Source organism: Mustela putorius, unplaced genomic scaffold (genome assembly GCF_011764305.1).
Source record: "Mustela putorius furo isolate JIRA1106 unplaced genomic scaffold, ASM1176430v1.1 tig00000275_pilon_pilon_pilon, whole genome shotgun sequence".
Lineage (NCBI taxonomy): Eukaryota > Metazoa > Chordata > Mammalia > Carnivora > Mustelidae > Mustela > Mustela putorius.
In genome coordinates, this window is record NW_025421341.1 from 33419614 (window position 1) to 33555488 (window position 135875).

Below are 135875 nucleotides of genomic sequence, written 5' to 3' on the forward strand. Positions count from 1 at the left end.
TGAACTCAGACATGTCTGACTCCAATTCTTCGCTCTTACACAAGCCTGCCTATGCACAGGAATACAATCTGGCAAAATAACTAGGAGAGACACAGGCATACTGTGAGATGCTCATGAGTGCGGATGTGCATGTCAGGAGCACACACAGTCCAAGCTCTCGGCAGAAGTAAGTGGAATTGTGACAGTCCAGTCTCAAAAGCGCGGTGAATGCAGATGTGTGTGACAGAGGGAGAAGCAAACCCACTCCCCTCCAAGGTGCACACACAGGCCCAGAGTGGCCCAGTACCTGGGGATGTGTGCTAGAAGACTCAGACTCTGGGGACTGATCTTTCGAGAACAGGAGACCTGGACACCACGGAGTTCATTAAGATCTAGAAAGTTCCATTGACAGGCTACAGCCCGCCTCAGCTCCCTGGAAGGCTGAGGCTCTGTGTTTTCAGCCCAGACAGGGTCCGGAGCTAGCCACACACAAAAGCAAGGGACATATATTTGACTGTGGGCTTGGCCACTCCCCCCAATCCCCCCACATATACACACATCTTCTGGAAACTGCTGCTGCCCTGTGTAGACACAGTTGAACTCTTGGTCTTTGGGGTGCATAGTCCAGCTCACACTGACAAATACACAGAATTCTCGGAGAGAAGAGGAAAAAAGGTCGAGCTGGCCAGGAGTCTGAAAACCCCTGACGCCTGAGCCCTGGAATTAATGTGGGTTACAGAGTCTGTCCTCAGGCGGCCTTCCCCCACCTTCCCAGGCCTTGAAACCGTCTTCCGCCCTCCAATTTGAAAGGTTGGGCCGAGGCAGGCAATGTCCAGGATGGCCACAAGGGGGCGCGGGAGCACTGAATAATCCCTTCAATCCAGCCTTCTCCGGAGCCCTCCTTCCCTGATTCCGAAATATCTAATAAGCACCCATTCTCTGCCAGGTGAGAGGACCCGCGCGAGGGGAGAGGGGAGAGGAAAGGTGGTTAGGGCAAGGGAAGAGGCACTCACCTATGCTTCTGTGGGACTGGAGGTTCGAGGGCAAAGATTTGGCTGAAGGGCGGGGTCAGAAATAACTGCTAGAATGTACTGAGCCCCAGGTGTGCTCCAAGCGCTAGATTTGTGCCTTAGCTTCTGTAATCCATAACTATACAAACTTGGTTTTCCCATCGTTCTACTTTTATTGTGCGTATTGTGGGTGCAGTATGGCAGGCATGCTAGTCATTTCATAGAGTTTCTGTAAGGGAAACACATCCCCATTTTACAGATGGGGAAACCAAGGCACAGTTAATAAGGAATGGCCTCAGGGGTGCCTGGGTAGCTCAGTCAGTTAAGCGTGGACTCTAGATCTCACCTCAGGTCATGCTCTTAGGGTGCTGAGTTCAAGTCCCAGCATTGGACTCTATGCTGGGTGTGGAGCCTACTTAATTCAAAAGAGAACAAAACAAGCAATGGCCTCAGAGTTCAATCATGAGCAGGCTGGTTCCAGAGTGTGGGCTTACCCACTTATTAGCCCCCTTGTAGTTCCAATCAGGGAGTCCTAGGGGCAGTGGGGAGTCACTAGAGAATTTTAGTAGGGAAGGAAAAAGACTTAGTTTGCTTTTTGTGCTGGCGGTGGGGAGGGGGGCAGCCTGGGGTCAGGGTGACACTGGTCAGGTGGAGGCTATCACCCCGGTCCCAGCTGTGACTAGGATGGCAGTGGAGAGGTGGAAAGAAGAGAGAGAAGACAGATTTGAGAGACATTAAGGAAGTAGCCTGGAGGGTCTTAGTGACCAATTTCATGCCAGAGCTGGGGGGTGGGGTGGGTAGAAAGCAGATGGGGATGGGGAAGCAGAGTTGGAAGAGGGTAGGAGTATGTGGGGCACCTGAAGGGAGAAATCTGTAGGCCCCTGGCCTGCCCTCTGGTCTTGATCTGGGAGAGGGCTCCATGCCCTCAGACCTGAACATAAAAAAGAGCCACCCCCAGATTCCTCTCCCCCATCTTTCCTGGAGAGCCTGGGGATGTGTGAGGCCAGGAATTCTAAACTCTGGCCCCCTTCTGTTCAGGGTCTAGGGGGCTCTGGGCTCCACGGGAATGGCACTGTGCTGTTCTCTGCCATCCGGCTTGGTATATTGGCCCTTGCCCACGGGGCAGGACCAGGGAGTCTCACCCACCCTCTCGGGCTGCCTGTTGGCCAGCATGGGACCAGATGCAAACATCCCCTCCTCTCCCACACACTCTTTGAGGCTTCAGGCTCACAAAGCTCTGTCTTCTGCAGGATCTCATTTAATCCTCACAACAGCCTGGGAGTAGATCGTTATTACCATGGCTGTGCAGCTGCCAGAGCCACCTCGGAGGTAAGGGGCTCACCCTGGGTCACATAACTTGTGCCTGGACCAGCCCTCTGCCAGGACTTTGGTCGCAAACTGTCCTCTCCCGCCCACCGCACTCCCAGCACCACTGGCTCTTGGTGGCCATCTTGGGGACACGGAGGTCCCTACACCCCGCAGTTTAGGTTTCCTTGCACAGCCCAGAATGGGGCAGAGATGGGGGCATGGTTTGGAGTCTGGGAAGACCAGGGTCTGGCATCAGTCCCAGCTAGGGAAACCATGAAAGGAGGGGAACTAGGTGGGTGGGGGAGAGCTTCCCAAAGGGTGGGGGTGGAGTGGGACGGGTCTAGGCAGGCAAGTGGGGACAAAGAGGCTGCCAGGTGTGCCGCCAACCCAAGCCGCCAGCCGCCAGCCCAGATTCAAAGCGGGACTGAGGCTGTGATTGGTGGCCCGGGTCCCTCGCCCCACCCCTTCCCTCTCACCTCCCAGGCAGCTAAGAAAGAGGAATGGGGTTGAGAAGGCCCCTTATCCTGTAAGTCCTTAAGCACGAAGCGTGGCCTGGCTGGCAGTGAACTCAATTAACTACCTTTCCTACCCCCAAACCCTGCCAGGACGCTGTCTGGCATTCTGGCGCCGCCATCAGCCCCAGTGACTCCTCGCGCTGCCAGGTTTTGAGTAGCCCGGGCCTCAGGTCATCCAACCACCCCTCTCCTGGGGCGTCCTCCAGCCCGCGCCCTCCTCCACTCCTTTTACCCCTCGCCAGTCCTCTCTGAGCAGTGTCCTGTTCTCTGACCCCTCTCCCAGTCCAGCCACGAGGCCCGGCCAGGCTCCCGCAAGAGGCGGCTTCCTGGGCCCTACCCCATTTCCACGTGGGTAACCTGGCCCTCCAGTACCCGAGAACCTTGCCCTCCGAGCCTCCCCAGCGGGGCTCAGGCTAGGCCCCCCACCCTGCCGGAGCCCTCGGGAGCCCGCGCGCATCTGGGCGGGGGAGGGGCTGGGGCAGCGAGGTGCACAGGTTGTCTGGCTCCGCCGAGTGCCAGTCGAGGGGGGCTGGGCGGGAATCCGACTCCGGCCTGCGTCCCGCCCCCCGCGCAGATGGCCGGGGCGCGGGCGGGTCCCGGGTGGCGGAACGGGGCTCCGGTTTCGGTCGCGAGGGGCGGGGCGGGAGCGAGGGGCCCGCTGCGGCCGCGGCCAATCAGCGCCCGGCAGGGCCTCTCCCCCGCGCCCCCCAGCCACCAATCGCGGCCCGACCTGGCCGCCCCCGCCCCGCCGTGTCCTTTGTTCCCGCTCTCCCTGGCGGTACCCCCCCCCCCCCCGCCGGCGCGGCCCCCGCCGCCGGTCTCCAGGCCTCTAACCCTGCTACTTCCGGCCCGCGCGGATCGGGCCGTGTGCCGGCGCCCGTGTACTCGGTGTGTGCGCGCGCGCGTGTGCAGGGCCCGCCGCTGGCGGGCACAGGCCTGCGGGTGGTCTTGAACGCTCGTGTGTCCGCAGCTGCCCCAGGGGCCCCAGAGGGCCTAACCAAAGTCCCAGTAAAGCTCTTTGGAGAGGCTGAACTTTGGCCGCGGTCGGGGGCTAGGAGTGAGCACGGGGATCCGGGCAGTGGTCCCGCCGGGGCTGCACCTTTCCTTACAGGCCCTGGTTTTCCTCACCCTCTCGCGATTCTCTCCCTGCTTGCTGCCTCAGATACATCCACCTGATGAACTCGAAATCTTTCCAGACTTATCTTGGGGGTTGCTTTCTCTTTGGCGCCCTGGGGAGTCGCAGGTGCCTCTGGTGTCTCCCACTCACCAAGCATGTGGCCTGCTCTGGTCTGGATTTCTGGCATCCCCAGCAGTGAGGCTCAGAGGGACCCAGACTCAGTAACCCTGACGCCTGGCAGAGCGCAGTGCTCCGTGCTTGTCCACTTGAGGGACAGCAGCAAGCTGTCGTTCCAAATACTTCCACAGTCACACACCACCTTCAGGCCTCATCTTGGTTCCACTTGAGATTGAGGCTTGTCATTTCAGGCCTGTTACAAGGACTAAAACAGCTAAAATCTTTGAAGAACAGAGTGCCTGGTAAGGAGCCACCACACCCACTCAGGCCACCCGTGGCCCCTGCCAGACCATGGACTTGCCCTCTCAGAGCCCTTGCTACTTACAAGTTCCCAGATCAGGTGGAACTTCTCCCCACCACAGTGCCCTCCCTGGATCTCTGAGCCTTCTGTTCAGGACTCCATCCTCAATTCCCTTCTCCCCTATTCCATTTCTGTGAGCTCCTCCACCCCTGCACCTCTACCTGCCCTGGGATAGCCTCCTCGCTCCCCAGAAACCTCCACCTGGGTATCCTTCTAGCATCTCAAACCCAATTTGTCTCAAGCTCAAGGTCCCTCCTCCTGCCATACCTGCTCCTGTATCTGTATCACCATTGCCCATCCCTCTTGCCCACCATCTTACTGTGACCAAGCCTGGGCTTCCAGGTCTGGCTGCCTTGCTGCCCTAGGGCGAGTGCCTTGGCCCACACCCTTCTACTTTTCACCTGTTCTCCTAATCAGCCTCCTTGTTCTCTGCCTCCACAGTCTCCAGGCCTTGCTGCTTGCCAAGATACTTCTCCCGTTGTCCTTAGCTTCTAGTCCCAACTCCTAGTGATAATTGAAAGAGCCCTGCCATCTGGCTCTGTCTGCCTGCCTATCTCAGTCCCAAGCACACAGAAGTACCTCAGCTGAAGCCCTTGACACAGGTTAGAAGGTTGGGAGTGGGCCTGTATTCCCAGGGTGCCAGGCAGTAGGATGATCAGAGAAACAGCTAAGGCTGAGAAGTGAACTGGCTCAGCAAACAGGCTCTGCAAACAGACTCTACAAACAGGCTCTGCAAACGGGCACACCTGAGTCTGTGTCTTGGCTCTGCACTTGCCCACTGTGTGACTTTGCTCTGCTTCTTATCCTCATTGGCTCTCATGTCATGTCTCAAATGGATTTAATATTGCATCTTGGAAGGGATAGAGGAGAACTTAGGACCCAGGGCCAAGACTGGCCAGGGGCTGCCTCCTCTCTCAGGTACTCCCCAGAGCCTCAGCATCTAGATCACCTGGAAGGAAAGGCAGGGCCTGAGAAGGAAAAGCCATTGAGAGGCATTGGGGAGGAGGGAAGGGGCAGGGGGGAGGGGTGGCCGACAAAAGAGACCAGCTGCTGTTTGCACACAAACCCCAAGTTGATAATGAGTGGAGGGGAGGGGGGGCGGGGCGGGGAAATGTCTTGGCAGGAGCCTCTGCCAGCTGAAGAGTCTGCCCAGAATTGTGGTGCCCCTCCCTCCACCACCCCCCACTCTGGGCCTTCACCACTCACACCCAGCTGTACATCTGCTCCTAGGACCACAGCAGGGGAAGGCAAGAAGGACCTGGGCTTGGTGATCTGGCCCCTTCATCCCAAGTCTCAAATCCTCACCCTCAGGCCACACATATCCTGAGAGCAGCCCCAGGAAAGCCCACAGGAAGGGCCAGAGCCTAATGGAGCCCAAGGGCATCCGAGGACTTGGAGCGGGCCCAGACTTCCCGTCTCTGAGTGCCCGGTCATAGGGAAGGCCCTTGGAGAAGCCCTGAGCACCTGGAACTCAGGAGAAGAGAGGAGGCTCCCAGGTGTAGTGCCCAGAGGAGTCCTCTACCCTTGGGGCCTACCCCCCACGTGGAGGGGCAGGTGGAGGGGAGAGGCCTGGGGGCTCCCATCAGCCCCTCGCCCCCAGGAAAGCCAGGAAGGCCCCCTGGGTGACCCATCAGACAGGATGCCGATAAACAAGGAAGACTAGCCAGGACCCTGGGTGTCAGGAGTGGGACCCGCCACCTCCCTTTGGTCACCCATGCCTGCACGGTTGTGGAAGAGCTTCCTCTCCTGTGGCCCAGGGCCCTGTTGTAGCTATGCCCATCCCCTGCCCCGCCCCCTGGGTCAGGCTGGCCTGTTGGCATCTTCCCTGGGTAAAGAGTCGCCCATGCCCGTGGCCACTCCTGCCATGTGGGCTGTGGGTGCTGCGACAGGAGCCAGGAACTTGTGCTCCCGCTGCTGCTGTGTGCTAGCCTAGCAACGGCTCCCAGGGGCAGGCAGGGAGGGGATGGCAGCTCTCAAGCACTCCCTCCTCCAAGGACTGCTGCCTCCTCTTTTCCCTCGATGCTCCAGCTCCCCGCCAACACCTGCTCCCGGAGAAGGTCAGCCTTCTACAACCACACGTCTCCAGCCTGGGGCTTCTGTGGGCCAGAGCCTAGGTAGCCTGGTGCTGAGCTTTGCAGGGAGCAGTGCAGAGGACACCTTCACAAGCCCTGGGCCAGAGCATGCTGGTGGCACGGAGGACTTCACTCTCTTTTCAGTAGCTCACCTCTCTCTCTCTCTCTTTCTCTAGCCAGAAAGGGGTTGTGTGCAGTGAGAGGGAAGAGACAGCAGGCCAAGGAGGCAGGAGAGCCGGGCAAAGGCTTGGAGAACAGAACGATAGGGCCACAGGAGGTTTACGATGAGGAGGAATCGTGCTGAGCAAGGAACCAGTGAGCGGTGGCTGGGTGTGTTTGGATGCCTGTAGCACGGATAACACCAGGGGGTTGGGGTCAGACAAGTCAGGGTTTCAGTCCCACCTGCAGTCTCTCTGGGCCTCAGCTCCCTCAGCTGTAATTTGAGGGCAACATGAGACCTCCTTGTGGGTTGGTTGGGAGGGTTGGACGATGGGATGCACACAGGAACTCTCTGGAAAGGGCACTAGAGTCACCAGTGGGAAAAAGAGTCGTTGGATTGGGGGCTCTGGTTCCACGTGGTCAGAGGAGCTCCCTGGTGCTCACTTTCCTTCCTGGGGTGTGTGTGGGGGAGCAGCAGTGTAGACAGTGAGAATGCTGGTGGGCTCCAGCGGGCCCTGCACAGCAATGGCATTGGGGCTAGAGTCCAGATGCCCTGGATGTGTCCCTGAGCCCGAGCTCAGGAGGGCGGTGGCCTGCAGGGACCCCAGCTGGAGGGTCTGCAGGGCCCCGTATAAGGCCTGGATACCCCGGAGGAAAAGGCAGAGGGGGGCCAAGAAGCCAGCACCCCACAAGGTTCTAGACATTGAAGGGAGGCTTGCCATTAAAAGGCCACTGGAGTTTAGAAAAAGTAAAGTGGTGCTTCCCCTGTAGGCAGCTGTGTGTGCCCATGGTGTCAAGCCCAAATGAGTGTGTGTTCAGGGAAATGTTCCCCCTGCTTGATCTCACCAGAAGCAGACCAACCTCGGCAGGGGCCTTCTGCTGCCCCAGGCCCTCAGGGTGGAGAATGCCCACTTAAGACCCTGAGGCCAGGGCCCAGGAGGCCGGCCTGGTGCCACCCTGAGAGGGGACGGGGCTGGCTGGGGCCCAAGGCCTTACCCAGCCTACCCTCCCGGGCCCAGGCCACAGAGGAGGCATTGATGGCAAAAAGAGGCACCCAGAGGCCACTGCAGCTGGCGTGGCGTGGGCATCACTGGGCCTTGCAGGGGGGGGCAGCATGACCTCTGTGGTGCCCAGGCCTCCACAGGGCGCAGCGTCTGAGCAGCTGTGGTCCGTGTGGGTGTCCTGCACATCCTAGTCCGGAGAACTTTCTCTGTAGCCACTGCTCTGACCCAGTGCCTGTGCAACCCCCAGAAGGAAAACCCCGGGCCTTCCTTCCCAGGCGGGGGCTGGAGGCAGAGGGCTCCCCCTCCACCCTCGAGCCCCACAGTATCTCTGCCCTGGCCAGACTTCTCCAGGGACACCCTCCCCCTGACCCCTGACCCACACAGCCGGCAGAATCTGGGCACCTGGCCCTGGCCCCCTCTCTGGCCTGCCTTTTCCCCACCGGACCCCCAGTAAAAGTTTTCTCTGTCTGGTGTACCCTCACTTCCCTCTCTGAATCTCTGCTCTCTGTGCCCCAAAAACCTCTGCTCTGGCTTGCCTCCTCCAGAGAGCATTCCAGGAAAGCTCCAGGCTGAGTTAGACCCTCACCAGCCTAAACCTCTGCCATGGTTATCATCTTATTTTTCGGGCTAGGTACAACTGTTCACATGCAAAGCTCCTTAGGGATGGAACTCGACTCAAGATCGTCCTTTCTTTCTTCCCCATAGGCACAGAATAAATATCAGAGTGGCCTGTGGCCAGCTCTGCCCCTCCCCGCCTCCTACCTATGCCCACATGAGCTGTCGGCCCCAGGGACTACCTGACCGGGGTGTTTTCAGCCCAACGGACTGAAACACTGAAATGGCTGCCAGCCAAAGCCCAGCTCCATTCACACCCCACACACCCGGGGCCCAGGTGGACATGTGCGTTTACACACATAACGTGCACACAGACACACACACACTCGGACACACAAGTCTGATGTGCACACATACCAACAGACACTGGGATAGGCGCTCTCACAGATGCAAATATGCACACACATGCGTCCCAGGCACCCACAGCCACACTTACAGCCACGTACAGACACTCGCACCCACAGGTGGCACACTCAGCCAGGCCCGGGGTTCAGGAGGAGCTGCAAATCCCTGCTGTGGTGGCCACCTCCTTCCTCCTGGAGTCACCAGGCCAGCAGAGGGCGCTCGAGGCCCCCTTCCCTCCGGACCCAGCCGCCTCGGGAGGGGGGAGCATGTGGTCACCACGCTCCCTCCCAGGCCAGGTCCCCTTTGTTCCCCAACCCCGGAGGAGGCCACTGTGCCTGGGGAACGCTTCGCCACAGAGTCCTTGGGGCCCTGCTTGGTCTTGCTCCTCCTGGCCCCAGAGATGAGCTGGGGGGCTGTGGGGTACAGTGAGGGGATGACAGCCACCACAAGAAGGGAGAGCTAGTTTATGATCCAAGCTGGTAGGCAGGACCATGCAGCCCCTGGGGGCCTCATAGGCCCGCAGCCTTTCCCCTCTCCTCACTATCTGTTCAAGAGTCTTCCTAACACGTTGTCTCCTGGGAGGGGGACCCTGACCACTGAAATGGAGGCTAGGGCCCCTAAAGCGAGCCCTTCAATCCTCCCCTTTCACCAGTGCTCAGCTCTTCTGACCCTGATAAGCACACTGGTGAGGACTTTGGCTCTGGAAGGACAGAAGCTTTCGGTCTTACCCACCCCCAATCCTGAAACCAAGAGTTCTGGAGCTGTGCAAAGAGGGGGTTATATCTGGGAGTCATTGAAGACCTCCCTTTGTTGCCTACAAGTTACAGGCCTTGGGCCTGTGATCTATGCCTCAGTTTTCACATCTGTAAAATGGGCATCCTCAACAGTCCCTGCCTTGCCCATTTTACAGATGCAAAAACTGAGGGCAGACAAGGTAGCACATGCAGACCCCTGGTTTGAGGCTGGGCACCTGGTATGTGGAAGCTGGGTGTCACCCCTGCTGTGATTACTGTGTGCTCAGCCCTTCCTGGCCCAGCCCTTGAGACAGCGTTTGGACCCCAGCCGAAAGCCATGCCCTAGGTGCTCACGAAACCTGGAGGCACGAACACCATAGGGGTCAGCCTGAGAATGCCACGCCTACATCATCAGCAAACAGCCTGCGTCAGGGAGAGCCTGGCAAGATGCCAGGCCTTGTTTTCCAAGTGGTTTGTTTCTCGGGGCCTTGAATGTCTATTCCTGGTGGGGCTAAGCTTGCAACCTGGCCTTGTGCCTTGGCTGAACGAGGTTCTTCTTCCTCCTTTTCCCAGGACAGAAGGATGAGGCTGGCTCTCCCTGTCCTACCCTACCTGATTCTCAGTTGTCACCATCATTAGGCTCTTTGGAGCTCAGGAGGGGGAGTCTGTGCCTTGTCTTCGGACCCCCAGACACAGGCTGGTCCAGGATGCGGGGCTTGCCATTGTTAGGGGCATTGCTGTCCCTCCTGAAGGCAGGTGGGGAACCCTGGCCAAGCCTGCATTAGGGGTGGGTTCTCCTGTCCCCTGCGGCCCAGCCCCTGACTTAGTGGTCAGCCGTGCATGGGGCTCAGCAGGGCCCAGGCGGGCTGCTCTTGTCCTTAGCAGCCCGGCCTCACTCCAAGTGAATTAGCTAGTCCTCCGGGAGCGAGTGCTGAGGCCTGTAGGCTCCTGGCCCTGGCCATGATTCATTCACCACAGCCTCACCCCCACCAGAGGCCGGTGGTGTCCCTGCCCCCAGACCACTGGCCTGGCTGGCGGCTGGGCAATGGGAGGCTGGTGCCCAGAGCATCCCTGGCCGCCTGGCCATCTGCCCCTATCATCCTATTAATCAGGCTGCTCCCTGTTCCCTCGGGTTGCGCTGGCCTCCATCCGCCCACCCCTCCCTCATGCAGGCCTGGTGGCCCTGGACCCATGCCCAGCCCTGCTTCCGCCAACCTGGCCGCTGTGCCAGGCCTGTGCCAGGCTCTGTCTCCCGTTCCCTTCATCCCCTAGGCCCCTTGAATGACCCAGGGGAGGCTCCCTCATCCTCTTTCCCTCTCGCTCTCTGCCTTCCTGCCCCCCTCAACTGAAGCCCTGGGATTCACTTAACCAGTCTTGATGAAAAACAGAGGCTCTGCCCATGCGTAAGAAGTTGCCAGTGATGGCCTGGGTCTGTCTGGGCCCTGCCAGCCTCAGGCGGGGTCTTGGCTTTAGGACTAACCTGGATGACAAAGAAGCCCTGAGAAGCCCCCACCCCTCTGATGCCTCACCACCTCTCATTCTCATTTACTCAATGGGAGACAGGTGTTCAGAAACAGATGTGGATGAATGAATGAATGAATGCCCTTCCCCGCAGCAAACAGCCACTTCTCTTCATCAGTGTGTGTGACTCACATCTTCTCAGATCTCTGGCTTGAATACTGTCCTCTTGCCTCTACAGAGTGGAAAGCACCTCCGTTTCGCCACCAGTAGACCTGAATTCCAGCACTGGCCTATTGTCTCTGAGCTGTGTGATGGAATCTTTGAGCCAACAGGTCCTCATGATCACATGTGGCTGGCCCTCCCTAGCCCCCCACCTCCGGGCTGGCTTTGAGCCTTAGAGGTGTTTTATCTTGTGTGAGGAAAATGGAGCACGGAGATACCACCCAAATGGCAGCCGCGAGAGGACTCTGCTCAAAGTGCTCTTCCTGGGGGGTCTCGCGGGCACATATGTGTGCCATTTGCCCTGTATTGTTCTATAATCCTTGATGGTTGCTCTGTAATTGCTCTCACATGGTTTCTTCATAATAAATAGCATCTGCAGAGAAGTTCACGGTTTACAAACTAACTTGTTCCTCATTCCCTTACTACCTTTACAAAAAGAAACTTAGAGGCTCAGAGAAGTTCATCGATTTCTCTAAGACCACACAGGAAGGGGGAGGCAGAGCTCAGCTCTCCCAGCCTAAGGACCCTGCTGGTCCCTCGCACACTGCATCCCCAGTTCCAAGCAGCTGGGAGACCCAGGTTAAGAGCTCTACAGGAGGCAGGGAGGTTACCTGGGGTCTGATGGCTGATGGGGCAGGTGGGCCCTTCCAAGGCAGGCTGGGCGCATGGGTGTGGGCACAGGCTTGTATGCTCATCTGTGCATGCCAGTGTTCACGTCAAGACAAGGTGATCCCTGAAGGGGGCTCTTGGAGCCATCATGGCTCGCAGGATGGGATTTAGGACTAGGTTATTCCCATAATCACTTTCTCTTTTCATTTTATTGATTTATTATTTTTATTATTTATTTTTAAGTAGGCTCCATGCCCAACAGGGGCCTTGAACTCATGACCCCAAGATCAAGGGAGGCATGTTCTGTTGAGCCAGCCTGGTGCCCCCTCCCCTTCTGTTTTTTAGGCTTAGGTGACCCAGAAACTTCTAGAAGAGTTCAAATGCAATGCCTCCATTGGAACTGAAGTTCCGTTATCACCCAGATCAGTGGCATTATTAGCTGTTTGTTTGATTTGCTTATTTGGTTTAGTGAGGCGTGAGGGAGGACATGGTCCTGTCCCAGGGGTGCAGTGAGGTGAGGATGAGAGCTGGAGACTGTGCAGCAAGGAGCCACAGAGGGTCCGCTCCACCACTCCACTGCTCTGCTCTGGGAAAGTACATAAGGCTCCGGGGGCCATCAACAGGGAAGTTCTGGGTTCATCTGGAGCAGCACTGCTCAGCATCTTTGTCTTTTTTTTTTTTTAAGATTTTTATTTATTTATTGGGGGGGGGGGAGAGAGAGCACTTGAGGACCTGAGTAGGGGACAGAGGGAGAGGGAGAAGTGAGCTCTTCTCTGAGCAGGGAGCCTGCTGTGAGGTTCGATTCCAGGACCCTGAGATCATGACCTGAGACAAAGGCAGACATTTAACCGACTGAGCCACCCAGGCGTTCCTGCTCATCATCTTTGAAGCCCCAGCTCAGAGGATGCTTCCTCTGGGAAGCCCTCCGTAACTGGTCAGGCAGAGCTCATCCCCTCCCTCCTCTGGTTCCCCCTGCTCTGGCCCTGGGACCTTCCTGACTGTGCCTGCCTCCCCTACTGGGTGGTGAGCAGGGCCAGGAGCCTGGGTGTGTGTGTGTGTGTGTGTGTCTGTGTGTGTGTCTGTGTCTGTGTTGGGAAGGTTAGAAAATTACAAAGGAGATTGAAGCAAACACCCATGCACCTGCAGGGACTGGCTTGGTGCCCCAGCCCCTCAAGGGGAAGGAGGCTTCCATGACTGCCGCCGTGCCAGGCACACGCCCAGGTCTGCACATGCACAAACACACACGCGTGGCCCGTTCTCATGAGACATGTTGCCTGACATAGATCTGGGATATGTGTTCATACAACGCACGTGCATACCCATGATCTGGAAAGGGGCTTGTCCCAGAGAAGAGCAAGGCTGGGCCAAGGCTGGGTGTGGCTGCTGCATGCCTGCCATGTGCCGGGCGGCCGAGGGTGTCCAGGCCAGCTGCCACTCCCTCTCCATGCTCTGTCTCAATAGGCAAGGCAAGCTCCCTCATCTACCTGGAGCCCACACAGGAGCCAGCAGGGTTGGGGCTTCCTGACCCCGTTTCCGGGGTTTCAGCCTGCAACACTTGGCTCTTTCCCAGCCTTTCCTGCTGAGCCCTCTGCTAGACCGGTCCCCTGACCTCCAGCTACAAGGAGGTAGCAGGCGGTCCTGTCTCCTGGATGACTTACACACGGGTGTGGCCGCTGTGAGCAGATCGAGATTGAGGTGCCCCCCAGGAAGGGGACCAGAGGGCAGGGATCAGTGCCTTCAGGGCAAAGCTGGGTGACCTAAAGCTGATCCCACTAACCACACTGCCACAGTTTCTCAAAAGACATCAGCCAGTGGGATGCTTGGGTGGCTCAGTGGGTTAAAGCCTCTGCCTGCAGCTCAGGTCATGATCCCAGGGTCCTGGGATCGAGCCCGGCATCAGGCTTTCTGCTCAAGAGGGAGCCTGCTTCCCCCTCTCTCCCTGCCTGCTTCTCTGCCTACTTGTGATCTGTCAAATAAATAAAATCTTAAAAAAAAAAAAAAAAGACGTCAGCCAGGAGCTCTGAACACCAAGAAGGGAAATCGCCGTCAAGTAATAACAATAAAAGTTATCAATATGGTCTAAGTCATGGTTGCTCTGTCATTGAGATGGGAGCAAAAGGACTGGTGCCCAGTGTCCTGGAAAAGCTCAAATGCCCCCGTATTCTGCAGAGCGATTCAGCTCTCTCCACCTTGACCCCAGCTCCGCCCCCAACCCATGTCAGCCCATCGGAGCTTCAGGTGCTTGGCTGGACTCAGAGGCTCCAAAGCTCTGAGGGCAGCTGGGTTTGATAAAAGGGTCCTTTCCGCATTTTACTGGGGATTTGTGAGCACCCCCCTCCGGGGTCTTGGGTTTTCCCCAGGGAGTCCATTCAGGGAGTGAGGGGGTGCTGGGCTGGGCAGTCACTCTTCCCAGCCCACCTTTGGGTTCTCTGAGGGACCAGCCCAGGCCCAACAGTGGAATGCTGATGGTCCCAGGAAATGGACAGGGAGGCTGCATTCTGAGCTCCTGTGGCTCAGTTCTGGGAGTATTTGATGCCACACCTCCTTCAGACTGAAAAGCATAGTAGCACTTGGGAGAGCCCAATCTGAATTATTTGTGTAAATGCCATGAAGAGGGTCATGGAGAGGCTGGTTTTTCAATCATTCTTTCTTTCTTTTTTTTTCAAGATCTATTTATTTGAGAGAGAGGCAGTGAGAGAGAGTATGAGAGGGGAGGGGGTCAGAGGGAGAAACAGACTCCTCTTGGAGCTAGGAGCCTGATGTGGGACTCGATCCCGGGACTCTGGGATCATGACCTGAGCCGAAAGCAGTTGCTTAACCAACTGAGCCACCCAGGTGCCCTTCACTCAACCTTAATAACATGCTGAACTTGACCATCTCTTGGAACTTCCCCCCAGAGGACAAGAGATGGTAACAGGAAACGGAAGGAGGGGTGGAAGTGAAGAGTCAGGGAGGGGCAGAATCACCAAGCCATATTGGGGTACGGATGCTGGGAAGAGCTGGGAAGAAGCCAGCACAGGGGCAAAGGGAGGCCAGTGCTGGGCAGCTGGGGCAGATCTGGACAATGTTTCTCTACCCCATCAGTACCCTCTGGGGCCTCCATTTCTTCTTCTATAAAATGGGGCACCTCCCTGGATGGGAGCAAGGCCTACATAGCATGACCTGTGAGAAAGTGTTTTGGGTATAAAGGGCTCCGGCTGTTTAATTAATTATCACTTTAATTCAGGCCTCAGTTCTAAAGTTTATTGAACTACCTAAAGACCAACAGAAAAGGAATCATGGAAGAAGTTGGGCTATGGGAAGTAGCACCCAACTCAGAAGTGCGTCGAGCTGGGTGCTGACCTTTCCGCAGCCCAGACAGAGAGGGAAATGTGATTTGGTATAAGACAAGGAGGGTCTGTAACGATAGAATGAAACACACTATTCAGGAGACGTTTAGGAGGTCGTTACTGATTACCATTTTACAGGTGAGAAAACTGAGAATTATTGACCCACACTGAGCCACAGAGGTAGGTGGGGAACCCTGATCCGATGAGCTCTTACCTCCCCAGGGGGACAGGAAGGGGAGACCCGGAGTTTACACTCCTAACCGTCAGGCCACACTGTCCTACTGTGTCCTGCTAGCGCTGAGGCCAGAGAGAAGTCTGTCCTGTGGGTCGCTATAAAAAACATTGTACACAGCGTTGTAGTTCCAGAGCCCAGTGTCAGGCCACGGTGAACAGTAGCCTGGAGAAATGTTCAAGACAGATGTTACCCGTTTTCTGCTGATGTCATGGAGAAATTCAGTGGAACAGCCTAGGAACACTTGGGTGTTAGCAGGCTGATTTTCTGGTGAGCCCTTGGCAGCAAACACTTGCAACCCCACCTCCACCAGATCTCCAGGTCACCCCGGAAAAAGTCTTGCCCTACAACCAGAAATCACTGATCTGGGGAGGACTTCTCCTGCAATTCCTACAACCTGAGAGGCACCAGTTGGGAGATGAGAGCCTCAGTCGGTGAAAATAAACCCCTTACCGATCAAGAGAGGAAACCCCAAGATCCTGTCCCTGACATTTGAGAAGGAGGGCTGGGCAGAGGCTGATGGCGGGAGGGGCACTAAGGACCAGCAAGTTTTCCCTCGGAGAGCCATGGGGCTGCATGTGCCTCTAGAGCTCTGGAGCCCAGCCCGGTTCCAAATCCCAGCTCTGCCACTTCCTTTGGGCCGCCCCTGCCTGCTCCGTGCCTCGGTTTCCCCTTTCACAAGGTGGGTTAACCACAAGCCTCACAGTATTGAATAAGTTATCATGTCTAGAACTCAGAACACCGTCTGGCCCAGAGTTTGTTCAGAGAAGCAAGAGTTGCCATTCTCATGGGACCTCTCTCCTCTCCCACCTCTGATGTGCTGGGGCTGTGACTATGGTCCCTTGCTGTGCCCCTGAAGGGGCAGGGCTGTGAGGCTCCAGCCGTGTAACGAAGTGGAAGGGCACACTTGGAATGCCTCTGTTCGGTGGGGGCAAGCTGGATTTCCAAAGAACCCCCCTGCCCAGTGCCCCTCCTGCTGCACTTTCTCCTTCACGCTCTCGCCTGGCTGGATTACACGCTGGAGCTGCCAAGCGTCTCACTCTTGCTCTCGGCCTCACATCTTACCCTGACTTCAGGCTCCTGCCAAGCCCCACTTGCCCCAGGATATACCCCCTAACCATGCTGGTATGCCCTGGTCTCCTGAGTTTTCAGAGCCGGTGTCAGCCAGCCCCAGTCATTCAGTGAGAGGGAGGGTGAGTGGGTGGAATGGAGCCCTGGCAGCCAGGGCCAAGGGGGCTCTGTTCCTGGCCAGGGGCCACTTTGCTGGCAAATCAGTCTCCCGTTCTGGGTCCCAGTGCCTCCATCTGTAGAATGAGGCTCTTTTCCATCCTCTCCATCTGGGCGGGGGGTGGGTGGGTGGTGGTGGTGGTGCTTGCCATCGCTGCTTGAAGTGTGTTCAATTTTTCTCTTCTCCTCTGGCATGGAGCAGGTGTCAGCATCCTGGGATGGGGGCTCAGTGGTATGTTGGGCCCAATTCCATTTCATTCAGAGCAACTGAACGGTCATTTCTTGAGGAAGTAGAACTGGAAATACAAGGCCCAGGGCCATGCTGATTTGGGGCCCAACATGACTGCCCTGCCACCATCAGCTCATGGCATGGAACGGGAGCCAGGTGCTTAGGTGACTGGCTAGGCTCAGAGGTCCCCTCTCATTTTAGCCCAGGTTATGGGCTAGTAGTATCAGTCAAGCCTAGGAGCCCTTCCCTGCAATCCTTGCTCTCCTAACTCCTACTGGTGGCTCCAGAGGAAGAGCCTGGGACTGCAGAAAAGCCGGCATGGAGAAGCCGCATGGCTGCTGACCACAGCCATCTGTGTGGCTGAGAGCTCTGAGAAACCAGAAACCAGGGTTCTTGGTTAAGGATGTTTCTTAATGCTTGTCCCTCCCCGCTTTGAGAGCTGCTTCATTTCATGTAGTTTCACTTTTTAACATTAATCATTAATTTCTAATTTCCCTCTTATTTATTTCTGCAGGTATTCAGAATACATTTTACTTTTTTTTTTTTTTTTTTTTTTTTTTAAAGATTTTATTTATTTATTTATTTGACAGACAGAGATCACAAGGAGGTAGAGAGACAGGCAGAGAGAGAGGAGGAAGCAGGCTCCCTGCTGAGCAGAGAGCCCGATGCGGGGCTCGATCCCAGGACCCTGGGATCATGACCTGAGCCAAAGGCAGAGGCTTTAACCCACTGAGCCACCCAGGCGCCCCTACATTTTACTTTCTAACAGGAATGTCCCTGAATCCAAATTCAGCCTTTATAGTAGTAGTGACTTCTGAAGAACATTCTGGAATACGTGTTCTCATCCTGAAAATCTTGATTGAGGTAGGCCTCCAACAGATGACATATAGGCCCAAGACTGATTACCACCAAGGTGAGAAATACTTTGGGGGTCTCAAAACCACGTCTTGGCCAAGGACTTTGCAACTCAGAGTGCTGTGGCCCTGTGAACAGCCCAGGAGCAGGGACAGGCGGCCATATTGTTTTCTTCCTGGGAGATGGGCCATGCTCTCTCAGTCTAGCAATGGGGAAGACTGAGACCTTGCCAGGAGCCAAGTGTACCAGTAGGTGTCTGGCTGATGCTTTTGAGGTAAATAGTCTTAAAGTGCCTCAGTGGCAAGAGATGGCAGAACCTGGGAAAAGCTGCTGCTCAGAACCAGTGAACGGTCATAGCACAAGCAAGGCCCAGGCCCAACACGGCAGTCGAGAATGTGCTACAGCTGGGGAAAGCGCTGAGGTGGCTCTTGGTTTGCGTGTGTGAACTCTTTCCTCTCCGACTTTCTTTTCTTCTTTCTTTCTTTGAGAAGGAGTGTGAGAGTGCAAGAGTGGGGGTGGGGCAGAGGGAGAGGGAGAGAGGGAATCTGAAGCAGGCTCCCTGCTCAGTGTGGAGCACGATGCAGGGCTGGATCTCAAGACACTGAGATCATGAACTGAGCTGAAATCAAGATCCGGTTACTTAACCATCTAAGCCACCTGGGGGCCCCTCCTCTCAGGCTTTAAATGTGTGAGGAGCTCGCAGTTGCCTGGAAAAGGGACTACCACCATCCCTTCTCTGGGGAGGTTTGGGTTTTGGGGTAAAGCTTCATCCTGCTTTGAGATTTTCCTACAGAATTGTCCAAGGGAGATTCTTGTTTTTTCTCCCCTGTGAGACTCGCAGAAATCTTCTTGGAGGAGACCGTCCTTTTGAAAGGAGTCTAAGAAATATCCCCCTGTTTTAGAGAGCCTGGCTCCCACCTGGATCTAGAAAGATTCCCCTGCTCACAACTGTTACTGTGTAGCAGCCCTTCCTGCACGTGGCAGCTGAGAGCCCTCCTGGGAGGGTACGGGAGGTCCTCCTGATCCCCGCACCGCCAGCTTCCTCTGTGATCTTTGCTAAGCCCCTCAATCCTTCTGCTCTGTCATGTGCAAGCCAAATGCTCCCAGAGTCACCCTGGGTTGCCTGTGGCAAAGACAAGTAGACTCCAAGGGGGGAGGCTGTTTTTGGATCAAAGGCCACAGGACCCTTCTTGGTGGTGTTTTATAGATTTCTTCAGAAATGGAATTCTTCCCAGCTTGTGAAGAAGGATTGGACCAGGGTGACCAACTTATCCCAGGGCACCTGGGGGTTTCCTGGTTGTAGCACCGAGAGTTCTATGTCCTGCAGCAACTGGGACAACTGGTCACCCTGTCTATACTCCCTTTTGCTGTGAGGGAGTGAGCAAATTCTGGTTGGGGGTGTGTCCTCTGTATTTTACACCTTCTCCCCCCACAATAGGACTGGAGGGGGCTTCTCTGCTAGGGTGAAGGAAAGACTGATTTGAGGTTGACAGCGAGGAGGAAAGCAGACACTTCAGGAAGTTAAAGAGCCTGCCTCTCCCCACTTCAACCTTATGTGGCCTGGGGCTCTGGCCTCGCAGGGCCACAAAGACCCTCATCCAGGGCCCACTGGAGGTTCCCGTCTTGCTAGGTTCCCGTGTGGGGCCAGGTGGCAAGAAGGGACAGGTGTGGAGCTGCCCAGTTCAGGGTCTCCTCATGGCACAGAGTTATTTAAACTTTCCTTGGATGCTCCACCCCCACAGGCCTTCATGGGCAGGGCGACTGATGTGTGCCCAGGCACGTGCTCCACCCCTTACCCACCAGCACCTTCATCTGCCAGTGGGATGCTCGGCCCATGTGCTCACACACGGTAACCAGAGCTTAAGCAAAACACCCACGGAGCCCACGGAACTTGAGGTCTGCAGACAGGCGCACACACACATGGATGGATGTGGGGAAGCGGGGCCAGGCAATGGCAGGAGGGGGGCAGAAGGTTCTAGAAACACCACAGGGGGCACATGCACAGGGGGTCCAGCACTGGCACCATGGCACGAGTGTGCTCAGGGGGCAGCAGTGGCCATGGACACGGCATACACTCCTCCCCTGGCCTCCCTATCTGGTCTCCAACCAGAGCTCCGGTTTGGCATAAGTTTGGGGCCAGGCCCCAAATGTCAGGAGATGTCCCCCCATCCTTTCCCTGCCTGGCAGGAGCCTCTTGGGGCTGCCAGACCTGTGCTGGTAGCAGGGCCTTCTGGCATAGCTCCCCGGGAGAACGGGCAGGCCCAGACGTGCTGCACAAGGGAGCAGGCATGGGGGCAGGGAGGGGGCTCTTACACAATCCCATCCGGGCTCGGCAAGGCGGGAGGGTTGAAAGGCCCCTGGCAGCTCCCCAGCCCCTTATACCCAGGCAAGGAAACCACAGCCTGAAACGCCTGGGTTTCTGAAGGGCGGGAAGGCGGGATTTTTTTGAGGCCTGCTCCACTCAGGCTGCTTCCCAGACTCTGTCATTCCTCTGAGGCCACAAGGGCTGCCAAGCATGTCGGGCACCAGAAACTCAGCAAGGCTGGTGCCCTTATTTCCCACTGAATATGGGAAGAGTTTGCTGAAGACATTGTTCCTTTGCCCAGAGACCCACATACATTGAAACTAACTCATGGAGGTACAGAGAGCAGCTGGAAAATGGGGTCCGGAGAACACCGATGGTGTTCCTGGATGTGCCAGACACGGTTTCAAGCACTTTCTGAATATTAACTAGTTCAGTGCCCACTCTAACCCCGGAAGGTGGGCCCTGTCATTGTTGTCTCCATTCTTTAGAGGTGAGGGAGTAACTTGCCCAGGTCAACACAGCTAGTGTGTGGCATGACTGGGCTATGAACCCAAGCAGCTTTACCAGCATTTATATCCTTTTTGGTCTTTTCGGAATCAAGCAGAATTGTGAGACAAGCCATTAGGGATATGTTGGAAATGGCTTAGGAGCACATGTTGCAAACTTAAGTGCCTACATGGCCTGGTAGGTGACATAAATGTGTGACTCAGGCCTGGTGGGGAGCGGCCTGTGGTCCCAGCTGGAGAATGGGTCGGCAAGCCAGAGGTGTTCTCATACAAAGTCCCTAAATTGAAACTTGCCTGGAGGACATTTGCCACCACAACCCTCAACCCCACCCCTCCCTTCTTAGAGCAGCTCTAACATAAGCCTACTGCACCGCACCTCGACCTGCACCAGGAAATGTGGCCTAATGGGGGCATACCAGCTTGTCTTGGGGGGTTTGAAAGGACACAGAAGCAGGAAAGGACAGAGATGCACTGGGTGAGTGGAAGTGACAGAGGACAGAAAGAACAGCCCATTTAGAAACAGCAAAGATGATGTGAGTTACCTGTTCCTTGAGGGAGGAGACTCTTGATAGCCTGAAGAACTCTATCCTCTATGAGCCCAAAGAGATCCAAAGAGGCCCGTTCTGTTACAAGACTCATTTAACAAAACAGAATCCTCCATTTTATGATTTTAGCCCCAGCCTGGTAACTGATTCACTTGGTTACTTCAAGTTCCCTGCAATAATCCCTTGGTCGGCTTCTCGGACTTGTTACAAGTAAAGGGTTATCATATTAGGGGTTGAACGTACTAATTTGCTGATTTTCAATTGGTTTTGACCTACAAAAACATCAGTTTCATATGATTCAACCCTATAATTGTCCTGTCTACCTTGCAAGGTAGAGGGGATAAATGAAAATGTTTGAAGCATGAGCCAAAGATTCACTGCCCTACGCACAGCAGGCATCCAGTGAACACTTGGTGAATGTAAATACTGGCTCCTGAATCAGGTGGGGATGAGCCATTCTTACCACTTCTAGCAAAGCCAATTGCCTGGGGACAGGGTCAGGCAAAGCAGTTCTTCGAGGGAAATTCACGTTCACCCAGCTCCTCCCGGCTGCTGGCTCCTGTGCGAGCCCTCTCCCCACACACCCCCACCCCCGCCTGAGCCAAAATCCGGGTCAAGTTCAGCTTTCAGCTTGGACACAGAGACGACCGCCCAAAGCCACCATCCAGGGAGGGAAGAAGCCTCAATCGCTTAGATGTGGCAAAGACCAAGCTCTCGGGAGCATCCGGGTTTTGCGGACTGAACAATCCCTTCTAGGGTAACCAGAGATTAATGGATGCATGGCAGGTAGAAGGCGCTGTCCTGCCTCATCTACCACGCCGCCCAATCACTCCAATTCTCGGAAAATTATGGTACAAAGGAGGGAGCACAGCGGCAGCGGCCAACGAGCCTTCTCCCGCTTTGGGTCGAAAGGAGGCCCCACGTCTGCGCCGCAATGAAGGCAACTGGCCAGGGGAAGGAGGGGACCGAACAAAGACTTGGGACGCGTGGTCCGGGGACACCACTGTGGGTGCCTAGGATTGGCGAGCGCCCACCCTGGGGAAAATCCCACTTCCAGCCATGGGGGTACCTGGGGGCACGACTGAGACCGGCGGCCGCCCCCTCCGCCACCGCCGCAGCGTAACCAGGACGGGATCGCGATCGCCAAGCAACAGGAGGTGGCGCGGCTCTCCCGCCCTGTTCCACACCTGTCCTCGTTTCTTCCGGCCACAGGACATGGAGCCTGGGCTTTTCTCCTCCCAGAGGACAAGCCGATCGGGAAAGCCCCAACGGCCAGACTGAAAGATGTGAACCAGAATGCTGGCCTGACGCGTGCGGGCCAGGGGAAGGGGGAGGGGGCCCAGACCCAGGTGGCGTCCCGGCACTCCGCGCCTCCCCCGGGCCGGGCACTGGAGTCTGGGGCCAGAGGAGGCAGCCGGGCGAGTGCGTGGTAAGCTCAGAAAAGGGAGTCTTGCAGTGATAACGGGGTCAGCGAGCCCCTGACCCAAGAGAACCAAGAAGGGCGCCGAAATCCCTCCTCCCGTTCCTCGCTTGAACCTCTACGGGACTTGGCATACGTCCCTCCTCCACGATTTCAGACTCCGGGTTTTCTCCACTCCCAGATCCGCGGCCCCAAGAGACAGACAGTGGAACCTGCCAATGGCAGGACGCAAAGCGTCAACTTTGTGTTCGCCCGCCACTCGCAGCCAGTGCGCGCCCGTTTCTCCGGAGTCCCGCCTTCCGTGTCGGGCGCCCCCTTCTGGCCACACAGGGATGAACGCTATCTGTCGCCATGTTGAGTGCGGCACATTTATTTTCTTTCTGGAACATTTCCCCACCTATTCTAATCCTTCTTCCCACACAGCTACTTTCTGAGTTCGACAGTCAAATGCGGTGGCGATAAGGAGCTTGTAACCTGTGGTCTTCAGGTCGTTTGCGTGATCGGATCGCCACGTCACACCACGCTTGCTGAGCCCAACGCCATCTTGAGTGTGGCGACTTGATGGTTCCCTTCTCAGGGCTCCGCGTGGTCCTCTAAATGGCGTCCCAAACTTCAAGGAGTCCCCAAGGACTAGACAAACTGGTCTAAGGGGGCGATTATTTACCCCAGTAAACTCTCAGTATGTAAGTTTATGTGCCCCTCGCAGTCCCTTAAGTGGGGTGAGAGAAAAGATATATTAGATGGCCGGGCCCTGAAAGGAGCTCCCTGAAGCTGTCGCGACGGCAGTGGCCAGTCGGGGTAGGCGCCGTCCAAACCCCTGGAGTGCGGAGACTTCTGTGTGGTGCGACGCCCAAGGGGCTATCCTCTCGAAGGCAGGAGCTAACACCGGCCCGCGAGTCCCCTCGAAGCATGAATCTCAGAGTGTGTGTGTGTGCTTGGCACGGAGCCCGGCTGTCGGCTGGCTCATGCGGCCAACGCTGGGGCTCGTGGTGGGCAACGGGGTCACCCCTGCAAAGACCCGGGGCACTTGGGGCCGGGCACAGGGTGTGGACGAAGTACAGACGGGGCGGCCCAGGAGCGCGAGTCTCGGCCTTACCGCCTCATTGCTCGTCGCAGGGCTTCGACCCACTTGCACGGGGACAATTCTCGGTCGAAAGGTGCCCCAGGGCGGGCACCTCCTCGAGCACCGCACAGGGTACCGCCCCGGGCAAGCGCAGCCCAGCACCCGGCCTCCCCTCCCCCTCGCTGGCAGCCGTCGTGCGAGCCGGCCACCGCCTCCTCTTCCCTCCCCCTCCTTCCGAGCAGCAGCGGGGAGGGGAGGACTGGGGGCTGGGCGGGCAGCTTTGCCGCGCTTTGGCTTTCGGCGTCAGCAGCCCCAGCAAAACAGCGGCGGGAGCGCGCGCCTAGAGCGCGCTCGTGCGCCCCTCCCCCGCGGCGCCGGCGCCGCCGAGACCCGGCAAACTAGAGCCCTGAATGACAGTGCGGTCGGCGACTGCGCAGCGCGGGACGCACCAAGGCACTGCCGCTTTAAGCACGCTTGCCCATTGTTCGGAATCGAGCCAATGAGCGAGCGCCCGCTCCCTGCGCTCAGCCAATAGCACTCGGGCAGAGGAGGCTGAGCGCCGCCCACTAATCTATATTAAAGGTTCTGGCGCCGCGTGAGTTCCCCACTGGCTGCTCTGAAAAGCCATCTTTGCATTGTTCGTGTGTCCAGCTCTTCGTTCGCCGCAACCACCTCCGCCGCGCGCCTCCTCCGCCACCGCGGACTCCGGTAGCTTTCTCGCCAGAGTCCTCGAACTCTTGCTTTCTTTTTAATCCGCTGCATCGGATCACCGGCGTGCCCCATCATGTCAGACGCGGCCGTGGACACCAGCTCCGAGATCACCACCAAGGTGAGGTTGGACGCCGCCCGCCCCTTCGGGGTCCGCGCGCTGCTGCCGCCGGAGCGGTGTTTGGCGCGCGCACGGCGGCTCGTGTCTCTTCTTCGGGCGGAGAGATCTCTCGCCCCCGGCCTAGGCCCCCAGGCAGCTCACTCTTTTGTGTGCGGGGGAGGGGGCGGGAAGCGCAGCGGCAGGCGTGATGCCCGTCGGGGAGTGGGCCGGGCGCCCGCGGGGCCCCCGAGGGGCGGGGGCTGAGGGGCTCGGGGGGCGGGTGTTTTACGGCTCCTGAAACTTGTTTGTGAGTCGTCTGAAAGGTGGCGGGAGGAGAGGGGCCGGCCGAGGGTCGTCAGCCCGCAGGGCGCACGGAAATAACTTTGAAACTCAAGCGCGTTTGGAATCGGAAGTGCTGGGGGGGGCGCGTGTGCTGGCGCGGGGCGGCTGCGGGAAGCGGCGGCTCCGCAACGAGCGCCCGCCGGCGGCGCTCCTCTTTGTTCGGAGCCGGGCCGCCTCGTTTCGCGCCTTGCGGTGGGTCCGAGGTGGTTTATCTGGACTAAGCGCTGATAAGGTGGAGTCGGGCAGCGGGTCGGCGGGCCGGGACGTCGATAGTCTCCGCGGAGGTGTGAAGGTCTTCTCTGCACTGGGAGCCCTCAGGGAGGGCGGGGTAGGCGTACTCCGGGGAGAGCGCGCCGGGAGCAGCCGCCTAGCTTAAGTAATTTACAGCGGTACCGGGTTTGGCTGTGGAGGAGGCGAGCCCACGCGCCGTTGGTGAGGAAACGGAAAGTGAAGGAACGGCGCGCCGGGGCGACGATGGGCGCCCCCCGCGGCTGCCCGGGAGCACCGTGTGCGCCCCTGCTCCGGAGACAACGCGGACGAACAAAAGCTGTGGCCGTGGCTGGCCGGTTGTGGGGTCGAGCCGGGCGCTGGGGGTTGTCGGGGCCTGGTGTTGCGGGGTCGCTGCCCTCGGTTTTGAGATCCTGCGCGTTTGGCGCAGCCCCCGTTCTGCGCGCCGGGTCGTTCTCGCGGCCAGCGCGGGGAGCGTCTTCGTTCCGCTCTCGCCCGGAGCGCGGCACTTTAAGGCAGATCGGCTCTTTCTGCGCCCCTCGTGCCTCTTCGGGGACGGACAGGAGTCACCTTGGTGTCTCCTTAACCTCTATGCCCCTGGCGTCACCTCTGGCTTTCTCCCAGGGGTGACTTCCTCGGCGGAGTGGAGCTGGCGACTGGAATCTCCGCAAGGGCTCCAGCGGCCCCCCCACTCCGGACCAAGCCCGGGAACTAGTTGAGTGGGGGGAGGGTCGGCCCTTCCTAGTGCGGACGTCCGCGTTCGCTTCCCTCCCAAGGTGATTTCCCGCCGGCAGCAATAAATAGCCCCGTGGAGCGCGTCCCCGACGGCCTCAGGCTGCGGGGCTGAAAAAGCCCCATGGATTTCGGGGCAGTTTCCCGCGGGACTTTGCCCGCCAAATGCCGAGAGGCAGGCCCACGCATCGAGGCCTTCTGTGGGGGTGTCAAGAAGCCCCAGGAAAGACTGGCGAGCACCTCGCCCGGCGGTGGAGCCAGCGCAGCCGGCAGGCTCCGGGTCTTCAGGGTCAGGGGCGCACTCGGCGGCCCTGGGCCACGTGCTCCGCGCGCGCGGTGCGTGCCGAGGCCCGCGCGCAAAGCCCGCCGGGCGGGGGCTACGCGCCTGCGCGCCGCGTTCTCCCCGCCCCCACCCGCTCCCCGGGGCTTCGGCCGCCAGGGGGCGGGAGCGGGCGGCACCGGGGTTCGCGGCTTGGCTGCGGGTGGTAATGGGGCCGACAGGTGCCCCAGGCCGCTCACTGGACGGAGTCCGAGCTGTGTCTGGCTCGACGCCTGTTCGTGTTGGCTGCAGGGTCGGCAGGGCCATGCGGAAAAAGTTACGGGGCTTCGGGGCGCTCGCGGTGGCGCTGCCCTTTGGAAAGAGGACTGGGTCCGCTCCTCGAGGTGTGGTCTGACGGTCGCTGAGCTGGGGCGCGCGGGGCGGCTCCCTTCCTGAAGGGGGGTCAGTCTCTTAAGCCCGGGCACGTTCCCCCGGCCAAGACCTGTGACCTCCTGGGACAGCTGTCACAGCTAGGGGACTGGTGGGTTTGGGTTTTTTAAAGAGCAGGGCTGCCGTGGGCTTGATTGGTGTTTAGCTCGGCGGGGAGGACTTGAATCGACCTCCCGTGTTCTGCCAGTTCCCTCCCTTCCATTCCCTTCCGGGGCTAGCCCGCCCACGGGAGTTCTCCCGCAGTGCCCGGGTCCTCCCTCCATTACCTTATTTATTTATGGCACATACCTGCTGTCTTCCAAGAAGGATTTGTGAGAGGCGGAGCTCCCTCTGGTTGGAAACCAGTCCGTGATGGGTGTGTGAGTGAAGTGTTCTCTGGCTCGTCTGCCCGGCCGGACGGGTTTAAGGCTGTGCCACATGGCTCTTGTCTTAAGAAGTATGAGTAAGGGGCAGTGGGAACAACTGTAGGGGACTCTTGATGTGTTTTTTAAGGGTTGAGAAATTGGAGGAAACCCTGACCACAGACTTGCTGGCTGTCCTGGAGCCCTTCCTTCCCGTGTTTCCAAGTGTAACATGGGGCTGTTAGGACATCCCGATCAGCGCTGTATTCAATAGCCCCTGAGTTCTGGGCCTCTTTGCCAGCCCCGCGTTTCTTAAAAGACTTACTAGTTCCCTCTTACTTTTTGAAGGACTTAAAGGAGAAGAAGGAAGTTGTGGAGGAGACAGAGAATGGAAGAGACGCACCTGCTAATGGGAACGCTGTGAGTGTCTGCCTTGCCCATGATACCTAGCCGCTCCTGGCCAGGAAGTTCTCTCGCTCCAGCTTGGGCTTAGTCTGGGGTGAGCGAGAAGGCTGAGCCCTTGGCTAGTTCCTGCATCGTGGTCTCCTTGGTGGAGCTTTAGGAAGAGGAGTTGAAGTCTCTTGCCTGGTCTTGGGCTGCATGTGCATTGGGTGGGCTGTGGGGGGAAGAGCCGGGATTGCGCAGGAGTGGTGATCTGTTCTCATTAACAACTTGGTATGTTTTCTGTCGAGGAGAATGAGGAAAATGGGGAGCAGGAGGCCGACAATGAGGTAGATGAAGAAGAGGAAGAAGGTGGGGAGGAGGAGGAGGAAGAAGAGGAAGGTGATGGTGAGTAGCCTTGTTTGTCTCTCCTGTTAGGGGGCACCTTTCCCTGGCCTTGTCCAGCAAAGGGACAGGAGTTGGGTCCTGGGGTTGGGGACCAGTGGCTCACCTACAGCTGGGTTGGTACAGCGGGGCTAGGACTTTGCTGGTTTTAGGTTAGCGAAGTGAAGCCCTGCCCCCACGTATGCACGCTCCCGCTGGTGCCTTCCACACACTGGTCTGTTGCTCTTTCCTTCTCTGGAGACCAGTGCCTGCATGGAGGTAGCAAGGTGCCCTTGGCTGCCTGGTTTGTCAGGCAGCAGGGATCAGGGATGTTTTTCTTCCCTGGAGAATCTTTTCACTGGGAAGTTTCTCTGAGGAGCTGCGGTGTTTTTCTGTCTCCACCCAAGTTCAGGTTGTCGCTGGGTGGGTTAGGGTATCAGGATGCTTCCTGGTGTTTGAGGGAAGGCAATGTGGTTTACCCTGGGGTTTGATTCTGCAGGTGAAGAAGAGGATGGAGATGAAGATGAAGAGGCTGAGGCAGCTACGGGCAAACGGGCAGCTGAAGATGATGAGGTGGGTTCTGGCTTTGGTCGGGGGTTGGGACCTGAGACATGATAGCCAGAGGGGCTCGTTCCCACTGTGCAGTCCTGAAAGGCTCCCTTATCTTGAGCAGGAACAGAAAGGAAGCTAGGCCTGTCTTCTCAGAGCTCTGGAAGCCTCTGGAGCAGCCAGTGCCTGGCCCTTGCCTCGTTCCTGTAGAAGTGGGGGTGGGCCCAGTGTGTGCTTGCAGGGCCTTGACCATCTTTCTCTGTGCAGGATGATGATGTTGACACCAAGAAGCAGAAGACTGATGAGGATGACTAGACAGCAAAAAAGGAAAAGTTAAACTTAACAAAAAAAAAGGCCACCGTGACCTATTCACCCTCCACTTCCCGTCTCAGAATCTAAACGTGGTCACCTTCGAGTAGAGAGTCCCGCCCGCCTGCCCAGCGCAGGCAGTGCCACCCGCAGATGACACACGCTCTCCGCCACCCAACCAAAACCACAACGTGAATTTGCAACAGGGGAGGAAAAAAGAACCAAAACTTCCAAGGCCCTGCTTTTTTTCTTAAAAGTACTTTAAAAAGGAAAATTTGTTTGTATTTTTTATTTACATTTTATATTTTTGTACATATTGTTAGGGGTCAGCCATTTTTAATGATCTCGGATGACCAAATCAGCCTTCGGAGCGTTCTCTGTCCTACTTCTGACTTTACTTGTGGTGTGACCATGTTCATTATAATCTCAAAGGAGAAAAAAAACCTTGTAAAAAAAGCAAAAACAACAACAAAAAAACAATCTTATTCCGAGCATTCCAGTAACTTTTTTTGTGTATGTACTTAGCTGTACTATAAGTAGTTGGTTTGTATGAGATGGTTAAAAAGGCCAAAGATAAAAGGTTTCTTTTTTTCCTTTTTTGTCTATGAAGTTGCTGTTTATTTTTTTTGGCCTGTTTGATGTATGTGTGAAACAATGTTGTCCAACAATAAACCGGAATTTTATTTTGCTGAGTTGTTCTAACAAAGCTGTCTCAAGCCTGGTTTTTCTGCATTTCAGTTTCTCTAGATGACCTGTGGTGGGGGCAAGGACAGGAGGAGGGGGCATTGGAAGGATCTTGAATTCAAGCCCAGCTAGATTTCCTGGGGATAGTGGGCTGAAGACCCCCAGTTGTCAAGAATGGGTGGGAGCAGCATGGTAGGTGGCCAGAGAGATCAAGAGCTGAGCTGTGGCTGGCCACTAAGACCTGCCGGGAGGGTACTGGAATTAGGAATTGTGAAGGGGAGGCCACTTCCGGGGGGTTGGTCTACTGATTTGTACCAAGAGCCATTTCCCAGGACTGTGGTATTGGATGTCAGGTGGATCAGGGTGCTCTGGAAGATAATGTCCGCATCCACAGGCACTCCCCAGGAATGGGCTACATGAGGCACTGTTGTTACACAGACCCCACCCACCCAGGGTTGGGGTGGGTGGGTGGTGGCACAGGCCAAGTGTGAACATGGCCAAGACCGAAGATAAGCCACCTGCCCATGGGGCTACCCATAACCTAAGCCTTTCCTCCTGGGTCCTCATCCAATTAGTTGGTGACTGTGGCTCCCCCTGGTGGTGGCATGTGGCACCTTGTCCCTCTGGACTTATTTTCAGGGCCTGAACACAGGCTTGCCCTATCCCCAAGCTCTTTTCAAGGAGAAAGAAGTGGACCTTGGTTAGGGAGGTCGGCCAGCCTACCCCTTGAACACAGTTGAAGATCACAGATGAGCGCTTAGGATTTTCAGACGGCTGGTTGTGTGCAGCTAACGGAAGTGAAGGTTAACAGGAGTTCAAGTCCTTGGGGGCAGGACCTACTAGAGCGCTCTAAGCCTCCTGGGGCTTGCAGGTAAGCTTCACAAGTGGAACCCTGCAACCCCCACCCCACCCCCCCGCCCCTCGCAAGCTTCCATGCTCCTGAATCATGCCCATTCTCTAGGGGGTCAGCGAGGGTTGACACCTTAGCTGTTAGGGGTGCTGAGAATGGGACAGTCTGTTCACTAAGGATGTAAAAGCAGGGGTTCTGTTCCCACTTATGTAACCAGCTGGGTGATCCTGGGCCTCCTTTATCCTTCCTGAATGCAGCTTGTTTTTTGGTTGTTTTTTTTGGGGGGGGTGAAGATTTATGAGGGAGAGAGAATCTCCAGGAGACTCTTAAGTGCAGACCCCAACGCGGAGCTCAAATTTATAATCCTGAGATCCTGACCTGAGCAGACATCAAGAGTCAGATGTTCAAGCGACTGCACCCAGGCATCCCCTGAATGCAGTCTAAAGATGCATGCACTCCCAGCTGCAAGGGAAAGCGGGACAGAAGGGAGGGGGACAGAATCCTCAGGAGGGACACTTCTGTCTGGAATGCCCAAATCTACCCTGTAGTCAGAAATGGGTGGGGACAGAAGCCAGGCACGCTTCCTACCCACTCCTGTTCCCCAACATCGTGGCCATGTGGGAGTTCTTGGATCACATTTGGGCTGACTTACACACTGCTTTATCCAAAGGAAGAAACCTGGGACCCCAGTTTCTGCTGATCCCCACCCCCTATCGCCCTCCTGTCTTCCCCTGCCCTCCTTCCTTCTCAGGCTGCCACTTTCTTTGTTAGGAAGTCTGCAAGACACCTACCTGTAGCAAGGGATGGGAGGATGGGGCTGTTAACTGAAGTGTCCATCCACAACTCCTTAAGGACCATCTATGAATAATGGGACCCTGAGCACAAAGGCAGGGGGACCTGACAGCAGGGAGGGCTTCTCTAGGGAGGTGGCATTGAAGCTGAGACTGGAAGGGCCAGGAGGATGAGAGAGGAGATGGACAGGTTAGGGGGCAGGAGTGGTGCATGGGGAGGCCTTGTGCAGGAAAGTGCTAAGGGTGCATGGGCAAAGGGGTGGGCAGGCTGTGGACCAGGTGCAGAGCTAGGATTTGAGGAAGCCACAGGATGGTTTGAGGTAGAAAAGCTCCTGGAAAGCACTGATGTGACATTTGTAGAAGCAGGGGACCCGGATTAAGGGGGAAGGGCAAGGTGGAAGAGAAACAGGTGCATTTAAGATATCACATGGGGAAGGGGTGCCTGGTTGGCTCAGTCTGTCTCCTTTTAGCTCAGGTCATGATCTTGGACTCCCAGGATGGAGTCCTGGGATCGAGTCCTGCATGGGCTCCCTGCTCAGCGGGTACTTGACTTTTTCCTTTGCCCCTCACCCTGCTCATGCTTTCTCTCTCTTATTCTCTCTCTCTCTCGAATAAATAAAATAAAATCCTTAAAAAAAAAAATACACATGGGTTAAAGTGTCAAGATTCCGGGACAGAATGGGTGTTGGAGGCAAGGATCCCCCAGGTTCTGGCCTGAGCCCTCCAGCACAGGGAGGTGCCATTTACGATGTGCCAGGGGCTGGAGATGAAGGTCTAAAAATGCGCGGAGACCTCCTGTGTTTGACGTGAACTGTCAGAGGCTGGTGGGTACACAGGTCCGGAAGGCCGGCAAGAGGTCTGGCTTGGGCCAGAGTAATGGAGGCTGAGGTATAAACCAGACAGGCCAGGAAAAGGGCCTAGCAAGAAGACATAAGGCTTAGGTCACACGAGCGAGCACAGGGAGCTGAGTGCTGTCTGTTCCAGGAAATGAAGGCTCCAAGCCCAAGGCCCCCTCTCGCTTCATCCTCTGCCCTGTCCACCTGGCTCACCGGCCACATCAGCCTCCCTGTGTCCAAGGGAAACTTGGGCCTGGCGCAGGGCATTTGCACTGGTTATTCCTGCTCCAGGAATGTCTGATTCCCAGACTTCTCATAACTTGATCCATGTTAGGTCTCAGCACATGTTATCTCCCCAGAGAGGCCTTCCTTGTCCCTGATGTCAAGAAAGCCATCCCCAGTTCTGTCCCTCGGCCACATAGCACTTCTCACAAAGTGAGCTTGTTTATTTACTAGTTTGTGTTTTTTGACTGTGCCCTACTGAGGTCAGAGGCCATGCCTTATTCACCACGTTTCCCTGCACATAATATTCTTTTTGTTCGTTACTTCGTTCATTCATTCATTTGCATGTGTACTGAATGTTGTCACTGTGCCTGACTCCATTCTGGGCTCCAGAGATACAGAAAAGAGCAAGAGAGAGGAGGTCCCTCCTCAGGACACCACAGGACACCTCTTGGTGGTGGAACAGCATTCTACATCCTTGTCTTCCCCACCCTCATTTGTGGTTTCTGCCAGGTGCCCCATTTTTTGGGGGGGCAGGAGGCTTGCCCTTCATAAGGGTTGGAGCCTGTGGAGTAAGGACAGTGTGGAGTGTCCTCCCTGGGCTGCTCAAGCCCCAGGCTGCCTGTCCCTCACTGAGCTGTACCCAGACAGCTGCCAGGGTCAGATCAAGGCCTTGGTTGGAGGGAACTTGTGGCTGCAGTTGCCACCCGCCCCCCTGCTGTGCACAGTCTCTTGAGGCAAGACTGACCAGCTGCTCTCTGTTCTGCTTCCCAGCGCAGCTCAGTCCTGCAGATGTCCACAAGGCCCAGAGCCTGGGCGGGGTGTCCAGCCCAGGGGCCAAGAGGACCGCAGAGCAGGCAACACATGGAGCTGGAATCAGGCTCCCAGGCCCACTCAGGCTCTGGCCCTGCTCAGAGGGGACTACTCCCTTCAAAACCTCTAGAAAGGAGGTGAGAGGCTGAGCCCCACCCAGACACGACAGGCACGTTAATACAGAGCAAGTAATTCAAACTTGCTGGGCCTCAGTCTCCTCCTGTGCACAATAGCAGGAAGAGTGTGAGCCAGGAGGTAGGGTCCAGGCTGCCTTTCTTAATGTCCCATGTCTGCACCAAACTCACTGTTTCTTCTGTCCCAGCCGCCTAGCCTCACCGCATAGCTTCATCCCACCAAAAGTTTGGCCTGAACAGTCCTTGCTGCCTTCAGCAGAGTCTACTTTTCTCTAGTCCCAAGACTAGCACACTATTTATCACTGCCTGATGACCTGCTCTGGGAGTCCAGAATCCCACCCATCCTCACTCCCAAAATCTTTCTAAAAGCCAAGGATGGGGCGGCCCATACAGCCCAAATTGGGAGATTTGCGAGCGACGGGCTCCCTCTGGTGGACGTAGGGGAACTGCACGGGGCTCTGCCAGGTTCTGTACCGTCCAGGAAAGAGCGGCCTCAGCCACCCGACTCCAGCTGAAAGCCCTTCCTCCCTCTCTGTTTCTGGAGCCCGGGTCAGACATGAGAGTCAGTGGTCATTTCCCAAGCCTTCCCTCTGGTCAGCTGATCTGGTCCTTCTTTTCCTCAAAGGGAGACCCCAGGCCTCTCCAGAGCCTGAGCTGAGGCCAGGGTTGGTTCCTCCTTGGGTTCTGGCCCCCTGGGCTCCTTATTGCTTAATCCCTTTGAATGCTTGGTGTGCGACACCTTCCCTGGGCAGGTGCAGCTCTCGGTCCTCTCTACTCACTACTCATAGTGACTGCTGACCTAAGTCCCAGTCCCAGGGTCCTCAGTTGCAGGGAATGGGGGCTGGAGTTTGAAGGCTCCCAGCTGCCCTCCTGGCCACTCTCTGAGCTGTCCATCAGGCTGCCCTAGGGTCTGTGCTGCCTCTCCCTGGCTGCCGTTGCTGGCCCAGGGGTCCAAAGACCTAGGTCTCCAATGCCCAGCCTTCTTCTGCCGGGGTACAGGCCAAGCCTGCCTGCCTCAGGACCTGGCGACTCTGTAATCCCTGCTGAAAACTGCTTCATGGGGTCAGAAACCCTGCTCCCAGCTTTACAAGGAGTGGTCCAGTTTTGCAGTGCGGCTGTCAAGCCCCAGCTCCAAGTGCTTGGAGAGAAGGGTAGGGCCAGCCAGGATGGAGGGCAGGGCTCTCCCCAGGACTTCCTCTCCAGAGAGCTCAGCCTCCACTCACAGGGTTTGCTCTGAGTTCAGAGAGGTGACAAAAGCTCAAATAGGAAACAAAGCTGAAACATTGGAAGGCGGCCTGCAACACTGACCTTTTATACTAGGGGAATGATAGATGTATTATTGAAGGAGAAGGCCTAGCAGCCTGTGGCTGTGAAGTCCTGAGCATAGCCAAGGGACCCAGCTTGGAGGGAGTATGTCACGAGCTCTCCGTCAAAGCTGCTGCCCATAGCAACGAGAAGTGCCAGGTGGTCACTTGAGACAACCTCATTTCACATTCAGCCAAGCCGGGGCCCAGCTGTGAGGCTCTCGGCAGGGAGCAGATCTCTCCCAGGAAGGAGCTGCTGGTGAAGATTCCATAGGTACCAGGGGACATATGTTGTTTTTGTCACCAACAGCCATCCCATCACCCTTCTCTTGGCAATAATCTCCTGAAATGGTGTCCAGTTTGCCTCTTGAAGAACTTCCCCTCTCGCACTCTCAACCCAATTCCACCAGCAGAATATGGCCATGGTCTTGGCCAATCAGTGCCCAGGAACCCTTTGCTATACTGATTGGCTCAGTGGTGGCATATGACCCTAGCTGATCCAATCAGAGTGAGCACTGGGATTTTTTTTTTTTTTTTTTTTAAGGTTAGCTCTAGCCCAATATGGTGCTGGAACTCTGGACTCTGAAATCAAGACTTGTGTACTCCACTGACTGAGACTGCCAGGTGCCCACTCCTGGGATTTTTTGATTGAGTCGCTGCAAAGGGAAGGAGCTTGGGCCTGGGCAGTGAGACTTGAACTTAAGGTGATGTGAGGGGTGGCAACTGCAGCCTACACAGAAGAGTTGAGTCAAGGGGCAGAGGGATCCCAAGTTCTATGACATTACTCGAGTCTCTGGGTTGGCCTGTATGTAATGCCATACCAATCCCTGGACTTTTCAATTATGCAAGTCAGTACATTTTCTCCTAGTTCAGGCTGGTTCAGGTTGGCTTTTTTGTCATTTGTAACCGAGTCACACTAGTAGACCGAAGGATACTGGGCTCCAGGCTCTAAACTCCGAAGCCAATCAGACTTCCATGAACCAGAGACAACTTGAGGAAGGAAGAGCACAGGGGTGTGGGTATTGACTTCTGGTGTGGTTTCCAGGTTGAAGGAGAACAGAGGCAGGTGAATCAGTCTCAGAAGAGGCTGTGATGCTCATGGTTCATCTCTCAATAAGATCACAGAGTCCCTGCTAGACTCATTTCCAGCCGAGTGTGTGGGGCGGGCCATGGCCCACTCATCTGAGCTAACCACCTTGCATCCACTGCCTGGAGTGCCCCTTTCCCTCTCTCTAGCCTGCAGTGGTCTCTGGTCCTCTGACCTTCCAGGAACTCACAGAACTTACAGGGTTCCCACCTATGCCAAACGCAGTGTCATAGGACTCATGGGTGAGACCCCCATCTTCATGCAGCCTGGCATCTCCCAACTGTCTCTCTGCTCCAAGGTGTGCCTGAGAGGTTAATCCATCTTGTTTGGCAAAGTGCTGGGTAAGCAGTGGGAAGGGTTTTCTTTTTGCATAACAAAAAAGAAAGAAAACAGACTCCCTGGGTCTTTAACATATGAAGGAGTCTCTAAGAGGATAGTTTAAGATGCAGCTCATTCCAAATTTGACCTGAAATTTTAAAATTTAAATTTGATTAATTAACATATAGTGTATTATTCATTTCAGAGGTAGTTTAGTGATTCATCAGTTGCATATAACACCCAGAACTCATTACATCAAGTGTCCTCCTTAATACCCAACACCCAATTACTCTATCCCCCCACCTCCTCTCCAACAACCCTATTTGTTCCCTGTAGTTTAGAGTCTCTTATGATTTATCTCTTTCTCTGATTTCATCTTATTTTTCTCTCCCTTCCCCTATGACCCTGTTTTGTTTCTTAAATTCCATGAGTGAAATCATAATTGTGTTTCTCTGACTTATTTCACTTAGCATAACACCCTCTAGTTCCATTCATGTTGTTGCAAATGGCAAGATTTCATTTTTTAAAAAAGATTTTATTTATTTATTTGACAGACAGAAATCACAAGTAGGCAGAGAAGCAGGCAGAGAGAGAGAGGGGGGGAAGCAGGCTCCTTGCTGAGCAGAGAGCCGGATGTAGGGCTCCATCCCAGGACCCTGAGATCGTGACCTGAGCCGAAGGCAGAGGCTTAACCTACTGAGCCACCTAGGCGCCCCTTGGATTTTTTTTTTTTTTCACATAAACCTGTTAACATACTGAAGGATGTTAGTGTCCAGAAAAAGTTGATCTTGTACAAGGACCCCCACCAGGGCTCAGGGATTGTTTGAACTAAACAGATGATAGGAAAGGATTCCTCTGGGAACTGGTTCCATAGTTTGGCCAAAGACTCCTGCACAGACAGGCCTCATGCAGGCTCCCTCAGTGGCAGGTGTCTGGGGTCCTGTGACCCTTGTCAACACAGCCCAGGATGTGGTTAGTGTCAGTAGGTTTGGACGTAGCTAAGGTGTGGAAATGGGTACAAACCTTTCTGGAAAGCATTTGACCCTGTATGTCAAGTTCCAAAAAAAAATGTGCACATGCTCTTTTGTCTTAGAAATTCATCTCATCTCCATCTCCATTCTGTATCCCAGGAAAACTACTGCCCCTTCCTAGAGGTATTCTCTGGGTCCTTCTCACCAATCTCCCCACAATGTCCCAAGTGTGACTCCTGTGGTTTCCACTAGAGCCTGGGGGTGCGGCCTGCTTGACAGTGATGCTGGACAGACATCTACTCTTTTTTTTTTTTTTTTTAAGATTTTATTTATTTGACAGAGAGAGAGACCACAAGCCCAGACAGGGAGGCAGACAGAGAGAGGAGGAAGCAGGCTCAGAGAGCCTGATGTGGGGCTCGATCCCAGGACCCGAGATCATGACCTGAGCTGAAGGCAGAGGCTTAACCCACTGAGCCACCCAGCCGCCCCCAGACATCTACTCTTAGAAGATACTGAGGTTGGATGGGTTCCAGCCACATGGGGGGAAGTGGCAGTGGATTCTCCAATTCTTTTTTTTTTTTTTTTTTAAAGATTATTTATTTATTTATTTGTCAGTGATGGAGAGAGAGCGAGCAAGCACAGGCAGACAGAGAGGCAGGCAGAGGCAGAGGGAGAAGCAGGCTCCCTGCCAAGCAAGGAGCCCGATGTGGGACTCGATCCCAGGACGCTGGGATCATGACCCGAGCCGAAGGCAGCCGCTCAACCAACTGAGCCACCCAGGCGTCCCGATTCTCCAATTCTGACCCCTTTGTCAACATTGTCCTTAGTTAACTTTGAGGGCCCAATGACCTTTCTACTAGTCAACCTTTCAGTAAGCACCTCTTACTAGGAGATCCTCATTTCTTTCCTTGGAGACAGTGTGGTCTGAATCCATTTTAAAGACCCTGGTGTCAAATGAGTCCCATTATTAGGTAGGTGGGCTTTCTATTATTTTCCCGCTCTGCTCAGGGGTGACTTAACTTTTAGATGGTTAGTCTCTTGTTACGTGATGGCATTTCTTAGATGTGGCACTCCCAATGGCCACTTGCCTCTCCAGGGAGACCTTTGGGCAGAGGCAAGGTTTCTTTCAGCAAATGATTGTGTCAAAACACAACCAAATCCATACTGACGTATCAGAATTCTGTGCCTGAACAGTATCATCTGAGCCTGGAAACGCTGGAGGATTGTGATGGTCATAAAACCTCTTGAATATCAAGTGTCTACTTTTAAGTAAACATGAACCCTCTAAGAAAAACCTTAGCCTGGGGCGCCTGGGTGGCTCAGTGGTTAAGCCGCTGCCTTCGGCTCAGGTCATGATCTCAGGGTCCTGGGATCGAGTCCCGCATTGGGCTCTCTGCTCAGCAGGGAGCCTGCTTCCCTCTCTCTCTCTCTGCCTGCCTCTCAGTCTACTTGTGATCTCTGTCAAATAAATAAATAAAAACTTAAAAAAAAAAAAAAACCTTAGCCTAATTGTACCAAACGTATTGTAGACTGTTGCTGAATACAAGTCAATTAAAAGAAAGAAACAATTAGACATTCTTCCAGAAAAGAGGATTTGGATTCCAATCCTGACCAAGGGCTGGGCCCTGAGTAAACAGCGTGTATGGCCAATGACATACCAGGAAAGGAAAGAAAGGACCATTATCATTCCCTATAACATAAAAGTGAAATGAAATTTCAAGTTCTGTAAAGATGTAAACCAATCATGTGTACTTAATTACACAGGGGGGCCCTGTGCCCCGTATTCAAATTTTCATGTTGTATGGCTCTAATGCACATACTTTACCCCCAAATGAAAGTAACAATTATATATAAAACATCCAAGTGATAATAATCTTGCTTATCCTCTTATAATTGAGAAGAGCTATTTGGGGGATGATTTGAATAAATCAAGTCATTTAAAAAGCCACTCTAGGGGTGCCTTAGTGGCTCAGTGGGTTAAAGCCTCTGCCTTCGGCTCAGGTCATGATCCCAGGATCCTGGGATTGAGCCCCGCATCGGGCTCTCTGCTCAGCAGGGAGTCTGCTTCTCTTCCTCTCTCTGCCTGCCTCTCTGCCTACTTGAGATCTCTGTCAAATAAACAAATAAAATATTTAAAAAAAAAAGCCACTCTAAGAAATTTGAATAAATGCCCTCTTTTCCTTTGAAAACATTTTCTTTAATAAGTACAAGAATCCAAAAGCATTCCACGGAACCAAGAGCTGTCTCGGGGTTCCTATGGGGCTGGTAAATACTTGTTGCTGTGGCTGTCAGTGATGGTAATGCACGTGCCTGGGTTTCTAACCCTCTGAAAGGCATATTTTATTTGAAGTAATCTCTACCCCCAACATGGGTCTCAAACTCACGACCCCAAGATTGAGAGCTGCATGCTCTACTGACTTAGCCAGGCAGGTGCTCCTGAAAGGCATTATTTTTAAAAAAAAGATTTTATTTATTTATTTGACAGACAGAGATCACAAGTAGGCAGAGAGGCAGGCAGAGAGGGGGAAGCAGGCTCCCCGCTGAGCAGAGAGCCCGATGCAGGGCTTGATCCCAGGACCCTGAGATCATGACCTGAGCTGAAGGCAGAGGCTTAACCCACTGAGACACTCAGGCGCCCCAGGCATTATTTTTAAACTGAGGGTTTAGTAGCATGTGATTCTTGATCTCAGGGTTATGAGTTTGAGCCCCCTGTTGGGGGTAGAGATTACTTAAAAAAAAAATAAACTCTGAAAAAAACCCAAAATAGCTTATTAGGGGTCCCTAAACTTCCTCTGTTCACAGCACAATTAGTGTGTCAGTCATTTTTCCATAGTGTAACAAAAACAAAATGTTTTTAAAATTATTATGTAGTTAGGTTCAAACAACTTAAGTATTTATATCCTAACCTAGTAGCTGTCATATTATTGGGGAAAAAGAAAAGACACATAAATCAAGAGAAAAATATTTTTATTTTATTTGTAATCACAATGACTTATTGATGTGATGTGTGCACATCTTCTCAAATCTTGGAATCAGATTGGACACAACCACCCTCATTTCCTGTTCACACTTAAAAAAAAAATTACTCATTTATTTTAGAGAGAGCATGTGAGTGAGTGCAGCTGGGGGTGGGGGACAGAGGGAGAGAATCCCAAGCAGACTCCACCCTCAGTGTGGAGCCCGATGTGGGGCTCGAACCCACGAAATGAGATCATGACCTGAGCTGAAACCAAAAGTTGGACGCTTAACCACTAGGCACCCCTGTTCACATGGATTTTTCAGGGGTACTTGTTTATCGCCAAAATGTGCAAAAATTCAGCTTTGCGAAGATAACTCACCAAAAAGAACGTAGTGTGGTGCAGTATAATGTTGAAACTGAACTATCTTGAGCTAATAGTGAGCACGGTACAACAGACATCCCCACTGACTACATTTCCTTTGAAAATTAAAATATCCTTTGGAACCCTTGTGAATTTGCTGAAGTGCCCTGGGGTGCCTTGGTGCACAGTTTAGGAACCAAATGTATCCACCAAATCTCAGCTTCTCACTCCATTCAACTTCACCCCCCCGTTTATTCACAACTATGGACAAAGCTGCTTAGCTTCGAACCAAATAAAAGTGCACCAAAAAACTGCTAAGCCAGGTTTGGTCTTCACTTTGAGGACTATTTTAACAGTATTTTGAGAGCCGTAAAACAATTACCAGGTCACTAGCAGCAAGTTCTGAAAATAAACTGTTCAATACAGAGGGACTGGTGACCTGGCGCACATTTCGGCGCTCTTTTTGGCCGAGACCTGGAGGATAAATCAGAAGGGAAGAAGATGCCTTTGGCCTGACAGGCCCCAGGTAGTTCTAGGAACTGAGGCAGGAGCAGTTGGGGTGAAGATGTTTGTAAGGCTAGTCAACAGGCCTTGGTCTGGATTGTGGGGCAGCCCTGCTAACCTCCAGGAAGCAGTTATCAACCCTGAAATTCTCTTCCTTCCCCTGAACCCGGTTTTTATCTGCCAGTTCCACCCCAGCCTGGGAGGGAGGGGGCGGGGAAGGAAAGCAGAGACATCTGCTGCTGACCTCTGTGGCCTTCTTCTTCCTCATTCCTCCTCTCCATCCTATACCAGGGCAGGAAGTGGCAGGTTCACTCTTCCCACAAGAAGGAGCTCTTTGTGGTAAATGAGACAATCCTGTGTGCCCCCTCCCTTCCACCACCCAGTTCTTGCTTTGTTGATAGTTTAAGGGACTTAAAAATCTTTTTTTTTTTTTTTTAAAGATTTTATTTATTTATTTGACAGAGAGAAATCACAAGTAGATGGAGAGGCAGGCAGAGAGAGAGAGAGGGAAGCAGGCCCCTGCTGAGCAGAGAGCCCGATGTGGGACTCGATCCCAGGACCCTGAGATCATGACCTGAGCCGAAGGCAGCGGCTTAACCCACTGAGCCACCCAGGCGCCCTTAAAAATCTTTTTGAGAAAGCCCGGCTTTCCATGGCTCTTGGTTTGCTTGTCCCTCCTGGGTTGGTAGTCAAAAGCTGAACGCTGACTTCTTTCCATTGCTTCTCACATCAGACTGATGCTGGCACTGGACAGTCCTGTTTAATTCGAGCATTGATTGCTACCTAAAATTATTCGCTTCCTGTCTCCTCTCATTGGAATGGGATGGTAGGGACTTCACTGGTTGAACAAGTATGTCCATCATTTAATATAGCGTCTGGTACATAAACAGTGCTCAGTAAATGTGTGGACTGAATGCATAATGCTTAAAGACGTTGCACATAGAATGTTCTCGATATACAACAGCTAGGAAAAGAAAGAAAGAAAACAGAAAAAAATCCAGAAGTCCACTAACAAAGATTTTAGGGACAAGGTGGTTGGAAGCAAATGAACAGCCTGCAAGGAGCAGAACTCCCAGGAAAGGGGCTCCCAGAATCCACAAGAATTTCCAGGAGGTGTTAGAAGATCCAATGCAGCAGACAAAGCAGGAAGGACCAGCAGGGGACAGTGGGTCAGTGGAGTTCACAGACATACTGGTGGAAAGGAGGCCCCCAGTGAGGGCCAGCCAGCCAGCGGTTGTTGAGGAGTAAATGAGAGGTGGGGAGGTGGAAAGAGTGAGTGGAGACAATCCCAAGGAATTTTGATCTGCAGAGAAAGAGGATGGAGCAGGAGCTGTAGGCATCGCAGGACTGAAGGAAAGCCTTATTATTATTTTTTTTAAAGACTTTAAAAAATTTATTCATTTGGCAGGCAGAGATCACAAGTAGGCAGAAAGATAGGCAGAGAGAGAGAGAGAGAGGAGGAAGCAGGCTCCCTGCCGTGCAGAGAGCTTGATGCGGGGCTCGATCCCAGGACCCTGGGATATGACCTGAGCTGAAGGCAGAGGCTTTAATCCACTGAGCCACCCAGGTGCCCCAGGAAAGCCTTATTTTAAAAAATTTTTTAAAGTTACTTGAGAGTGAGAGAGAATAAGTATGAGTCAGGGGAGGGGCAGAGTGGGCAGAGAGAGGGAGAGAAGCAGATTCCCTACTGAGTGCAGAGCTCAACACCGGGCCTCCATCCTGGGACCCTGAGATCATGACCTGAGCTGAAGTCTAACGCTTAACCAGCTGGTCCACACAGGCACCCCACAAGTCTTAGTTTTCTTAAATTTATATTTTTAGGGTCACCTGAACATGTTTCGTAAGCTAAGAGTTTTAGGATTCAGAGAAGAGAGGGCTTTCTGGACTTTGCTGAAGTATGTGTAATCTCTTCTCATTTATTTCATTTTCACTTTTTAAAAAATCTCTTCTTCCTTTCATTCACCTAGCACTTCCCTTATTGCAGGCATTACCATCACCTGTCACCTCCCTCTACTAGAGACAAATCCCTGAAAGCCAGGCCTGTGCCTCCCACGTATGCATATGGGAAGAGTGCGAGTGTGGCCTTCGGTGGACTGGACTTCCTCCAACCCCTTCCTGCCCAACTGAGGCCAGACTCGTTGCTTCACCATACCCCCATCACAGAAGTCCGCATGCGACTTTAGCTTACTTTACAGCCGCCCGTGTACATCTATCTGTCTCCGACACTTACTGCCTCTACCAGCATTTCTCAAGGTCTGGTCCACAGACCGCTTGTGTCAGAATCACCTGGGCTGCTGCAGCAGGTAGATTTCTGGGCCCTGCACCTACTGAACCCCAATCTCTGGAGTGTGGGGCAGGTACCCGTACATGTTCCGGGCCTGGGCTGCATGCCTCTCCTTTGTAACATTCTGTGGCCTTTGTATCCGCAAAACCCCCAGCTCTGCAAGCACTTAGACCTGCACCTATCCTACTGGAGCTGACCCTGACCTACAAGGGCCCGAGTCTCCACAGCTCTTGTGTCCTCTCCTTTCGCTTGTGCTCACCCCTGCCCGCACCCCTTCCCTCTTCCTCCTCTCATAGCTGCAGCCATCCTCCCGGCCAGCCCCAGTCTCTCCTGCACAGCTCAGAACCTGTCAATCGCACTGTCCCCGGAGCACACTTTTGGGCCTTGTTTCATAATAAAATGATCAGCGCTGCCTGAACACACACACTGTTGCCTGGAGGGATGGTGAATGTCTAAGAATGACTAGGCTATAGTTCTTTTTTTTTCTCAGAGCAGCTGACAAAGAAGTGTGTCCCTGATAGTTCTGGCTGGGTGAGGGAGTGGAAAGGGGCAGTGAAGGAGGCTCTGAGCAAGGGGGGGGAAGCTTCCCTGGGATGACTTTTCTCCACTGGGAGGTGTCCAGTTCCCTAAGCGCCTTCCTCGCTGGAATTCTGGGGAGCAGACGTAGTTCAGGAAAGGAGATGAGCTCACTCTGAGGGAAGATATGGCATTTCCAGAAAGCAAAAGGAAATCTGGATTCATTTTAACTTTGCTTTCTCATCCAATCTTGGTATTTAAAAATTAGCTTTTGAAGACAAGAGCCCTCATGCGAGGAATGGAATTATCACTGAAAGATGGTGACAGTCCACTAAAAATGTCCTTCTCCTCCCCACCCACAGAGGCAAACAGATCCTTTGGTAAGAAAAAGAGCAGGAATACGTGAGCAGGGGCTACGCCAGAGGGCCCATGTCTGGCTATATTCTCCTTCCCTCTGGTCTCAGCCTTATTAATACTGTGCGAACTGGAAACCCTTTAATTGCTGATATTGTATCAAGAACAGTGAAGGCTGCTGGTAGCTCAGAGGTAAGCTTCTATAAAAGAACCCTTCTCTGTCACATCAGACTTGCAGGCACCCAGCTACCATCACTCTCTCCCACGCTGGCTTCCTCTGCCTGGGTTTTAAGGCCTCCCAGCACCCCACCCCATTCCAGATGTGTTCCCACCATTCTCCACATGACTTCAGGGAGATCTTTTCTCCATTCTGGAACTTCTGTCCTCTCACATAAGAACAGAAGGGTTTCTACTCTGTCAGCTTGGACTTCTACCCTTTCCTGAAACCTCTTGAGTAAAGGTACATCATAAAGGTCTGAGAAAAGTTAAAAGCAACACCAGACAAAGGGGACATCCATGTTGTGGAAAAGAACCACTGCATATCATGTCTCAAAGACAAATGTTAAGGTTATGGGTCTTGTTTGGATACGTTGTACATTCTTGGAAAGCAGCAACTGAAGCATCGGGAATGCAAAATCTATTAGCTGATTTCTGGAGTAAAATACAGTTGTGGTCCTATGGTCTGATAAATGTCTTTCTTCACATCATGGGGCTGGGTTCATGTTCCAGAAAAAGCAGAGATGAAAGCAGTGCCATGCTAAAGACTGTAGGAATATTTTAATTCATATGTTTTAATTCATTACGTAATAATAATATCACAGTCTATTTTACAAGTTAAATGTATGAGAATGTATGAAATAGAAATGGTAGGAAAAAAAACTAAACATAGGTCAGGAATATGAATTTTTCCAAAACCAGGGGCCAAAGGAAGATGCGTTGCCTGTAGGGCCCAAGGAGGAAGCAGAAGGGGTGGGAACAGCATTGGCTCTTGTGGTAAGCATCTGTCCCTGTGTCACCCTGGGAAGGAGTCAAGGCTCACCCTCTGCCCTCGTCTGGGGTTGGGAGTTGAGTCTGGTCAGTGGAAGATGGCGGCTTGGGAGGAAAGAGCCATCTGGTTACCTACACAGAACTGGTCCCCTGGTGGCCACAGGTGGGTTGCCGTACAGGGAATTAGGGGTGGAAATGTCAAAAATCAAATGCGTGGAGGAAAAAAGTCAACAGTTTCCTCCTTTCCCCCCCAAAACCCAAATTCTTGAAATGCACACACATTCTTCTCTCAAACGTAGAAAAGTCTCACTCTGGATGTGCTTACAAGAAGATCGTCGTCAAAAAACTTTGTCTCTATGATAACATTCCCACTATAAGTAAGAAGAGAGGGCAAAAGAGTGAGTGTGTTAGGCAACAGATTTCATTTCCACAAAGTGGCTTCAGTTTGGGTCTGCTTGGCCTGGGGACACGCACCTACCTAGAATTTTCGCTTGGGGACACTTAAATCTACGTCCAAATGGGGTTAGAAGTCTAATGTGACATTTAACTTTGTGATTGGATTTTTTTCTCCTCAAGTTCAGAAAACAAGAAGAAAGAGCATGTTTTAATCCTTGATATATGTAAACCCCTTAGCAGAGTGCTCTGCAAACAGGGGTGCTTATACATAAGACCCTTTTTTTTTTTTTTTTTTAAATATGAGTGACTTTTTGATATACATGGAAACCTGCAGGTCTCTGGTAGGCAGTTATGGGTTGGTCTTTCCTGCATCTATTTCCATCACTTTGGGTAACAGCACTCTGCTCTTCTTCTGGGGACCCACCACATCTCCAGTCCATGGGTCAGTCCAGTAGCCTCTCCTTCACCTGGCAGAGGGCTGGGCACAGGACATAATATGGGCTAATCAGACTCTTCCCCTGCTCCCCGTTGGAGCAGGATCCTTCCTATGGCTGCTCCTGAAGGAGATCATCGATGGATTCCTGCCACCTGCATCTTTGAAGCTGCCCAGGTCTCAGTGCCACCCGCCACCCGTCACCCCTACCCCCCTTCAGGTCTGTCCTATCAGCTGGAGTCATTTCTATGGCTTGCAGCCAAAGAACCCCAAATGACACACCTGTATTGTACAGGGGAGAATTTCATTTTTCTTGGTGGGTATCTTAGAGTTTCCAAACCAAACCACTCTCGAACCAAGTTAAGGACAATAGAGGTACTGTTTTGGGGTTCCAGAAAGTAAAATGTGAGTTAAAGAACCTAAATAAGTCATCACAGACTTATTGGACCTGGCCAAGAAGAAGTCAATGAAGGTTAATAAAATACAAAAAATGCCCTTCTATATACTACCCTGTACTTTCCCAGGTAATTAATAGCCAGCAGATACATTTTTGTTGGCAATTAATTATAAAATAGGTACATAAGAAACTCAAGATTTAATTGGCTATTAGAATATAAAAATACCTACCATTGTAATTAAAAATCTATTACAGCAAACATTTTATAAAGCAAAATCTTATAAAGCAAACAACCTCTATTTACATTCAGTGTGGCTTTCACCAAGGATCTGTTTAAGGGGACAATCCAATATTACACAAATATCTGTGGGAATAACTCATTACTAGACACTATTATTAAGACCTCTGAAAGTCTAATACCTTTTCCGAAGAGAAAATGTAAGCTGGGCCCTTACTGACAGTGTTTTTGGATAAAGGACAAACAAATTATTCTTTGAGCAGGAAGCATAACTATGAAAATGGTAAGCTAGTCTCTGAAAAACCATAACCAAACATTATCCTCTATAACAAACTTAGAACTTTGCCAGATTCCATTAAAGGCCATTCAAGAAAAGTACAGAGTATCAGAAGTTTGGTTGTCAGGAAAGTGAGCAAATTAGCCTAGATTTAATATAGAGTACAGGCCAGTTTCCTCCCATATCATCTTCTTTCATCCTCACTACACCTCTGTGAGATAGAATTATTAATTCTATGTGTAGAGAGGAGAAAAATAAGGCCAGAGAGGTAAACATTGTCCAAGATTGCACGGCAAGTCAGGGTTAATCAGGAATTTAGTCTAAAGGTCTAATCTAAAGTTTTTTTTATTTTTTTCCATTTGATCACACTGTCTTTTTCCTATGGCCATGTCAGTAACCTGTAAACTCAAATACCCCTGAATACTCTCTCCCCTTATTTTCACCCGGGGCTGCCCGCTGAGCAGCACCATCAGCCCCCCTGCTTGGAACCCACTCCTCAGTGCCTGCAGTCTGCTCACTCACGTTAGCACGCTGGCGGGCATCATCTGGGATTCGGGCGCAGCCTCTATCAGGGACTGCCAGGTGTTTGTGGAGTTTGGGATCACAAAGCCAAACTCGAAGAACCATTCTGAAGGAAGAACAAAAAGCTGGTGAGTGGGCACCCTAGGGGCTCTTCACCCGCCCCCCCCCCCTTAGAGTGAGCCTCTTCTTACCCCAAGAACCACAAATGAAGCCATCAGAAACCTCTGGGGCCAGAGGCATGTGAAAGAGGCATGACAACCCCTCAGGCTGTCCCTCGACCACACCAGAGGCTTACTCCCTCTGCTCTAGGGCCTAAAGGATGAGGACTAGTGGGCAGATACATTATAAGCAATGCTTTCTTAGCAATAGGCTATGTGTATATGATAAACAGAAGAACAGACTAGGCCTTTCACTTGCAATTCCAGCTGTAAGACACGGACATGCACTCTTACAGTTCATGGTGGAAACTCGGTGCAGAGTCGCCTTGGTGGCCAGATCTGTGGGAGACTGAGAGCTCTGTACCAGGCCCTTGTTGGCAGCTTCCTCGTGACCACATTATAATTCACCAGTGATAAAGCAGGCACCAACCCAGGCCCACTAGTGTCAGAAACCCTTTTGTTGGGCTCAAAGCCCCTTGTCATTGCCAGCTTTGTTTTTGCTGAGGCCCCCAGTCTCGCAAGGTATAGGAATCCCATCACAAACTGAGCTGCAAAATGAACGTTACCGAAGCAGTGTTTTAAGTTCACTGGGTCCTGCCTTTTTACTCTGTCATCCTAAGTGGGGCTTCCAGGCACTAGGCCACAGAATACCTTCTAGGCATTGCCCTTTGAAGTAAACTTTTTGTTCCAGGCGGAATTTTTCCATTTGCTCTGCTGAAGAGAAGTTCAACTCTCGAGACACTGCCTTGCACTTGAGGATTTTCTTGGGAACACGGGCTGGTAAATAAAAAGAAATGAAAATCACATACTATAATTCCTTAAGTTTCTGGGAGCTTCTTAGAGCTGATTTAGAGAACACATTATCTATGTTAAATTTCAGAGAAAAGCCTTGGTAACACAATTAAAGACAGAGGTCCCCAATTGGTCAAGTGCATCTTTATTATTTTTTTTTAAAGATTTTATTTATTTATTTGAGAGAGAGAGAAAGAGAGAGAGAGAGCACAGAGGGTGAGGGTGAAACAGATTCTCTGTTGAGCAGAGAGCCTAATGCAGGGATGCAGGGCAAGATCCTACCACCCCAAGATCACGACCCGAGCGGAAGGCATTTGCTTAACCGACTGAGCCACCCAGGTATCCCCCTGAAAGATCTTTAAGAAACACCAGATATAGTGCATCTAAGGGCCTTCCCTAGCTGTTTTCATTAGGAAAAGGGCTGAATGGACCCCTTCTTTACTCTGTTCTGTTGGTTTTAACTCCTTAGTTTTTCTTTTATTTCAGGGAGATAAAAATGGAAATTTTCTTTTAAAAAAAAGTTGAGAGCTTAGTTTATATCTTTAGGCATGTTTTAATGTTAAAATTTCAGCACAGAATGAGTTTTGGGAAGTGAGAGGGAAAAAAGGTAGGAAAGGAACTGAGAATCTCAGTAACACATGCTGTGCCCGCAGCGGTTTACCCATCAGGATCTGCATTAATTTAGCTCCCTGATGCTTAGGCCCTGCTTCTGAAACATCAGAGCCCTGTGCAGGGCAAAGGGTTGGGGAGTACCTTCATGCTCCACTCCAGGGACTGACAGGTCTTCTGTTCCTTGCCACAGTATCTTCCCTGTCTCAGCATCCCGGAGGTTCATCCAATTTCTGATCAAATGTATTAAGGAAAACAATGCACTGAAAGCGACTCCAACTTTGCACTCAAGGTGTGTTCTAGCTCTCAGATTTGCTACCAACTCCTGTTTACTTTTTAGCAAGTCAGCCTATCTATCAAGTGCCATGAAAGCAAATGAGGAGGTGTAGGAGGGTCCAAAGGACATCTAAAGGAAGATCATAGCACAGACCCAACAGAGATTTTTTTTAAAAGATTTTATTTCTTTATTTGACAGAGAGAGAGCACCAGCAGGGGAAGTGGCAGGCAGAGGGAGGAGAAGGGCTCCCCTGCTGGGTGGGGAGTCCAATGTGGGGCCAGATCCCAGCAGGCTGGGATCTATCAGAACAGAGAGAGGGCAGATGCTTAATGACTGAGCCACCTAGGCGCCCCCCACAGTGGAGATATTTTTATGTACAACATGAGAACCAAAGACTACACATCTAGAAACTGCAAGGAGAGAGAAAATGAATAGTACAAAATTAAAAATTTTCCAACAGAATCAGACCAGCCAAGATAAAAGACTTAAAGAAACAGATAAGAGAGGTATCCCAAGAAGTGACTCATGCAGACCACCCCCCACAGCCCATAAATTTTGCTCACAAGTCCACAGATCTCAAGTACCCATTTAAAAAAAAAATTTGTTTTTGTTTTTATTTATTTGACAGACAGAGATCACAAGTAGGCAGAGAGGCAGGCAGAGAGAGAGAGGAAGAAGCAGACTCCCTGCTAAGCAGAGAGAGCCCGATGTGGGGCTTGATCCCAGGACCCTGGGATCAGGACCTGAGCTGAAGGCAGAGGCTTTAATCCACTGAGCCACCCAGGTGCCCCTCAAGTACCCATTTAACTGCCTGTTCTTAGATATAAGAAACTAGCCAAGGATCACCAGAAACTGAAATGAAAGACAAACCAAAACAAAGAGAAAAAAGCAACTTAAGAGGAAAAAAGAGACTACAGAGGAAGATAGAAAAAATTTTTTTTAAAGATTTTGTTTATTTATTTGAGAATGAGGTGAGAGAGCACAAGCAGGGGGAGCAGCCTGATCCCAGGAGGCTGAGATCATGACCTGAGTGGGAGGTAGATGCTTAATCAACTGGGTCACCCAGGCATCCCAGAAGATACAAACTTTTGAAAAGAAGTATTAAGAACTAACAAAACTGGGTTACCTGGGTGGCTCGGTTATTAAGCATCTGTCTTTGGCTTGGGCCCTGATTGCAGGGTCCTGGGATTAAGCCCCACAGGGAGCCTGCTTCTCCCTCTCCCACTCCCCTGCTGTGTTCCCTCTCTTGCTATCTCTCTCTCTGTCAAATAAATAAATAAAATCTATGAACAAACAAACAAAACAAAACAGTCAGAGATAATATAACCCTTATACACTAAAAATCATATACAATTAAATTTTGTATATTTTAGGTGATCTTCTCTGGCTCAAGTTTACAAATTTTGAGGCTAGTCAATTGATAATCTCATTTAATCATAAAATGCCTTCTAACTTAAGCAGTTATATTTTCTAGTTTCTGTATTGTTGATCATACAATAAATGAATCACTAACAGCAATGAAAAAAGGAACATTCAGAGAACAAAAAAGAATGCTAGAAAAATACACATTTTGATAGCAGAACCAAACAACTCAGTGTAAGGGTTGGAAGACAAACCTGAGGAACTCTTTCAGAAAGAAAAATAAAAAGGGACAAGGACAGAAAACAGGAAAGTAAAGATAAAAGAACCAGGTATCAATGTAAGAGATCCAAAAATCTAACAGGAGTTCAAGAAAGACAGAACCAAAAAACCATGGAGAGAAGTGATCAATAATTAATTCGAGAAAATGTCCCAGACTGAAGATCTAGCAAGTGACCAAGTCACATCATTGTGAACTTGCAAAACGTCAAGGTTAAAGCAAAGCTTCCAGAGGAAAAACAAGTCACATAAAGGTCAGAATCAGAATGGGGGAAAAAAAAAAACAGAATGAATCACACTTTTCAACAGGGACTCTGGAGGGTAGAAAAAAATGAAGCAGTGCCTCTATGAATCTCAGGGAAACTCCTAAAACTAAAAAAAGATTTATTTTCTCAAGAAACTAACGATAATATGCTATTTCAAAATGATAGGGAAGACTAAGGAAAAAGACGATATTGAATCCATGAGCAAGGGACTAAAACAAGATACAGGTGAAAAAGTCCTCTTTAGAGGACTAAAGGGTGACAGGCCGAGGTCCAGACAAGAGCAGGTCAGAGGTTTAGAAAGAGATCTTAAGAAGATGAAATTCATAGAATATCTGATGGGTTTAAATGGGAAAGATTTATACAGTTAGGGGGTATTTGGGGGTTCATTAGTGAGAAGCACAGAAAGCCTAAGTAAATGAATAAGAAACTAAGATAATAATTAACATCAGGGAAAAATCAAAGGTGGTATTAGGAGAAAAATCAGTTATACTATACTACATGGTATCATTGCAAATAGGGCTAACCTAGTCGTAATAATAAAACCACAGACTATGGATCCAATACCATTATCCTGAGAGGATGGGGGAAGGAGAAGAGCATGTATGTGCGGTCAGGCAGAAAGTGCTGGGAAAGAACAAAACTCATTTTCCACAGTGAGAAGTCGATAAACAATGCCTAAAATAGAGACATTAAGGCATAGCCACAGTGTGCAACTCCAAAATATGAAGATAAATAGTAAATAAATCAGCTAGAAACTGAAAATGGTTTTCTCCAGGGAGTAGAAAATAGGAATGAAAGGATACAGAACGCAGCTCATCATTCAAAACCAGGTAGAACTAGAACTCTGAACAATGTACACACACAACTTTGATAAATATGAACACTAAATTTAAAAAGACCGTCCTGAGTTTTTTTAAACAATGGACAAATAATTTTAAAAACATTCATATTTCCATACATAGAGGCTAAGTCTGAGAAAGATAGCTAATATTCACAAAGAGATGGACCTTCAGATAAACAGTTGATAAAGTTTACAGGTCTTTTTTTTTCTTTTTCCTTTTTCTTTTTCTTTCTTTTTTTTTTTTTTTTCCATTTTTGCTGTCTAGCAACCAAACCCTCTTCCCAATAGCACCATGTTGCCCCTGTGGGAGGCAGCGACTGCAAGGCATTACTGTAACTAGAAGATCCAAATCTTCCCTCCAGAGCCTAGTACAGCTGGGGGCAAGCACATGACCCAGGCTTAGAAGCCTGGGTACTAGGAGTTGAGGAAAAATCAGCAGTTCTGCAAGATGGGGGCAGGAGCTGTGCTAACCCAAATTTCCCTGCTTTGTGACCACTGAAACCCCAGGGAGCCCTCAGCCTTTCTGACTGGGTAGCTTGCAGTGTTGAACCCAGAGCAACATGGCTGATCAGCATCACTATGCATGAACCGCTACAGTTAACCCTCTGGAGACATTCTTTCTAGGTTTTGCTGTTACTGAAGTCACAAAAGATAACCAAGGGTTACCCTGGCTTCTTGTGCTCTCAACCTGCTGGTGTATTGCACTCCTACCCCACTCCCCTATGAACCTACCACTGCTTTCAAGTTGGGTTCGTTGTGCTTCTCTCTTCTCCTTGTGTGTAATCCTAACAGTCTCCTCATATGCTCATTATATTCCCAGATACTACTGCTCTTATATACCTTTGCAGTTTTCTTCTTCTCTGCTTCATATTTTGAAATTCTACTTTTTAAAAAACTAAATCCAAAAGCAAGTCAATAGTATACACACTTGCTTAGATCACCTTTTTTTTAATGTGTGTGTGTGTTTTGTTTGTTTTAAAGTAAGCTCTACGCCCAGTGTGGGTCTTGAACTCACGAGCTCAAAATCAAGAGTTGCATGTTCTACCAACAGAGCCAGCCACGCACCCCCAGATCCTGTATTAAAATTCCAATTACCATAAATACGCTTAGCTATTCTGGGGTCTCCCTATATGAAGACAAAGCTTCCCCAGCTGGAGAAATGAAACAGTAGCTACTACTGCTCCAGCAAGTCCACTCAGAACTCAGATCTAACAGAATTGCCTTAGACATTTAAGCCCAAGGTTTTCAGAAGACACAGCACTCATTTAACCAGCTCCGTACATGCTTTTCATTCTTTCTCTTCGGATACTCTCTTAGGTACCAATATAGCCACACTGGACACCAGATTTTCTTAACTAACAAAACTAAAATTACTCTTAAAATTTCAGGCTCACATACAAGTGGGGCATTCCAGCAAAACTACTGCGAGAAAAGCCTGGGAAAGGGGGCTCCCTTTGTAAAGCAACAGCTAGATCAGAGCTAGCAGTTTCCAAAAAAAACCATTACTGCTGCTGGCCTGGGTCAGCAAAGAAAAGTCTGGCACCAGAATTTACTCATCAATCTATTAGAGGATAGAAAGAAAGAAGTCTTAAATGAGAGTGTGCTCTCTGATGATTAGTGGATGGTGAACTGAAGATTCCTCCATTTTACAGCAAGGGAGAGAACGTGCTAAAGATATATGGCTTATCTTCCTAACATAAACGCCTCCTGTCTTTATAAATGACCAGTTTAAGGACTTAATTATCACTTTAGGAAATTTATTATTGTTTTTTTGGAAATATACTTAAAAACACATTTTGGCCAGTTCAATTATTAGGCATTTCTTGCATGTACCTTAATCCAGAAACCTATCAGTCTGTATCATGGACTTCATTGTATAATCCTACCAAAACCTGTAAGATTTCACCCTCAATAAATACCACAATATTAGAGAAATACACACTGAGCTCCATCCAATGATGTTGGGATGCAGGCTACTGAGAGTCCCTCCAAATTCTCTAAGGTAGGGGTGAAAAGGAACACTCTTAATTCATGGCAAAGATGCTGCCATTTGGGAACAGCTTTTTAAATCATAAAAATACAGATCCATGACAGCTCAATAGCAAAAAGAAATAAAAATTATTGAGGTAGGTATTTTTTGGTTAAGTTTTATTTTTTACTTGATGGAGAGAGTAAGAGTGCGAGCACATGCATAAGGGGGAGGAGAAGAGGGAGAAGCAGTCTTCCGCTTGAGCAGGGGCCTGATGTGCATCTTGACCGCAGGACCCTGGGATCATGACCGGAGGCGAAGGCAGGTGCTTAACCGACTGAGCCACTCAGGTGCCCCTGAGGTAGGTATCTTAAAATAACCACAAGAAAAGATGGTCCTCAAAAGAGGAAGTGTATTTCACTAAAAATGTTGGAAATGAGGGTGCCTGGGTGGCTTAGTTGGTTAAGCAACTGCCTTCGGCTCAGGTCCTGACCCCAGGGTCCTGGAATAGAGACCCACATCAGGTTCCTTGCTCAGCGGGGAGTCTGCTTCTCCCTCTCCCTCTCCCTGCTACTCCACCTGCTGTGCTCTCTCTCTCTCTCTCTGTGTCAAGTAAATAAAACTTATTAAAAAAACTGTTGGAAAGGAAAGGCAACTTTAATGGCTTCATCATCATCTGGTTGGAAACATTTTTTTGTTTTAGCAGCTTTTTGTTAACTAGATTTTTCAGAGAAAAAGAGCCTGAGGTTTAAGACTCAAAGGTCAAGTCACTTCCAATCTTGAGAGAGGAGAGGATTAGGTAGAAGCTTTAAAGGGGTGGGGGAGGTTAGAGGACTATTTATAAATACCACCTTCTGGGTCAGCCAGGTCTTTTCTCATTTAAAAGCTCCCAGGTGATTTATACCCAGGGTGAACACAAAGGAAAACTCCTTTACTATGGGAAACCTCTGCTGGGAAAGCTGTTCTTGGTACCTTCTTATTTGGAACCAGGCAGACAAAAGCGGCACACTCTTGTATGTAAAAGTAAGAGCATGTTAAAAATAAGCTTCAGCCTGGAAACAATAAGTTCAGGAAAAAAAAAATCAATAGTCTGTAGAATGTCAAGCCTTAGGAAAGGTAAAAAAGGAAGTAAACTAAGATACGCAGGGAAGAATGAGAGTCACTTGGCGCCACACAGAAGGTTACATAAGTCTTCTTATGTTTTAAATAGCTGTGACCTGGTATGATTTTGGTCCAGTGTGGGGGCTGGGGACAGACCTAAGGTAGAGAAGGCCAGCAGGGAGTGGTGATGGAGTGTGAAGTAAAGGCTTGGGGAGAAAAAAAAAAAAAGCAGTCAGATGAATGGCATATGAGGTAAATTTCCTTAAGATGTGAATGCAGGCACTGGGATAAAAGGATTTAAAATATTTAGTGACAATCATCTAGAAGCATTTTGACACGAGTACAACTATACCTTCATTTTTATATATTAAACAGAACGGATCCACTGTACATGGCAGGACCTCACCAGCCAATTGAGAAGAGACCAGAAGGAGATTAGGGGAGAGGAAAAAGCTGGAGTAGAGAGGAGGAATGGGGAAGGAAAAGAGAGGGAAGAGGAAAGAAAAAAAAAAAAAAGATACTGAGAAAGAGACAAATAAAAATGCCCACATGTAACTGAGAACCAGGACCAAACAGAAGGGAACAAGAAGGAAGGGGCTCAGGATGTTCAGAGATGAGATTCCAGTTTTTCCTGCTTGAATCTTATATTACAGAGTTGTCATGGTTAGTGGCTTTCACAGAATGGTTTGAAACTGATGGGTAGGAAGAATGTCCCCCTGAAAATGTTAATTGGCTGATTCATAGTTTCCTGTAATTTATCATCCAAACTAGTACTTTTGAGAATGAAAGAGGGTGCTAACGGGACAGCACACTTAAATGAGTTGGCTCATGTAAGGTGTTAAGAATCTTAGAAGCAGAGTGGTGTTGTTACGAATCTATTATCATCTCCTGTCTAGGCTCCTGATGGCTTTCCTTGCCGAAATCGAGAGTCAGACCCTTAACCAACTGGGCTACCTCAAGTGCCCCTCCTCGCTTCCATTCTTGCTCCCTCTTTCAATCCATTCTCTTCACAGAAGAAGGTAATTTTATAAAAACTGTGAATTAGATGTTAACCCCCGGTTTTCCTTTGCACTTAAAAACAAAACTCAAGTCCTTTGCATAGTTTACAAGGTGCCTAGTCACCATGTTCCACCCTTAATGGCTTCCTGTCTCTCTCTTCAGCACACTAGTGTCTCTTCTGCCCGTGATGCTGCCTGAGTGTTCTCGCCCTTACTCTTCACACTCCCAGATCCTGGCTTCAGGGGTACCTCCTCAGGGAGGCTCTTGGGACCACATCTCCAAGTCCAGATCTGCCTGACTCCGAAGTCTGGGCTCCTTTTGTGTACCCATGCCAACCCCGGCTATGTCCTGGCCTCCCCTACGCAGAAAGTTTGTGCCATCTCTATCGCCTCTGAGGAGAGGCTAAATACTACTTTACTTTCGCTGTTGCTTTCCTGGTCAAAGACCTTCAAAGGGTCCTCCCAGACTGATCCAGATCTCTCCATATACCTGATCTCAAATTATCATTCAGTAAGTGCTTATTGACAAACTACTATGTGCCAGGTATGGACATCAAAGCAGCATGTAAAAAATCTGGGCAATATTATTGTTTCATAGAAAGTAACAGACAAGTGGAAAGGGATATTTCTAAATTTTATATTATTTTATAAATTTATGGTCTTAACTATGTTGGTAAAATATACATTTGTCTATTCCACCCATACCCCCTCTCCTTTTTTTTTTTTATTTTTTTATTTTTTTTTATTTTTTTTTTTTTTAAGATTTTATTTATTTATTTGACAGAGAGAGATCACAAGTAGGCATAGAGGCAGGCAGAGAGAGAGGAGGAAGCAGGCTCCCTGCTGAGCAGAGAGCCCAATGCGGGACTCCATCCCAGGACCCTGAGATCATGACCTGAGCTGAAAGCAGAGGCTTTAACCCACTGAGCCACCCAGGCGCCCCCCGCCTTTTTAAAAAAATATTTTTATTTGACAGAGAGAGAGTGAGTACAGGCAGGGGGAACAGGAAGGAGAGGGAGAAACAGGATCCTGGTGAGTAGGGAGCCTGATACAGGGCTCTATCCCTGGCATCATGATCCGAGCCGAAGGCAGACGCCCAACCGACTGAGCCACCCAGGCGCCCCACACCCAAAACCCTTTTTAAAAATATATATATTTTTCATTGGAATGTTAAGAGATTGCCTTATATTCAGGGTCAACTTATATTTGGGCATTATTCTGATGATTCTGTGGATTTCCTCTACATAAAACCAAATAACTTATTTATTCATGTCCCTCAAAACAGTTCATACTGAAGCTGGATAATTCTCACTGATACTGAGATAATTCTCTAATGATATTAACTCAGATCCTGATTACTAATCTAGGGATGGAAGAGCTATATTATTTCAATTCCTAACAATTTACCAAGAAGGGTACTGGTTTATTAATTGTTTTTCTATTCTAGCCCTTTCTGAAAAGTAAGCTTTTTTTTTTTAAAGATTTTATTTATTTATTTGACAGACAGAGATCACAAGTAGGCAGAGAGGCAGGCAGAGAGAGAGCGAGAGAGGGAAGCAGGCTCCCCGCAGAGCAGAGAGCCCGATTTGAAGCTTTTTTAAATTTACAAAAAAACTTATTATAGTGTCTATATATTCTGTAGAAAATAGATTATAGACATCTTCTATTTGTCACAACTAATGAACTAATGCTAACACATTATTAGTAACTAAAGTCAACAGTTTGTTCAAATTTTATTAGTTTTAATTTAATGTCCTTTTTCTGTTCCAGAATCCCACATAACATTTAGTAATCATGTCTCCTAAAGCTCCTGTGGGTTGTGAGAGTTTCTTAGATTTTCCTTTTTTTTTTTTTTGAGGACCTTGATTTTTTTTTCTAAATGCCAGTGTTGAGTAGTACAAGTATTTTTTTTTTTTAAAGATTTTATTTATTATTTATTTGACAGAGAGAGAAATCACAAGTAGGCGGAGAGTCAGGCAGAGAGAGAGAGAGAAGCAGGCTCCCGCTGAGCAAAGAGCCCGATGCGGGGCTCGATCCCAGGACACTGAGATCATGACCTGAGCCGAAGGCAGCGGCTTAATCCACTGAGCCACCCAGGCGCCCCAGTATTTTTTTTTTTTTAAGATTTTGTTTATTTATTTGTCAGAGAGAGAGAGAGAGCGCAAGTGCACAGGCAGACAGAGTGGCAGAGGGAGAAGCAGGCTCCCCGCTGAGCAAGGAGCCCAATGTGGGACTCGATCCCAGGACACTGGGATCATGACCCAACCAACTGAGCCACCCAGGTGTTCCAACAAGTCAAGTATTTTCTGGGTGTCTGTCAATTAGGGTTTGTCTGATGTTTTTCTCATGATTTGGCTGGGGTTGTGAGTTTTAAGGCGGAAGACCAGTGAGGTAAAGTGCCATTTTCATCCCACCATGTCAAGGCTATTTACTATCAGCATGATTTATCATTACTGATGCTGATCTTGATCACCTGGCTGAGGGGATGCCTGTCAGGTTTCTCCACTGCAAATATGTTCTTTCCCTCTTCTTTCTGTATTGTATTCTTGGAAGGAAGTCACTGTATACAGCCCAAACTAACAGGTGGGGAGTTATGCTCCATCTTCTTGAGGGAAGAATGTGAATTATTTGGAATTTTGCAGTGGAGATTTGTTTCTTCTCCCAGTGATTTTTATTCAGTTATTTATATCAGGCCAGTTGGTTTTTATCATCAAATGACTTTGCTCTGATACCCAAATTTTTATCTCAACATGAAAATATTTCAACACCAAACAATCTGCTTAAAAATATCTAGTTAAGGGACGCCTGGGTGGCTCAGTTGGTTAAGCAGCTGCCTTCGGGCTCAGGTCATGATCCCAGTGTCCTGGGATGGAGCTCCACATCCGGCTCCTTGCTCAGCAGGGAGCCTGCTTCTCCCTCTGCCTCTGCCTGCCATTCTGTCTGCCTGTGCTCTCTCTCTCTCTCTGACAAATAAATAAAATCTTTAAAAAAAAAAAATCTAGTTAAGATGTTCACCTTTAAGTTTCTGGGTGACTGAGCCAGCTAGGCACCTTAGGAATGCTCATTTTATTTTATTTTTTTAAAGATTGTATTTATTCATTTGACAGAGATCACAAGTAGGCAGAGAAGCAGGTAGAGAGAGGAGGAAGGAGACAGAGAGAGAGGAGGAAGGGGGCTTCCTGATTAGCTCCTGAGAGCCAGATGTGAGGCTTGATCCCAGGACCCTGGGATCATGATCTGAGCCAAAGGCAGAGGCTTTAACCCACTGAGCCACCCAGGTGCCCTGAGGAATGCTCATTTTATTTTATTTTTTTTAAAGATTTTATTTATTTGACAGAGAGAGAGAGAGAGAGATTACAAGGTGGCAGAGAGGCAGGCAGAGAGAGAGGAGGAAGCAGGCTCCCCGCTGAGCAGAGAGCCCCATGTGGGGCTCAATGCCAGGACCCTGAGATCATGACCTGAGCCAAAGGCAGAGGCTTAACCCACTGAGCCACCCAGGCACCCCAGAATGCTCATTTTAAAAAGTAATTCTTCAGGGCACCTGGGTGGCTCAGTGGGTTAAAACCTCTGCCTTCAGCTCAGGTCATGATCCCAGGGTCCTGGGATGGAGCTCCACATCGGGCTCTCTGCTCAGCGGGGAGCCTGCTTCCTCCTCTCTCTCTCTGCCTCTCTGCTGACTTGTAATCTCTGTCAAATAAATAAATAAAATTCTTTAAAAAAAAAAGCAATTTTTCTGTGCAATAAAGTTGAGATCCCACTCATGTAGCCTTTATAAGTTAATCCACAGTGATTTGAGCAACACTCTTAAAACACAAGCTGGGTCATATCATTACTTCCCCTTCAAAAACTTCAAAAAAAGAAAAAGATCTTTTCTTCTTTTTTAAGATTTATTTAGAGAGAGATAGAGAAACCACACACATGAGTGGGAGGGGCAGAGGGAGAGGGTCAGAGATCTCAAGCAGACTCAGTGGTGAGTACGGAGCCCGACATGGGGCTCTATCTCACAGCCCTGAAATTCACAAGCCAAAAGCCAGAGTCAGATGCTTAACCAACTGTGCCATCTAGGTGCCCCATCAAAAGATTTTCACTGAGAAAAGTCCTAACTTCTTAGCTTAGCATTTTAAGTTCTTTACCTTGTGGCCCCAACATGTCTCTGGCCACCCCTTCTGCTATGCACTCCTCCCTACTCTCTATTCTCATCTAGACTCAGGTGAGATACTATGCTCTCATACACCCCTGTGCTCTCTGCTCAGCTTGGGCATTGGACACTCATCTGAAGTCTCCCATAAGAGCATCCAGCAAAATCAAAAAAGAGCTGAATTGCTTTCTGGGGATCCAACCAAGTGTTATGATCGTCAAAGGCCACACCAGACAAACTGAGAAAAGGAGGTGGGAAGAAACCTTTCTTCAGCTTAGAGGACCCTGATGGAGGCAACCATGACAGAAGGAAATGGGAGTAACAAAGACAAAGAAATTATCACTGGCAGAAGCGGATTACAACTACCCCAGAGGTACTAACTGTATGGCAAAGCCATCCAAGCAAATTTCTCTAAAATATGTCAAGTCTGACTAGTCTTCACTATTCATAATAATATCATAATTATTCAGGATTACACAAAGCAAAAACAAAACAAAACCAAAACACCTTATAGAAGTAACTTATGAGCTACTTCACATTCTCTAATAAAAACATGTATTACCTTAAACTCTCTTCTTCTTTTCAATAAGGGAAAAGGCACCAAAAACTTAGTTGTGTTAGTTAATGTTTCACTTTAGTTTTATTCACTCAAAATCTTTTTTTTTTTTTTTTTAAGATTTTATTTATTTGAGAGACAGTGAGAGAGAGAAGAGTACAGAGGGAGAGTGAGAGGGAGAAGCAGGCTCCTCACGGAGAAGGGAGCCCCACGTGGGGGTTGATCCCAGGGTCCTCAGGTCATGACCTGAGCAAAAAGCAAGAGTCAGAAGCCTAACTGACTGAGCCAGCAGGTGCCCTGATTATGGGCTTCTTGAGGGCAGAGGTGTTTCCTCTCCTTGAGTTGACAGCAAAAGCACAGTAATATTTGGCTATGAGTTCCTAGAATTTAGCCACATCAATCAGGAAACTTCTAGTGTATGAAAGTACTTAAAAAAGATTTTATTTTTCTTTTGGGTAATATCACTAGGAAGGACAAATGATAGGAAACTGTTTATAGATTATTAGGTTTCGGACACTCAGTATAAGGATAGTCAGTGTTGGGACGTCTGGGTGGCTGAGTCGGTTGGGCGTCTGCCTTCAGCTCAGGTTGTGATCCCAGGGTCCTGGGACAGAGCCCCAAGCCGGGCTCCCTGCTCAGTGGGTGGTATCTGCTTCTCCCTCTGCCCCTCCCCCTGCTCATGTGCTCTCTCTCAAATAAATAAAATCTTATAAATAAATAAATAATCAGATTCTAGAAATAATCTTTTCTTGACAGTTTAGGACTATAAACTTCAGAAAATTAAATCTCTTAAAGATGTTACCAGAGTCAAAACAGGGGTACATTCCTAAAGCTATGACAGAAAAACAAAGATCATTATTAGTGCTATTAGTATGAAACTTGGCCAAGCATAAATAATTTTGTCTTAGTTTTTTTTAATGAATACATCTCATTTGGAATGATTTTTCCATTTAAGTGCAGAAATCACAAGTACATAATTCTTATAAAAGTTTTCAATTCACTTAAATTTTTTTTTTTTAATTTATCTGAGAGAGAGAGAGAGAGAAGGGAGGAAGGGCAGAGAGAGAAGCAGACTCCCTGTTGAGAAAAGAGCCCAACACAGGGTTCAATCCCAGGACCGGGAGATCATGACCTGAGCGGAAGGCAGACACTTAACTGACTCAAGCCACCCAGGTGCCCCTTCAATTCACTTTCGAATATTAGGCACGCCCATTTGGAAGTCCTTGAATTTTGCTGACATATATATTCTATGGGATTTTAAGCTTAAAACTTTTTTTGTATTCTTATTTATTTAAAATTTTTTATTATTGAAGGGCATTGGGGTAGCTCAGTTGGTTGAGCTTCTGATTCTAGGTTTTAGCTCTCGTTGTGATCTTAGGGTTGTGAGACTGAGCCCCATTGTTGGGCTCCGTGTGGAGTCTACTTGAGATTCTCTTTCTCTCTCCCTCTGCCCCTCTGAATGCTGGTGTGTATGTACACTTTCTCTCTAAATAAATAAATAAATAAAGCCTTGAAAAAATTTATTACTGAAGTATAGCTGATATATGTCGAAGGGCTCTTTTATAAATGGGTATTATTCTAAATAAATAGCAAAGTCTCTTTATATTTTCATAAGATTTTTGGAGATTTGTTAGCTTTTCAAAATAAATGAGTATATTTGCTTGTTGGTCATGTGAGTGTACACATTTAACTAGAGAAATGTACCAATCTAAGAGTCTGTGAAATGTCAGGGCACCTGGGTGGCTCAGATGGTTAACTGTCTGCCTTTGGCTCAGGTCATGATCATAGGGTCATGTGTCAAGCCCCACACCAGGCTTTCTGCTCAGTGGGGAGTCTGCTTCTCCCTCTGCCTGTTGTCCCACTTGCTTGTACTGTCAAATAAATAAATAAAATCTTTTAAAAAAGGCTGTGAGATGCCTTAATACAAGAACACAAGGGGCGCCTGGGTGGTTCAGTGGGTTAAGCCACTGCCTTTGGCTTGGGTCGTGACCCCAGGGTCCTGGGATCGAGCCCTGCATCGGGCTCTCTGCTCAGCGGGGAGCTTGCTTCCTTTTTTCTCTCTCTGCCTGCTTGTGATCTCTCTCTGTCAAATAAATAAATAAAATCTTTAAAAAAAAAACACACAAAAAGAATGCTTTTTTAAAAATTAAAAAAAAAGATTTTATTTATTTGACAGAGAGAGATCACAAGTAGGCAGAGAGGCAGGCAGAGAGGCAGGCAGAGTGAGAGGGAGAAGCAGGCTCCCTGCTGAGCAGAGAGCCGGATGCAGGGCTTGATCCCAGGACTCTGGGATCATGACCTGAGACGAAGGCAGAGGCTTAACCCACTGAGCCACCCAGATACCCCACAGAATGCTTTTTTATACAGGTGAATTTTAGCAATTTAAAACAGTTGGGGAAAAGAGAAATAAAAAGAGAAATAAAAAAAAGAAAACAGTGAAAATGAAGGTTTTTTGTTTTTGAACTTTTTTTTTCAAGATTTTATTTATGATTTGACAGAGAGAGATCATAAGTAGGCACAGAGGCAGGCAGAAGAGCGGGGAAGCAGGCTCCCTGCTGAGCGGAGAGCCCAGTGTGGGGCTTGATCCCAGGACCCCGAGAGCCCAGTGTGGGGCTTGATCCCAGGACCCCGAGATATGACCTGAGCCGAAGGCAGAGGCTTAACCCACTGAGCCACCCAGGCGCCCCACATGACCTGAACTTAAAGCAAGAATCAGTTCAAGCCTGGGGCGCCTGGGTGGCTCAGTGGGTTAAAGCCTCTGCCTCCGGCTCAGGTCATGATCCTGTGGTCCTGGTCCTGGGATGGAGCCCCGCATTGGGCTCTCTCTCTCCCTGCCTCTCTGCCTACTTGTGATCTCTCACTGTCAAATAAATAATTAAAATCTTAAAGAAAAAAAAAAAAAGAAAAAGAATCAGTTCAAGCCTGAGCCACGCAGGTACCCTGCCCCAATTTAAGACTTGTATGTAAGTGAATTTGTTTATGGTGATTTCTTAAGGCAGGGTATATCCTGAGAAGTCTTTGCTGTGATGAGGAAGAATTCCAGTCATTATCAGATGGTAACAACTTCTAAAGATTATATTCCACTTGCATGTAATCACACTTCAGATCCTGAGTCCCCTAAAAAGCCAGACCTTAGTTTGTCATACCACTGTAACACACCTTTCTCTGCCACAAACAACTGCTCAAAATAAAGAAATAGACAAAAATTTTTAAAAAATCCCTTGATGTCATCAACTTATATTTGTTCCTTTTTTTTTCCTTTGCCAAGGAACCTGAAAACAGCACTGTCCTATATACCAATGACACTCTATGATAAGCATACACTTCCAATGGTGTCTCAAGCAAGCATTATGACCAAACTATGGGAAACAACTGCTAGGGCAGCAACAACTCTGTTTGACCAGAGAACTTGACATTCTGTGCTATATTAGTGCTGGCCGATGTGGCCACTGTCAATTTGTTCCTGTCACATTATTTTCCTTTGTCTCAGTCCAAAGTCACAGGGGAGGGCCACGGGGTTTGCTTTTGACTTGTAACAACAGCAGAGGCTATGGAGTCCCTCCCCTGCCTAACTTGACTCCTGGCTCCTCCCCTGGAAACGGTAAAACTGGAGACAACATACCAAACAGGAAAATTATCTGCTGTTCCATGAAACTTCTGGTTGGCTACTTGGGGAACATGGAAATGTCTGTCAGAGGAGGAACAAAAGGACATTTTGCAGAACTGGCTTTGACAAGAAAGTCCACTGCCCTTTGTTTCTTTGTTCAGCCTCTCATTTCTTTTAATATGTATCACTGAGCCCCCATATAAATAAGATAGCTGAAAAGCTGCTGGTTCCATGACTATTCCATGCATGGTTCCATGCATGGCCAAGTGAACTCTCAACGTAATTCTAGAATGTATGTTATCCATACAACATATTTTTATTTATTTATTTGAGAGACAAAGAATGAGAGAGAGACAGAGAGAGGGAGAGCATGAGAGGCAGGAGGGTCAGAGGGAGAAGCAGACTCCCTGCTGGAGAGGGAGCCTGATGTGGGACTCCAGGATCATGACCTGTACAGAAGGCAGTCGCTGAACCAACTGAGCCACCCAGGTGCCCTGAATTTGCTTTAGAGAGAAGGGGGAAAAGGGTGGTAAAGGAGGATGCTATTAGGAAGGCCTTTCAAGAACCTCAAAGATGAAAAAGAAAAAAGAAAGTACATGCAGGTGAAGTACACTATATTCTAAGCTACAATTAGTCTGGTACTAGCATAAAAATAGGTAAATTGATATACCAAAAAACTTAGCTATGACCCCAGCATATACTGACTTTTATATATGCTAAATTCCAAAGCAGTGAAGAAAAATGGTTAATTACCTCACACTGCTTACAATAATATATAGGCTTCCCCCATTATCCAAAAGTATGGTGTTCCTAAGAAAACTTACAAGCTGAGGGATGCCTGGGGTGGCTCATTAGGCGTCTGCCTTCAACTCAGGTCATGATCCTAGGGTCCTGGCATGGACCGCACCAGGCTCCTTGCTCAGCGGGGAGTCTGCTTCTCCCTCTGCCGGCCACTTCCCCCTGCTTGTGTTTTCTCTCACTCTCTGACAAATAAATCTTTTTTTTTTTTTTTTAAGATTTTATTTATTTGACAGAGAGACACAGAGAGAGGGAGAACACAAGCAGGGAGTGGGAGAGGGAGAAGCAGGCTTCCTGTTGAGCAGGGAGCCAGATGTGGGCCTTGATCCCAGAACCCTGAGATCATGAACCTGAGCCGAAGGCAGATGCTTAACTACTGAGCACCCAGGTGCCCAAATAAATAAAATCTTGAAAAAAAAGAAAAGAAAAAGAAAACTTGGTAAGCCCAAATGGCGCAAAGTCAAGAAGTAATTATCATTATTGTGGAAAAAGTTTTGAGTGTTTCTACATGTATAAAATCATCTTTTAGGTTTTTCTGATAACTTAGCACACATCTTGCTAACAGATGCACAAAATAAATCAAGGTAAAGGACAAATGCTTTAATAATAAAAGCATTTGTATTTAATAATAAAATAATATGCTTTAATAATAAAAAATTAAAATGAACAAGTGCTTTAGTAATAAAAGCATTTGTATTGTATTGATTTTTAATAAATCAAGGTAAAGCACAAATGCTCATAGACACAACTAAAAGCTATGGTGACTTGAAGCTCAGATGCTGGGGGTAGTTTCCAGGGTGGGAGCTGGGCAACACCATGTTCCTTGCTGGGTGGGTGGGGGGTACGTGCTGCCTCCTAACTCACTGCAGGACAAATGTTCAACCCTATTGTTGACTTTCCCCCTTTTCTTGTAGAAGTGAAAATCCTCTTGAATTTCTTTCAGTTAGTGAGAACAAGTACTAATGTAGGTCTTTTGTAAATGTGAAGTGGCCTAACATGAACTTTTGGAAAGCAGGGGATAACTGTATCCAACTGGCCTCAAGAATTAGACAAAGAAAATACAGGTGAATATTTATATGACCTAAGGATGAGGAAGGCCTCTCTCAGCAGAAAAGCAAAAGAAGAATTACAAAAAATACAAATACAAAAAACCTAAGTATATATTATTCCACAGAAACAGTTTAGAATCTGAATGGTTTCAGGAGGAAGGAAAGAGGATGAGGATTGGGTAGAGATAAAAATGGACTAGTTTAGGGGCGCCTGGGGGGCTCAGTGGGTTAAGCCGCTGCCTTTGGCTCAGGTCATGATCTCGGGGTCCTGGGATCGAGTCCCGCATCGGGCTCTCTGCTCAGCAGGGAGCCTGCTTCTCTCTCTCTCTCTCTCTCTGCCTGCCTCTCTGTCTACTTGTGATCTCTCTCTGTCAAATAAATAAATAAATAAATCTTAAAAAAAAAAGGACCAGTTTATTCAAATTATTTTAAGTTTTTACAAGGAAAATGTACTTGTGTATTCCCGGAGTTAATTAATTCTGAAAGTGTTTCTGCAAGAAAACCAGAACACCTTCCAAACATCAAAACCATCATAAGTAAAGTCAAATGAAAAACTAGAAAAATATTTATAATATGATAAGCAAAGGGACAGGGTCTTTACATATAAGGACCATTTTTATAAGAAAAAGATAAAATGTTTCAAAAGAATACTAGGCAAAACATGGGGGAAATGAACATTTTTGCCTGTCAAACTGACTCACTAAGACTGGCCCTAGGAGTGGGTGGGGGAACAGCTGTCCCCCTCAGCGCTCCTAAGGTAGATGCCTCCTCCCATGGGGAAGGGTCGGGTTTCAGGAGGCCGGCAAATGGGAGGGAGGACTCCATGAAAAGCTCCAGGAGGAGGGGATTTTGCTTAGAAAGGAAAAGGGCTCTCTGACGGGGTGCCCGCTGGGGGAGACACGGGGAGTATAAGCAAAGGGATGAGACAACCAGAAGGGCCTAAGGCCTGGAAGGGCCTATATATTGGGGAAGTACAGGAAGTTTGCAGGAATGAGAGTCCAGGAGTCATTTAAAGCCTATTCTCAAGCTTTCCAAATTTGACAAAGCTATTTTGGTGTCAAAAGTGCCTGAGGGCTCTCTGTGGGCATTGACTTTCATGACACTTGCCCCACCCCCAACTTTTCCTTTCCAGTCAGTCACCAAGCCCTGCTCTTTTTTCCATTGAAATGCATTTGCATGTTTTTTCAAACCAATCTACCTATCACTGCCAGATTATTGTTTCTAAAATATCAGTTGGATCCTGTCCCCTCCCTGCTCCAAAATCTTTCAGTGCTTTCTACCATCACTGGATCAAGTGCAGACACACCCTCATCCAACACCCTTAACTCTGAGATGTCTCCAGTTCACCTAAAAAACATATGCTCCAGCCAGCTGGTTGGACCCCGAACTATCCCTATATGGGACACCATCTTCTGAAACCTTCCATACTTTCCTAAACCTGATAATCCACCTGAAACCCCCCTCCCCTTTTCTTTCCCTTTTACTTCTCTACAACAATCCCTCTCTTCCTTTCAGTGTACATGGGATTAAAGCACGGGTGTGGAGTCTCACAGCCTGGGTCAAAACCAAGGCTCTGCCATTCTTAAGGCTTAATTTGCCTCAACTCCAAAATGCAGTAAGTACTTACATGGCTTTTTGTGAAGATTCAGTGAGAATTAATATAGGACAGTGCCCGGAACACAGTAAATACTCACTAGGTTAGTATTAATATTATTGTCAAAATACAGTCTTTTCTCTGAGTGTAAAGTCTGCTTCACTAGCTCGTAATAGTTTGTGTGCACTCTTATTTTATCTCCTGCGTTTAAACTTTTTCTATTTAGGTCTTTTTTCCCTATGCTTTATAGACTTCATCTCATTAACAGTTGGTGTGCCAAGCCCTGCATTATGGGCTTTACAGATATAAAACCCTACAGCTTAGGGACGCCTGGGTGGCTCAGTCTGTTAAGGGGTTGCTTTAGGCTCAGATCATGATCCCAGGGTCTTGGGATGGAGTCCTGCCTGCATCTGGCTTCCTGCTATGCGGGAAGTCTGCTTCTCCCTCTGCCTGCAGCTCCCCCTGCCTGTGCTTGTTCTCTGTTTCTCTCTCCCCTTCTCTTTGACAAATGAATAAATAAAATGTTAAAAACAAAACACAAAACCCTACAGTTTAGGTATCATTACCTTTACTACTTCACTTTTTTTTCCCCCAGATTTTATGTATTTGACAAAGAGAGAGACAGAGAGAGAGGGAACACAAGCAGGGGAGTGGGAGGGGTGTCTTACTTCACTTTCTGAATGGGAAAATGAAATTTTGGAGATATTAAAAATCCTTACCTACTATTAAATGGCTAGCAAAAAGTGGGATAAAGATGCAAGTGATTTTTTTTGTTTGTTTGTTTTACTGACTTATTTTTTTCAGACAAGGCTTTTTATTTACTTATTTTAAATATTTTGTATACTTATTTGTTTGTTTGTTTGTTTTACTGACTTATTTTTTTTTCAGACAAGGCTTTTTATTTATTTATTTTAAATATTTTGTTAATATTTTGATCCCAGGACCCTGGGATCATGACCTGAGCCAAAGGCAGAGGCTCAACCCACTGAGCCACCCAGGCACCCTACTGACTTATTTTTAAGATTGAAATTTGCCTAGAATTTCCATGAATGATCACTAGGCAATCCTAATGAGCCAGTTCTGTCGTTCTTTCCTTACCTAGAGATTCCCCCAGGGAGAACTGAGTGCTGTCACTAGATCTGGCTTCAACATCACTCCCCAAACAGCCGAAGCCTGTGCTTTCCTCCAGGGACTGCTGTTACCCTTTGACTTTCAGAAAGAGCACATACTAGAAGCTCCATGTTTTGTTATAAGAAGAGAGGAAGATCATTTCCAGAGTCAGAAATCATGCCATCTGGGATCACGAACAAGAACCAGGTTTCCATCAGTAAAAGGGATCCTTTATCATCCTTTAGTTTTCTGAGAATAAAAAAGAGAGGCTCTTAACAGAAAGAGCCAAGCCTCCTGAGTACAGAAGAGGCCAACTTTTCCCAAAGGTAACATTTAAAAGACTGTGAGCCTTAAGAATCAGAAGACAAAATCACCAAGGGCACGCGAAGGACAGACCCACCTGTATATATTCTTTACTTCTTTACTTTGATCTATTACATATGGGGACAACTACATCCAAGTAGCCTTTAGCGGGGGAAGAACTGAAGGAACATAAAAATGAACCATTTAATTAACCGACATTGTAATTACATTTACAAACTGATTTCCAGTGGAATCATCACACATTATGTCTCTTTAGGAGCCTATAGTTTCCAGACTCTGAAGAAGTGTGGTCTCTAAGCTAAACTTGCAAATTTTATCTTGCTCACTCTCAAACTGTTTTGGCTGATAAAGGTTAAGAACTCCTCCAAAACATACAAGCAAAAGAAACTAACAGCCATAAAACAAAATGGCAATAACAAAAAGCAATCTTCTCATGCCCAGGGAAGCTGCCTAAAGGATACAAAAACAACAGGTTCATCTACTTAGGAAACAAACATGCCTCCCCTGCTGTCTCTGACCACCTGGGATACTTTAGAGGTCAGAAGGAACAAAATCCATGTCCTATCAGTACGGGACAGGCCCCCTGTCAGCCTCTGGAAACCCTGGTTGTGGATTCTTCAAGGCTCAGTGTATGTAACTCCCTGAGCTGGGACACTGGGATTGAGGTTTCCTTCCCCTCCATTGTGGGGTTCTTCGCAGAGGCTTTTTACTTGTAGAGGGAGCTCAAGAACTTTTGTTGCAACACTTTTTGTTATTCTTTTCTACAGATCAAAACAGAATTCCATGGATAGCACAAATTAATACTGTTAAGATGGCAATACTGGGGAGCCTGGATGGCTTAGTCAGTGAAACTTCTGATTCTTGATCTCAGCTCAGGTCTTGATCTCAGGGCCATGAGTTCAAGCCCTGTTCTGGGCTTCACACTGGGCGTGGAGCCTATTTAAAAAAAAAAAAGAAAAAAGATGGCAATAATCCCAAATTGATCTACAGATTCAACTTAATCCTTTTTGGAATCCTAGCTGGATTTTTTGATGTGGAAATTGACAAACTGATCTTTTTTTTTTTTTTTTTTTTTTAATTTATCAGAGAGAGATGGGGGGGGAGAGTGAGCACAGGCAGACAGAATGGCAGGCAGAGGCAGAGGGAGAAGCAGGCTCCCTGCTGAGCAAGGAGCCCGATGTGGGACTCGATCCCAGGACACTGGGATCATGACCTGAGCCGAAGGCAGCTGCTTAACCAACTGAGCCACCCAGGCGTCCCGACAAACTGATCTTTAAATTCATACAGAAATCAAGGGTGTCAGAGTAGCCAAACAATCCTGAGAAAGAGAACAAAGTTGGGCAAGTCATACTTCCTGGGTCACAGATCCAGACGTAAAAGCTAAAATTATGAAACCATTAGAAAAAAACACAGCAGTAACTCCTTGTGACTTGGAGTTAGGCACAGCCTTCCTAGGTATGATAACAAAAACACAAGTGACAACAATAACAAAAATTGGACTTACTCAAAATTAAAAATGCTTATGCTTTGAAGGATACTATCAAGAAAATAGAGGGGTGCCACGGTGGCTCAGTTGGTTAAGCAATTGCCTTTGACTCAGGTCATGATCCCAAGGGTTGTGTGATCCAGCCCCACATCAGGCTCTCTGCTCAGCAGGGGTCCTGCTTCTCCCTCTTCCCCTGCTGCTCCCCCTGCCTATGCTCTACTGCTCTCTCTATGTCAAATAAATAAATAAAACCTTAAAAAAAGGGGCACCTGGGTGGCTCAGTGGGTTAAAGCCTCTGCCTTCGGCTCAGGTCATGATCCCACGGTCCTGGGATCAAGCCTTGCATCGGGCTCTCTGCTCAGCGGGGAGCCTGCTTCTCCGTCTCTCTCTGCCTGCCTCTCTGCCTACTTGTGATCTCTGTCAAATAAATAAATAAAATCTTAAAAAAAAAACTTAAAAAAAAAAAAAGAAAATAGACAACCTACAGAATGGGAGAAAATACTTGCAAATCGTACATCTGATAAGGGAAATGTATCCAGAATGCATAAAGAATTCCTACAACTCAATCTTAAGATAAATAATCCAATTAAAACATGGCAAGGGGTGCCTGGGTGGCTTAGTGGGGTAAGTGTCTGACTCTTGGTTTCAGCCCAGGTTATGAATCTCAGGTTCATGGGATTGAGCCATCAGGCTCTATGTTCAGCACAGAGTCTGCTGGAGTTATCTCCCTCTCCCTCTGCTCCCTTCCAAATAAATAAATAAATAAATAAATAAAATCTTAAAAAAAAAAAAAATAGGGCCAAGAATCTGGACGTTTTTCCAAAGATGGCCAATAAGCACATAAAAAGATGCTCAACATCAGTAGTTATCAGGAAAATGTAAATCAGAACCACAATGAGATAGCACTTAATGCTCTCTAGGAAGTCTTCTAAAAAAGATATAGTAACAAGTGTTGATGAGAATGTAGTGAAATTGGAACCCTCATACGCTATTGCTGGAAATGTAAAATGGTACACCCACTTTGGAAAAGAATCTGGCAGTTCCTCAAAAAATTAAACATAGAATTACCATATGGCCCAGCTATTCCACTCCTAGGTATTTGCCCAAGGGAGATAAAAACACATGTTCACACAAATACTTGTATGAGAATGTTCACAATAGCATTATACATAATAGCCAAAAAAGTGGAAACAACCCAAATGTTCATTAGCAATATAATATACACAATTATTTTTTAAAGGATTACAGAGATAACAAGAAAAGACTTTGAAAATTAATAAAAGGGTCATAAAAATGTTTCAAAAGCAAAAATCCAATGAAGATTCAGACATGGGGAGCCTGGGGGGCTCAGTCAGGCAGTCTGCCTTTAGCTCAGGTCATGATCCCAGAATCCTGGGATCAAGCCCCAGGTCTGGCTCCCTGCTCAGAGGGGAGCCTGCTTCTCCCTCTGCCACTACCCCCTGCTTGTGCTCTATATCTCTCAATAAACAAATGAAATCTTTTTTTTTTTTAAGATTTTATTTATTTATTCAACAGAGAGAGAGATCACAAGTAGGCAGAGCAGCAGGTAGAGAGAGAGGGAGAAGCAGGCTCCCTGCTGAGTAGAGAGCCCAATGTGAGGCTCAATCCCAGGACCCTGATACCATGACCTGAGCTGAAGGCAGAGGCTTAACCTACTGAGCCATCCAGGTGGTCCTAAACAAACAAACAAACAAACAAAAAAGATTCAGAGAGACACTTGATAAGCATGTGAAAAAGGGATCTGTAGGAATGGGATGGATCTAGTACAAAGAGGAAATATATTCTTGGTCTGGATCTATTCTGGAAAAAAAAAAGGCAAAAGGAAAACTGTATTCATGTCAATTATATTATGATAAAATTAGAACATATTAAAAGAAAAAGTACAGAAAGTCCAACATAGCCTGCCCCACCTTTCTTTGCAGTATTATTGCAAAAATTTAAAAAAAAAGTCTGATCTGCACACAAACTCTGTAGATATATATAAAGCTTATTAGTAGTTATTTTTTATGCCTAAGTAAACCTTCTACTCTAATCCAAACCATTGCTTTAATAGGCTTACTATGACTTATTATGCAATAACAATAAGGTATAGAATTGGGCTATCAAACCAAAGGCCATCAGTAAAATCCATCATTCATTTGTATAGCACCTTGAAAGTTTATAAATCACTTTTACACATATTAACTCAGCTGGCCCTCTTGAAGCAGGTATCATTCCCATTTTAGAGATTAAAAAATAACCTCAGAGACATTAACAGACTTAAAGCTCACAGCTAATCAGAGGTGGAAATACATTAGAACTCAGGTCTTATCTCTACTAATACCTCTACGAAAGTCACCTTCTAAGCTTATAAAGAAATTTCTCTTTTGCACAGAATATTCCTTCATTTTACCAGTTATTTCTTGGTGAATTTTCTCTTACACTATTTAGAACTCATTTTAAATAGTAATTTGGTATATACTGAAATACAGTTTAACATACAGTGTTATACATATTCTACACTAATCTCAATCATAGATGTCATTTCTTAAAAAAAAAAAACCCAAAAAACTATTAGGAAGAACAAATTCCAAGGTGACTACTGCAGATACTAATGCTTATGGAGTCAAAATAATGGTTTCAGGCATAACTTTGCTATACATCCAAAAATCAAACATGTGTCTCATCCATTCAAATTACTTAATATATTAACATAAGTGACCAGGGAAATATTTTTTAAATTTGTGTTTTCATGTCTTATTTAAGAGTTAAAGCACCATGGGGCACCTGGGTGGCTCAGTCAGTTAAGTGTCCAACTCTTATTCTGGCTAAGGTCATGACCTCAGGGCTCTGAGACTGAGCCCCATGTCAGGTTCTGCACTGAGCCAGGTTCTGTGCTGAGCGTGGAGCCTGTTTGAAGTTCTCCCTCTCCTGCTGCCCCTCTTTCTCCCTTTCTCTCTTAAAAAAAAAAAGGTTAAAAGCACCATGACAATACTGAAAGATATACTTGTCCTCCATAACATGTTCATTCTGAACACAAATGTGGTCTAAAATTCGAATCTCCCAATTTTTAAAAAGATTTTACTAAAACAATTTTTAAAAGATTTTATTTATTTATTTATTTGAGAGAGAGACAGAGAGAGCCAGCATGAATACGGGAGAATGGCAGATGGGGAGAGGGAGGAGCAGACTCCCTGATGAGCAGGGAGTCGAATGTGAGGCTTGATCACAGGACCCTGAGATCATGACCTGAGCCAAAGGTAGACATTGAACCAACTGAGCCACCCAGGTGCCCCAAGGTTTTTATTTTTAAGCAATCTCTACACCCAGTGTGGGGCTTAAACCCACAACCTCAAGACAAGAATTGCATGCTCTACTAATTGAGCTAGCCAAGTGGCCCCCAAATCCCCAACACTGATGAAATTTTAGATAAAAGGGTTCATAATTATTTTCCCCCAAGAATGTCTGGAATAGTCATCTACTTTATAGTTGTTAATCATTTACTGGCAATAAGTAATGATCAAGTTATAACTGGTAAAAAAGAAAAAAAGTTAACCCAGATTTGAATACAACCAAAGAATTTTGGGTTATACCAAGGCTGAATTAGATACTTCATTTACTGAAGGTTTATGAGTATTAGGCTCCGGGCTAGGATATACTATGATTAATAAAACATAATCCCCATATATGTTCCCTGGAGCTCTCCTCCAGGTAGGGAAAACCACCAGGTAAAAGAACAATTGCAATGCAATGTGAGAAGGACTATCTCTAATGGAGACTTGTACAAAGTACCTTCTTCAGTTTACTTGTGATCAGGTCTTGTGAGATAAGATAAATATCAGTGTCTTAAAACATGCTTCCAAAGCAGAGTACCCACTCACTAACTTGTATCACCTTTCAATACTGTGCTCTACCCAGGTGTCTTGTCTCTTCCTGATTTGCATATTCAGAGAAGATAGCCAAGGTTGATAGTGTGCCATCATCTCAGGTTAAGGGGAAAACTCACACCAAACACTAAGTACTTTAAAGAACACACATAGTGTGATGACCTTAGGCAACAAGTGCAGCTCCTGAAATCTTTACATTGTGAAGTGCTTACAAACCTCTTCAGAAGAAATGCTAAGTCAAAAGCTCTGTTAGCCAGAACTTCAATTCTGTGAATAAATTAAGCTTGTTTCTCTGACACTAAAAACTGCACACTTCTGAACCTTTTATATACAGATTCTGGTAGAGAAGATGGCAAGAAGAGCTTCCTCCTGCAGAGCAAGCTATTGTGCATCTTTGAAAGTTTCCCTAATGCAGACTGTGTCTCCTTTCTGGCGAAGAGATCATTAGCAAGGTTATTCTCTTCTCATATAATGCAACTTGATTGGGTTAAAGACAGTTTCAGAGGCAGACTATGGTTCTGAAGTTGTAAAACTGAAAAACTGTAAAACTAAAACTTTTTATTCCCAAGGTTTGGGCAAGAGGATGTATTTGACTTTCCCTGATTATAACATAATTGGACAACTCCATACCACTGAGCTTTCAAGACTTTGCTCTAGGAATTTTCCAGCTTTCCATATCACAGTGCATGTATTAATGAAGAGGAAACTCAAATTGTAGGAGATCTTGTCTTGAAGCACAATTCCAACTAAACTAAAAAGGATCTGAAGAGGAAGTTTAGAAATATAATTCCCACCAACAGGACAGATAAGTTACAATCCAAACATCATTAAGAATTTCCTGGCTGGGGGTGCCTGGGTGGCTCAGTTGGTTAAGTGTCCTTGATCTTGACTCAGGTCATGATCTTAGGGTCATGAGATTGAGCCTCACATCGGGCTCCATCCCAGGCATGGTGCCTGCTTAAGATTCTCTCTCTCCCTCTACTCTTCCCCATTCATGAGCTCTCTCTTTCTCTAAAATAATAATAATAATAATAATAATTCCCTAGGGTATAGCATATTCTGGCATAGTAAAGTCAGGTTCTATGTATTAGGTTTAAGAACTCAAGAAAATGCTGTACTCAACTGACAATAGTTGCAAAAGCTCCTGGGAAGGTCTGACCTGACTTAACTGCAGTTTTGACACTTCCATTTAAACACCTCTCCTTCTGGGGTGCCTGGGTGGCTCAGCATTAGGCGTCTGCCTTCGGCTCGGGTCATGATCTCAGGGTCCTGGGATCGAGCCCCACATCTGGCTCCCTGCTCAGCAGGGAGCCTGCTTCTCTCTCTCCCATTCCCCCTGCTTGTGTTCCCTCTCCCACTGTGTCTCTCTCCATCAAATAAACAAATAAAGTCTTTAAAAAAACAAACAAACAGGGGTGCCTGGGTGGCTCAGTGGGTTAAGCCTCTGTCTTTGGCTCAGGTCATGATCCCAGGGTCCGGGGATCGAGCCCCACATCAGGCTCTCTGCTCAGGAGGGAGCCTGCTTCCCCCACCCTCTCTGCCTACCTCTCTGCCCACTTGTGATCTCTGTCAAATAAATAAATAAAATCTTAAAAACAAACAAAAAGAACACCTTCCCTTCTGTGGATAAGGAAAGCTTCCAAACACTGAGGGTTTTTAAGAGTTAAACAGTCTCTCAAAACAACAGTCAGTATATAAACATACATTTTTTAAAGATTTTATTTATATGAGAGAGACAGAGTGAAAGAAAAGCACGAGCCAGTGGGTGGGGGGCAGAGGGAGAGGGAGAAGAGAACCTGCTGCAAGGCTTGATCCTAGGACCCCAAGATCATGACCTGAGCCAAAGGAGATGCCTAATTGACTGAGCCATCCAGGTGCCCCCATAAGCATATCTTTTAAGGCAAATATCCATTCACCTTGGGTCAGGATTCACTTTAAATAATATAAAAGCCTGGGGCTCCTGGGTGGCTCAGTGGGTTAGAGCCTCTGCCTTTGGCTCAGGTCATGATCTCAGGGTCCTGGGATCGAGCCCCTTGTCTGGCTCTCTGCTCAGAGGGGAGCCTGCTTCCTCTCTCTGCCTGCCTCTCTGCCTACTTGTGATCTCTGTCTGTCAAATAAATAAATAAAATCTTAAAAAACAACCCCCCCCCCAAATCCCCACAGTTTTTAGTCACTAGTCTTGCACTAATTTACATATACATGCTATTCTAAAAAATTAGGATAAATTTTAAGATTCATGAACAACAGTAGTTCTCAACCTGGGATGCGTATTAGAATCGACCTGGGGAACATTTAAAACTTCCAATGCTGCCCCCCAGGTCCCTGCAAAGCAATTAAATCAGAATTTCTGGAGATGAGGAGTCGTGGTATTGGCATTTTCCAGAGTTCTTCAGGTAATTCCACTGAACAGCCAGGGTTGAGAACTACAACATGACAGAGCTTTTCCCTCTCTGAACAAATCATGATTGATAGTAGTAGTTTCTTAAACTTTCATGTGCATATATATTCCCTTGTTAAAATATACATTCCAGTTCAGTATGTCTGGGATAGGACCTGAGATTCTGCATTTCTAATCAGCTCCCCAGGTGATGCCAAGACTACTGGCCTAGGGACCAAACTTCAAGCTTTAGGGTTCAGGGAAAGAAAAGGCTTTTAAAGGATGGAAAGACCAACTTACAGCCACTGAAGTCCATACTCTATACCACAAGACAGAGAGTGGTGATCCACAGTGGATAAACAAAGAATCGACACTGGTTATTAAAAGATGTTTCTAGGAAATAAGATTTTAGAAAACTGAAAGAAAGTTAGGAATAACACATTTTTCAGAGGAAAAACAATCATCGAAGCTCATCTATTTTGTGTGCACAAAGGAGTGCAGGCAACTAGGAGGAAGAAGAGAGGTGAGCAATAAGAAAAAAGATCAAATGTCTATAAAATTCTTCGGGAAAAAATCAAACCATTGGTTGGCAGTGCTGGAAAGGGATAGAGAAACACTATAAGGAGAACTACAGAGTTTATTTCTCTGCCAAAAACATGTTTGGGAACCACTACAGCTAATAAATTGAGGTTGGTGTAGATTAATAACCATCTTCCATCAACTCCCTCCTGGGGACCTAAGAAGAGACCCCAAGAGTATTAGGTCTCCCTTGGCAGTGCTTTGGGAACCAACAACAAACAGTGGACTATGTACCCAAATGTTTCTCTTTGTCTGTAGAAAGAACATTAAGAAGCTCAAACATGGGGTCTCTTTGCAACTTCTTGGGAATACCCTTCTTCAAATCTCTAAACCTCATTAGAGCTATTGAAAAAAAAAAAGAAAAGAAAAGAAAGGGAAAAATTTTTTCCCCTGAGGATTTTCCATGGAAATGGGGAAATGTTTAGTATATTTTTTAGAATACAAATAATAAAATATATATAATAATAAATATAATTATATATAATTATAATTATATAAAAATAAATATATAATTATATTAAATACAAAAAATAAATAAAATAAAAAATAATATAAAAATATTCATAAGTTGCCACCGTACTGTTATTCTTCCAAAATAATTTCTAAAAACAACAGAATATGAAAATTTTCACATAACATTATCTGGAACAATTATATGAATCAGCTGGTATACTTTATGAGGCATTCCTTATCAAATGGGCCATTTTTTTTGGTCAAAGATTGTATTTGTTTATTTAACAGAAAGAGAGAGAACAAGCAGGTGCACAAGCAGGGGGAGTGGCAGGCAGAGAGGAAGAAGCAGGCTCCCAGCTGTGTAGGGAGCCTGATGGGGGAGACTCAATCCTAGGACCCTGGGATTAGGACCTGAGCTGAAGTCAGACACTGAACTGATTGAGCCACCCAGGAGTCCCTCAAGTGGGCCATTTCTAAGTAAATTCCTTCTTCTTCTTCTTCTTCTTTTAAGATATTATTTATTTGACAGAGGGGAGACACCAGCAGGGAGAGTGGGTGAGGGAGAAGCAGGCTTCCTGCCAAGCAGGGAGCCTGATTCGGGCCTCGATCCCAGGACCCTGGGATCATGACCTGAGTCAAGCAGACACTTAACGACTGAGTCACCCAGGCACCCCCTCTAAGTAAATTTCTGTTTAAATGAACAGAAGAAACTAGAGGGGAAGATTTTACCAAGAAATGGAAAGGATTCTGTTGTCAGATAATTCATGTTACACATCTCTTGAGTGTAAGGATCTTTGGTGGAAACACAGGCAATCACATCTTTACATTCAGCACTCACTGTATAACGAGGATGGCTAACACATACTGAATGCCAGATACTGGCCTAAGTGCTTGATCTATATATAAATTAATTCTCACAATGCTATGAAATAGGTGCTGTTATTAGAGTTCTTTCATGAATGAGGAATCTAGTTTAGGGATGGCAAGTACCCTGCTCAAAGGTCTCGGAATCAGTAAGCAGTAAAGTTGGTTTTTGACTGCCTGATTTAATGTCCATGCTCTCAACATTTATATGACACAGTCAGCTATCCTGCATGCCTACTTTGTACCGGGGAGAGATTATACTCAAGACAGGGGGACAGAAGATGAAGAAATTATGATCCTTAAGCTCATGATACAGGACAAGCAGTCCTTCTAGGACAAGAGGCTAGAAAGGCACTTCCAAACAGCAGAATATAGTTGTCTTTAATGCCTTAGAATGCAAGCTCAAATTATGCTGTTTGCATGCTCAATTTACAAAAAGGACACATTGTATGAATAGAGACACTATTTTCTAGTTTACACAAACTTCCCAGAAATTATTGAACCACACCAAACTATATAAAATTGATGGAGCCACAATGTCCAGGTAACAGATCTAGTACCAACTGAGGGTCCATCTCTTCCACATTCAAATGCTGAGGTGTGTGGCCAGACAATCCATTCTAGTCAAGACTGGGAAAACAGATCGGTCTAACTAAGACTGAGGTTCCGGTCTCTCTTCTGAGTTTATGCAGTCTTCAGGGGCTAAGGGAAATCTCACTGTGTTAGTCTAACGATAGCTAAAAAGATAGATTTTTAAAAAAAGTTTTATTAATTTAAGTAATCTCTACACCCAACACAGGGCTCAAACTCACCACCAGCAGATCAAGAGTCACATGCTCTTCTGACTAAGCCAGCCAGGTGCCTCAAGGTCAATAATTCTTAATCAGTGGTTCATTACTAAAGCAGACAAAGCCCTAATCTTTTGCATTTCTCAGAATTAGCTTCCTAACAGTCTTGTTTAACTTAGTAATTGCTGATAGTGTAAGGCCAGGGAAAAGGTAAACAGTATATCCAGCCTTATCTGGCAGCTGGCAACATTCACTGCTTAAAGCTGGTCTTCAAAGAAAGAGAAGGCAAGTTAAAATAGCTGCTATTTTCAATAACCTACATTCAATATATATACCAAGTTATATACCAAATTAGAATGAGTTCATTTTAATTTTTCAACTTTATCTCCTTTAATACTGACACCCAAATGAAAAAGTGGTACTCTCAGAAGTTAAATACTTTTCTCAGCAACTCAGTAAACAACATAGCTAGTGTTCAGACAGATGTCTGTCTACCCTATATACTCTTAAGAGTGGCTTCAGGCAGCTGCAAGGTCTGGGGTATCCTTGTGAGTACAGGTCTCCAGAGCTAGAAAAGCTGAGGGAACAGATAAGAGGGTGAGAAAAAAAGGGTGCTAGATCCTCAAATATGCCATGGAAGTGGTCTTTTTGGCCTTCTAACGATGTTCTCCTGGGGTATGGCTAGCAGAGAACAAGGATGATCTACTGAATTATTGGTGCTATACTGATCCACAAGGAAAACAAAGTTTTATTTATGGTAATAAAACTTCCCTATTACAAGTTACATACAAAAATTGAGTTTAAATATTTCAAAATAATGATATCCTTCGACTGTAGCTATGTATCTGAATATTAAAAAAAGTGACCTGCCATGATCTCAGGGTCCTGGGATGCAGCCCAGCATCTGGCTCTCTGCTCAGCGGCGAGCCTGCTTCCTCCCCTCTCTCTGCCTGCCTCTCTGCCTACTTGTGATTTGTCTGTCAAATAAATAAATAAAATCTTAAAAAAAAAAAAAGTGACCTGCTTTTCTATCTTCTGAATGATATCATGAATCCCTCTTGAAGGGGATTCAAGACCTTACAATCTGCTTTGAAGAACTAAAAAAGTGCAGTGTAGTAAGCAATCTAAAATTATGTTAATTGACACAGAAGGCTGATTGGTTTGTTAGAAAGTTTTTGATAAAAAGACTTCTTACCCTGGGGCACCTGGGTGGCTCAGTGGGTTAAGCCTCTGCCTTTAGCTCAGGTCATTATCTCAGGGTCCTGGGATGGAGCCCTGCATCTGGCTTTCTGCTCACGCTGCCCCCCCCACCCCCTCCCCTGCTGCTCTTCCTTTTTGTGATCTCTCTCTGTCAAATAAATAAATAAAATCTTAAAAAAAAAAAAAAAACGACTTCCTACCCTATTAAGAAACCAAAGGAAACAAAATCTCAGGCAGGAGAGCATTTGGCAGTATGGCCTACATTATGAACTGCTTTGATTTGAAGAGCGGGATGGTTAGGATTTGAAATTAACCCTAGGCAAATTGTACATCTGCTCATGAAAGCTAGTTTAGAGACATGGGTTGACATCTTTCTGCAGACAGAGTAAGTTTTGCATAATCAGCAAACACAAAACTAGAATTTCTCAGTAATCTACACAAATGATTTATTAAAATCTATCTGGCTCACTACAGAGCCAAAGGAGTGATGTTCAGAGAGAGTGATGATGAAAAGTCTGTTTTATTGGTGGGGGGGTCATGTTATTGTAGCACTCTTTCTCCCTTTATCATTTACCCCCAAGCCTCCAAAGAGAGCTGCTACTGTTATTTTTCCCTTTCTCTGGTATAATCACGCTAACCACCTCATTCACTGAAGTTCTACTGTGTACCAGGCACAAGTTATATTGAGGATTCTATAACTGTGCTGCCAAAAATGTGATCCATAGACCACTGGGGCTGGTTTGTGAATCGTCTGTTACCAGTTTGTGACAAGATAAGTGTTTAAAAACTATAATAGCAACTAAGCAGATTAACTTGTGGATTCTAATAGAGCCTTCTGGCTTTATTTTATATGTCAGTTTTAAATTAACTCGTATCTATGATTTTTATTAACTCATTTTATTTTATGAAAATGTTGGTCTGTGAAGGATTAAAAATAAAAACCTGGATCATTACCAGTGACAGTTCAAGAAACACTATTCTAGATTGAAAGATAAGATCTCTGGTCTTAATATGGTCTCAGTATAATCCAATTGAATGTCCAATAAAAAAAGTCCTTCCATTTTCAGACACACATTTCTGAGGGACATATAAAGTTCAAGCTTTGAAGCAGTTTTGGGGAATGTTAATTTTTTAAAAAAGGGGGGTTATAATAGGTTAAAAGGTTGATCATGATAGGTTAAAAGAGTTGATAATAGGTTAAAAGAAGAACAGAGATGGGTGAGATAGGAAGGTAATGTCAAGCAAGCAGAAAGGACAATTTGATAAAGAACAGCAACTCAGTAGGAAACCAGAAGGGCAGCAGATATAATAAAGTGCTATAAGCCTGGGGTAAGAAAGTCAAGAGGGTAAATTCAGGTTTGTTGGAGGAAGAAAGACACAGAGTCTCTGCCATCCGTTCCATTCTTCAGAATCACCTTCTACTCCAGCCCCTACATGTACCTATCCTCCAGAGAGCCTTAGAGTTCCTGCATCTCAGTATATTCTTGTGTTTCAGTGTTTAGCATATGTGGCTCTACTATGCCTAGAACATGCGTCCCACTCTAGGATGCTCCTTAAAGTCACAGTGCTGTGTCAACCTCTCTGATCCCTCCTCAGTGTACCTATAGGCTTGTTTACACCAGCATGGAAGTACTCATCAGAATGTCAGTCAAGGGGCGCCTGGATGGCTCAGTGGGTTGGGCCGCTGCCTTCGGCTCGGGTCATGATCTCGGGGTCCTGGGATCGAGTCCCGCATCGGGCTCTCTGCTCAGCAGGGAGTCTGCTTCCTCCTCTGTCTCTCTGCCTACTTGTGATCTCTCTCTGTCAAATAAATAAATAAAATCTTAAAAAAAAAAATGTCAGTCAAATTTGCAAGTCAAGTTCCATGGGCACAATACTATCTATCCCTTCTCAGTGCTCCACACCTAACTGACACTCAGATGTGTGTTGAACCACAATGAGTAACAGAGAGCAAGTCAGAAGGGTTGCTAGAACTCTCCCTCTCAGGCTGAGCAACCAGAAAGCAAAGCTCATTGAAGAGTGTTCAGGAGCCAAACATGGAGAACTGCTCATTCAGGATTCAGAAAGCTGTGCCAAGGGCAACTTAAACCTGGAGCTCAGCAAAAACAAGCAGCAAAGGAAGCACCAAAAAAATCCTATTCTCCCTAAGGAGAACAGCTAGTCAGTCAGCCAAACTGCAGGTAAAAACACATTAGAATTGAATTCATGACTTGGCAGAGTATCTATAAATTATATATGGGCATGCGGTTCATTACCTATAGTTTGAGGAATTCCAAGGTAAGTAGAAGTTCCAGGCAAAGTGGCTGACTCAGCACATACTGATATATGCTAATGTCTACCACGGCAGCCCAGGGTAATACAAGCAAAAGCTTCAGCACCAAGGGCACAGGCATGAAGAAAAACCTCTGTCTTCTCATTCCTCTGGGCTGAAAGCAGCTGTACAGACTAGCAATAAACAAAGGGAGTCTCTATTTGGTGGTATCCTACGCATTTTCATCATAGGAATGCCTTTCTTTCTTTCCGTTTTTTTTTTTTTTTTTAAAGGAATTCCTTTCTTTGCTCTGCTTCCCTAGCTTTGGGTTGTGGCCTTTTTTCTTCTTCTTGCTCTCTTTTAACACTTTGCCTTCATGATCTCTCCCCTCTCAAACTTGCTCCTCCTTGTTCACTTTCTGAACTCATTCAACTCATTTCTGTTTCTTACTCCCACCTTCATTCTTCTTTTTTATAAATTTGTATTAATTTATTTTTAAACTAATCTCCAACCCCAACATGGGACTTGAACTTACAACTCTGAGATCCAGAGTCGTGTGCTCTACTGACTGCGCCAGCCAGGTGTCCCAAAGTTTCATTAATTCTTAAATATCACTTCTTTCAAAGCCCTCCTTCTAGGCTTTTTCTGCACTAGCACTGGTTAGACAGAGCATCCTGTATGTTTCCTCACATTCGTGAGAACCAATCCTAATTGGTGATTCTCCCCATCCCTGAGAAACCAGGTTTCAGTATCCTTGAAACATAATATGCAGCACTGTAATCAGTGGTGATATCCCTGTGAAATAATACTCTGCCCCTGGCAAAGGCACTGTGCTTGGAAAGCATACAATCAAAATTCAAACTAGCCTAGAAAACAGTGGAGGCAAGTAATTTAGCAATGAGAAGATCACTATTTGAAACACCACACACTCTTCTCACTAGCAAAGTCAAATGAAACTAACCTTTTTTCCCCCTCATAGGTCCATTTCTCTACTAATGTGTGCCGTTACGTGCCTGAAACTGGTCAGAAACAAGCTAGAATAGACACAGTCATGGAGAAAATACAAGGCCCTTCCCCAAGGGTGTGATCCCAAAAGGTTCAGCCACTATTTCCTATATGTTATTTGAAGGCATAGGATATTGCTTGGAATCCTATCAAAAGTCACATTCAGAGACCTGTGAACTTTACCTAGTTTTAAAAACATGCTACAGTATTGAGAGGAAAACCAACTTCTTCAAGTTAGAAGCCTCTTAAAAAAAGAAAAGGCATAGATAATTTTGCTTTTCAAGTGGGACATGTGTCATGTAGAGGGCTTCCTCTGCTATCACTTCAACAGTCACTACTTCCAGAATTGTGAAAAAAGGCTTCAGATGTCTAAGCTGGGGTAAAAAAGAATCACTAAGACTCTGGCTTTATCAATACCCTGAAACATGAAACCTACAAGAGACAGCAACCCTGAACTTTAAAACAAAGATAAATAATTGAAACCATGCTACAGTAAGCACAATGCATTTGCAGAGCTATGGGTTTGTTGTTGATGTTTAAAGATTTTATTTATTTATTTGAGAGACAAAGAGCGAGTGAGCGAGCGCAGAAGGGGGAGGAAGAGGGAGAGGTAGAAGCAGACTCCCTGCTGAGCAGAGAAGCCAATGTGGGGCTTGATCCTAGAGCCCCGGGATCATGACCAGAGCCAAGCGCAGACACCCAACCCAATGAGCCACACAGGTGCCCCTGAAGAGCTATGGTTTTTAAAGAGAGTTGGCATAAAATATTTCACTCAAATTTCAGAACATCTCTGTTAAGCAGACAAAGCAAGCATTTTCCTTGTTTTACAGATGTTAAGCAACTTGGACAAAGTTAGGTAGCTTAAATAAGTGATTTCCATTCTTTTTTTTTTTTTTAATTAAGTAATCTCTACACCCAACATGGGGCTCAAACTCATGACCCCAAGATTAAGCATCGCATACTCCACTGACTGAGCCAGCCAGACACCCCAGTGATTTTCATTCTTTAATAAGACCTACCTCCTCAAGCTACTTCTTTGATCTCTGCATTCCTAGGTCACCAGATTTCTAGAAAAGGTAAAGTATTCTTTAAATTCTTAAAAGTAAAGTGACTGGGGCCCTGGGTGGCTCAGTGGGTTAAGCCTCTGCCTTTGGCTCGGATCATGATCTCAGGGGCCTGGGATCGAGCCCTGCATAGGCTCTCTGCTCAGTGGGGAGCCGGCTTCCCCCTCTCTCTCTGCCTGCCTGTGGTCTCTATCAAATAAACAAATAAAATCTTAAAAAAAAAAAGTAAAGTGACTTAATTTCCTCATCTATTATCCATTTTCTAATCCCGGCAGATTATACCTAATTTATTTCCTCAATTATCGGCTACTCTCAAAAAGATCACCAACCACCTATAAGGTATCATGGGATTCTTAGTAGTCTCCAACATTCAGGGAACGAATTCAATTTCCAGCAATTCCAAGGACTTGTTTTTGACTTCCATTCCTCCTCATTCTTAATCCCAAATCGCCTCCAAAGCACTCTGTTCCTGCATGTTTCATGTCACCTTCCCTCCTCTGTTACTCTCCAGGATCTTGAAAATTAAGCTGCTCAACACCTACTCATCTCTCTTTTAAGATCCTATCCCAAGGACAATTCTAAAGCCTTCAACAACACCTCCAGGAGTAGTCAACCTTCCTCTGAGATACTACAGCACTTTATGCTACTTAGGCACTTATTTTGTGACACTTGAAATATAGCCATAAAAAGAAGGGGGTGGCCTAATTGTATGACATTTCTGTAGTCAGAACTTCCAGGTTCTGCCTTAATCTCAGAGATAACGTCATCAATCCTTAATTTCCCATTTTTTTATAAAGTGAGTAATTATATAGAGTTGTTGCAATAATGTAATAGTATATCAAAGTAGTTTGAAAAACTGAAAAAGACTATAGGACTGTCAAATATTATTAGGTCACCCCCTTTCTTCTTATAGCTATATTTAAAGTGTTATTTATATTAGAGTTATTTGTTTAGTTCTCTAGATTTTGTCTAAATTCAGAGACAGTAATTACTCTCCAGGACTCTGAACCAGTGGGTCCACAATACGCTAAATAGAATACTTCAAAAATACTGAGCATCTAAGAAAAGAGTTGTCTGAAAAACAAAATGGAAATGATGTCTTGTTTTAATTATGTCAAATTACAAATAATGTTTTGCCTATTTTAGGTGTAGCTCATATCTAAATAGAAATACTTGCTGCAAAGAATCCTCGTTAATTAAGAATGATTGTCATCAAATCAAAGAATTGTGGTGTTGGAAAATGATTGGAGTCCTTCTGGAGATCATCTCTCTAACACTTTATCTTGATGCACACAAAATTTCCCTCTGCAATCCTCCTGATGGACAGGAACATCCATTTGCTACTTAAAATACTTTCTGGAAAACGCTCCCCACCCCCTTTCAGGTAATTGGGCTAAAAAATCTTTGTTCTCTATAACATCTACCCTTCACTGAGAGCCAAACAGAATACATTTAATTCTTTCTCTCTAGAACAGCTTTTTAAACTTTAGAACACTCACATCCCTTGCTTAATTCTTCATCTTCAGGTCAAACCTTCCCATTCTCCACATGATTCCAGTGCCTCTCCTCTGGACCAGGTGGACTTAGCCATGACCTCTCATTAGAGACCAAACAAGTTCCTCACGTGTGGGACTTCTTTGCCAATCATGAGATTTTTATGGATATTAGACTGTAAGAAAATATACTTGTTTTTATTCTCAGCTTCAAAATTATCATCAGGTCAAAAGCAAAAAAAGAACAGTACTCTTAACTTCTTGACAATCTGAGTTTTAAGTATTCAGGCACTGGTTGGAAATTTTAGGTTACTAGTCACAATAGACTTTTTGTTTTTAAAGATTTTATTTATTTATTTGACAGAGAGAGAGAGCACAGATAGGCAGCAGCAGGCAGAGAGAGAGGGGGAAGCAGGTTCCCTGCTGAGCAGAGAGCCCAATGCGGGTCTCGATCCCAGGACCTTGAGATCATGACCTGAGCTAAAGGGAGAGGTTTAACCCACTGAGCCACCCAGGTGCCCCATCACAATGGCCTTTAAACTATCTTCCTATGGTGCTAAAGCTCAGGAACAGGGATTGGTCTGTGGGTTCAGAAGTCAAGTTTTCCTCTACCATGCAGATCTGAGGCTGCGGACTGCTTACAAGGAAGGCCTGTGAGCCAAAAGTGAGGTCAAGCTTAATAGGAACCCAGAGCTGCCAAACCTCAGCACTACTGCTAGCCCTTTATCAAATACAGTGATAATATAGCCAGAATTTTTCATGGGAGTCTCACCACATTCTGTTGCATTTCTCCAGAAGTTACTATAATGTTTCATTATAAACCATATATAGAATCCTCAAAGAAATTTAGAAGATCTGAAGACTATCTAATTATATTTCAAAATTCCTCCCCAAAATGTGAAAGCAGGAATGCCCATTTAAAAATCCTAAATAACATGATTGATAGGGCATAATTTCACTTAATCCATTCAGGGTAATAATAACAACTTCTCATCCTGGAAAACACAGTACCAATCATAATCTACATGAAGTTTATGACTGGACAATCTGTGATCAACAGTGTTCACTGGCTTTATGAGTACTGTGTTTCGGTTGCTTCCCCAGAGCTTGAGTTGATAAACAAAAACTGTATTTTAGAAAATCATAAACTCAAAAATCAAACTCAATTTTAACACCTGGCCAAGGCATATATTAGGGAATATTGACTTTCTTTTTTTTTTTTTAAAGATTTTATTTATTCATTTGAGAGAGAGAGACAGTGAGAGAGAGCATGAGTGAGGGGAAGGTCAGAGAGAGAAGCACACTTCCCGTGGAGCTGGGAGCCTGATGCAGGATTCAATCTCGGGACTCTGGGATCATGACCTGAGCCGAAGGCACTGGTCCAACCAACCGAGCCACCCAGGTGTCCCAGGGAATACCGACTTTCAAGAAAAGTTCAACAGTCTACTATTTTTAATAAGGAAATCTAAATGAATAGAAGATTTAAAGCCAAATATTTTTGACTAGAAGTAAAGTCAAAGATCAAAATGCTATGAGAGGGGCGCCTGGGTGGCTCAGTGGGTTAAAGCCTCTGCCTTCGGCTCAGGTCATGGTCTTGGGGTCCTGGAATCAAGTCTGGCCTCCGGCTCTCTGCTTAGCAGGGAGCCTGGCTTCCCTTCCTCTCTCTGCTTGCCTCTCTGCCCACTTGTGATCTCTGTCACATAAATAAATAAAATCTTAAAAATAAAAAAAAGATGCTATGAGAAAGAGGATGTGGGGGATCCAGGACCAAACTATGGAGAGGGAATGAAAAAAAACATGTGAAAGTTACTTTCAGAAACCTTCTGAGCCAAATTAGTTCCTTTTCTGCTAAGCTGTCATAAATTGAAATGTAACTATTTCCCAGAAAACAAGGTAAACACTAGGCATACATCAATGTTTACTAATTAAATCATTTCTTCAAACAGGCAAAACAGAAATATTCTATTTTCTTAGTCAGAGAAGAACAGCATGAAGGCACTGGTTTATCTCAGAAAAAAAAAAAAAACTGGCTTTGCAGCAATATTATTACCACTGTTATTGTTATAATGTTAATAATTATTAATAAAACAAATAATAACATAGTTAACATTTATTACTTACTATGTGCCAGGCCCTATATTAATTATTTTATATGCAGTCTCATGTAATTTTAACAACACTGAGGAAATTATATGGATACTGAGGTTTACAGTTTGAATGCTCTATCTAGGGTAACAATGCTGAAGGCAGTAAGTCTGAACCTAGAGTCCACACTCTTAACCACTGAACTCTTTAACTACTGTTCTGCTCTGCTGCAGTTACTCATAAGCTTTCTCCATAAAAGCTACACACACACACACACACACAGCAAGTGAAGTGTCCCTTTCCCCCCAAACAGTTGCCAATACTGAATATTATTGATTTTGATTTATTTATTTATAGTAGGCTCCATGGCTCTTGTGAGGCTGGAACCCAAAACCCAAAAATCAAGAATTGCATGCTCAGGCACCTGGGTAGCTCAGTCATTAAGTGTCTGCCTTCGGCTCAGATCCTGATCCCAGGATCCTGGCATCAAGGTTGGTATCCAGCTACCTGTTCAGCGGGAAGTCTGCTCCTCCTTCTCCCTTTGCCCTTCCCCAGACTGTGCACTCTCTCAAATAAATGAATAAAATCTTTAAAAAAAAAAAAAAAAAAAAAAGGAGGGGCGCCTGGGTGGCTCAGTGGGTTAAAGCCTCTGCCTTCTGCTCAGGTCATGGTCTCAGGGTCCGAGGATCGAGACCCGCATCAGGCTCTCTCTGCTCAGTGGGGAGCCTGCTTCCCCCCTCTCTCTGTCTGCTGCTTTGTCTACTTGTGATCTCTCCCTGTCAAAAAAAAAAAAAAAAAAAAAAAAGACTTTAAAAAAATAAAAATAATAAAAATAAGAGACATATGCTCTACTGACTGAGCCAGCCAGGAGCACCTATTATCAACTTTTTTTTTTTTTTTTTTTTTAAAGATTTTATTTATTTATTTGACAGAGAGAGATGACAAGCAGGCAGAGAGGCAGGCAGAGAGAGAGGAGGAAGCAGGCTCCCTGCTGAGCAGAGAGCCCGATGCGGGGCTTGATCCCAGGACTCTGAGATCATGACCTGGGCCGAAGGCAGCGGCTTAACCCACTGAGCCACCCAGGCGCCCCCTATTATCAACTTTTTAAATTTTTGTTAATTAATTGGGAAAAAAGAGACAGTCTGTTGATTTATTAAAGTTGAACATCTCTTAATATATTCATTGGCTACTTGTAGTTTTCTTCTGTGAACTCTTTGTTCATATTCTTTATTTTGAGTTAAACATTTATTTTATTTTTTAAAAAGATTTATTTGAGATAGAGTGAGAGAGAGAAAGAGCATAAACAGGTAGATGGGGCAGAGGGAGATGCAAGCTCTTCAGTGAGCAGGGAGCCAGGTGTGGGGCTCAATTGCAGGACCCTGAAATCATGACCTGAGCTGAAGGCAGACGCTTAACTGACTGAGCCACCCAGCTCACCCATTTATTTTACTGATTCGTAGGCAGTTGTTTATTTTTTTAATTTTTAAAAGATTTTATTTATTTGCTTATTTTTGAGAGGGGGAGAGAGAGAGAAAGAAGGAGAGGGAGAATCTTTTTTTTTTTTTTTAAAGATTTTATTTATTTGACAGACAGATTACAAGCAGGCAGAGAGGCAGGCACAGAGAGAGGGGGAAGCAGGCTCCCCGCTGAGCAGAGAGCCTGATGTGGGGCTCAATCTCAGGACCTGAGATCATGACCTGAGCCGAAGGCACAGGCCCAACCCACTGAGCCACCCAGGTGCCCTGGAGAGGGAGAATCTTAAGCAGGCTCCATGCCCAGTGCAGAGCCTAATGTGGGGCTTCATCGCATGACCCTGAGCTCAAGACCGGAGCCAAAATCAAGAGTCAGATGCTTAACTGACTGAGCCACTCAGATTATTATTAATTAAAGATTTTTTTTTAAGTGATCTCTACCCTCAACGTGGGTCTCAAACTCACGACCTCAAGATCAAGAGCCACATGTTCCACCAACCGAACCAGTCAGGAGCCCCTGGTGGCAATCATTTATATTCTAGGTATTATATTAACTTCTGGAGTACTAGTAAATGGGGGCAATTAGCTAATCTTCAAAGGAAAAGTTAAATCACTACTTCATATCTTAGACCAAAGCAAATTCCAAATGATATAAGAATAATAAAATTATATGGGCGCCTGAGCCACCCAGGTGTCCCCCATATTCTTTTTTTAAAAATAGATTTTATTTATTTCTTTGACAGAGAGAGACACAGCGAGAGAGGGAACACAAGCAGGGGGAGTGGGAGAGGAAGAAGCAGGCTTCCTGAGGAGCAGGGAGCCCGATGTGGGGCCCGATGTGGGGTTCGATCCCAGGACTCTTAGATCATGACCTGAGTTGAAGGCAAATGCCTAATGACTGAGCCACCCAGGTGCCTCAAAGTAAGTTAGAGGAAAAAATGTTCTTAAGAAATCATAAGGCAGAGAAAACACATTTACAATACTGTATACCATAGTTACTTAAAAAATTCTTGTGTAAGTATACCTGCACAGTTTGAATCAGTGTTGTTCAAGGGCCAACTGTATTTATGTTGAGGAAAAGCAGTTTGAAGAGGAAGAACAGTGCATTATACAGGGTACACTGGAAAACCTGTATAAAAGGACTATGACAAATTTATGTCATGGAAAGCAATTAAAGGGACGCGTGGGTGGCTCAGTCAGTTAAGCATCTGCCTTCAGCTCAGGTCATGATCCCTGTGTCCTGGAATCAAGCCCCGAACTGAGCTCCCTGCTTAGCAGGATGCCTCCTTCTCCTTCCTCCTCTGCTACTCCCCTTGGCTTAAACTCTCTCTCTCTGACAAATAAGTGAATAAAATCTTAAGGAAAATAAAAGAAGGCAATTAAAAGTAAAAATCTTTGCAAGTTATGAACATGGTAGATTAATTATTAGGAGAAAAAATAAGTTACAAAATAATGCTTATGTTTCAATTCTTATAAAAGTAAATATACTACATTAGCCATATTGGAAGGTTATATTAAAATATCAATAAAGGTCATTTCTGGGGGCTGAGGTTGGTAATGGAAAAATTAAGTACCACTTTAAAACAGCACAAGAAGTTAGATTTCTCCCACATGTAATTTGTGTAAAAAATTCCAGGTGGATTAAAGAGCTAAACATTAAAAAGAGATGAGAACATAGAATATTTAATCTTGAGATAAGAAAATTTTGTTTTGTTTCTTTAGTCATAACAATTAATCTGCATTGCAAACTTATAAAGTAGATACTATGATTTTTATCTGTTTGAATATTTAAAAAATGGATGGGAAGAGACAGTGGAGTGACTTGCCCAAGGTCAGGAAGGTCTCTTATGACACGAAATGCAAGGGTGCCTGAGTGGCTCAGACGGTTAAGCATCGAACTCTTTATTTCAGTTCGGGTCATGATCTCAGAATGGAGAAATCAAGCCCTGAGTTGGGCTCCACATCAGGGGGAGTCTGCTTGAGATTCTCTCCTTCTTCCTCCCCCACTTTTCTTGATTGTGCTTGTGTGAGGGGGTGTGATGCATGGCCCACATGCGCGCGCTCTCTCTCACTCAAGTAAAGAAATCTTTAAGACACAAAATGGAGAGGTGCCTGGATGGCTCAGTTAGTTAAGTGTCTGCCTTTGGCTCAGGTCCTGATCCCAGGGTCCTGGGATTGAGTCCCGCATCAGGCTCCCTACTCAGTGAGGAGCCTGCTTCTCCCTCTCCCCTCCAGCTTGGACTCTCTGTCACTATTTCTGTCTCTCTCTCTAATAAATTAAAAAAAAAAAAAAAAGACACAAAATGCAGATGTCACATGTAAAATATGATGAATTTAAAATGATAATTTAAGGGGTGCCTGGGTGGCTCAGTGGGTTAAGCCGCTGCCTTCGGCTCAGGTCATGATCTCAGGGTCCTGGGATCGAGTCCCGCGGCGGGCTCTCTGCTCAGCGGGGAGCCTGCTTCCTTCTCTCTCTCTCTGCCTGCCTCTCAGTGTACTTGTGATTTCTCTCTGTCAAATAAATAAATAAAATCTTTAAAAAAAAAATAAAATGATAATTTAAAACCTGTTCAACAGGAGCACACGGGTGGCTCAGTCAGACAAGCATCTGCCGCCTTCAGGGTCCTGGGAGCAAGCCCCCAGTTGGGCTGTCTGCTCAGTGGGGAGTCCACTTCTCCTTCTCCCTCTGGCCTCCCCCCACACCATGCTCTCTCTCAAATAAACTCTTTGAAAACAAATAAATAAATAAAATTTGTTCAATAAAAAAGGAGATGAGCAATACATTGATGAAAAATATTTGCAACATACAGAACAGGCAAATGATATTAAAATAAAGAAAACTACAAACCAGTAAGTAAAAAATTCAATAATAAAATGGGCAAAAACAAAATCAATAGGCAATTCATGGAAAAGAAACTGCCAAACAGAAGATTTTGCAACTTCTCTAATAATAAGAAGAACTACTATAGGAATGCCTGAGTGGACTTAGTCAGTTAAGGGTCTGTCCTTGGCTCAGGTCATGATCCCAGGGTCCTGGGATTGAGTGCCACATCTGTCACATCAGGATCTTTGCTCAGTGGGGAGCCTGCTTCTTCCTCTGCCTGCCTGCCTCTCCCCCTGCTCAAGCACTCTCCCTCTCTCTGACAAATAAGTAAAATCTAAAAAAAAAAAAAAAGCTACTACATTATGTTTACTAGGCATCAGGTGCTTTTCTAAATGCTTCAGTTATCAATTCATTCGATCTTCACAACAGATGAGGAAATGGAGGCATAGGTTAAAGAAGTTGCTCACACACAACAAAGAGTACAAGGCTGGGATTCCAACATAGAAAGTACAGCTCCACAGTCCAGAATTGCTTTTTTTTTTTTTTTTTAAAGATTTATTTATTTATTTATTTGACAGAGAGAGAGAGAGAGAGAGACCACAAGTTAGGCAGAGAGGCAGGCAGAGAGAGAGGAGGAAGCAGGCTCCCCGCTGAGCAGAGAGCCCGATGTGGGACTCGATCCCAGGACTCCGAGATCATGACCTGAGCCGAAGGCAGCGGCCCAACCCACCGAGCCACCCAGGCGCCCCCAGAATTGCTTTTAACCACTATGCTCCATTACCTATTCAGGAATCCAGGTATCCAGGGAAATACAAATTAAAACAAGGTATTACTTGTCTAGATTGTCAAAAATATAAAAGATAGACATAGTCAATGTGGAAATGAGCACTGTCATTGTTGGTAGGAGAATATAATGGAGCTTTTTTTTTTTTGGTAGAAAATACTTAACAGAAACAGATACAGTAGAAGTTCAGAAAAACAATTTACCCAATAATAAAGAGGGACAATAGGTAGTTTGTTTTTAAAACATTGTTTTTGTCCTGAAAGTAGTGGGCAAATTCTAGAACTCCTTTCCCTTTCTCTCTCAATCCTCAGATGTCAATAAAGGCTACCAGAGGCTAAGTATCTTCTTGCTACCATGTTAACTTTTTTATGTGGCTTCTTCTGTTAAGATTTAATCAGCTCAGGTCAAACCTTCTCTGAAAGCTTGTTTCTTAACACACTAAAGTCATCATTGAACTGGTTAGTTCACCTGCCCTTTATGGGGCTGATGCAGGTTCTGCTTTCTACTCTTTTCCACATTTGTCCCTTGGCCTCTTTTTCAACAGTTTCACCAGACTGAGCCCAGACTGAGGTAAGAAGTTAAATTTTCCCCTTCTGCTTTGTCTGAAAGCCATGAAAAAGATTCTTGTTTTCAGCAACGTGTTTACTCCAATCGCACAAAAATGGTGCTTCTGAAATCGCTCAATTCTCCAGTCTCCGGTTTTACTGTCTACAGCACACATGTTAAGTAACAATATAAATTACTTAAGTGAAAAATAAAATTTGTGTCATAGTTTTTCTAACACTTCAGCCATCCCTATTTACTTATAGGTGCTAATATGAAGAGAAACACCAAAAGGTACATGGAGCTATTAAAGAGGCTGTTACTAAAATTCACTACGTTAAAGTACTGAAAAAGTTTATCAGGAATGGCATTACGCCCAGGTGATAACGCCAATCGGTCCCCCCCCCCCCCAAGAAGCATAGCAGGTCAGCTTCCATTTGAAACTTTTCATTTGCAAATCCAAAGCATCCTGTAACTTTTTTGCATTTTGTGTTCTAAAATTTACTACCGAATTGGTCTCTGACAGTGACAAAGCAATTAAAATTTGCAGGGGTGAAATGGGCATTGTGAAAACAAAGGCAGCTCAGAGAAAAGTGCCTCATTCAATCTCTTTTTAGGGGAACAGATCTAAAGTGAGGACTACAATTTCACCGAGAGAAGAATTTGAGAATGTCCCATATTGTACGCACACCATGTAAAAAGAGAAAAAGGTCAGCAGGAAAATCTGAAATTGGAATGTCCAGGATTGCATTTTTTTCATACGCATTCTATGGTTACAGATCGACCCTCCATTACAACACGAGGTTTCCTCATTGCTTTAAGGAGCGAAGGTTGCACAAGCGGCACAACAGGCCCGAGGCAATGATTTCTCTATCCTGCTAAATCCTACCGTCTCCCCAACGTAATCAAGTAATTGCTGGACAGCTCCACCTTGTCTACGCGTTAACCACACAAACGCGAAGGAGCAGATACCTTTGCCAGGAGTCCCAGTGCAACACCACAACACTTCAAGGCACCTCACGCACGAGTTTAGGGTCCTCACTTCGCTGGACAGAAAAGCGAAAAGCTGAGAAAGAAGCAGCCACCATCCAATGCCTCAAAAGGCCAAGACAGAGGTAAGATGAGGTCGATCCCGGGCTTCTCTTTGCCCACCTTCCTCGGCTCCAGCCCTGGAAGGAGCCACAAGTGAGGCAGAGAAGTTGTGGAAAACAAGGCGGGGGTCGGGTGGGATAGGGGAACCCGGGAGAGTTTAGCGCAAGTATTTGCATTTGTCCCACACAAGGTCACTCGCTCCGAGTCACTTTTTCCTGCTCCCCCGGGGGCTTCCCGCCAAACGGGCTGCGGGGCTCCGAGGCCAGCTCACCGCGCCCCCTCAGTCCTACACTGCGGGCCGCAGCCCCTTCCCGGCCTCTGGCTGCGGGCCGAGGCTCGGACCCAAGCCGGCCTCCCCGAATCCCGTTTCCGACGCCAGGCGCTTCTCCCAACCCAATTGCGTCCGGGGTCCTCCGCCTCCAGTCCCCGGGGCTCCAGACAACGTCCCCTTCCTCCCTCAGGACGCCCCCTGCCTCGCCTCCAGTGCCCGGTCCCGCCGGGGGCCCCAGACGCCGTTCCCCCTGTCCCTCCAGCCGCGCTCCCGTCCGGTGCCCACCTCGCGCGGCCCCCGCCCCCGGCCCGTCTCCTCAGCTAGAGGCCACCTCCCAAGTCCTCCCGGCCCCGCCCCGCTCCCGGGCGGATACAGTTTGAAGCCCTTCAGGATCTCCCTGGCCCGCTCGTCCTTGGCTGACATGTTGCGGCGGCCGCCGCCCGCGGCTCTCTCACGCTGGCCCGGCGGAGCCTCACAGACGGTGCCCAGGAACGGAGGACTGAGCCGCAGCCCGGCCTGGAAACCTCGGGCGAGCAGAGGCAGCGGCCAGACCCGGACCGGCCTCTCCCTCCCCTTAGCTCCCGCTCCTGATCCCTTCTCGTTCCCCCTAGCCTCGGAGCACCCGCCCCAAAGCCAATGGAAAGCTCACCTCGCCGATTGGCACCCTAAGCAGCCAATAGAAATACTCAGCGGCTTCGCCGGGGGACGACGAGCGTCAGTGGGCAGGGCCCTCCCCGGGAAGTCCCGTAGGACAAATTTTTCTTTAGGTCTTGTTGCCTAGAGTTTGCCCCAGCGGAGGGATGGCTTCAAATCTGCAGAGGCTCGAGGGGCCCGCTCCCAGCTCAGAGCACACTAATGCTCTGAGGTGACTGCGCGTTGCACTGTGCGATGTGAGAGGGACTACGTTTCCCAGCATTCCAGGGGGAGTGCCCGGTGGTGGTGGGGGGAACCACAGATCCCAGCACGCAACAAAGAGACCCAGGGACTACAAATCCCAGCACTCCCTGCAGCCTGTTCCTCTGTAACTTAGACTCCAGTGTGCCGCGCAGTGTGCGCAAATTCGTAAACCCTCCCTCAGCTTCGGGGGTTTCTGAATTCGGAGACTTGAAACTGGGCGGGAAGACCCCCTTAACTCTCAGAAGAGGATGACAGCCCACAGAGAGGTAACATCTGTTTACATGGAACTCAGAAATCTCCTGCAAATCATGGTAAGGCTGCAAACAACAAACAAAAACACTGATTAAACCGTGGAAGATAATATGACAAAATGACTCTTTCAGATCGTGCTTGTTTGTTGGTCTGGGGCGCCTTCGACTTGTTTTGCAGGGATTTCTGGTGTGCTCCTGTGTTGGACTGGGAGAGAGAGCGATTGTATACTTAGAATATCCGTACCGGAAGGGTTATTAAGAGAATTTGCCAATCCAACTCCTCGTTTTACATACGAGGAAACTGAGGCCCAGAGAGGTGAAGAGATTGTCCACCGGTTACAGCAAGTTGGGGAAGAGTTAGAATTCGGCTCTAAGTCTCCTGACCCGCAGTCTGCGCTGTTTACACCACATTAAGGTGGCGATATTTTTAGCAACATGGCTATGTGATTATTCTCCTTGGTGAAGTTTCCCCATCCAGGTTGAAACACCCAGAGGTTAGGCAAGCATTCATTTGGTGGTTTCTTGCAAGGGAAGGAGTGTGATGTTTATTTATTTTCAATCTAGGAAGAACTTAGTGGTTTGATCTGTTCTTTGTTTGTTGCTCAAGGTGACATTTAATGTGATTTTAGGAACTAGGTAAAATCGTGTAGGCGAGGGTTTGCTTGGACATTTCCTATCTCTTTTACTAGGCTTTCCTTCCTCTTCCCATCCCCCTTTCACCCATCTAGGCAACCACCCAATTTTTCCTTCCATTATAATTCAACAAAGAACCTTTTCAGGTTTCCGGTAAAGGGTGAAAGGCATTGTCACTGTCATTAGGAAGATAACCATCTAGTTAGGGAAAAAAGGAAAGTCTGCTGAGATTCAACAGAAGCTGCAATAAATGTCATAAGGGAAAGGTCATCAGAATGCCACAGAGGTTCTGATGGAAAGATTAATTCCTGCTGACAAAACTGATGGAGGAGGGGGCATTTGAATTTGAAGGATGGGTGGATTTTTTTTTCTGTTAAAAAAATTTATCTTAAATTTTTTTTTTTTTTTTTTTTAAAGATTTTATTTATTTATTTGACAGAGAGAGATCACAAGTAGGCAGAGAGGCAGGCAGAGAGAGAGAGAGGAGGAAGCAGACTCCCTGCCGAGCAGAGAGCCCGATGCGGGACTCGATCCCAGGACCCTGAGATCATGACCTGAGCCGAAGGCAGCGGCTTAACCCACTGAGCCACCCAGGCGCCCTTATCTTAAATTTTTAAGATAAAATTTTATCTTAAAAATTTTTGTTAATGAGGTATGACATATGCAGGAAGGGCACTGCTTTTCTATACGTATACACCTGTGTTCACCACCCCCTAAATTAAGATATAGAACACTTCAGCACTCCTGTGCCCCTTCTGCACTGCATCCTCTCATCCTGATAACCACTCTTCTGACTGCTATTACCATAAATCAGTTTTGTCGTGAATTTCATTTAAATGTAATCATACAGTAAGTACACTGGGAGTCTGGCTTTTTTTGTTCATCAGTTGTTTTTGTGAGATTCGTCCATGTTGTATGGAACAGTAACTTTTTTTTTAATTGCTTACTAGTATTATGTCATAGGTATCTAGCAATATTTGTCTAGTTTGTTGATGGGTATTTAGGTTATCAGTTATCAGTTTTGGGCTTTTGTTAACAAAGCTGCAGTGCGTGTACTTACAGGTTTCTTTTTTCAGACTCTGCACTCATTTCTAGGAGAGGAGTAGCTGGCTTGTACAGTTTGCATATGATCAGCAATAGTAGTAGATATTGCCAATGTTAGCCTTCACCAGCAATATAAGAAAATTCTAGATGAGTCTTAGTCTTGTCAAAACAGGGTCTTACAAGTCTTTATAACTGAGGTATTTTGGCTAAATGTGGTATTTTTTTTTAAGATTTTATTTATTTATTTGACAGGGAGAGAGAGATCACAAGTAAGCAGAGCAGCAGGCAGAGAGAGGGGGAAGCAGGCACCCCGCTGAGCAGAGAGCCCTGATGTGGGGCTCAAATACCAGTACCAGCACCCTTAGATCATGACCTGACCCCAAGGCAGAGGCTTAACCCACTGAGCCAACCAGGTGCCCCTAAATGTGTTATCTTATTAATAGTTTTTTCTTACATTGTCTCTGGTGTTGAGCACCTTTCCATATGCTTTTTGACTCAGTGTCCTCTTTTGTGAAGTGCTTGTTCAAGTCTTTTGCCCACTTTTCAAGTTGGGTTTTTTTCATCTTATTCTTACTGATTTGTAGTTCTTTATAAAGTTTGGGTTTGGAATTCTTTGATACAGCCTTCACAGATATCTTTTCCAAGTCTGTGGCTTGCCTTTTTAGTCTCGCACTGATGTCTTTCAATAAACAGAAATTCTTAATTTTAATGTAGTACAATAGTTCAGTGTTTTCTTTTATGATTAGTGCTTTTTTGCATTAAATTTAAGAAATCTTTGCCTACAGGCTTGGTAGGATTTTTAACAGGCAAATAGGAGGGAAGAGCATTGCAAAAGAAAGAAGAGGGAGCAAGGTTGAACATAGGCCCCTGTGTCAGAGAGGGAAGGTGCAATTTGTGTTGGGCATGGGAAGGCCTGCAGTTCGGACTGTAAGAGGGTGGGGCAAGACGTAGCTGGAAAGATAGGAGGGAAGCATACTGAGAAGGCTTTTCACAGACTGGACATTTTTCTGAAGGAAGTGGAGGCACTACCAGAATATTTATGAACACAAACAGAACTTAGTTGTCTTCCCTCCACCACCAGATTTGCTTTTTCTCCTCTGCAGTCCCATTCACTTAACACCACCTCCAAGACAGCTTTGGCCTACGTAGCCATAATCCTGGGTGATATCCTCTTTCCCTATTCCTGCCTTCAACTGGTCACCTAGTTGGGATAGATCTATAGTCTAAATGTCTCCAACAGTGTCCCTTCTTTTTCATGCGCAACTGCCACTGCCTTGGTTCAGGATCTCACACCTCTTATCTATACTGTATCAATCACCGAGAGTTTCCCTGCCTCCAGCTCTTTCAATATCCAGTCCAATAGCAGCCAGTGTGATCATTTTAAAGTGCCAATTATTCACGCTTCTCTACAGGTTGAAAGCCCCAAGTAGCTCCCCAATGCCCTTAAGATAAAATAAAAACTCCTTTATATGCTTACACTTTTTGTGATTTGCTTGCTCATCTTCCATGCTCAACTCAAGCCTCATCTCCTCCAGAACTGTGCCTTAAATCACCTCTGCCCAGAGCACAGGCAAGGGAGCCGTTATCTGTAGCACTGGGGTACTGTGCTGTCATACTGTGTATGTTGTACTGGCAACTGTCTGTCATAGCCAGACAGGTCTGTCTCTCTCAGGGGCCGTGTGCTCTCCCAGGCAGAAATTTCACTGTACTAAGGTTTTTACTGGGTGTAGTGCTTTGCATGTGGTTTACAAGACTCTTGATGACCTGACTCCAGGTCTGCAGCCCTTGCTTCTCATCCCTGAACCTTGGGTTCCAGACACTCTGGGTTTCTTTTCTGCATTAGTATATTGCTACATGGAGTAAGCCTCTATGCTATGGTCTGCTGTCCTTTCTTCCCCCTTTTGCCTAGAAGATGCCAGTTTTCTCTTCCCCAACATACATACTCTCTTCTGTGCTTCCAAAGTGTTTTCATATCTCCCTCATAGCACTTAACACATGAAAGCTTGTTTTTTCCCCTTTTTCAGAAGTATGCTCCATATCCAATATGGGACTTGAGCTCACGACTGGAGATTGAAAGTCTTATGCTCTATCAACTGAGCCAGCCAGGCGCCCCCACAGTGAAGCTTTTTGAGGGCAAGAACCTTCTCTTCTCTTTATATAATCTTCTACAACATAGAAATTAGAACGAGACAGTTTTTTAATAAACCAGTGGGTTGGTGCTAGGCTCCTTTGCATTTGTCTGATATCTGCACTCAGATTCACTAAAAGCAAATAGAACCCTTTTCCTTGTCTTTAAGACCCAAAAGTCTCTGGTGTGTACTTTAAAGGAAACAGCTTAATTGTTAAGCTGTGTAGCATTCCTTCGCCTTCTTCCAGAGCCACGGATGTCATTTTGCTCACAGAACCATTGTTGGCTCAACCCATCTCTTTGTTATTTTAAGACGTTTTCTGAACAGAGGTCACGAATATGGTCTTGGCTTCCCATAGCCCGGGGTCCAAAGACGACCTTGCCACTTAACCAGCTTTTAGATTTTTTAAGCTTAGAGTTATGGTAATTCAACGAAACAGTGACACACCTGGCACATGGGAAAACGCTCAATAAACGGGAGTTGATATTACACTTAATATGTCTTTGTATCCCAGGATAGCCGCAGCTATCCTACAGCTGCCGTAGGGAGCTCCTGAGAGGTAAAGCTCAACCAAAGCAGTGTATTTCGGGCCCAGGATGGTGAGGGTGATGGCGATGGTTTGGGCGCGCGCACTGCCTAGACTCCATTCCTCTCTTCAGGCTCCTCTCCACCTGGTTCCTGGGCTACGACACACCTCGGACCGACCCACCTCGGACTGTCTCTCCCAGGCCCAGGCAGCCCTGGAGGTCTGAGGCTGCCAACGCCGCGGGGGGAACTTAGTGTGGGCGGAACTCGAGTGCAGCGGCGGGAGGCTTCCGGGGGAGCCGCAAGGCCAACGGGTCGGCGGAGGCAGAAAAGCGTCGGACGCCGGGCCGATCATGGACGCTTGACAACCTGCGGACAGGCGCCGGGAGGCCGAGCCAGCGACCGAGAGGACGGAGTGGCGGCGAGGGCAGGTAGGGGTCGGCGAGAGGGCGGGGCCCGGCGCGCCAGGCTTGTCTCAGCTGTCTGGCTTAGCGCCAGTCTCCAGGAATGCCCGCGGCCCCACCGAGCCGGCCCCGCCCCGGGGAGCGCGCCCCGCGGCTCCTCACTCCACACCCGCGGCCCTGCCTGGAGAATGCCGCTGGCCTTAAAGTACACCCCAGCCTGCAACCCTCAGTTCCTCAACTGAGGTTTTTCTCGCTTTCCCACCCCCAGAGGCTGCCTCTTTGCCCCTCTGCTGTGCATCAAGATAGCGCCCCCGCAAGACGCGAATTCAGCTCCCCTGTGTCCCATGCCGCAGCCTGTGGCCCTCCCACTTCAGAAAAAAGGGACTCTCAACGCTTCCTTACTCTTTGCCCCTACAGGCTTTGCGCCTTAGGCCGAGATTTTTTTTTTCCCTCTCTTTTTTCTTTCCTTTTTTTTTTTTTTTTTCCTTTAAAGGGACCAGAATTTCTGTCCATTTCTCCCTCTTCACCCCAGGTACTTCCATTCATCTCCACACGTGTCAGCTTGGAGGGGAGGTTTTCGTTCCACCCCCTCTCTCCCGCCTTATCCTGTCTCTCTCCTCTTATCCCTTCCTTCCTCAGCAACTTTTCTTCCCTAGCGCTTCGCTTTTTCTGTTTCGGACAAGACATTCTTATGTAACCTATGTGAGGCGACATGCTTGTTTCTTTCATACTGTGGAAGGACTGCTGCTCTGTATGCCTACCTCCACAGGAAAGCTTGGTTTCTCTTGCACCAAACTATCGTTCGAATTATTCTCTTCTTCACTTTACTCTGCCTCCTCTTCATTTTGGCACAGTGCCCCCAAATGTGTTGTTGGTGGAGTAGTCTTTTCTTACACAGGACTCCTGCAGAGTAGGTCTGCAGTGTGTATTCCCATACACTCAGCATGTAAGTGGATTATAGAATTGAGGGACCCTCGGCCCCTCGTGTCTTCAGGATGGCATTGTTTTCTCAGATCATTTTATTATTTTCTTGAGATTTTGTACAAATTCTGAAGTCCTGTTTGGTAAAATCACATAGCTATAGGAGGTCAAATAAGGGGAGTTTCCTCAAGGACTTAGACAGCATGTATTTTCTTAATTTGATTATGTTGCTTATCTTTCATTAGGATTTTCTCCCCAAGTCATTTAGGCTTAAATGACTTCTTTGATTAAACAAAACATCTTTAATGTCTTTTTGCGGTTTTCCTTATTTGTATCGGCTGTAGGTGGGATTCAAATAACATACTGTAAGCTGTAACTGATTGCAATTGCTTATATCTCCTTTCTCTGTGTATGGGCAAAATTCTCTGTTTCTTAACTACAATCTGTAAGTGAGGTAAATATAGAAGAGCTACTGAGAAACTCCTATGTGTTTCTTTGGGTCTAGTGAGGTTTAAGGGCTTAAAAGGTGCTGGTATTGGAAGACTGCCACATGGGGATGAAGTGGCTTTTCTTAAGTGTTTCAACCTCTGAGCAAGGACACAATTCCTTTAACTCTAGGTGGAACCCTGCCCATCTCACAAAGTGGTTATAGCATCTGGACTGTTTTTCTTTTTTGGATACTATAAAGTTAAAGTATTCTGATGTCTGATCTGGCATTAAATAAGCATAGACTTTGCAAAGGAGAAGGAAGAATGGCTGAAACACTTTTCTTTTGGACAGATCTCAAGGCCAGAGAATGGCAGGTGAACAGAAACCCTCAAGTAATCTCCTGGAACAGTTTATTTTACTAGCCAAAGGTACCAGTGGCTCAGCCCTCACTGCTCTCATAAGCCAAGTGTTGGAGGCTCCTGGAGTATATGTCTTTGGAGAACTGCTGGAGCTGGCCAATGTTCAGGAGGTAAGAGCAGTTTCCGAACAGTTTCCCGGTCTTTGTTCTAAACCTTGCTGTGATTCTCCAGGATTCCAGGGAATTTCGGTGCTGAAGCATTGTGGACCTGTGAGGGGCGCTGTTCAGGGAGGGATGGGAATTGGCCGGGAAGAGGGAAAGAGAGCAAGGATGATGTTTTGGGTTCTTGGTCAATATTTTCATTTCAACTTGTGGTAAAATTAGATTGGGTTACTAATAATTTGAAAGATAGGGGAAAAATCCCCTTGAACCTGATAAATAAGAAAAGTGGAGCATAAGCATAGCTGATACTTAACAGAGGTAGTTTCAGGCATTTGTGTAATATGTGAAAACACGAAAAGCTGGAAAGTAGTCCCTTTTGTTTTGTTTGCTTCTATTTTTGATTTCTTGTTATTGAAACTGGGGGTGTCTAGTTGTGGTTGTTGTGCCTTAAAAATGAGAAGGTTGTGGCAATTCACAGACCTGTACCTCTGGGGCTAATAATACATTATATGTTTATTAAAAAATTTAAAAAAATTATAAAAAAAATGAGAAGGTTGGTGAAGAACGATTAGGTTGAATGAAGAGATGTAAAGCATCTTGTACTTTTCAACATCTGCTTCTCACTTTGGATGCTTTTACATTTATTGATTCATACTTTTATATTGATTGAAAAGTCTGGTGGCGTCTTTACTGCTTTGGGGATTGTGCTCCGAAGTTGGAGGGTGGGTCAGCTTCCGCTCTCCTGTCACAGCTTCTCTCTGGCTGCCTGGGGTGGTGCTAGCTCTGGGGGCGGCTGCCACATGCAGATGAGTGCGGTGCTCGTTCTCACGGATTGTGTGCACCATGCTGCTGAGGGTGGCCTGGGCGTTGGTGTCGATGGTGGCCCACATCGAGGAAGTGACTGACTTTTGCTGGCTGGTTCTTCACTTTGTGACCTTGAGGACACCTTTGCTGTCAGTTGTTGGCTCCATGTCCACAACCTTGTGAATCAGCACCTGGTGGCAGAGGTGTGGACCTTCGGGTTTTGGGACTCACTGCTGTACATCTTCTTCCTCTTGATTAGGAAACTAGAGCAGTTCCCCATGACCCTCCATTGCTGACCTGGCGTCATTTTGGCTTCCTGTAAAAAACAGAGATAGAAAGAGCCACTTTTATGTTCTAATTGGGATTTTTTCTTTTTTTTTTAAGAGGGGGCTGTGGAGAGAGAGAATGTTAAGTGTGCTCCACACCCAGGCTCAGTCTCACAACCTTGAGCTCATGGCTTGAGTCAAAGTCAAGACCTGGATGTTTAATTGACCGAGCCACCCAGATACCCCATGAATTTTTATTTAATGTCAGCCTTGCTTATTAGACTGTAAGCTCTGTAAGGGTAAGGTCTGTTGTGCTCCCCATTGTTTTCTTAGTGCTTAATATGTAGTCTGACACATAGTAGGCTTTTAGTAAAAATTTAATTTACCAGAGATGTAAAAGAAATCCTGAGGAAATTTTTTTAAAACTAGCTTTATTATTATTATTTTTTTTTTTAAGATTTTTTATTTATTTGACAGAGATCACAAGTAGGCACAGAGGCAGGCAGAGAGAGAGGAAGGGAAGCAGGCTCCCTGCTGAGCAGAGAACCCGATGCTGGCCTCGATCCCAGGACCCTGGGACCATGACCTGAGCTGAAGGCAGAGGCTTTAACCCACTGAGCCACCTAGGTGCCCTAGCTTTATTATTATTATTATTTTTAAAGATTTTATTTATTTATTTGACAGAGAGAGATCACAAGTAGGCAGAGAGGCAGGCAGAGAGAGAGGGGGAAGCAGGCTCCCCTCTGAGCAGAGAGCCCGATGCGGGACTCGATCCCAGGACCCTGAGATCATGACCTGAGCCGAAGGCAGTGGTTTAACACACTGAGCCACCCAGGTGCCCCTAGCTTTATTATTTTTAAACAGACTTTCTTTTTAGAGCAGTTTTATTTTTTTGTTTTTCATTTTTTAATTTTAATGTTTATTATTATTATTTTTTAAAGATTTTATTTATTTATTTGACAGAGAGAGATCACAAGTAGGCAGAGAGAGAGAGGAGGAAGCAGGTTCTCCACTGAGCAGAGAGCCCGATGCGGGGCTCGATCCCAGGACCCTGGGATGATGACCTGAGCCGAAGGCAGAGGCTTTAACCCACTGAGCCATCCAGGCGCCCCTATTTTTCATTTTTTTAAAGGTTATTATTTATTTGACAGAGAGAGAGAGAGATCACAAGTACGCAGAGAGGCAGGTTGCGGGGGGTGGGAAACAGGCTCCCTGCTGAGCAGAGAGCCCTACTCGGGGCTGGATCCCAAGACCCTGAGGTCATCACCAGAGCTAAAGACAGAGGCTTAACCCACTGAGCTACCCAGGTACCCCTTTAGAGCAGTTTTAGATTCACAGCAAATTGAGAGGGAAGTACAGAGATTTCCAGTATATCCTGCCCTCATACATGGATAGCCTCCCCCATTACCCATATCCCCCCTCCAGTGTGGGACCTACACTGACACATTGTTATCACCCAAAGACCATAATTTACATTAGGGGTCACTCTTGGTGTTGTACATTCTGTGGGTGTGGCTAAATGTACAATGACATGTGTCCACCATTAAAGTATCATACAGAGTAGCTTTACTGCCCTATGAATCCTTTGTGTTCCACCTATTCATCCCTCCTTCCCCTCTTAATCCCTGGCAACCATTGATCTGACTACCCTCTTCCTAGTTTTGACTTTTCCAGAATGTCATATAGTTGGAATTGTACAGTAAATAGCCATTTCAGATTGGCTTCTTTTACTTAGTGATATGCATTTAAATTTTCTCCATGTCTTTTTATGGCTTGATGGCTCATTATTTTTTCAACAGAAGAGATGACAAAGGGGTAATAAGTTCCTTCAGGTTCATAAAAAAATCTGAATGAATATGCCAAGTAGTTGTTCCGTAACTGTGAAAGATGGGCTGAGAGGAGATGGATGAAAATTAAAATAGAAAGACATTGATTTAGGCCAGTGGAAGAAGTTGTGGAGTATCTGCTGTAAAGAAAATAGTCCTTTAGGATTAGTTTTGTAATTATCTGTCTGAAAAGTAGGGGCTAGATTTCAAGACCTCAGGAGGTTCTTACAACCTGAGAAGGTAGACTGGGTTAGTAGGAAGCCAGAATTCTCAATGGGGGTGCTGAGCAAATCACCACTCTCTCGCCATATCTGTTTTTTCCATGTGTGAGCTGGAAACCCTAGTTGCTTTTCAGTGGTCTAAGATGATTGTAGTTCTTGGGAACTTTTTTTTTTTTTAAGATTTATTTATTTAGGGGCACCTGGGTGGCTCAGTGGTTAAGACTCTGCCTTTGGCTCAGGTCATAATCTCAGGGTTCTGGGATTGAGCCTCACTTCGGGCTTTCTGCTCAGTGGGGAGCCTGTTTCCCCCTCTCTCTCTGCCTTGCCTCTCTGCCTACTTGTGATTGATCTCTCTCTCTCTCTCTGTCAAATAAATAAATAAAATATTTAAAAATTTTATTTATTTTAGAGAGCGGGGGTGGAGTGGGGTGGAGGGAGAGGGAAAGAATCTTAAGCGGGCTCTTTGCCCAGCGTGGAGCCTTATGTGGGGCTTGATCTCATGACCCGAGATCATGACCTTAGCTGAAATCAGGATTCAGATGCTTAACTGACTGAGCCACCCAGGTGCCCCTTGGAAACTTTTTTTAAAAGATGGTTTAAATTAAGTAGTAGTATTATTGGTGTCCACAGAGTACTTCCTTGGTAGTACTGCTTTACGGAGTTTGATAAATTAAAGGAGCAGTGGGTACATATTTGTGAGTAAAAGAAACACCCAGTTAAGTACTGCCAACAGAGCAGAGCGGCTCCAGGCAGAAGAGTATCTGTGTCTGTTTTACTTCTGCAGATGGCTCTTCGTCATTCACATTAGGGAGGAATAAGTAATTTTTTTTTAAGGTCTAAGTAATTTTTTTTTTTTAAAGATTTTTTCTTTATTTATCTGACAGAGATCACAAGTAAGCAGAGAGGCAGGCAGGGAGAGAGGAGGAAGCAGGCTACCTGCAGAGCAGAAAGCCTGATGTGGGGCTCCATCCCAGGACCCTGGGATCATGACCTGAGCTGAAGGCAGAGGCTTAACCCACTGAGCCACCCAGGTGCCCCGGTCTAAGTAATTTTAATGAACGTTTTTATTTGGGACTGCTTGATACTGTGGTTTCCAGTCCCACATGGACTGTTCTGTCACACTTTATGCTGTGCTAATCTTTCCCAGCACTCACTACTGTTGAGAATTACTATTCACATAGTTCTGAAATGATTTGGAACCTACCCTACACTTCATTCAGTGTGGACTGATAGTGGCTTGTTACTTGTACCTGTCAACCCGGTTGTGTAGACAGGGCTGCTCCAGTCTTCGTTTTTTTGTTTTGTTTTACAATTGATTTATTTATTTTAGGGGGGTTAAGGGGCAGAGGGAGAGAGAATCCTCAAGCAGACCGTTCGCTAAGCTTGGAGTCCAATGTGGGGCTTGATCCCAAGACCCTGAGATCATGACCTGAGTGGAAATCAAGAGTCAGATGCTTGGGTGCCTGGGTGGCTCAGTGGGTTAAGCCTCTGCCTTCAGCTGGTGTCATGATCCCTGGGTCCTGGGATTGAGTCCCACATCAGGTTCTCTGCTAAGCAGGGAGCCTGCTTCCCCTCTCTCTCTGCCTGCCTCTCTGCCTACTTGTGATCTCTGTCTGTCAAATAAATAAAATTAAAAAAAAAAAAAAAAAAGAGTCAGATGCTTAACCGATTGAGCTACCCAGGTGCCTCTCCAGTCTTTATCTTAATGGCATGGAAATTCTAAGAAAACCTGAACTGCTCCCAGTACTCATTGCTGTGTGTGTCTGTGTGTGTGTGTCAAAAGCAGTTGCTTAGGCAATCTATGTGGAGTGTAAAACATGTGTTCCTGAGGGAGAAAAGTTAAATTTAAAATTAAATAAATCTTAACTTATTTTTTCCAAAGAACAGAGTTGGACGGGACCTCAAGGACCATCTAGTAAAACAGTCAGCCGTGGCACATGACTGTCACCCTTTGCTTGAACACTGCAGTGACTGGTAGACAGCTTGGTCTATGAACTGTTGTTGGTTTTTTTCCCTCCTCAGCTTGCGGAAGGAGCTAATGCTGCATATTTGCAGTTGCTGAACCTTTTCGCCTATGGAACATACCCAGATTACATAGGTGAGTTGGTTAAGATCTTCCAAAGACTTTTCTTAATTATGTCACTCTGTTTGGACATACTGCCTCCATGAGGATCACTAGGGTCTGGAATATAAGCATGGGGTGGGAACTTTCTTACCTGGCTGTTTCCCACTTTACTCTGCATTGTAGGTAACCTTGCGTGAGGTATTTATCTTCTCACCCTTTATTTTTCTCTGTGAGTAAAAGAGGGACTATGTTTATGCTTATGGGTAAATATAGTCCTTATTTTCCAGATGAGATTCTTAAGGACTGGTGTTTGTAGAACACTTGGAATGTTGTGAAGTGTCAGAATACCCACCCGAAAAGTACTCAAGTATTTTGAATATTATCAGAATAATGTCACTATATTGAAGAAGATTTGGAAAATAGGACACAAAGTCACTTGCAGTTGATCACCATTAAACTACTGTTAGCATTATAGTGCTGGACTTTTGCCCCTTGTGTTTTCTGTTATGTAGGTGTCATTTAGTTTGTATACGATACTGTGGTTTTTTTTTCATTTACTTCATAGGCATTTTTTCATATTTTACATCTTTCTAGTCATTTTTTTTTAAAGATTTTATTTATTTATTTGACAGAGAGAGATGACAAGTAGACAGAGAGGCAGGCAGAGAGAGAGAGTCTTTCTAGTCATTTTTAACATTTTATAATCTAAAACTCCATATTTGGCCCATTCTCTTTTGTAGGTCATTTGAATCTTTTTTTCCTTTTCTTTCTCCCTTTTTTTTTTTTAGAGTTTTTTTTTTTTTTTTTAAGAGATTTTATTTTTAAGTAATCTCCACACCCAAAATGGGGCTCAAACTCATGACCCCAAGATCAAATGTCACACTTTCCACTGACTGAGCCAGCCGGGACCTTGGTCGTATAAGTCATTTTGTATTAGGATCTTAAGTATCAGGAATAAGGTGAATGCACTTCTCAACAGTAACTTACCTTCCACCCAAGCCCTTTTTTGTTTGGCTTCCTTAGTTTTTGTTGATATGACAAAGGCCTCTTAGTTTACTTTAATGGTATGACTCAGGGCCTTCCCTACTATATCCCAAACTTCTTTTTCCCTTTCTTTCCTCCTGATCACTTGTACCTACCCTGTGCTATATCATCTGGACAGTTTGCCACGTGTTAGTTTATCCTGAACTTTGCTTTGTTCCAATGAGTGTGTCTTCTGTTTCCATCCTCACTAAAGGGACAATATTGCCCAGACTCTGGAACCAGACTGCTTGAATTATATTGTAGCTCCACTTCCTCTACTTATGGGTCCTTTGGCAAATTAAATGATCTCTACCCCAGTTTCCTTATCTGTCAGATGGGAGTAATAATAGAGGTCCACAATCATTTACCTGCCCACCTTGGGCTAGATGCTTCAGAATTTAGGATTTTGGGGATTTTAAAGAGGTAATATGATGTATATGCTTTTTTTTAAGATTTTATTTCTTAAAATTCTGTTTGTTTTTTTTTTTAAAAGATTTTATTTATTTGTCAGAGATAGAGAGGAGAGTGAGCACAGGCAGATGGAGTGGCAGGCAGAGGCAGAGGGAGAAGCAAGGAGCCTGATGAGGGACTCAATCCCAGGATGCCGGGATCATGATCTGAGCTGAAGGCAGCTGCTTAACCAACTGAGCCACCCAGGCTTCCTGTGTTTTTTTTTTTTTTTTAAGATTTTATTTATTTATTTGAGAGAGCAAGAGAGAGAAAGAGCATGAGGAGGGGAGTGAGAGAGACAGGGAGTAGTAGATGCCTCGCTGAGCAGGTAGCCTGATGCAGGACTCGATCCCAGGACCCTGGGATCATTCTTGAGCTGCAGGCAGACGGAGCCACCCAGGCGCCCCTGCATATGCCTTTTTATGTAACACTTCCAAGATGTGGGCAGCACCTGTATCCAGTATTTAGTTGCATTCACAGTTTGGAACTAAACAAATGAAGTTGTACAACAAGTGGGTTTAAAAGCTTGCTTCACTGAGGTCAGGAATTGCCACCAGATGAATTTCAGCAGCACGCCCAAGAAGAAGACAGCTTGGATTCACCTTTTTGGAATCCAGGATTATGGCTAAGGAATTGAAGGCATTTGGGATCTTTCTTGGGAGGTTGCTGTGAGGACTGACTGGGTATGTGTGTACGTGTGCCCTGCGGCTGCTGCCATTACTCTCACTATCACTACTGTTTTTTTTTTTCTTTAAATATTTTATTTATTTATTTGATGAGAGAGATAGTGAGAGAGGGAACACAAGGAGGGGGAGTGGGAGAGGGAGAAACAGGCTTCCTGCTAAGCAGGGAGCCCAATGCGGGGCTTGATCCCAGGACCCCAGGACCATGACCCAAGCCAAAGGTAGATGCTTAACGACTGAGACGTCCAGGCACCCCATCACTACTGGTATTACTACAGTTTTGCCCATTCTTTAAGGCTCATCTCAGACTCCATCTTTCTTTTTCTTTTCTGTCCTTCCCAAGATGATCCCGCTCACTTGTACTCTCCCTTTCTTTTTTTTTTTCCTTTTCTCTCCTTCTTCCCTCCCCCTCAGCCTCTTGTTCTCTCCTAGTAGTTTGTACCTTTCTTCCAATGGTTCTGTCTTCCATCTGAAGCTGTTGAAATACCCAATTGTAAGACTGAGGGCAAGTCCAAGGCCCTTGGGTTTCACAAGTCTGGTGGTCTGACAAGGCCCATCTTATCTATCCTTAACTCCCCTGAATCACTTAAAACCCAGCATAGCATATAACAGATTGCCAGTGAAGACATGCTGACCTTGGTTGAATGTCACACAGGGCACAGATAGTATTCCATTCGGGTGATTGTCTTATCGTTTGTGCATTTATGCCTGGCTCTTCAGGAGTACGTGGTCTTCTGGAGAAGACAGGAGTTGCTTGTGGAACATTTGCTTCATGAATAAGTGCAGAGTCATAACAGTGAATCAATAGTAGATTTGGTGTGGGGAGTTGGTGAGCTTAGTCCATAAAGCAATTCTAATTTTATTTTGTGTCTTGATTTTTGTGGTGGGTGGGACTGAGCAGCCAACAAGGAGAGCCTGCCAGAACTGAGCACAGCTCAGCAGAACAAGCTGAAACACCTTACCATCGTGAGCTTGGCATCGAGAATGAAGGTACAGTGCCAAACCTCTTCCTCTCTTGCTCCTCACCCTCAGGCAGGTGTTGCATTGGCATTGGCGCGTGAGCTCCCAGCTGTTGTACAGTAGTCATACCATGAATGCGTAAAATCGGCTTGGCAAAGGGTAACAGAGATAAAGATAACAATTAAAATAGTGTAGATAAGTATTCACCATTTCTTTCAGGAAAAGTATGCCCAGGAGACCTTGTGAATCACAGGTCTCAGTTCTGGCATGTTGTGGTGACTCACTGGGTGTGAACATTTTGCCATACCAAAGGGAGACTGCCGTTTCAAGATAGGTAATTTTCAAATGGGGGCATCTCAAGGCAAGTTAGCCCCTTCATCTGTTGCTTAGTGCACTGTGAATCTGGTCTGGAGGAAAAACTTGCTCTGTTGGACTTCCTGAGAGCTAGATTTTTAATATGCTGCCTTCTTCTGAGGATTATCAAGCTTAATTATCTTAATTAGGACTTTTGCCTTGTATGCTATCTTAATTTTTTTTTAAAGATTTTATTTATTTATTAGAGATCACAAGCAGGCAGAGAGGCAGGCAGAGGGAGAGGGGGAAGCAGGCTCCCCGCTGAGCAGAGAGCCCAATGCGGGGCTTGATCCAGGACCCTCGGATCACGACTCGAGCCGAAGGCAGAGGCTTAACCCACTGAGTCACCCAGGCACCCATATGCCATCTCTAGATGCTAACCTTCTGTAAAATAACCACTCCATCGTATCTGAGTTCTCTGCCCAACTTGATTTAGAAGAGGCCTTGCAGTCAGGTTCTCCTAGCCATTAACAAAGAAGAGCCAGATTTCATTAATTTACAGTTGATTTTGGTTCTCTGCCCAATCCTGGCATAACTGTCCCAAGTTTTTGAGGGTCTTCGCCACTGGAAGAAGTTTGCCCTTTGCATCCCCCTCTGTGACTGAGCTTGAGAGATGGGGATTTGTTTTTGCATTGCCATTTCAGTTGCTGAGACCATTTCCCTGGTCTGATGCCAGATTTCTGATTCTCAGTCTGGCATTTCGGGTAGGAGGCCTGTTTTCTTAGGAAAGGAGGACCTAACCTCCTTTTTTTTTTTTTTTTTTTGGCCTGATCATGAACTTCCCAAGTGTAGCAAAGAGTAGGAGTAACTTTTTTCCTTATTTTTATAACCTGTCATTATAAGCCCATCCACATCTCTGAGTTTCAGACCTTTAGTCATAGAAGACCCCTCTAGATATGTTAACTGTTAATCTCTTGTTTGTATATCTCTTCCTCCTGTCTGTTTTTGAGATTTGATGGCTGTGTTAACTTCCAAACTAGAATTGGTGTGTCCAGAAAACTGGATATCTAGATATACATTTGTCTTGGATAAATGCAGAATGTTTATATAACCCAGTAAGGGACTATTGTTGGGGAATTGACACTGGTTGCAAGAGTCAGAGAAAACAGAGGTAAACTTTAGGATGACCCCTGAGCTGGCAGTACCCACTGGCCACCAGTAGGTGGATATGTTAGTCTGCAAATCTGTTGCTTGTGCACTCTTGAGCAGGCAGCCGGTTCTCCTCTCCAGTGTCTGAAATTGTTCAGAGTTTGATGATCTGGCATTTTATGTCATGTCTCCAAGCTTCCAGAAGGTGGCACAGTGGCACACACTGAGTATTTTCTATTCTTCTCTGGGACACTTTTTTTTTTTTTAAAGATTTATTTATTTATTTGTCAGAGAGACACTGCACATGCAAAGCAGTGGGGGCAGCAGCAGGCAGGAGGAGAAGCAGGCTCCCCACTGAGCAAGGAGCCCAGTGTGAGACTTGATGCCAGGACGCTGGAATCATGACCTGAACTGAAGGCAGATGCTTAACCAACTGAGCCACCCAGGTGTCCCTCTGCAACATTTTCTAAGAGTGCTTCACAATATGAAAGTTAAAGGCTGGGTGAAGTCCAGGACTCACATTTATCTAAGTCTCGTTGCCATAGATACTAATAATTAACCACCAGGCTGCAGTTCCCAAATCCCTGAGACAGTGTACACCTGTGTTTTCCTTAGCCCTTGTCAATGGTTTTTATAAATACCGCATGGCTTTATCTGCAGTGTATCCCCTACTCTGTGCTGCTGAAGGACCTGGAGATGCGGAATCTCCGGGAACTAGAAGACCTCATCATTGAGGCTGTCTACACTGACATCATCCAGGGGAAGCTGGACCAGCGAAACCAGCTGCTGGAAGTGGATTTCTGCATTGGCCGTGACATCCGAAAGAAGGATATCAATAATATTGTCAAGACCTTGCATGAATGGTGAGGCTGAAAAAAGGAGGGGTCACCTCTCATTAGGGAAGGGGACGTATGGCATGCCCTTTGTGCCTCTGCTTCAGGAACTGTTGTCTCCCATTATCAACTGGGGCTGCGTAGCGGCGGGAGCCTTAGGACACTAAGGCAGGGAGTGGGGCTGCATTGGGGGCCAGAGCTGTGCAGCCACAGGAATTCCTGCAGGGGGCTATTTAATAGCAGGCTTGGCAGGTGGAGCCTCTGAAGCCTAGCCATGTGACACAGATCCAGTGCTTTGCACACTCAGCCTCTGAGTCTGACCAAGCTCAGGAAGTTAGTGTTGCTTAGATTCCATGGATATGAGAACCCACGTTCAGTGTCAGTAACTTTGTGCTAGTATTGGTAAAACGTGAGGGATAGTGAAGACAAGGAGTGGGTTATCTGAAATGGGAACACAGACGCACACACACAGACTATTTGATGATAATATTCTGGTATATAAAAAGAAGTGGGATATTTGCATGTTCTCTGTTTTATTTTTTTTTTTTGCATGTTGTCTATTTTAATGGAATTTAATGTTTGCAAGAGCTTTGGACATTCTCCAAGGATTTGTTATGGAGCTATAAAAATGATTTGGAGTTTATAAAGCCAGATGGGCCTACTTGGAGGAGAGGTTTTAGGTGAGTTTTAAAGGAGGGCAGGGTTAGGGCCTAGTTGGAGGTGAGGAGAGCATGTCCCCAGGCAGGCACATGGTGTTGGAAATCATGAAGCAGAGCAGGCAAGTTGTATGCAGATGGTTAGGGAGCTGGATATAGGTGCTGCCCACATCTTGGAAGTGTTAAATAAAGAGGCATTTGCAGGGGTACCTGCGTGGCTCAGTCGTTCAGCATCTGCCTTCGGCTCAGGTCATGATCCTAGGGCCCTGGGATCGAGCCCCGCTTTGGGCTCCCTGCTTAGTGGGAAGCCTGCTTCTCCCTCTCCCACTGCCCCTGCTTGTGTTCCCTCTCTTGCTTTCTCTCTCTGTCAAATAAATAAAAACTTAAGAAAATAAAATAGACTCAAACATTTCAGGTATGAGTGGCCCATCTTTGACTCCCTGACCCCCCTGTCCAGACCCATCCAAGTTTCCCTCACTTCAGCTGCTGTTGGACCGCAGGGCATGTGCTGTCCAACCCTTACCCCAGGTTCTGTCCCAAGTGTGGCCCCAAGCACCTTCCCTTTACAACATCTGACACAGGCAGGAACTTTCAAAAGATTATAAAAGTGTTCAGTCAGAATAAATAGAAAATAAACTTAGAAAACACCCCTCGAGGGAAGTGCCCTAGCATGCAAATCTCGGCTTCCCGTCCTACTGTGGCGGCTGCCTTACTCCATCTTTTAGATGACTGATGCTGTTTTCATGCCCATAGTTGCCTCGCTTCACTGGATTGAGGTAGAGGGTAAATGTATTCATTGTACTATTCTTTTTTTTAAAGATTTTATTTATTTATTTGACAGAGAGAGATCACAAGTAGACAGAGAGGCAGGCAGAGAGAGAGAGGGAGGGAAGCAGGCTCCCTGCTGAGCAGAGAGCCCGATGCGGGACTCGATCCCAGGACCCTGAGATCATGACCTGAGCCGAAGGCAGCGGCTTAACCCACTGAGCCACCCAGGCGCCCCGCATTGTACTATTCTTTAAACTCTTTTTTTAGCTTTTAACATTTTCAAAATAAAAGTGGGGAAATGAAGTATTGAGGGGAATGACAATTAGGAAGTAACAAACTTTGTTTTTGTTTTTTTTTTTAAACAATTTTATTCATTTATTTTAGAGAGGAGCAGAGGGGGGACCAGAGGTAGAGGGACAGACAGACTCTGCATTAAGCGTGGAGCTCCATGCAGGGCTCAATCCTGTGACCTCAGAACATGACCTGAGCCTAAATCAAGAACCGGGGGGTGCCTGGGTTGCACAGTCTGTTAGGTGTCTGCTTTCAGCTCAGGTCATGATCTCAGGGTCCTGGAATCTAGCCCTGCATTGGGTTCCCTGCTCAGCGGGGAGTCTGCTTTTCCCCTTCTCTCTGACCCTTCTCCTTGTTTGTGCTCTCTGTCTCAAATAAATAAAATCTTAAAAAAAAAAAAAGATCAAGAGCCAGATGCTCAACTGATGAAGCCACCCAGGCGTCCTGGAAGTAACAAACTTCTGAGAAAAGGGCCAGTATTTAAAATAGGATGCTTTTAGGGGTACCCGTGTGGCTCAGTCAGTTAAGTGTCTGCCTTTGGCTCTGGTAATGATCACCGGGGTCCTGGGATTAAGCCCCACACTTCCTGCTTCCTGCTCAGTGGGGAGCCGCCTTCTCCTTCCTCTGATGCTTTCCCTGCTCGTTTTCTGTCAAATAAATAAAATTTTTAAAATGTTAAAAAAAATAAAATAGGTTGCTTTTAGAATATCATTTTTTTCCGTTGAGAAAAGTGGTGAATCCATGCCACCTGTAAGATCTGTTTTAATTCCCTTAGTGGGGTACATTCTGTAAACCTTTCTCATGGGATATAAAAATTGACATTCAAGCTGTGTTCTAGGAAACTGTGTGCCCTGTATCATCAGAAATACTGGTCTTGGGAAGAGTGAAGGGCAAGAGCCTTCCTTGGCAGACAGGGTGTTAAAGGAAGTCCTTATCAGGAGTTGGAGACAGAGGTTTTGGAGACTGGAGGAGAGCTCCCAGGCCTTTCTGTGGCTCATGGCTGGTTATCTCTGTTGTAGGTGCGATGGCTGTGAAGCAGTTCTGCTAGGCATCGAGCAGCAAGTTCTGCGAGCCAACCAGTACAAGGAGAACCACAGCCGAACTCAGCAGCAGGTAGAGGCAGAGGTAAGGAAGAGGACATCTCTTACCTGCTCCAGGGATCCCTGTTTGCTGATTTTGTGATTCTTGGTATAGGTGCACCAGCCACCAACAAACAAGCACTGGGCTAGTGGGGTACAGATGTGGATGACATGGTCCCTGCTTTTCGTGCTGTCTCCTTTCTGATTCCTGGTTGCATAGGGTGAATAGGCTCAGAGAGCAGAGAATGTTGTCACTCCATGGTATACATGTACTTCTCAGCTGTAGAGCAAAAGAAACTAATTTGGGGGTGAGTCTTAAAGATGGATGAAAGGGTGGAGGAAGGGGTGCAGCAGGGTAAAGGCATATCGGGCTTTGAGGCCCTGGTTCCGCTCTGCTTCTGAAGCTGTGTGGTAGGTGCACTATGCATTTTACTCTTGAAGCTACACATGGATATTACAACCTGTTAACATGCATGAAATTTCATGTTGAGGAAGGAAGGGAAAACATTTGGCAGATGAGATGCAAGTGAAGAAAGTGTATGATTATGGTTTTAGTGACACCTGGTTGTTCTGGACATATTAGCATCTCAGAACACAGGCTCTTGCCTTTGGGTTAATGGGAGCTCGTGTGCCTGTGGCCTTGGCACTTGTGGAGCAACCTCGGAATTTAGAGCAATAAACTAAAAATTGTGGCATTGGAAGTCCTTTTCTAGTGTGATGGAGCTTGCAATGTTCATGGTATTTAATAAGTTTCTAAGTCGTGTATCCAGGAGTATGGCAAAATGGGACCCAGAGTTATGTTAAGAAACCTAAGAAAAGGGATGCCTGGGTGGCTCAGTTGGTTAAGTGCCTGCCTTCAGCTAAGATCATGATCCCAGCACCCTGGGATCGAGTCCCACGTTGGGGGTAGGGGTGGGGGGGGGTGGTCCTTGCTTAGCAGGGAGTCTGCTTCTCCCTCTTCCTGCTCTGCCTGTTGCTTCCCCTGCTTGTGCTCTCTCTGTCTTACAAAATAAATAAATAAAATCTTTAATAAAAAAGAAACATAAGAAGTAGATGTGCCTTCCAAAGGGGGATTTGTGGAATTTAAGGATTTCCCTTACCCTGTTATATGTACTCCTTGAGAATAAAACCTTACTTGTCTTTGTAAGACCAGCTCCTTGTCACAGTGGGTGCCTAACCCACAGTAGGTGCTCAAGTTGTTTGTTGTACTGTGTATTTTCTGGTACACCCTGTGTGCGTGTGGATTGCTCAACTCCACTTTTCATCAACTAGAACACATTTATTTTGGGTACACACATACCCCTACATACATATATGTACATACCAAGTCTGAATGTTCAGGGCATTGTTTAATTTTTAACCCTACTTCTAGCCAGAGAAGTCTGAACTACATTTAATTTAGCACAAGCCAATGACAAATACAATTAGTATTTGTAAGCCTGCTGCTTCTCTAATAAACTGTGTAATCCTTGTCTTGAATATTGTGGTCTCTTCTCTGAGCTGGGATTGATGTCTGAGCAGAGTAGGAAGTACTAACCACTCTCTCTCATCCACTGATTCTTGCCTATAAGTTAAACCGTGGAAACAAGTGAAGTTTGGGGGTGAGATGTGCCCGCGAACCTGGGGTAGCCTGTATGAAGCAAACCATCTTAACCTGGTTGGTAGCCCGAGAGGAGCCTGATGGCCGCTGGCAGCCCTGCTGTGCCCAGACTGTTGCTAATTGTGTGGTAGGTGGTGGGCTTGGATTGTGCTCACTAGCAAAAATGAATGCGTTAATTACAGAATTTTGAATTGTTCAGGTTCATTTCCATGACAAATGGCATCTGTTGAAAGAAGGCATTGGCTAGTGGTGAGGCATGACCAATACTTAGAGAACAGTGTAGGCTCTTAAGTTACAGTTATTACAAAGAAGGAGAGCGCCAGTGCACATGCGTTTGCTCTCAGAGGCCCACTGTTGAAAAACCGCAGCTGTGGTTGCTCTGCCGGCAGAGCCTGATGCTGCCACCAGGTGGTGGTAATAATCTGATTAAATTTGAGAGAAAGTTGAGGAAAAAACCAAGGCCACCTCCTCCACCAGTTAAAACAATCTACTGTCTTTTTTTTTTTTTTAATATTTTATTTATTTGACAGAAATCACAAGTAGGTGGAGAGGCAGGCAGAGAGAGAGAAGAGGCAGCAGGCTCCCCGCTGAGCAGAGAGCCCGATGTGGGACTTGATCTCAGATCCTGGGATCATGACCTGAGCCAAAGGCAGAGGCTTTAGTCCACTGAGCCACGCAGGCACCCCAACAATCTACTGTCTTGACAGTCTTCTAGAAAACCTGGAACAGACCAGTATGAGAAGAGAGGGAACGTGGTCAAAACCCAGTGACTTGTCCATTTTCCATTAAGTAAATGTATAATCTGGGTAGTTAATGTCGGATGCTGATCATTCCCCAGCATGAGGTGCATAGAAGGCTGTTTGTAGACTTGAAAACGAATTTACCAAGAACAAAGGGACAGAGGGAGAGGGGGAAGCAGATTCCTTGCTGAGCAGGAAGCCCAACGACTCAGTGCTTGATCCCGGGATCCTGAGATCATGACCTCAGCCAAAGGCAGACGTTCAGCCACCTGAGCCATGCAGGCGCCCCAAGATGGCGTGTCTTGGACTGGAAGGGACACTGGGTGAAGCCACGCTTGACTAAGGATGCCCTCTGTATTCAGTGTCCCAGCCTGCAGTCCTCTGTTGATGCTCCTTTCAGGAAGGGTATAGTACTGATGGAGAGGACAGCAGTTTAGGGCATGGCTGTTCCTATACCACAAAATGACAACACAAACCTAAATAAAAGTTGGGATTTAATCTAGTCAAGGCTCATTTTGCAGATGATAGATCTCTTCTAGGAACCTGGTGTTGGCCTCAGTCACAGCACTGCTTCTTATCTGTATTAAACCTGCTTCTCACCCAAGCTCCTGATATTCTGACTGCTGAGAACTTTTGACCCTGACGATTCCCTTTCTTTTATAGACAGCTCTCTTCTTTATAGACTCCCTGCTTCACAGAGAATATGGGGGTCATCAAACTGGGGAAACACCTTTACCTCCACTTTTTCCAATGCTTTTCCTACCTCTTTTCTTCTTCTCAGCTGGCTGAGGGACAAAAGCATAAAAGATTCTTTAGAACTGGTGTTGGGGAATGTGTGTGTAAACAGGCACAAGAGGGCACAGCTAGTAGAAGTACAAGACGAAGTGATCTCTTTTCAAAAGGCAGGAGAGCAGTAGTTGTTAAAATGTAAAACATGCCAATGCTACGATCTGGGAAGCTCACTTCTAGGAATATGTCTTCCAGAGCTGTTCACAAGAGTACAAACAGGTAAACATAGAAGACTGTTCTTGGCAGCACTGTACGTGAATGAAAAGCAAGCTGGGAACTAATTTAAGAAAATTGTAAAACATTCGTAACAGTACACAGATGATACCAAGGATGTGTGGAATGTGGAAAGTGTTCAGAAGTTGCTTCAGTAATTTTGAGCCCTCCTTTGTTAAGTAAAGAAACGTGTGCCGAAGACCAATCTAATCCTGTTTTGCCAGTCCTGGTAGTGTGTTTTCATCATTTATCACTTGGTTGGCTGAAGTCCATCCTCTGGTTGTTTATTCAAGAAAGCTCATGCAGCTGTATTCCCAAAGTGCCTGTGAAAGTATTTTTAGTTTCATACATGAACAGTGGTTAACTGACTATAGTGTTGTTAAGACCCCCTTTCTGTTTCTAAGGCCATTTGAACCAGTGCTTTCTCTCACCTGCTGTGTGGTACCTCTTTGCCCGATGGTCCACTTCCACTCGCTTAGTCCCTCTTTTCAGCCAAGGAAGTGTTAGTTCCATTTTTTGCTAAACTCACTTCCATGTGTCTTCTATGAGTAGTCCCTGCTTGCTTCTCCTCATCTGGTTTTCTAAAGATAATCACTGATTTTCTTATAGAGGATTCTGGTTTCTTCCCTGGGTGGCCCCAGTATGGTACGAACAAGTTTCAATGAGTTTTTGGCACTTACAGGCTGAGCACACTGATTCCGTGTCTCCCTCCAGGTTACCAACATTAAGAAGACACTCAAAGCCACCGCCTCCTCCTCGGCTCAGGAGATGGAGCAACAGTTGGCTGAACGGGAGTGTCCTCCTCACGCTGAGCAGAGGCAACCCACCAAGAAGATGTCCAAAGTGAAAGGTCTGGTCTCCAGCCGCCACTAGGGCCGGCTGGGGCAGCTGGCACTCACCAGGCCTGGGTCAGGTGGGGAGGGGACACCGAGGGCCTATTTCCTCCCCTCTCTACCTTCAGTGAGTTCCAGACCTGCCCGTCCCCTCACCAGCGCCTCCCACCCTGTTGGTACTGTTCCAGAAGAACCGTTAATCCTTTCCTCACCCACCCTCTCCTCCCCCAGTTGTTCCTTCAGACTCAGGGGCTCCACTGATGCCATCCCAACAGGGTCAGACACTGCCCAGCTGCCCTCCAGGAGGTTCTTGTCTTTGTTTAAGGGCTGTCTCCCTCCCAGTTTTTCTTTTGCTCCATGTCATTTTGTCAGGCTGGTCATAAGCCGGAGGCAGCTTCAGCCGGCCCACAGGGATGACGGTGAAGGAGGCTTCTCTCTGGGGAGGAGCGTCTGCCTTCTCCAGCCCCAAGTACCACAGGCCCACACTGGTGCAGGTGACCTCTAGCCGGGTATCAGATGCTTTCTTTTCCCTCTCCTGCCTTACCCCTTGTTGGCAGCTCCAATCAGGCCACGGAGGGATGTGATGCTGGGCTATGTTTACTAAACCTGCGGGTTTTCAGCCTCTTAAGCCCAGCTCCAATCTCTCATTAGTTGGGAGCACTGGGTTGACTAACCTCTGGTATGTGAGCATCAGTGGAGGGAGCTACGGGTCTGTTGGGTGGCAGAAGTTTCTTCCGGTTTGGTGTTCTTTGCTGGCCATGCTTCCTGCTGCCGCCTGACTCCTCAGACTGGTTTTCAGTGTGAAGGTCCCAGCTGCTGCCAGGGACCGTCTGTCGACACTTGCTCTCCCAAGATTTTTTGTCCCTCCCAGTGATGTCCAAGCTGGGGATGGTAGTGCTGAGGGCCCTCTGTCTGGTGAAGGACCTGCTGCTGCTTCTGTCTCTCTTTCCACCCCTCCTTGGCTGATGACCCAGAGCCCTCTGATGATGGCATTCTCCTGGCAAGAGAAAAGGACTTGACTAGCCTTTCTGAACTTGAACAGTTGCAGGTTATATTTTAATTTTTTTTTTTTTGTACAGGTTCTGATTCTAATACATTTCAACATGCTTTTTTCCCTTTTGTGTCAATATTTGTTATAAACTAATCGCCGGGGATTTTTCACCTGGTTGGAGGGTGGCGTGTGTGTTTGTGTGCGTGTGTTGTTTTTTTTTAAGGGGTGGTGGAGATCCTGGACTGATATTAAAGTTCGATGACAGAAAAAGCACATTTTAGAACAAAAAAATAAAAGTGTAGATTTAATGTATGTGACTGTGGAGTGTGGGGTTGTGTAGCTGGTGGATCTGGAGGGTCTGGGATTAGGGTGGTTCAGGGAAAATGTGACACTCTTTCAGTTCCGTGGTTAAACAACAGATTTCCCCCTTTTCCAAACTGTCCAGCAGGTGTTGAGTGTTGACTGAATGTCAACACAGTATTGTTTCCTTTTTTACCTGGTCCGTGTGCCCATACAACCTTCCGCCCTACTGGAGAGTTTAACTCCCAAGGTAGGTTTCAAGAAACACCTTGACAGATGTTCTGTGGAAAAGGGGTTCTGTCGTTAAATAAATTTCACTCATCCTGCATCCCACATCCTCCTGGGAAATTCATTTTAAGGTCTCAGAAAAGACCTGGGTGAGGAAGCCTATGCCCACACTGATTTCACCACCAAATTCTTCTTGGTACTACTATCTAGTGGAACACACTTTGAGGAAATTTTTGGAAACATTATCTGTTTCTCAAGAACACCTCCCAGCCTTGTAGGTTTTTACAGCTGTACTTTGTAGACCCAAACCAGGCACTCTCACTCTTGGCAAGTCGTCTTTCATCCTTATCTTTCCCACTGGGGAGCAGACTAGGAAGAGTGGCTTGACTTGTGTGAAATGTGTGACCACTTGTTTGACTGCCCAGGGCCTCAAGGAGCTCTAGGTTCACCTTTTTTATGGTTCTGCTGCTTGCTTGCTTCAAAATAGTAATGGCAGTCCTAAGAACAGGTCTGTGAAGTGCTCTGTAAAGTGTTCTTTATGTAAAATAAAGCCATTGAATGCCGTCCTCTGAAATAGTCTCCCCAGGCTGTAAGGGGGAGTATTGCTTTGGTTATCCTCACTTCACGAATGAGGAAAGGGGACTCAGGAACCCAAAGTCCCCTGATGATAAGTGGAAAACAGACTCCTAGGTCTCCCGGGTCATACATCCTGCCGTATTCTACGTGTTGGAATGTATTTTAAAGTCGGCTCCACAAGTGCCCGCTTAAGCAGCACGTATACTAAAACTAGTCTGCTCCCTGGACGGATCTTTGGCATTGTTTCACTGGCTTGTTCCTCTGAGGGCTCTTCTTGCTTTTAACTGACATCCAACACACCACGGTCTCTGGTTCCCAAACCCACTTAGCTGGCTTTGTAAGGAAGCGGAGGGGATGGGGGTGGGGCTCCAGGAACTGGGGATAGCTGGGATGTTCATGGCTCTGGTGGGTTCCCCATCTGCCATACTCTGACCGCTGGGCTGTCTGAAACATGTGTAGTTGTTTTCCTTACAGTGTTCAGAAGAGGTGTCCTCATCAGGGCATCTCGGGAAGGAGACGCTGCAGCACTGAGCCTTAGCTTGGTAGCAGTGCCTCTTGCCAACTTTAAGCTGTTCTCTTCCTGAAGTCCTCTGGTCTTTACTGTGTGTCCAAATGAGAGGCATTCTGGTTCCTCCTTGGGTAACATTAGGGAGGTAGTCAAAGCCCCCAGTACAGGCTGTTCTTGTGTTCCAAATCTGGGATGACCACCACTGATGGTGGGATCTCCCCACTCACCCCATATTTTTGAGTTACAGAAAATGGGGTGACCAGAGACTCTCGAGATGATTGACAGCTTGTGATGTATTACATACTTGCGATTTCCTCTGTCTGATGTGCTGGCTTGCTGGAATCCAAATCACATTCCAGTTCTTATATTAGAGACATTATTCTAACAGCCTGAGACTTCAAACTTTTTTTGAAGTGCAGCAATTAATTGGTTCTTATTTGGCCCGAAGGGCTGTCATAATAGGTCTTTGAGTTTCAAGTTTAGCATACTTTGATCGTTCTGGGATTGTACCTGTGTCTTCCTGGGGATTCTGCATACACCCATGAGCATTTTACTGCTTCAGTAAATCTTTTCTTATACCTTCATTGGAGATTTATAGATTGAAAGTCTGTTTTTTATTATAAATTTCACTTTGCATCTCCATTACATTACCCTAAGGACAGTAAATGGATCTTTTACACTTATGTCTATTAGGCAGGTCATCTATGACTTGACCTCAGGACAGTAAACGTGTGGTGAGTAAGTGTTCCTTATATAAAGGGAATGTTGGGTCTGTTTGGGATGGGCACTGTTGTTTTTAGTTAAGGATAAAACTCACAAGGAAGTAAGTGATGGAGAAGGGGAAGATAGGGTACACTCCAACTCTTTATTTTTTTTTTTTTAAAGATTTTATTTATTTATTTGACAGAGAGAAATCACAAGAAGATGGAGAGGCAGGCATATAGAGAGAAAGGGAAGCAGGCTCCCTGCTGAGCAGAGAGCCCGATGCGGGACTCGATCCCAGGACCCTGAGATCATGACCTGAGCTGAAGGCAGCGGCTTAACCCACTGAGCCACCCAGGCACCCTACACTCCAACTCTTCTTGGGGTCATTTATGCCTGTCCTTACATTGCTTTTCCCTAGCGAGACCCCAATATGGATTCATCTAGTTACTTACATTTCCAGATTTTCAATTTCACAGGAAATGGGATGGAACCATGGGAGTGAATTACAAAACCTATGGAGGACATATAGAAGTAAAATAGGAAGGTCACAGTGGAACTCTGGCAAACATTTACAGCTAGACTCTAAAAGAAGAGAGATGACCCTGAAGAAATTTTATTTTTATTTATTTATTTATCTAATTTATTTTTATTTTAAGATATATTTGAAAGAGAGAGTTTGGGAGCGGCAGGAGGGGCAGAGAGGAGGAGAGAGAGGATCCCAAGCAGACAGCCTGCTGAACTTGGAGCCTATTGTGGGGCTCCATCCCACTACCATGAGATCATGACCTGAGCCAAAATCAAGAGTTAGATGCTCAACTGACTAAGCCACCCAAGCGCCCCATAATTCTACTTTTATTTTCTTATTTATTTATTTAAGTAGGCTCTATGCCCAAAGTGGGGCTTGAACTCATCACCCTGAGATCAAGTCTTGTGCTCTACCAACTGAGGCAGTCAGGCGTGCCTTACCCCTAAAGAAATTTTAGAATGGGCAGAGAAACACAAGGAAAAACCTGAGGAGATTGGGAACCCCTATTTGCTGCTGGAGAAGTCCCATGACTACGGGGTTGTGACACAATATGTCTGTTGTGTCTAAATGCAGCTGGGTCCTCAGAGCTGTTGGGCTGTCCCAGTGTCTTTCCTGAAGCAGTTCGTGCTCCCTACCTACTAGCCGGTCTAGTTCCACCGTTCTCTCAAAGCAGGATGGCTGTATTTTCCTGCTTCTTAGTGGAAAAAAAAAAAAAATACAAAAAACGCTAGGCTTTCTCTACCTATGGCATCATCTGCTTCCAGCCTTAATCTGCTTTGTCCCTGTCACAATAGGAAAGACATCTCTCCTTCTGTGTAGTTTGTTACCAGTGCTATATCTATCTGTCTCTCCTTCCTGAGTGTTCTGCCTCTGTCACCTCTCCTCTAACAGCTGCAGGTGATAAATTGTGTGCTTTAGCTCTCCTTGAAGCTGACGTCCAGAGCCACCACCTTTTTTCTTTCACAACAGTTAAGCTCTAGGGTTGTCTACCCTTCCTGTCTCCACTACCTTCCTCACACCTAAATTGTTGGCCACCCGCAGATTTACTTGTCAAGGAGACCACTCCAACTCACTAACTCAGGCTTTATCTGCCTTCATCTTTTCTTTTTTTAAAATATTGATTGATTGATTTTAGAGAGGGAGAGAGATTCTGAAGCTCCCTCTCTTAAGACTCTTAAGACTCTCTAAGACTCCCCACTAAGTTTGGAGCCCTGTGTGGGGCTCAGCATCATGACCTGAGCTGAAATCAAGAGTTGGACGTGTAACTGATTACACCACCCAGGCCCTCCATCTGCTTTCATTTTTATGTTAGAGTTGGCCCTGTTGAGCCTGCTTATTTAAGCATTCTTTTAGTTTTCGTAGCTCCAATCTCTAGATTAGCCTTGTGTTCCCCTATCTCTTCTAAAATTGCTTCAGGGGCATCTCTTCCTTCAGAGTCGTAGTTTTAGGCATTTGCTAAGGGTTCCGTCATGACCTTTTTTTTTTTTTTTCCTTTTTTTAAATTAATTGAGAGAGCAAGAACACACAAGCAGGAAGGAGGGGTAGAGAGAGAAGGAGGTATAGACTCCCCACTGAGCAGGGAGCCCAATGTGGGACTTGATTCCAGGATCCTGGGATCATGACCTGAGCCGAAGGCAGGCCCTTAACCGACTGAGCCACTCAGGGGTTCCTACAGTGACCCTCTTATTTCATTCTATACATTCTCCATAGGTTCTGTGATTCACTCCCATGGTTCCACTTCTGTTCATAACATCCAAATCTGTCTCAACTCATTCTGCCAACATGTGCGGTCAGCAGCTGAGGTGGGCATCTCTATGTGCCCTTTTCCAGCTCTACTCAGCCAGTAAATGGGGCCTACCAGTTGCCAAATGTACTATTTTGTGGGGCTGGCATAACAAAGTAGCACAGACTAAGGGTTTCAACAAGAGAAATGTATTTCCTCACAATTCTGGAGGCTGGAAGTCCAAGATCAAGGTGTTGGCAAACTTGATGTCTCCTGAGGCCTCTCTCCTGGGCTGGCAGGTGGTCACCTTCTGTCTGGGGCCTCATATGGCCTTTCCTCTGTGCTTGTGCCTCCTTGGTGTCCATTCTTCTGACAAGGATTCCAGTCATAGTGGATTAGGACCCCACTTTTATGAGTTCATTTAACCTTCATTACCTCTTTAAAGCCTATCCCCAAGTACGGTCACATTAGGGTTAGGGCTTTGACACACATTTTGGGAGAATATAAATTTCTGCCTCTCCACGCTCCCCTACTGTGCAGCTGCAGCCTTTCCTGCCGATAGTCCAGCTTCCCGCTGCCTCCCTCTTGATCTTTCAAACAGACTACAGTGGCTTCCCCTCCATAAATCCAGGTTTTTTTCTGGTCTTGAGAAACCTGTCATGCCCTGAACCCCCTCCCTGTCACAGGTCCCTCTGCTGCTCACTCCGTATGCTCCAGTCTCCCTGAACTTCTGTTCACAAAGCGGCATGGCCATCTGCACCACTGGACCTCTTTACAGTTGCGCAGTTTGCTCTGTCTGGGTTTCCTCCCTGCTGCTGTCCACCTGCCAGACGCTCATCCACGAAAGCTGCCATAGCCAGGGATAATTCCCAGCTGCACCATTTGGTACTTGACACCTTTTTCTGTGTTCCCACCTATTTCTTGCCCTACAGTCCTTTGTAGGTTATTTGCCCCCCTCCTAGATTGTGAGCTTCTCGAGAGCAAGGGCTCTGCTTCCTTTTCATGCCCAGTGCTCTGTGCGTGGGAGGCCTTCCCCAGCCCGGAATGCCTGTGCTACATGAAGGAGGCGCAGTCTGATGTGGGAGGGGCGGGGTAGATGGGGCGTGGCTCCTGTGGATATCCGGAGCTCCAGAAAGTGGAGCCACACTCCACTGTTGTGGGGTGCTTGTGGACCGTGGCCTGGTGTCCCGTCACTGCCCAGAGCTGTTCATCGGGATGCCGGCCCCCGTGTGGAGGCCTGCGCTGGCCTAGGCTTGTCCAGTGGAGCTGTGAGCGCCTGAGCACTTACTCTGTCCCAGGCGCTGAGTTTAGCACTCGTGATCGGTGGCTCTTTGGGTCCTCATGAGAGCTGTAAGGTAAGTACAATTGTAACTCTGGTTTTACTACTGGAGAAACCGCTCTGAGTCACTATGTGCCGAAGTTGGCATTTATATCCAGATCCGATTCTGGCTACATATGAGGTGAAGGCTGGGGTGGCTAGGTTCGGGCCCCAGGACTGAGAATGCATACACAGCAAAGGGGCTTTTCTCCCCCAGGCTGTTCATATTATTGTGTAATTTATTTTTTTCTCCAATATATTGGGAACATCTCTCCATACTGTAGTGGTTTTAAAGTATGTCTACAAATTCTTTGATAGTCCTCCCACAAAAGGTAGAACCTGATTAATTCTCTTCTTGAATATGGGCCCATCTCAGTGACGTACTTCCTTTGGATAGAATGGGGCAGGAGTGACGGTGAGTGACATGTGAGGCTAGCTTAGGAAAGGTAGTACAGCTTTCACCTAGCTCTTGGGCTACATGTCCTGGAATTCCTTGGCCTTGCTGGGGGCTTCTCTGCTGGAGGGATCTCCTGGAGGGGCCGGGGCAGGAGGGGGAAGGGAAGAAGAGAGAGACATGCCCAGAGAGTCATCACAGTACAGACGCTGCCTGACAGTGAGCAAGCCATTGGGGTAATTCCAGCACCCTGCTTTGGGGCTGGTGCTGAATGGAGCAGAGACAAGCTCTCCCTGCCAAACCCTCAGACTGCAGACCAGTGAGCAAAATACAGAACAGCCCTTCCTTGACTTATGAGGTTGTGTCCTTGTAAGCCCATTGTAAGTCGAAGATAAAAATTGAAAATGCATTTAAAACACCTACCAAACACCGCATCTTAGCCTAGCCCACCTTAAACATGCTGAGAACACTCACATTAGCCTACAGTGGGGCAGAATCACCTGACACAGAGCCCATTTTATAACAAAGTGTTAACTATGTCAGGTAATTCAAGTGACAGACTGGTTGTGTGACTCCGTTGTTGACTCCTGTGATCGTGTGGCCGGCTGGGGGCGGCAGCTCACGGCCACTTCTCGACATCACAAGAGGATCGCACTGCACATTGCTAGCCTGGAAAAGATCCAAATTCAAAATGTGAAGTACGGTTTCCACCCAATAGGTTTTGTTTTTTTGCACCATTGTAAAGTAAAAAAAATCTCAAGTTGGACTGTCGCGTTGGGTACTGTCTGTAATGGCTGCTGTTATTTAAGCCTCAAGCTGGGGGTAGTTTGTTAGTCTGCATTAGCTACCTGGAACAGAGGTCACTAGTTTTGAATTCCGTGATGTAGATGTATCAATTGGTGTAGTTCTTGGACACCTGGTCTTAGGTATTTTATTTATTTGGAAAATATTCCTGTTCATGTGGAGGTTTACAGATATGTAACACAGATATCAGCCCTTTGTCTTCGATGGTTGTCACCTTCATCTAGCATCTTGGGATGGCAGGGTGTTGTCCCATCCGCCTGACTCAGTCCCTCCTGGCTGTAGCTGCTCTACGCTGATTGGCTCCCCTGAGCCTCGACTCCCGCCCCCTGCTGGCCACCCCATGGAACTCCTGGCCTGCCTTCCTCCCTGTGGTACTGCTCACCTTGGACCAGCCCTTTCCTGGCCTGGGTTCAGCCTTTCTCTAAAAACCTCTTCAGACTTTCAGTGATCCCCTCGTTCTCCTCACCCCTCTACAGAGAACTTGGCCTTGCCTGCTTGGGTGCAGTGGTGAGGCCTCCTATTCTTGGCCATTTCCTCTTCCCCACTTTCCTCCTCCCCACCTCTCAAGGAAAAAATTCAAATTCTCAGCAATGACGAAGACTGCTAACAACTAACATTTACCGAATGACTTTTCTGCTCAGGGCACCGTGCTTGGCACTCTACGTGGAATACATGACTCAGTTCTCACATCAACCTTTTGAAACCTGTGTCATTGTCTTTTTTTAAAGATGATGAAACTGAAGGTCAGAGAGGTGACATGGCCTGCCCAAGGTCAGACAGCTAGAAAATGATGTGGTCTCTGCTCTCAACAGATCTATAGAACTGCCTCCCTAGATCTCTGTTACGGAAAAAGTTCCCCAAACTCCATACAGTTCCAGGGCGGATGGCACTTGTGCTGTGAAGGGGCAGTGAGTCATCTTCAGTCACCCTCTGGCTTCCACAGGGTGCTCACGTCCATGTGCATTCATTTAACAAGTATTGTTGGTCCACAGCATGTCAGGCACGTTCTAAGCATTGTGAGGGAACCAGATGATACCTCTGGCTTCATGGAGCCTTTGTACTTGTGGGGAGATAAATAAAGGCGTGAGATGGGCAAAATCCAGCCCCATTGCTGTGAATGTGGAAAGAGGGAGGGGAAAGGTTTCAAGCAATAAAGACAGACTCCTGGAGGTCAGCTTCAAAGGAACCACAGGCTTCATTTCAAAATTTTTTTTTTTCCCTTTTAGTTTTAAATTTTGAAATGACTGCCTGTTTGGCTTCTGGGAGAAGAGTGAAGGCATTTTGCCTGAGAACAGGGCAGTATGAAGATTGGCTTCCGTTGAATAATTTCTTCACTTAGTTGTTTGTGTCTGATAACTTCTTTAAGAGAAATCCCTAGAGGTGGAATGTTTGAGATTCAGAGTAGTTAGAATTTTTAAAAAGATATTTATTTGAGAGAGAGCACATATATAAGTTGGGGGGAGGACAGAGGGAGAGGGAGAAACAGACTCGCTGCTGACCAGGGAGCCTTATGTGGGGTTCAATCCCTAAGATCAGGACCTGAGCTGAAGGCAGACACTTAACCGACTGAGCCACCCAGATGTCCCAGAAGGGTCTGCTGACTTACACTCTTCCTGGCTATGTAAGCCAGGGCTTCACCACAGGGTGCCTGGGTTCCCGACCCCTAGTGGGCTCCAGAGGGTACCCTGCTAGAGTTGAGCACTTTTGTGTTTGCTTGGTTGTGGGACAAGCCCTGGACTGCTCTAGATGTTGCTGCTGTTTTCCATTATAGCCAATCTCACTCGGGGGGTGGGGGGGGTAGTATCTCTTTGATGTTATAGTTTGCATTTCTTTAATTACCAGTGAGGTTAAATATTTCTCACATGTTGATTATCCCTTGCATTTCTTTTGTGACTTTCTTGTTCTTGTCCCTGACTCATTTCCCCACTGGGACCATTTTTTTTTTTTTTAAGATTTTATTTATTTATTTGACAGAGAGATAGAGTACAAGCAAGCAGAGAAGCAGGCAGAGAGAGAGGAGGGGAAGCAGGCTCCCCAATGAGCAGAGAACCCGATGTGGGGCTCGATCCCAGGATCCTGGGATCATGACCTGAGCCGAAGGCAGAGGCTTTAACCCACTGAGCCACCCAGGTGCCCCGGGACCATGGTTTTTTAAGGATTTTTAAGTACTACTTAGAAGTCGCCAGCAGAGGGCAGCAGTGCCTCAGGGTGCTGAGGAAATGGGGCTGGACCCTGAACCTCAGCAGTGTCATTTTGGACAAAGGCAGAGCTGGGGTCCTGGGGTGTTGGCAACAGTGGACTCCAGGGGAACTTAGAACAGTCAAAATGGTTAGTTTCTTATCCAATTTGAGTTATTCATCTGAAATGGGTAGGTTTGGAACAAGAAACTTTTGAAAGACCAAGACTGTAGGTCCCAGAATGATAAATGAATTCTGTCCAGTAGGAGACATCCAGGAGCCTTTAAAGAAGAGCTGTCATTGTGGCGCTGTGAGTCCCAGAGTAAGGTTGTGTGTGTGCGTGTGTGTGCACGCACATGCTCTCCCTATCCTCCAGAAAGGAAGGTGAACACACTTGTATATATGCCAGCATCTCTCTTTGAGCTGTCTTGTTCTGTTCTCACTGGGAAATTGAAGCAGCTTAATAGGGAGGGCCTGGGGATGCTGCTGAATGTGGAACTGTGAGGGGAGGGTACTTGTGAATGCTGCCCCAGCCTCCTCAACCCCGGGAGCAGGATGAGCCTCAGGGAGAAATGAAGACCTATCAGTGCACTTACATATCTTCTTTTTAAGGAAATTAATTTTGAGATAATTATAGATTCTACTGTACAAGTAGTTGCAAAAATAGAAGCAACCCTCTGTACCTTTCACCCAGTCCCCCCATTGCTAACATCTCCCATAACTTCAGCATAATATCTAAATTAGGAGTGGACATGGGTACAATCCAGGCCTTATTCAGATGCCATGGCTTTACCTGCATTTTGTTTGTGCGTGACATTGCTGACATCCACACTGCATTCACTGCCCCATGTGTCCTCAGGCTGTCTGGTACAGGGCTCACTTTCCTGCTGTCCTCTTCCCTACTCCCAGCCTGAAGTCCATCCAGCCCAAACGGGCACGGATGTCTTTAGAGAGAGACTTTCTTGGGGCTAGGTGGCTTCTAGTGCCTCTCATATCCAGGCTTATGGAAGAGCTCAACATTTCCCAAAGTGTCCTGTTTGTACCATAGTGTTACGTGATACATACATGAATTATTTTAACATTCCTTTTAATTTATTTTTTTTAAAGATTTATTTATTTATTTGAAAGGGAGAGAGAGTACAGGTGGAAGGGACAGAGGAAGAGGTAGAAAGAGTCTTAGGCAGACTCTGCTCAGTGTGCACCTGTCGCATTACTCGATCTCGTAATTCTGAGATCATGACCCCAGCGAAAACCAAGAGCGAGTCACTTAACTGCACTATCCAAGCACCCCAACAGTCCTTTTTAAATTCTTTTTACTTAAAAAATCTTTTTACTTAAACTCTTTGAAATAGAGATAAAGACACACAAAACAAAGGTAGAGCTTAATAGAGTATTATAAGGCAAATGCCCCCAATGCTCTTATACCCCAAAAAGTGGAATGTTGCAGCCACCCAAGCAGCACCTCCATGTTCCCCAGCCAAATCACAGTCGTGTCCCCCCCATCCCTCCCACCAAGAGTAACCACTACCTGGTTTTCATAATAATCACTTCCTTGCATTCCTTTATAGTTTCAGCAACCAAGTGTGCATCTCTAGAAACTATGCCTCAGTCTTGCCCACTTTTTTTTTTCTTAAAATTTATTTATTTGAAGGAGAGAGCATGAGCGCATGAGCAGGAGAGGCAGAGGGAGAAGGAGAGAGAATCTCAAGCAGAGTCCACGCTGAGTGCAGGGCCCAACACAGGGCTCGATCTCATGACCCTGAGCCAAAACCGAGAGTTGGATGCTTACCCGACCACTGTGCCAGCCACGCACCCCAGTCTTGCCCACTTTTAAAAATATATATTTACCTCTCTTTAATCTTCAGAGTCTCCTCTCCTCCTTTCCTTTCTTTTTATTTTTTCTGTTGAAGAATCCAGGCCCTTGGACTGTTGTTTTCTACCTGCTCATGGGACAGTTCCATATGCTCTGCTGCCCTTTGTATTTGCTGCTCCTTGTTAGCTGGATTTCGAAGCTTGGTCTGCCTTGGCTCTGTCTCTCTGGCGAGACTCTGGGTGTGATGCGTTCCTTCATCAGGGGCCACATAATGTCAGGCTGCCTCTCCCTTTGTGATATTTGTAGCTGTGGATGCTCAGTCCCTAGACTCATTAATTCACTGGGGGTCCAAGATAGTGACATATATTGTTTTCATTGTGCTATGACTCACATTTTATTGCTTATTAATTTTGTCATTCCACACAATTTATAAGTAAATAGGCTTTGAGAAAATGTCTTGAGAGTGTTAAACAGATGATGGCGTCGTTGATGAGATCGTTCCAGTGTTCTATGCGCGAGGTAATGAAAAGAACCACAGCTGCCACCACTACCAAATGATGATGTTTTAATTCCATCATTTCTTTTTTCATTTATTTGCTGGATGTCTTTATAAACAGATGCTTCCTCTCATCTACCATGAGGTTACCCAGTGGTATAGCTCATGTAGAAGAGGCTGGATAAATGCTTTCTTTATTCCCTATGTTTATCAGTTTGCAGAATAATAACCTGCCTCCTTACTATCCTCTGCAGGTGACCAGTTCATTTTTTCAATATCCTCATGAACTCACAGATTTAAAGAAATTTGATGAGTTTCAATCTGTTGCAATTATTACTATGTTCAAAGCTCAAATTGTTCTGTCTTTGGCCAGTGGGAACCCCTCTGGGTTGGCTTCTGTGTTTTTTGACACTACCCTAGTACACAGATAGTCCATCCATGATGGCTCGTGCGCTGTCATGTATGTCAGGATGGCCCAGATGCCTTTTGTACATTTTCTCCCCTCCCCTCACCTCATTTCTCTGTGCAGCCCTGACCTTTTGTGGGAAATGGCATCTTGTGACCACACTGTGGACCCCAAGGATGCTCACTGCTATGAATTGGTCCTTGTTTCCAGGCCTTTTCAATGGATGGAGCTATTCGATACAGATAGAATGATAGATTAAATACCTCACAAGTTCATACTGTTTTTCATTAAATTTCAAGACTATAGATTTTTTTTTATTTAATCTTTTAAAAAATTACAGCTGTCTCTTCTTTCTTCCACACTGAGAATCCTAATTTTTAGGACACAGGGGACAATAGTTAAAATAGTTCAAAATTACTCATTTGTTTTAGGCAACATTACACACACAACAGGGAATATCAGCGCTAACGCTGCTGCCATGAGAATGATCACTGAGATGAGTTTAAAAGTTCCTGTTCTGGCAGGACATGACTAAAATTGAAATGATACTGAGAAGAGTAGCACTGCCCCTACACACGGGTGACACACAAATTCATGAAGTATTCCATATTTTTTTAAAAAAGCAGTTTGCACCCCAATGTTTATAGCTGTTCTGTATCTACATCAATAGAGCTTACGGCCTTCATATACCATATTCTCTGCCTTTTAAACATCATATAGTTTTGGTTCTACTAGTGACTGTGTATTTACTGCTCTCTGTTCTCATGCTGACGTAGCTAGTAATTTGGGCAGTCTGAGTCTTGTTCTCTAGTAAATTCTTCAGGAAGTTCTCATGGGAACAATATTCCTGCGTTCTTGTACATTGATTACAGTTTGTACCTTTTATAATTGAAAGTCCGTTTCCTTTAATATAAAATCCTGGGCTCACACTTTTGCCTGAGATAGCTCACACCATTTATTTTTCTGATACAAAGAAATGCTATTGAAAAGTCTGATGATAATATAATTTTCCTTCTCTTGTAAGTCACTTGTTCTTTGTCACTTCGATGATTAAAGGATTCCCCCTCCCTTAATAGCCAATAAATTTACTAAAATATGCCTTGGTGTTGTTCATTCTGAGTCAGTTTTCTCAAGCATGTTGTATTCTTTTTTAATAAATGTGCCGTAGTTATTCATCTATTGATTCTCAGCTTCCAAGACCATCTTCACGGTCTGCTATGCTGAAATGGAGTGGGACCCCGTAGCTATTTCTTCTTTGAGAACTGGCCCAGTGCTCCACTTTGTCAGTAGAGGGTGCTGGAGGGGCACTGGAGGCAGAAGGGGTTTCTCGTGTCAAGTGTGCCTCCTGCACCAGGCTGATGGGGTGCCTGCCGCGAGTGGAGCTCTTAGCTCCAGCAGAGCCTGGTGGTCATCAGCACAGGGCACTACCCATGGGGAGCTTCCCTTGGCATTCCCTTGGGTGGTTTCAGCTTCAGCAAACTTCTCCAGGATCCAGTGAGTCACAACTGTGTCCCCCTTCCAAGGTCTGGGCATCAGTCCTGAGGTAGGAGGACCTTTTCTTGGTTCTTCTACCTCAGACCTAGGTGCAAAGACTTTTCCCTTCATCTGCTACTTTTGTATTCTTTAAAGTTCCTTTCACTCTTTACTGACCATTTCTCCATTATTCCAACCTCCTGTTGTAGTTAATAATCCTTGATATGAAACTTTCCTGTTGAGATTCCTTTGTAGTTTCTTTCTCCTTCATGAATCCTGACTAACGCAATGTAGTATCAAATCTCTCCCCTCCCGCTCCTCTCCTTTTTTTAATTTCAGGGAAGTTTTCTTGAATTTTACTTTCTAGTATTTGTTCTGTTCCCTTATTATGAATGTCATTTCCATGCACTCCTTTAACTATTTCCTATATATTCTCTTGAACTCCTTTATATGTGCTTTTCTTTTTTTATTTTTTTAAAAGATTTTGCTTATTTATTTAATAGAGATCATAAGTAGGCAGAGAGGCAGGCAGAGAGAGAGGGGGAAGCAGGCTCCCTTCTGAGCAGAGAGCCCAATGGGGGCTCGATCCCAGGACCCTGAGATCATGACCTGAGCTAAAGGCAGAAGCTTAACCCACTGAGCCACCCAGGTACCCATCTTTTGATTTTAAAAAATTCAAAATTTCACATTTTATTTCTCATTAGCATCATGTGATTTGCTCTTTTTTTTCTCATTTGTCTTCGTACCTGAAATGATTGTTTCTTTTATTTCTAAATCTGTCCTAAGTGCTATTGTCTCATTTCTGAGTTTTTCTAATTATGACTTTTGTAATGTCTTTTTTTGTTGTTGTTTACTTGGAATAGTTGGTACAGTTTCACTTACTGTCTGTATAGACGTTATTCTGCTGCTTATTCTCTTTTTCTTTTTTATAGACACTTTGGGTGCAATTTTTACATTGATACTTAGTGTTCCTTATTTTTTTCTTTATGTGAAATTTTCTGAACTTTTGGAGTGGAGTGGGTTGAGGGAAATTTCCTAATTTCTGTAATTTTAGTATAGTGTTTTAAAACAATAATTATTAGAGGGGTGCCTGGTGGTACTGTTGGTTAAGCACCTGCCTCAATGTTGGCTGAGGTCTTGATCTCAGTGTTGTGAGATTGAGCCCTATGTCAGGTTCCATACTTAGTGTGGAGTCTGCTTAAGACTTCCTCTACCTCTGCCTCTCCCCCTTGCCCCCTTTCAAATAAATAAATCTTTTTATAAGAAGAATTATTAGAACTGATAACAAATTCAATAGGCTTGCAGAATACGAGATTAATATTTAAAAAAAAAACAATTGTAGCTCTATACATTTGCAATGCACAATCTGGAAATAAAATAAGAAAACGATTTCATTTATAATAACACCGAAAGGAGTGAAATGAATAACTTTGACAAC

At 46.7% G+C, this 135875-nt stretch overlaps 3 protein-coding genes, 1 long non-coding RNA gene and 1 other non-coding gene across 8 annotated transcripts; 4 read left to right on the forward strand and 1 right to left on the reverse strand.

Annotated features, from left to right (window-relative positions):
• The first annotated feature begins 783 nt into the window (after positions 1 to 783).
• On the forward strand, positions 784 to 11394 carry LOC106003822. The gene is made up of 3 exons (XR_001176542.2): positions 784 to 925; positions 2240 to 2318; positions 11036 to 11394. It is a non-coding gene; the product is annotated as an uncharacterized LOC106003822 (long non-coding RNA).
• Positions 11395 to 23935: 12541 nt separating this feature from the next.
• On the forward strand, positions 23936 to 28828 carry PTMA (prothymosin alpha). 2 transcript variants are annotated; one of them, XM_004773459.3, is made up of 5 exons: positions 23936 to 24168; positions 26848 to 26919; positions 27192 to 27288; positions 27764 to 27837; positions 28081 to 28828. In XM_004773459.3, the coding sequence occupies exons 1-5, from the start codon at positions 24124 to 24126 to the stop codon at positions 28126 to 28128; spliced, it is 336 nt and encodes a 111-aa protein (XP_004773516.1). In that variant the 5' UTR covers positions 23936 to 24123; the 3' UTR covers positions 28129 to 28828. The 2 variants fall into 2 exon arrangements, with proteins under 2 accessions (XP_004773516.1, XP_004773517.1); XM_004773460.3 differs by having other exon boundaries at positions 23938 to 24168; positions 27195 to 27288.
• A 15040-nt stretch (positions 28829 to 43868) lies between these two features.
• PDE6D (phosphodiesterase 6D) lies at positions 43869 to 95330 on the reverse strand. The gene is made up of 5 exons (XM_004773461.3): positions 95077 to 95330; positions 48064 to 48152; positions 47170 to 47295; positions 46361 to 46466; positions 43869 to 44468 (listed from the first exon to the last, which is right to left on the reverse strand). The coding sequence occupies exons 1-5, from the start codon at positions 95124 to 95126 to the stop codon at positions 44387 to 44389; spliced, it is 453 nt and encodes a 150-aa protein (XP_004773518.1). The 5' UTR covers positions 95127 to 95330; the 3' UTR covers positions 43869 to 44386.
• Positions 95331 to 95709: 379 nt separating this feature from the next.
• COPS7B (COP9 signalosome subunit 7B) lies at positions 95710 to 121112 on the forward strand. 3 transcript variants are annotated; one of them, XM_004773462.3, is made up of 8 exons: positions 95711 to 95911; positions 100317 to 100613; positions 102288 to 102465; positions 107596 to 107671; positions 110696 to 110784; positions 112858 to 113060; positions 115765 to 115870; positions 119881 to 121112. In XM_004773462.3, exons 3-8 carry the CDS (start codon positions 102304 to 102306, stop codon positions 120037 to 120039), a joined length of 795 nt encoding a protein of 264 aa, XP_004773519.1. In that variant the 5' UTR covers positions 95711 to 95911; positions 100317 to 100613; positions 102288 to 102303; the 3' UTR covers positions 120040 to 121112. The 3 variants fall into 3 exon arrangements, with proteins under 3 accessions (XP_004773521.1, XP_004773519.1, XP_004773520.1); XM_004773463.3 differs by having other exon boundaries at positions 95711 to 95866; XM_004773464.3 differs by lacking the exon at positions 100317 to 100613 and having other exon boundaries at positions 95710 to 95911.
• A 12362-nt stretch (positions 121113 to 133474) lies between these two features.
• Positions 133475 to 133578, forward strand: LOC123391707. Its single transcript, XR_006606402.1, has one exon. It is a non-coding gene; the product is annotated as a U6 spliceosomal RNA (small nuclear RNA).
• Positions 133579 to 135875: the final 2297 nt, after the last annotated feature.

Excerpts from the sequence above, each read along its gene's own strand:
- PTMA (XM_004773459.3), top strand. The coding sequence starts at position 24,124 with ATGTCAGACGCGGCCGTGGACACCAGCTCCGAGATCACCACCAAG. Across the intron at positions 24,169-26,847 it reads GCTCCGAGATCACCACCAAG|GACTTAAAGGAGAAGAAGGA; the intron begins GTGAGGTTGGAC and ends TACTTTTTGAAG. Across the intron at positions 27,838-28,080 it reads GGGCAGCTGAAGATGATGAG|GATGATGATGTTGACACCAA; the intron begins GTGGGTTCTGGC and ends TTCTCTGTGCAG.
- PDE6D (XM_004773461.3), bottom strand. The coding sequence starts at position 95,126 with ATGTCAGCCAAGGACGAGCGGGCCAGGGAGATCCTGAAGGGCTTCAAA. Across the intron at positions 47,296-48,063 it reads CCCTGGAGTGGAGCATGAAG|CCCGTGTTCCCAAGAAAATC; the intron begins GTACTCCCCAAC and ends TTTATTTACCAG. Across the intron at positions 44,469-46,360 it reads ATGCCCGCCAGCGTGCTAAC|TGGGAATGTTATCATAGAGA; the intron begins GTGAGTGAGCAG and ends TCTTACTTATAG.
- COPS7B (XM_004773464.3), top strand. The coding sequence starts at position 102,304 with ATGGCAGGTGAACAGAAACCCTCAAGTAATCTCCTGGAACAGTTTATT. Across the intron at positions 107,672-110,695 it reads AACATACCCAGATTACATAG|CCAACAAGGAGAGCCTGCCA; the intron begins GTGAGTTGGTTA and ends GGGACTGAGCAG. Across the intron at positions 110,785-112,857 it reads GCTTGGCATCGAGAATGAAG|TGTATCCCCTACTCTGTGCT; the intron begins GTACAGTGCCAA and ends CTTTATCTGCAG.